The sequence below is a fragment of the Lathamus discolor genome, chromosome 1 (assembly GCF_037157495.1).
Source record: "Lathamus discolor isolate bLatDis1 chromosome 1, bLatDis1.hap1, whole genome shotgun sequence".
NCBI classification, from domain to species: domain Eukaryota; kingdom Metazoa; phylum Chordata; class Aves; order Psittaciformes; family Psittacidae; genus Lathamus; species Lathamus discolor.
The window spans coordinates 51,602,525-51,726,681 of record NC_088884.1 but is presented as its reverse complement, the minus strand read 5'-3'; the positions used below and the strand labels follow the sequence as shown (position 1 = coordinate 51,726,681).

General features: G+C 35.9%; 1 protein-coding gene across 1 annotated transcript; it reads right to left on the bottom strand.

Moving 5' to 3' along the window:
* Positions 1-4,556: 4,556 nt before the first annotated feature.
* CFAP54 (cilia and flagella associated protein 54) lies at positions 4,557-118,264 on the bottom strand. The gene is made up of 69 exons (XM_065663998.1): positions 118,104-118,264; positions 112,737-112,842; positions 108,326-108,472; positions 106,030-106,201; positions 104,117-104,175; positions 103,139-103,282; positions 102,596-102,709; positions 102,395-102,496; positions 94,991-95,189; positions 93,824-93,907; positions 92,584-92,696; positions 92,247-92,415; positions 91,511-91,596; positions 89,410-89,544; positions 88,246-88,396; positions 86,319-86,377; positions 84,935-85,063; positions 84,111-84,258; positions 83,190-83,267; positions 82,985-83,106; positions 81,307-81,480; positions 77,761-77,853; positions 74,924-75,109; positions 73,779-73,921; positions 71,101-71,248; positions 69,565-69,720; positions 67,850-67,972; positions 65,577-65,717; positions 64,189-64,285; positions 61,252-61,341; positions 60,025-60,151; positions 59,089-59,158; positions 57,832-58,025; positions 55,873-56,103; positions 55,339-55,472; positions 53,505-53,683; positions 52,591-52,818; positions 51,606-51,829; positions 51,376-51,511; positions 49,551-49,665; positions 48,355-48,504; positions 47,662-47,859; positions 46,592-46,679; positions 45,934-46,140; positions 44,951-45,017; positions 43,182-43,364; positions 40,936-41,022; positions 39,813-39,935; positions 37,314-37,367; positions 35,737-35,959; positions 35,284-35,390; positions 34,141-34,310; positions 29,359-29,461; positions 27,770-27,908; positions 26,654-26,811; positions 26,274-26,456; positions 25,037-25,163; positions 23,447-23,602; positions 22,142-22,250; positions 20,093-20,198; positions 19,250-19,342; positions 18,596-18,737; positions 16,743-16,943; positions 15,300-15,508; positions 12,119-12,268; positions 10,337-10,443; positions 9,361-9,550; positions 7,918-7,995; positions 4,557-4,717 (listed from the first exon to the last, which is right to left on the bottom strand). Exons 1-69 carry the CDS (start codon positions 118,262-118,264, stop codon positions 4,598-4,600), a joined length of 9,495 nt encoding a protein of 3,164 aa, XP_065520070.1. The 3' UTR covers positions 4,557-4,597.
* Between the last annotated feature and the right edge of the window lie 5,893 nt (positions 118,265-124,157).

Here is a 124,157-nt window from a genome sequence, read left to right as displayed (position 1 = left end):
TGTGGAGTGTAGCTGTGTTTACAGGCAGGTAGGTGAGTACCTGTCTTCCAAGCCCTGAAGCCTTGAAGTTGAACAATTACTGATTTTCAGGTTTTTAAGTAAACATGACCAGAATTTTTTGCTTCATTCTTTACCTCCTCAATTAAATCTAGGACTTCTGTTGGCTTTTTTTTTTATGCAGTGACTGCAGTATTTCTTGTTGGTATTTATAAGAAGTCACTGGGATACCTTGGTGTATCATCTTTGGGGAAGATACCACAGCAAGAAGCCCAGTTCCTAAAGCAGAGTGGTACTGTTGTGGTGAAGGGTGAAGGCTGCCTATGCAAGGCAGGGCGTTCCAAACAATTGTGCAAAGCTGTAATCGACAAAGTTCCCTGTGCTGACCTCCCCAGGCCTTGGAAAGGAGACACGTGACTGCCAGGAAGCAAGGAGCTTTTCCTACGACATTGCTGATTTGTGGTGGCTGCTGAAATGTTCTTTTCAATTCTGGATGTCAGGCCAGGAGCTAAACCCACCCTGAGGGTGCACGACTCTTCACAAACCTTCACCCTCCTTACAGCTGTCCTGAGCACAACAAAGAGAGACTACAGAGCCATTACCTTGCAATGACTTCTTATGTAGCATATTCTGGTTTTCCACTGTGGGACACTGAGATTTTTGTACTTTTTTTTTAATTTGCACAGTAGAATCCTAAATCATGTTGACATGGGAGACAAATGAGAATAATTCTAATTATCTCTGGGGTTTCAAAGTGGAAAATTAAATTGCAGTGGTAAATATTTGACTTTGGCACTTGCCTCTGGACCCTTTCACCCACTCTATTTTAAAGATTAACCCATGCTTCATATTTTGACTTCCCTCATTTGATGATGCACTCGGTATCTTTAAGTCAAAGAAAATCTTTGGCAAACATAAATGGATCCTTTGCTGGCTTAATTAGTTCAGCATATTAGCCTGTAATTTCAACAATTAATTCTAGTTCCATCATTATTCTTTTTAAAGATATTTCTTCTTGGATTTCAGTGAAAATGGATTTGGAAACAAATGACTATCCCTTTTACATTCTGTCTCAATTGAATAACAACTTTAATAACAATTCCCTGCATCTTTCATTCAAGGATCTGAAAATATTTTCTAAATGTTGATGCAGAAAACTTCAAATACCTCACTGATGAGGGGATTACTGCTATCTTCAGATAAAGAAACTGAGGCATAATGAAGCTAATTAGGAGGATTATTTTGTTAGATTGATGTCATCCAAAAACTGGATAAATACTTAGACCAATAACAAATGAGCATGAATTGGAGCTGTAGTGGAATTTAAACCCCAGTCATATACAAAAGAATAAATCTGTGCGAAATTGCCAATTTCCACATCATAAAATTTATTTAACCAGAAATAATTTCAGTTTGCTACGTATTCGTACGCATGAGAAAAGTACCATGAGTGTCTTAAATATACAACTCTCTAGCAAGGCAGCAATATAACTTAAAACTATATTGAAATAGTATTTGAAAAATGGAGTATTCTAAACCCCATTCATACCCTGTTCCGTTTCAGTTTGAGCCCTAGCACATTCTTGATGATGCAGTTATTACTTACAGGACCAGGAGCCTGTTTTGTTCTCTTACTTCATTCAGTTCACAGAACAGACAATGCCAAAGGAATTTAAAAAAACCCAAACCAACCACCTCTTTTTACTGTTCTTTAGTTCCCTATAGGATCCTTCTCATCCCTCACCCAGGGGATGCACTGAAGATAAAATATCATTCATTTCAGAATCCTTTCAGTTTGTCCCCACAGTGCTGCTTCTCTCTCTCTCTCTCTTTCCTTGCCCCATCCCACAGTTTATCAGATACCCATTCCTTTCACAGATGTGGAATAGAGAAATATTTCAGTTAAAATTTGAAAAGACTTGGTAAACATGCCAGTGGTTCAAAGCTGTCAAGGCGGCACGTAGCCCTTCAGTGGTGTTGTACAGGGCAGATCACAGAGCAGACCTTCATATACATTTCAGACTGAAATCCAAGAAGCTGCCTTTCCCCTCTTCCTTTTTAATTTTGGAGACAGTGACACAGACGAGTCTTCTATAGAAATATAATTGAGCATGGTGCTGACACAAATTTATTCTAGTCTCACATACTGAAAGCTTTAGTCTGCTTTGGTTGGAAAGGAAAAACCCACCCAAACTACTATAATACAAACCAAGAAGCAATTTACTTTGTAATTAGGTGTATTATTTTTTTCTGTGCAATTACTGGAGACATTTAGATACAAGCTTCCTTCCTTACAAACAGATTTTAACTAAAGAGTTTAATTATATGCAAAAATAAAAATGCTTTCTTTTGAAACCTGCATTGAATACTTAATCCCATGTTTATGTTTTAGAGTAAAATCTGCTGCTATGGATACAGTGAGGTCAACATTTCAACGTTATTATTTTACTGTGGTGTGTTAAGGGAGATGAGAGGATACTCTTTTTGTTTCAACAAAAATATCTTAGAAAGTGTAATGTATTTTAAATGCATATGTAAAGGATTTTATTTAATATTTCTCTTTCAAATATAGGAATTATAACAAGGTCCAGACTGGCAGCACTGAACACCTCATCTGTAATAGAACGTTACTTCCATTTTCACCTGATGCTATAGGGTGTTTTATGAATACTAATTAAGCTGCACAAAAGTCCTATGATAATCCTCAAGGTGACCCCAAAAATCAAAAGAAAGGTTTACACTTTTTACAGAGCACAAGGAAAGATTGAGTAGCTTTTCAAAAAAAAAAAAAAAAAAGCTGCAATTTTCTACTTGTTCCTTGTGAAAGAAAAATGACTGATGTCAGTTTTTATCTTTCCTGCTTTTTGAAGAACTGCAGAAGAATAAATTCTTTTAATTAAAAGAATGATACTAAGGAGTATCTTCTCCAAACTGGCTGTTAGGCACTTCAGTTAAATAACTATTCTAATTCAGTTTTAAAATTGTTGACAAATATGCCTTCCTTATCAAGTACTCAGTTTTTACTTTCTTTTTGTCGTTGTATCATAATCCTTCTAGTTTTTCTACTACCTTCAGCATTCCAGAAAAGGCTACACAAAATAAAAAATAGCACAACTTCTAAAAAGCTGCACATAACAAAAATAATACATCCAGTCTTCTTTCTTATATAGAAATAAAGAAAATAGCAGAAAATCTCACCCCATTTCTTTCTGCTACCGACAATGTTTAAGATAATTATGCTGAATCTTTTATCTCTCCCTCTCTCTCTCTCCATAAATGAATCTTCATTGAATCGGGTAATATTTCTCTGAAAGCACAAGCCAAGGTAAATCTGCAGTTTCCAAATAGCTCGAAATATTTTACTGTTGTATCACTGGGCTACAGCACAGGGAGGGACTGACTGAAGTGAAAGGGGCTGGCAGTTCAACCCAACTGTTTATTTTTCACCAAAATGAACCCAGGAATAGTTAACTATTCATTATTAAAATCCTGGTTATTCATGGCTACACAGAAGCACAGTTAATGACAGGACAATTTTCACAGGACTCCTGCTCAAACATCCTGGGTGTATTTTTGCTGTCTGTTGCAAACTATTGTAACTAGTGAAGGAGTGCTGGCCTTGTGATGGGAGCAAAACCAGAGGGCCATGAGCACTCTCTTGTGCAGGCTTGTTAAACTAACTCACTTCTTTGTGTCAGATTCCCCATCTCTAACACTGGGACAAGCATATTACCTCAGGTGGCTGTTGTTGGGGCTCATTAGGGTTTTTTCAGCATTTTAAAATAGCATTTAAAGCATTGACAACATAAACAGAGGTTTTGTCAGCTTTTTAGAATGATGACCAAAAATGTTCTATACTGTACCAGTTTTTGGTTTTAATTGGATTTTTTTTTTTTTTTTTTGGGGGGGGGGGTGGTTTGGTTTGGGTTTTTTTGTGCATGTGTTTGGGGTTTTTTTGTGTGTTTGTTGTTTTGGGGTTTTTTTTGGGGGGAAAGGGCGTTGCTGGCTTTTTTTCCCTCCAGAAAAATGCTTTGAAATGATGAAGACATCTGAACGATCATTTTCACCCTCAACAACATGCGTTGTGTTTAAGATACAAAAGTCTGAAGTGCCAGTTTCCAAATAGAAGTGTAAAAGAGCAAACTCAGTGATGAGCCAAAAAAGAAAATAATTCTCAACCTCAGAAATAAAACCAACTTTTAATAACTGCAAAAGCAATTAAATTGCTGATGAGAATAAAACTTCAGGGAAAAAGCAGTATCTATTAGCAGATGCTGAAGGCTACAAGCCTATGCAGCTGTTCTAAACAGTAAGAAACTACTGAGAAGCTAGAAAACCCCCAATAAACTCGCTTAATTATAGATGATTGAGTAAATCAATTTTTTAATCCTCTCATTAAGGAACTACATTTAATAGACTTAATTCCTAAAAATATATTTTAATTTTTTAAACTATTAATTTTAAATCATTAGAAATGAGATAAAAATGAAAATTCTAAAACACATTACCCTAGTGTGATTAATGAGGTTGTTTCATTAACACAAGAAGTTAAGTCTAAATCTGTAGCACTCAGCAACTGATTAAATTGCAAAAATAGAATTTAGTGAAACAAAGAAATGATCCAATTGAAAAGACTTTCTTCAGTTATTATGCAGCCATTGGCAGGATCAAACATAGCTTCCAAACTTGCTATCGATTGCAAAGTAACATCAAATGGGATCTGGAAAAAAAATAATAAAACAGGAAAAAATAACTGTTAAGCTTATAGTTACCAAAAAGTACATGTATACAAATATGTCCATATTAAAGCCAGATTTCTGACCTAAAACCAATGAATAAGTTAGAAATATTAATTGCCTCAACTGAAATTTGTAGTTAATGAATCAGAGAATCACAGAATGGCTGGGGTTAGAAGGGGCCACTGGAGGTCATCTAATCCAACATCCCTGCTCAAGCAGGGTCTCCTGGAGCACATTAACTCAGGATTGTACCCAGGCAGCTCTTGAGTATCCCCAGTGAAGGAGACTCCACACCCTCTCTGGGTAACCTATTCCAATGCTCAGTCACCTAAATGATCTCTAACCCAGTCCTCCTCAACCAGGGGAAAGACTTCCTTTCTCCAGACCTTCTCGCTGGTCTCTTGGGTCAGGGATTCCTGAGGGCTGGCTTTAGCATTAAAGACTGAAGTAAAAAAGGCATTCATTATCTCTTCGTTCTCTGCATCCTCTTGTCACCATGGTCCCTGCTCCATTCAGTAGCAGGCCCACATTTTCCCTAGTTTTCCTTTTATTATTGATGTATTTGAAGAATTGTTTTTGACATCCTTAGCCAGGTACAATTACATGTCCATGGACATGGAGAACTATTGAGCTGATTTAAACACTAAGGAAAACTGGGAAGCTTGGAACAAGCTGCCTAGAGATGTTAATTTTTAATGCAATTATTTTATAGATAAAATTAAAATTTAAGATTGGAACTGCCAAACACTATACTTTATTATTTCCCTGAAGAAGATAACTATTCATGAAGTAGCTTTAAAAACAAGCCAGCTGATCAATTTTTATTCTTAAAAACATGAAGAGTCAGATAATTTTAAATGAATAATTCAATAAAAATGCACTTTTTCCACTTGCTGGATCAAAAGCACTGTAGAACATACAGACAGAAAAAAAGAGAATCAAAGAAGAGAAGCTGGAAACATGATAGGAGTTAAAGTGTGACAGCTCAGAGAATGAGAAAACAAATATCATAAATTAGAACTGACTTTGTCCAATTAATTCACAAGAAGATGAGCAAGAAAAAAGTGCATGTGGGGAAACATGATGTAAAGCTACATAAAAGCAATGTATCTCCTGTCTTCTCCTGCATGTTTGAATACAAAGGGAATGTATTACCCTATGGTATTTATAGTCCCACTTTGATCTTTCCGCCTTTAGCCAAGAAGATTGGGTAATGCACACATACAGCTTGCTTGGAATTTTGGAAATACTACGTAGAAATACGCTATACATAATGAAGTGTTGAGCTCTCTGCAAGTTCTGTTGGCATCAGAGAAGAATGAAGATACTCAGCATCATGAAGGATTAGGCTTCCCTTGCTCAACCAAATATGCAGTATCTAACAGAATCTCATTTTGAAGTCTCTATCTGAAACTCTGTGATGAAAAGCCCATTGTTCCACCTGTTGATCATTTTAGCTTGTTGTGGCATTTACCCTGAATAAAGCAGTGCAGTTAACATCGTATTCTTATTGAAAGTACAACAGTTAATCTGCTCCTTCACTTTCATCGTAGACCCACAAATAGAAGCAGGCAAAGTGAAGAGGGATTCACGAGAATTTAAAACAGGTCCAGGAAACCCATGTGATTCTATGAAAGCTGAGCTGTACCTGTCCCTAGGTATCTGTCAAATCTCTGTACCATGGAAGATAGTTCTGTGGAACTGTGAAAAGTGTAGCTTTGGAGAATGAGTGTGTGTGTATTTTTATGCATTGATAAATCCAGATGCAGTGATATGAAGGTCTGGGAGTCATTTAGGAGAGACCTTCAGGATGGATAACAAGGGGTGACAAGAATGGTGCAATATGCATAAGAGGGAAGTATGCACTCCTATGTACCAGACTGCAGGATGCACAGGACAGCATTACAGTTAGGCTGCTACTCAAACTGTTCCCAGATAAAACTCGGGATTCTCTTGCAGCAGGAAGAGCTGTCTGACTGGAAGAGTACAGTGGATGCCTTGTACATTATAATGCCATTGTGAACAATTACAAGCAAGATGTTTGAGGATTTGTGGTGAGGGGGAAGTGGGTATGATGTAGGATCATAGAATGATTAGGGTTAGAAGGGACCTTAAGATCATCGAGTTCCAACCCCCTGCCATGGGCAGGGATGCCTTACACTAGACCATGTCACCCAAGGCTCTGTCCAGCCTGGCCTTGAACACTGCCAGGGATAGAACATTTACCACTTCTCTGGTCAACCTATCCCAGTGCATCACCACCCTCACAGTAAAGAACTCTCCAGGATCCTTGCAGGCCCCCTTCAGATACTGGAAGGCTGCTGTGAGGTCTTCATGCAGCCTTCTCTTCAGACTGAACAGCCTCAGTTTTCTCAGCCCTTGTTGAACCTCATGAGGTTGGCATTGGCCCACTTTTCAAACATGTCAAGGTCCCTTAGATGGCATCGCTTCCCTCCAGTATATCCATCAACACACAGCTTAGTGTCATGGGCAAACTTCCTGAGGGCACACTCAATCCCACTGTCCGTGTCACTGGGCAGTGTGTAACGTATGTCACAGTGGATTTGAAAATCTTCCTTGGAGTTCCTTGGGGCCTGGTAGCTGTGGTCCTCTCCTGATCCTTAGCGTGACTGAGAACAGTTGACACTATTGCTGCCTGCCATAGGGTGTTTCCCATAGTCTCCTCTGGGATACTGACTACAACTTGGTAACAAGAATACAATAGCACAGACCAAAAAATGGCACGCCATCTCTCAGGACATGTCATGGGCAAGGCAGAGAAAGCTAAAGAAAATGGAAAGAAAGCCTGAATAACTATAAAATCACTGAGATGGAAGGAAATTACATTTGGCAATTGTACAACGGAAATTCACTACAGTCTGTGCAAACAACGACCAGAGAATAATCTAGATGAACCCATTGTGAGTGAGATTAATTTTTAATACAGTTTTATAAGTACAAAATGGTAATCCTAATAAACAGTGAAGATATTCATAGTTTGCAATCATACACATTTGTATTTCATCTGTAAACACAAAAAAATAAAACCCAAATGGAAAGCCCAACAATGTATGAGAAAAAAATGGGAAGATAACGTAATACTATAATCCATGTTTTAGTTTAACTGAACAAATGTTTTACTTCAGAAAACAGATTTTTACTATTAAAGAGAAAAGCATACCTCAGTCACTGGCAAGGACAAGGCTGGAACAATAGACAGCAGTGCTTTGACTTCAGATAAACACTTCTTGGCCATTTCCTAGTAGTATAAAACAAGACAAATCTAATGCTGTACTATCAGTCTCCTTGGATAAGCTAACAGATTACTTAGCTTACAACATTTTTCAGAACAATCAAGTTTTAGGTTATTTTAATTGAATTTACCACAAAATAAACCTTAGCTGATGAATATAAATTTTCTGCAACACAAATAGTTGCATTTGCTGTATAAACACAAGTGCCCTAACTTGTGTTTATACTTACAGTGCCCTAACTTGCAGTTTCAACTGAGGCAAAATTGACCCTGGTGCAAGCGTTAAATCCAGTGAGTGAGCATACTTTTGCTATGTGTTTACTAAAGATGTTATAAATAAACACTCCGACAAGATGACATTTATACATGCATAATGCATGGCATGTGAATTTTACTAGTATTCTAAACATTATTTTTCCAATTACTGACAAATATTAATGAAGTTTGAGCAAAACCCTTCAGGTAATCAGAAGCACCCACTAAAGGATGGCTCTGTCTACCCCCCTGAAAACACTGTGATAGGCCAAAACATTGTTTGTTCTCCAAGCTGGTCAAAATACAGCCTCGTAATAATGGCACAGTGCACAATTGTCACTGTTTCACAGCATCCATCAGACAAAATGACAGCCTCTACATCATTAATCATTTCATATAATAGATATAAAGAGAATCCTGTCATATGATAAATGTCTCCCACTTTGAAAATAAACGTCTATTTTGCCTTGGCATTTATCAAGCAGCAGTTATGCTGTGGCAACATTCTCTTCCAATGACATTATCTCAAACAGACCACATGGAAAATTCTGAAATTACCTCTTTTGTGTGTGTGGATATGGGGGAAGTTATTTGGTTGTGGACCATATTCAGCCTTGCTAATAAAAAGAAAAGAGGAAGGTGGCATAGAGAAAATGAAAATAAATTCACTGCCAGTTTTAGTCCTGTCTCAATAACGTTATTAGAAGGTTCTTATTTCAGAAACCATCACTGCCCATTTTGTATTGGAGATGTGCAAATGATTTTTTAAAAGCACTTTTGGGTTGATCACCATACTAATTTAACACTCTGCCAAGCATTTCCAGATGGAGAGTATTTTAAATTAGGCATCAATTTTCAAATCTATCTACTTGAAGATGTAGCCTTTATTTTCAAGTGGAAGGTGGAAGATGCCTGATATTTTTGTAAAGTGACAAGCAATATACAAGGAAAAGAAAGAGTTAAATATTAAATGAAAAGTGAAAATACTTCAACAGTGCTTGAAAGGGGTGAGGGAATTTTAATCTTTTATGTTTGCCTTCTAACTTACCTGTCATTTATTTCACCACATCTTGAATAAAGTCAGACATATTTAAGAACAGAGCTGATCTCACTTACTTCAGTTTTTTCATCAAGATGCACTTTTGCAAAATTCATTTCGGTGGTTTTTGAAGGAGTTATTTCCAAATTTTCACTTTGTTCAAGGAAACATGTGGGTTCTGAAGCTGCAGACAAGCTTTTAGAACTTTGTATCAACACCTCAACTTGCTGTTTCAGATTAGATAGTTCCCTCCGTAAACAAATAATTCTGAAAGAAGATTTTTCATTGTTGCTGTTATAAAATAACAATATTTGATGTTTGAGGGCTATAATTAAACTGACCTCGCTTTTATCATATGTTGATTATGTTCTACATTTTCTTTCAAGACTAAACTCATAAATTTACAAAAAGAAGTTTTCCATTAAAGACAGTGGAAATATGTAATGTATTCGCTTTCTGCATAAAAAATGGAAAGAAGAAGTATTTTCAGAATGCCTTGTTAGGAAAAGATTTTCTCATCCAACCGGCACAAGGGTGGCAGGGGCTCCAACTTTTCTTGCCCCTTTGTTCCTTGCCCTCCATCTGATTAGCATTTCCAAAAGTTCTGAGGCTAGATGGATGACAAGGAAGATGTAATGGAAAATGTCACGGGATGTAAAAGCAAAGTCTGAGTCTAGGGTAAAAATGAGAAACATTTTTGCATGCTCAGAGTTGTAATATGGGATGGAGAATGTAGCTGATCCAGTGAGAGGATGGAAATGACTGCTGGGGCTGCTTCTTAGATTTGCTAGTGTTTTCTTAAGCTTCTGTGCCAGTGTAATGTAATGAGCCTATTTTACTCAGTTCTTTAAGAATCAAAACTAAAATGATAATGTACTGAAAAGGCATATGCTGGATGGGTTTAATGCTGTGTACAACACCTAAGAGTTTTTATGGTGAAGAACCTCTGAAAAGAGAAAACAAATGTTTTAAGGATTTACAGCTTTTTAAGTCAAGTGGTTGACTGATCTTTAAGATAGCATGAAATAACAGGATAAAGTCAGTGATTATTACCTAGACAATGGAATCCACAAGTAGCCTGAAAATACAGACATTGAACTGAAATTCATGATGTCACTAATCTTGACAGGCTCTGTGTTATAAGCATAAAGCAGCAAAACCTGTAAAAGAGATTGAATCAGTGAGCTGTAATGCAGTAGGGTATCATAGACCTGAGCTATTTCATTTATACTAGATTACAGTAACTATCAAATACAGTGTACTGATGAAGACTTAGATAACTGACTTTCCAAAAAGGGGAGAGTGTGGACTCACATGAATTTGTGATATCGTCAGTTTTAATAGGTTTTTAAGCAATTTAATTATGGATATAATTTATATGGTTAAAAACTTAATTATACCCCACAGAGTCACCATCAAAATCCCAGTGTTGTCCTGATCCTGGTCAATCAATTCCACTTATGCTCATGTTCAGAGTTCTAAGTTCGGGTAGGCTGAATTTCCCAAGGCCCTGTGTAATTAGTTAAATGTGCTATATGGCTTTGTCCATGGCTGTTCTCATACTAGGTTTAAGTCAGATAACTCACCAATCTAAAAAAGCTGTATCGGTATAAGAGCACAAGAAAATGAAATAGAATGTTCTTATCTTTCACTGAAATAGTTTTCTATTATAATTGAAAATATGCTTCCCTGAATAATTTGACTACATGAAGAATGTCAAGAGTACAGCATTTGTGTATTACATGTTTTAACGAGTTCTCTCTGCATCTAAGGATCTGTAAGGTCATGATAAAGTAACCTGCAAAACTATATTGAAAAGTATCTAATATGTACTAATTTCACAGGGCTTCTATCATAGAATCACAGAATGGTTCTGGGGTTGGAAAGTATATTACAATCATATAGTTCCAACCCCTCTGCCATGGGCAGGGACACCTCCCGCTAGACCAGGCTGCTCAAGGTCCTGTCCAGCCTGGCCTTGTACACTGCCACAAATGGAGCATTCACAGCTTCCTTGGGCAGCCTGTTCCAGTGCCTCACCACCCTTACCGTATAGAATTTCTTCCTTATATCTAAGCTTTATCTCCCCTGTTTAAGTTTGAAGCCATTATCCCTTTTCCTGTCACTTACAGTCCCTGATGAAGAGTCCCTCCCAGCATCCTTGCAGGCCCCCTTCAGATACTGGAAGGCTGCTATGAGGTCTTCATGCAGCTTTCTCTTTCCTAGGCTTACTAATAGAGAAGAAAACAGTCTAGTGGAAAATTTGATACTGATCTGATCTGACCATGAATTTCTACTGCAGTAGCAGAAATTTTACATACATGCTGTTCTCTTGTTTTAAAATAAAACAAATTCCATGTTTCAGTCTGCTGCTTTTTTCTGTTGCTCAAATCTCTCTCATCTTTCATGTTTAGTCTGACTTCTTAGAAAAATGAGGTTTACAAGATCCCATTTTCCCTGTATAAATGTATCTTTGATTTTCCAACAGCTTTCCACGAAACAGCATTGTTTGAATGCATTTGTCAACTCTAACCAGATTTAACAAAGTGGAGGTCTCAAAGACATCATGAATCCTCAACGGGCGTGAATACAACATGGCCTGGAAGCATTATATGGTCAACAAAGTATTTCTTTGGTCTGCCACCAAAAAACTGTACAAAACACCTGCATTCTGTTTGTCCTGCATACCAGCTTTGCAGCACAGCTGTTGTCCAGCTTGCCAATCAGCATATGTATAATTCAATTAAAAAGCTGATCAGTCATAACACAAATATTCATTAGAAATTAGACTTAATTTGTTCCAGTACCTAAGGAACTGTTTTGGTGCAGTTATACCTTAGTCTCTGTATCGTTGGATGGCTTTGCCAGAGAAGGAATGTACCACTGAATGTTAATTTCCTTATTTTTAGCATTTGCTGCCCTACTCTCCATCTGATGCTCTGCTTCTGCAATGACAGAAACTGGAGAAGATATTCCCAGAGACACCTGAAACAGAAGAAGATTTTGAGTTGTATTTTTTCTAGTGTAACATGCCAAATCTGTTAGAATCTAGTGTCTACTAGAATCAGTATGACTTTCACACCCACATAAATGCATGCTTATTTAGGTAAATGGGTAATTTTAAAAGGTGCCCACTTGACCAGGATGCAGGTTAAGGCTTTTCAAAATTCACATGATGAGACATTTCAGAGGTAATGCAAAGGACCTCTGGGCTGACTTAGAGACATCTACAGTAACAAGAATTGTTACCTTTGACTTATCTTCCTTATGGCATGACTTTTTCTGCTGCAAGACAATACTTGACATGCTGACCATACAAAATGTAGTGCTGAAAAAGTAATTTTTTGGCTCTACATACTGATAATTAAAATAGTAATTGGAATGTTAAACTAATGCTTTATTTGTATTTACCTATTTGTTTTCTTATTAGCTGTGCAACTAACAAAGGGTGATACCTTCTGAAAAGTCAGTCACTTAATTTGTGAGGATTTGTAATATGTCACATTTACTAAAATATGTATGGAAAATTAGTTACAAAAGTTAGCAACTATTCATCGAATAGTTATTGTTTGGCTGTCATTTACCAGGGAAGTAATGGAGAAATATTGTAAACCAATATCTACTAATGAATAAAAGCTTTTTAAAATAAATAAATAAATAAAATATTTGATTTAAAGGCTGAACAGTGCCGTACTTTTTCTACTTTTTAAAGTGTTACATATTTCTGCAAAAAGCAGAGAAGTTCAAAGAGTGACAATGTGGGGCAATGCTGAAAGTATTTGAAAACGTTAATGTCTCCATGACCGGTTCCAAAATGTGGGCACTGAAGACAGCTGCATGGAGAGTTAGTTCAGTTTTGAATGTTCATTGCTGAAAAAAGCTGGAGAATTTTAACCACTTCATTTTCAGAAAATACTGCTCATGACTGATACAGGACACTAAACCCAGCTGGTAGATTTTTCACAGTGACATAATCTTACTTGTAAAGCCAGCTCCCATCTCACATCAAAATATAGAAGTGAAGATAAATCTGAAGCCATGCATGGTGAAGTCATGAATTTGAGCATAAGGATAGTCTTCAGTTTCGCATGGGACAATTAACTGGGAATGATCCATGCCACAGACTCAAAACACTGAGGCAGTGATAACAGCAGCCATAACCTGTGGTATGCCATGAGGTATGCATGGATCACCCACCCACTACAGGGATCTTCTACATTCAGGATCTTTAGTTTGGCGATGAATCACCCACTATCCTGCTAGCATGGAATGTGAACAGAATTATGAGAAAGCACATATATGAAGGTGGGGATAATCGAATTTATTCCATGCCCCTGAACTAGAGCTTTTAAAAGTGCATTTTTGTGATTTCTTTCTAAAACAGGTAGTATGTTTTCTTTTTCACTAAACTGCATCTTTTGTTATTTACATTATAATGAAACGTTTTGAGGAAGGATATTACAACTGCTGTTGCCAAACTGGAGGGTTGCTGAATGAAGTACGAAAATATTTATCTATTCAACTTTCTCAAAAGCCTGAAAACAACAAACTGTCTTAGTTAAGTGTTTCCAGTACTATGTACTATCATGGAGTAGAATACAAAAACAAGCATGCAAAATGCAACAGGGCGCACAGAGCTGAAAAATACTTCAAGATTCAAAAAACAGAATTACAAACACGTGTGCAAGTGAAAACCTTTTACATAAAAATCATTCTTTCAAAAACTTTATCTATTTGTACTGTTAAAAATCCTAATATCAAATTACAGTAGCATTTTTAAAATAACACAGCCTTCTGAATAAAGCTTCTAAAAATGTTGTGATAAAAATCAGTGAAGCTTAGAATTTAGAAAAAAAATAAGAGCCTTATGCTTGTTAGCTGTCTACAACAGTGAAGCTAACACATGATTATGCAGCTTGCACCCGTCATGAATATGACAGTGAGCTCTGAAGCTTATTATTCTAGGACAGTGTAATACTAATTATGTCAAAAAAAGACTAGACAGAGTAAAATATTTTTTGATATACGATGGCTTCTATAAATGTCACATACCATATATTTACAATTTATTCACAGTCAGCTCTTTGTTGGGAAATGAGTAATGATATGCTGTCCAACACTGCAGAAAGTTCACCAACTCTGGAAGAGCTACTTTCACAAAAGTATTTTAATTCATTTTTATAAGATACCAAGTTCTCACTCCTCAGGGCTCCCCTGTATCTATCTAATACTGAACATAGCAGGTAAAAGATAAACTATTGAGAGTAACCTGTCACTTTAATTTTTTAGTATTAGGATAATTATTAATGTGAGAAGTGGAATGGAGAAACTTCGAGGACAATTATTTTTACATTGGCTCTTCAAAGACAAATTTCATTCAATATTCAAAACATGTGGCAGGGTCAGAGTAGACTCCAGAATTCCAAATCAAAATTTCTCTGAGTAATATAGTGTGAGCTGCCTGTATTTGAAAGCTCAAACAGGCTGTTTGCGAGCCAGAGATCTGAAAAGATTGATTTTCTAGCCAGCTGACAGTCAGTGAAAAAAATTGGCACACACCCAGTTTGAGGAAATATAAATTGTCCATTTTTTGAAAATCATTATAGGCCAAATTAATAATACAGATACTTGTACATACAGGTGACATTGGGAGGACATTTTTGGTATGAAACATGGAGATCTACAGGATTAAAAGCCTCAGTCCTACCAAATAACACAGCCAACTTAATTAAGTAACAAAATCTTCTTAAATATCATTCTGTCTAATCTTTTGGGGTCTAAATACACTGGGAATGGGATAGAGAGAATTTTTGCAGGAATGACTAACACAAGGATATTTGCATTTGCCATGTCCCTCACTGCTTCCTCAGGATTTTGGGTTTGCGCTGATCCTCTGCATAATGAATTTCACTCTTCTATAGTGTTCTCAGAAATCTCACCATCGGAACTAGCAAGAATCTGAGTGAAATGCAAGTATAATACATATTTTTTGAAACATCAGAAAAGAAACAAGTACCTTTGAAGAATCAGCTGGCCTATCAAGTGGCAATTCTATATCGTGTAACTCTTCTGGGAAATTCTCAAGACAACACACTGAATAATGAACCAAATACTTTTTAAGAAAGGAATGCATTTCTGCTATGCGTAGAACAATCCCTGTGTCAAAAACAGAACTAAGTTGTCCATCTCTTGCAGAAAATGATCCAGGTCCTGAGGCAGGGGCAGCTTTGAAAAGAGATTTTTATTACATCATCTGCCATTAAAAAGTAAAGTTTCTACAGCTACTCAACATTCACAAATTTTGAAAGTGTAGTAAAATACGTAAGACTATTCAGTATCAAATAAATGCATTTCCAACAAGTATACTGATTGTGCTTAAATATTACTAGGTTATGCTGTTTGCATTGAAGTTTTTCACTGGAGATCTGATTAGGAAACAAGCTCTAGGCATTATAAACAAGAATAAAACGGTAGGTGCAGTCTTGAGGTTTAGATACTTGAATTTGGATGTATAATCAGTATATTCATTAGATGTCTAAACCCCCATTAGAATAAATGCGTATTTATTCAATACAGTCAAAAGAAGTTTTAAGAACTCTTAAGCCTCAAATTTAGACAGCTAGTAGCTGATGAGTTGAGTTGCTCCATAGGCTCCATCACTGGTAACTTCAGCTGAGATATACATGTACACTTTGACACCTACTTGTAGTTACTTTACTGTACTTATAGTTCTGTAGTGAGGTAGAATACTTCAGTTTCATTTATTGCTGCAAGGAAAAAAAAGCCAAGCTTTTCTGAAATTACAACTTTCAGAGATGCCAGGTTTCTCTCTAGGCAGCACCTGTATGTGCAGTCTAGTTCTGTTCTCAGCTGTAAGGTCATCATTTGTGTATCCAGCAGCTGGCTATCAGATATAGATGGATAGTATTAGGGCCCTGAAATTCATGTATTCTTACTCTGCTTGAAAGGTCCTATCCATTACCATCTTTTGTTTACAGTGAAATAAACCAAGTATGTACATAACATCTGGGGTTTTAGTCAAAACACATTCAATAATGCTCAGACTTCCCATTTACACTATACTGAATTCTCATAAACAGGACTCCAAACTGAACATATTTCTTTCTGATGTGACTGGTATACCTAGAACTAAAAATAAATATAGATTATTATTATTTTTTAATGCTTCAGATATAGTAAAAGAAATTAAGTTTTGAGAGATGTTTTTCTGGTATCATGATGGCTTATAAATAATTATTAAAAAAAGTTATTATCTTCACTTCCAGCACTTGTAAACTGACATAAAATCAGTCGTGATTTCAGTGAAGATTTTTTCGCATTTATACAATTTAAAGGAACTCAAAATGAGACTATCTCAGATGATAGCCTTTGTTCTTGTTGGCCCCAGGAACAATAACTTATCTATGGCAGTTTTCTAGAAGAAAGAAAAAAATCATACCAAATAGAAGATTTGTATTATAAAGTCTTTTTAAATAGTTATGGTAGCGAATTAAGTGAAGCCATGTTATTGTCTGTTTCTTCTGTCTGGCCTTGGTGACAAGACTTTCTGTTCCTTCACTTTGGCTCTGCTTGTCTTCTATGATTTGCTCGGTTTCAGTAGAAAATGCTTTGGGACTTTCAGAGATAACATTATATCCATCTGCAAATCCAGTAACAGTTCAACATCAGACATTAAGAGAATGGTTGCATTTCAAAAGCTATTTCTGCATTGTGTTGGAGTTGACTAATCTGTAAATAAAAATGTAGCTTGTGAACCTTGTTTAAGTTAAGAGGAAAATTCTTTCAATTCTGCTTTAATATTAGTTGAACTGGTAAAGAAATTATTTCTCAAGACTGTTCTTTCAAGAAGCTAAAAGGGGTGGAGAGCAAGGTGCTCTCTCTTGCTCTTTCTGTCTGAATTTAAATTAAACTCCTTATTTCTATATATTGTTCAATAGCAGATATTTACTAAGTGAAAACTATAGTAACAGTCATCAGTCCTAATGACAGCAGTTGAACTTCCTAATTATTTACAGGGAGTTACATACTCTGCAATGTTTTTTGTTAGCTTCAAAGCAGCCCTTTCTAGATATTAAACACATTATCAGTGAAAAGTTTTCTTAAGTATGGACTTTTAAAAATAATCTTTTTTTTTTTTTTTTTTGTGTTGCCTAGAAGTTACACTTACGAAAAAGAGGAAAAATATATCAGTAGTTATCACTATTCATTTTTCTTTTCACTGCATTAGTACACGGCTCCTCAAAAGCCTACACAATTCTGCTGTTTCTCATTCCAAACTGGACAAACATTATGTTACAGTAATTCCTAATAGTAAACTTCCAGAAAATAATTATGTGTGCTTCTACAAAATCTGAATGTCTCCATTATTCCTGATATTCAACTGTCAATTGTAAAACCACAATTTTGTTAAAATGGCCACATTGTTTATAGATGAAACTTAAACAATGTGTTTCACTAATGGTTTTACAGAAAATATTTAGCATGCTGTGCTGATAATTTCCATTTCAGTTTACCTTTATATATTTTGGCCTACTATTGCTTTTCTACATTCTCTATTCTTATTTGTATTGCCTAACAGAACTATCAGGAAAAACACCTGCTGCATTTGCTAAAAGAAAAAATGATCTGTAATTACAAGCAAATGGAGCTAGTACAAAACAATCAGATTGATGGAAAGTCTTAGCATATAACACTTGTTTTCATAAACCAATCAAGACACATATGTTTGAACACTGTACAGTAAGCAGACATTGCTCAGCTTTGCCAGCAACAGATTGCAGAGCAATTCAATCTTTGTCAGTCACTTGGGATGACTGAAATTAAGCCACTGAACCAAAATTTTATCACCAAATTAATGGTTCCCACATTAAAAATAAACACAGATATTGTGTCTTAGTGTTTATATAACATCTGGTAAACAATATCCCAGAATTCCTAGTTCTACTGGTTTATTTTTAAATCAAAAGCTTCCATTTCATCAACCCCATTAGATGTAAAATAAATGCACAAGTTGGAAACAAACCAGGCAAAAGCAAAGTTCTACCAAGCTAATGGAAGCATCTCTAAATGTTAATCCATCGGATAAGAAAAACAGTGCTTTTTTTTTTTTCTTATATAGACTTTGAATTTTAGAATACAGTATCCAGGCAGATAACTTACTTTGCTTTTACTTTCCAAATTTGACTTATAAATTTTCATAAATGAAAATTATATATTAAATGTATTACTAGGTTACATGACATATATAATTTATTTGTTAATGTTCAAATATTACTAAATATAAAGGAATACCAGACAAAAAATCTCTGTATGAAGCAAGAAGATCCATGGAAGCAAATTCTGGGATTTTCTGTTGCACTGCATCCTTCATGCTGTGTTCTTTAATACTCTTCATTCCAATTAATAGCTGAGAATCAAGCACAGCTTCACTGACCTAAAAATAATATTTATTTTATTCAGAACCAGTTCACTACAATATTTACGTAGATCTTAAAGTCTGAGAATAGCAAGATGGTGACAAAAAATTAATTACTCCATATTCCATATTTTTAAAAGTCAGGAAATACCCTGTTTCTCTTTGACATATAGTACATACTATACTTAAATAAATCATTACTGCTGACAGCTTAATTATTACATAAATGATTTCAAATCAGATATCCTCATCTGGATGCCACTGCTGTCTACCCACATGTCAAATACATGTACAGATGTATCAGGTAGGGTGCTCTTTTATTTGCACTGAATCAAACAGAGACAGATCTGTCCATGAGAGATTAAATGTACTACTCAGACAGTGTAAATTTTAATTTCCTCACATAAGACCCATGCCGGAAAATTCAGGAGACCTTAATTCTTGTTCTTGTTTGCATTGTCTTGTTTGTTTGTGTAAGTAGCACGAGATAAAATAAAATAAAAATTACCTCTTTAGAACATTATACCAACCTGTGTAGCTGCTCTTACTGCAATCCAGGCTTGTACTTTGTAGCCTTCTGATTTTGGATACTCCTCAGGAGAAGAAAGTTCTCCAGAAGAGATCTAAAATTATACATCAGTTCATAATTAGGATTCTAACTCTATTATGGTAAAATATATTTTAAATACAGGAAAAAAAATCCTCCTACTTACAGAATTATTGTTTCATTTGCAAGTTATAAAAATCAGCACTGATTGTAAATCCATGATTAATTGCTAAAATTGAAAAAAAAAATATCCAGAGCATACTACCTGACTGCTACTTATAAATATTCTCAGAGCAGCTTAAACTATAGTCAATACACAGTTTTGCTATAATTTTCCATTTTCTGGAATCTTCATTACCTCTTATGTTACACATTATACTTTGAGCCTATGGCTTGTAGCCACTTCAGCGTGGCATTTATATTCCTCATGCTGTCATACAGATTTGTACTAAAAAATTCAAATCTGGTAAAGTATAAATATTGGCACTTAAAAATCAGTTGTGAATGATGTTTTCTTTGCAGGGTACAAATTAATTAGTACATAATCAGAAATGAAAACACTGTTGGTTCTGTTTCTTATTGTTTTATACAGAAAGTATTTTAAATGTTATAATTCTATGCAATAAACATGAAAAATAACATCAAACAAGACAAAATTCTTCTGTTCTACTATACGATTTCTTTGTGTGATTTTTCTGGTAGGATTTTCAGTATAAGTATGATTTATAAGTCACTGTGAGTAGAAGTTTGGCAAGGTACACGATGTTCTAACAGAAATATATTTCCTGCTTTGAAGAGGCAACTACCCAAAAGATAGAAAACATACATTTGATTTGGAAGGCACCGTCTTATCTGTATATGACACATCCTCATTATTTGTGGCAAAATGCAAATATAATAGTGCTATTTCGAGGTATGATCTTCTTATTAACCTGTAAGAAACAACACACAGATCAATCATTGTTCCTATCAAAGTAAGCACTGCAATGATAACAGACTCCTCCATAAGACTAGACAGTCTCACCAAATAAATCATTCATTCAGCCCTCATCATCTACTTAAAGTGTATGTCAAATATAAGTTGCATTATGTGCAACAAATATTCCATGAATAAATAGCAAACATTTAGTAAGAAAACTGTAATTCTGCAAGGGAAATGATCTTTCTGTACAGAATCTGTATGAGTTCCTCTTCCTTCTTCAAGTTAAGGTATATACCCATTGCCCTCATTTCCCTGAAACCTGTATGGCTGAAATTGGATATGGGTCTTCAGTCAAACTCTTTCAAGAATGAGTGAAAATATTTATTATTTATTATTTATATTATATTTATATATATATATTATATATATTATATATATTATATATATTATATATTATATATATTATATATATTATATATTATATATATATTATTTATATATATATTATATTTTTATTTATAATATATTTATATTATAATTTATTATTTAATTATACAGTGATCCACACCAACAAGTCCATGTCTTTCCTGTACTGAGGACTCCAGAGCTGAATGCAGTACTCCAGGTGGGTTCTTACCAGAGCAGAGGGGCAGAATTACTTTCATCAAATTGCTAAAAACCACTATATCTGGAGAACTCCTCTGTCATTTCTATTCCCTATAGGTTTATGAAATCCTTTTTATGCAGGCTCCTCCTGGCTTGGGAGATCTCTCCAGATCTCCCCTAGGAATTAGCTTTCCTAAGTATAGCAACTAACTCCTGCTCATGTAATTACTATTATTGACAGAGTCATATTGCACAAACTTGTCTGTTTACATAGCACAATAAATTCCAGCTTTGGTATGATTTGTGTAAAGCAAAATACAAAAGCCAGAGAGTGCTGCACAGTTCTAAATAGGGCAAACTAATTGGGAGGATAGCAAGTTCTGCACTTGGTGACAATTTAGTTAACTTTCTAGTCGTGCTAACAATAAAGGATTTGAGACGTGAAGAAATTATTTATTATTTAATTAAATAATCCCATAGATACCAGAGAAGATTGGGATGTTCAGTTCTCTAAAATAAGAAAGCTAAGGTCCATCGATGTTGCTGTATGTTCTTTTAGGAAATCAGTAGCAAATTAAATAAGTGTAGCAAATTAAACTTGCAAAACATCACCACAGTCCATTTCTGTACTATCTTCCATCATGCTGACTGTTTGTAGAGGTTTATTACTATGCTACTGCTTCTGTGTTCAGAGTTCTGGTTCATTAACTTAAGTAACAGGATACCCAAACAAGCAATGTAAATTGCTGCCTTTACACTGTCTGTAACCAGACGTGGCACATTAGTCATTAAGACTGGTCAAGAAAATAAAAATACTCAAGTCCAATGTATCAGAGTTGCTTGACAGAATTTATTGGCTGGCTTGGCTCAGCTCTTCAGGCATCTACACTGATAACCAATGCCAAAGTCACTGTCCTGCTATCTGTTACAAACACATTTTCTATGCTCCTTCTGCCTCTGTTCTACTGACTGTTTCTGGCTGCTAACCTTTTCAAGCTGGATTTCTATTATCTGGAAGGGCGCAGACCACAGCTCATCTTCTGAAAGATGAATAAAATCCCTCCCTAATTGATAACTCTGTTCCTGGTGTTGACAGAGAGGGTACAAATTTGGAAATAGAAAACTATAAGTTTGTATACTCTAAAATATGCTTTTAAATGTTCTCAGCATTTGTTTTAAATAAGAGAATAAATAAGTAGCTCTTCTATACTGCCATAGAAGAAAAATATCCAGAACATAAAAGATGCTTCACAATAGAATTCCCACACCAAATCTCAGAAAATGATCAAAAACCTGTATTAATTTGTGATTAAAATTATTTTGCAAATTATATAGCTAGTTTCTTACTCAAATTTTTGATCGTGTTGCTGGCTGAGTTTTATAGCTTCCATCAGGGTTTCAACAGCTTGAGATGACTTGTTATTGCTTGCTTCAGCTATCTGGCGTTCTACCTTACCTAAGAAAGACATAGAAAGCAGATTTTCAAGGGATTTTTATATGTTTAAGACCCAACATGTTTTTACCTCCAGAAAAGCTGAACAACTTAGTGTATTATCTATTCTCTTCCCAATAAGCAAAATGTTTTCTGGTTTGTTAAAAGGTAATGCATGATGCTTGAATAGCAAATTACTTCATAGGATAGCTAAAATAATCAACCTTTGGAATCATAATGACTCCTAAGGTGTAGTGATACTGTAACTAGAAGACCACTGTACATGGAGGAGTCAATGTACAGGCACAGTCCTGTTCTGTGCTGCACTATGCTGCATATACAGTATAGCCTTCAGGCCTGTGTTGTTTTGTGCACATCCCTTAGCCACAGGATAAATGTAGCCAGCTAGCTGTCACAGAAGAGCTTTCTGGCAGCATCTTCTCAGTACCACTTATAACCACCCACCCTTTCTGTGAAAGTGCAGCAAGAAGTCCTTATGTGAATATGCTTTTTGTTTGAAAGTAGAAATGATGAATAGAATTGTTTTCATTTAAGAAAATCCTCTAACAGCTCAAAAGACCAAAAGGAAACAACCTTTCCACAGGCAGGATCTGCATGTTGGGCTACACCCTGACTGGAAGCAGATTCAATACAGCACAACTTGGGGTTTTCAGCATCTGAAAGGCCATAAGATTATTTACACAATCCTTTTTCTTTATAGTGTTAACTCCAATAAATAGCATTTTAGGACATAATTTACAGAGTCTTGAGTCCCTTTCTGGCTGGGGTCTTAACAAACCAATACCTCCTGTGCAAAACATAATGCCACTGAAATCCAAATTTAAATACTGTGTAATTCATTAGCTTTGTTAAATCAATTAGAAACACTTTCTAAGCCTCTCATCATTAGTTCAGACTAATGCAAAGAAGCTAATTAGTTTTCTACAATATCCTTAATCACATTGGCTATACCCTTTGACACCTGATAACATAGAGGTGGGAGAAGTTCTTCTGCAGGTTTGAAATTAGTTGTTGCATAATGCACCCTGAACTATGCTGCTGTGATATTAAACACAAGCAACAGATCTACAGCTAGACAGGGTGAGAAATATCCCAATCTGTTCTATTTTTACAGTAAAATGTCTCTTTTTTAAGAGAGGCCACATGCATTAACGTTGCCTAGAAAGGCTCTCATGAGGTACAAACAGGGTTTTATTTACCTATCTGAAAAAGAAGTTCAGCTTCCAGATCTATTCTTTCAGTTGCAGATGCTCTGCAAAGCTTCAATGCTGATTCTAAATGTTTGAGAGCACCTAGCCATTGCAGTGGGTCTCCTCTTGCAGGTGTACAAGCTACTTTTTCAGCTAATGTGCGTCCTAAGGAAAATAAATAAATAAATAAAAAAAAGGACAATTCTCAGTAAATTATTTAACAGAAAACCAATTTATGCAAAAAGAAGCAACTTTTCTTAGAGCAAATACTGTTAAAGTATTTTCTGTTATAAAGCAATTCTTAAAAATCCAAGTGATTAATGGATATAAATACAGAGTTATAATGTTGTTTCACTACTTCATGATGCCACTGAGGTTTACCTAAACCATCTGGAAGAATCTCAGGGTACACAAATCAACCCTTTCACAAACTATCTGGAAAGATAAGCAATAAACCACTTTATAACCCTATTTGACCTGGCAGTTGCAGGCAAAACCTAAACTTCTTCAAGCATTTCTAAATTCCTTCTGTGCTAACCAGTTCTAAAGGCATCTTTGATGTATTGCATCCCTCTTGTACTGCACTCCCAAATATTCATCTGTATTCATAGCATCTTCGTAAAAATGTGGATTCTGAAACAGGAACTGGTCAAGCATGGCCAATGCTATGAGTAAGGCTGGCCATGCCTGTGCTGATAAGCAGTAAAGCACAATGTGAGTGGATCTCTAGAGCAAACCAGCTGATGAACAGACAGCCACAGCAGATTCATTTCAGACTATTTATTTTGGACTACCTCTATTCTAGTCCTAACGGCTGAATAAAAAGTAATGGTTGGGGTGCACCAATGTGCTTCTCCCAGAGCATATATTCCTGAAAAAGAAGTCAGAGCACTCTGAAGATGTTCCACAATGTGAACCAAAGTGCAGTAAGTGATTTCTAGATTTTTTAATCCATTATAACTCAGATATACACCTAATTAAGTTTAGCAGAAAGAACATTGAGGCAATATCCCTTTTCCTATATTTGCTATATAGCAACAAATCTGAGACAGATCTTAAAGGTTTTCTTATGTTACTATTCAGCATACTTCCAAGTTTCTATATAAAGAAAAGTTAGCAAGAGAAGTTATTAAAGGGTAACAACCATAACAGACACTATTTATTCTATTGGGATAAATAATTATCACCACTATCCCATGGTGACTGGTAAATACTAAATCATTAGTTAGTTCCCATATAACTGCTTCCAGGGAGATGGAACTTATATAGGAATTTTTCACAGAATGAACATTTTGTACAGAAGCTGTTGAAGTATTATTAACTTTCACTTTTTAAAAATTGAATTTACCATTAATTTTAGCGAGCTATAACATTCATATTTAAGCCTTTCTTGATCACAGTTCCTGAAAGTATTGTACGTTGCTTACACACATTACATGGAGCTGAACAGGCATCGATTCTTAGTTTTTGCAATATTTTAGTTGTATAATGAAAATTATTTATTGTGTCCTTTAATAGTTTTCATGTTTATCTGCTGTTGCATAAAATATGAGTGAAAAGTAATGAAAAAATTAAATTAATGACCTGCATTTTTCTTACCTATTCTCATTTTGACTTGAGCTAGCAAGTTCATGTGTGGCAAGTAGATATTTTTTGTAGGCAGGACCAGGCATGTCAAGGTACTGTCATCTATTTGCTGTTCAATGGGTTCTCCGCAAACAAAAATCTATGAAAAGAGTATACTTTGTAAAATCAAATTGCAGTCAGCAAAACAAATAGCAACTTAACAAAGTAAGTTAGGCATGGCAAAAACCTGGAACTCAAATGAGTCTTGTAAAAGAGCATTAGAAAAGGCTTGAAACTCCCAAACTCATTTACATCAGTTTGTACTTGTCTTCTTTGCAGAGTAGTTTGGTAACAAATGAATAATTTCAATGAACTCCCTCAAATCAGTCTTTAAACAATAGATCTCCCAAGTAACCTGAGCCCTTGAAAGAAATTGTCATTTCTACAAAGAAATGTGACATCCAACAAAGGCCAGGAAAAAAAAAAATAACATGTATGAAACAGTCAAACTTTTCATTCATGGAAATAAGGTAGTGGGGTTGTGCTGTAAAATGTTAGATCGCTTCAAGGCTAGTAAGTCTCACAAGCGGATTTCTGATATTCAAGTTATTCACATGATTCTTTATTAGCTAGGTAAACAAATATTTCAATGGATTAAACTTCTGTATTAGGAAATATGAGGAAAGAATTTGATTCAAAAGCTTTTCTTCATAAACTGTATCAAGAACTAGTAAAGACTGCAGAAGTGCGTATCTGGTTTTGGATCACCAAATAGGTAAATGGAATTTTTGCATGGAAATAATTTCTTCATACTGATTACAACAATCTGTCAATCTAAAACATCATAAACAATAGGCTGCTTTATGTAGACTTTCTAATTCAAATCATTCTAAGTTAAGATACAATTTTATGAGATGTGCATCCTCCTTTACGTGCCGAGTATAAATATATCCCTTATTTCAAATAGGAAAAGAGAGTGTTCCACATCTCTTTAAAAGCTGAACTATGTATTCCAGTTATCACATATGGATGTACATTTTGCAAGTATTCAGTATGTTCAAATTGTATAAAAACACCAGACTACATACATGAGTACGCATGATGAATATGCATACATAAATTTGTCGAGATTAATTATTTCTTTACACTATGTAATCTAGGGAAAATTGATCAGTTAATAGGAATAGCCCTTTTTAATAAATCGCTAAAATAGTTTAGATAGATAATTGAGAATTTGCAAATGCTGTGTGAATCACCAACATATACTCACTGCTTTAATGGTAAGCTCATGTGCCAAAATCAGTAAGTTTAATGGTTCCATTGTAGAAGAGCAATGTTCTGTATCTTCTGTTTGCAGTGTTAGTATGTCTGCCAGCAGAAGCATACTTTTCACAAGAGTCAAAGAAGCTGGGGGGGAAATTAATGTATCCTCTTGGAGTAAACTGATGATACTCTGTTTGGACATGGACAACATAAACCAAAGCAGTTACTACTTTCGCTGTCTATTTATGAGGATAAATGACAAAAAGTGAAAAAAAACATCTATTTTAGAGGCACTGTTTCAAGCTTATTTAATGCTGGCGTCAGCTGCTCTGACTACACGAAAAATACATCAAAGAAAAGCAAACAGTTTCTCCTTTTTGCTCAGACCTCCACAAGAAGTTTAATGTCTGACACGGGACGTTTTTCTTGCAGGTCAAGAATAGCAGCTTGCACCATCATTTCAGCCTGAGTCTCAGTATCACCAAAGGCTTCTGACTCTAGTATTACTTCTTTTAGCACACTTCTGCGTTCAGCCACATAATTTTCTAAAATAAGAGAATATATGTATAATAAAAATTCGATAGAAAGACTTGACAGTTTCTTCTACCATGCTTAAGAAGTCACTTCCATACTAAAACTTTACAGAAAACCTGACATTATAAATTCCAAATTTACTACTTCATTAATTCTGTGCCAAATTTACTTCAAAATGAAAGAAAAAAAAACTTAGCTTTTAAATTTCACTTGGTTTAAATTCATCCAAATGCATTCTTTAAGCCACCAGCATAACTAACTAGATTTTGTAGATCAGATGTCATTCTCACCCATAAAAAATATTCTACATATTCACAAATCTGATCTTACTTATTTCAAAAGAGTAACAGTCTTCACAGGAATTATCCAGAAAAGATTAAACAAGAGTTTAGCTACAGACCTGAACTGTGATTTTGATACTCACATGAGCATCAAAGTTAATACTAAGTTCATAGCACTAAGGAATTAAAAACATGTCATTCATACTCAAACTGCAATATTGCATTTTGTAATATCTCACTAAAATTCTAAAAAAAAAAAGAGAGAGAGAGAGAATCTAGAACACTTTTAGAACATATAGGAACATTTTATTTATTAGAGATATAAAAAGTGGGGAAAAAAAACCGTCAGAGACCTTTGAAACTGGAAGTATGGCGCAACAGTATTTTTTAAAACAAGCATATTTAATTACACCAGAACATTTGAAACTTTTCACGCAAGTGACTTATCAAAAGATAATGATCATTAAATGAAAAGTAATATAATGCTTTGCATTACATACTCTAAGGAGAGTTTGCACTCAGAAATGTATTTTCCTTATTGCATGAGATCAATTTAATACAAATCATTGCTCAGTGATGATACAGCCCAGAATTAATGTTAATATTTTATTTTTTAATCAATAAGAATTGTTTCTAAATTTGACAGGCTCTAAATTTATCAAAGGTCTAAACCAAAAAATGGTAATACCTTCCATATCACCAATACCATGTATCTGTGCTACAAGTGCAGTCACTAACGTTGTACGACACCTTAGCCATAGATGTACATTTATATGATCTTGTGCTGTTACATTGTGAGGCGGTCGAACGTCTTTGATGTAAGAGTCCTGATAATTTCCGAAAGCAAGAGAAATGTTACTTTCTAAGTCAAGTATTCTGCTACAAACAAATCAACAGGGTAGCATCAGTCTAAAATGAATTCAATTAATACAAATATATCACAAATAATAACATCATTATAACCAGAAGTTTATTTCAAGGACAGATACACATTTTTTTAATAACTGGAAGCCATTTATTATTCAACTTTAACCTATAGGAAAAAATCAATTGTAGCAAATTAAAATTAAACCAGTTTTTATGAGAGACCCCATGAATATATCCATATATTGTATGTGTCATGGAGAAAAATTCTAGCAGTCTGGACTTCACTGCTCTCAAGCAGGAACATTACACAAAACTCTAAGGCACATAAAAAGTCTTAATTGTAGAGCAGGATCAATACCAAGTTCTGGCATCTCACTGGTGATTAGTAATAAAATTTAAATGTTTTATTTCTAGTTTTTAGTATTTTGAATGATAAGAAACAAATATTAATGTCTAGTACTGGGAGTGTTTGGAAGAATGCTCAACTCCCTGTGCCATCCTCACATATTATAAATGCAATCATCAGAAACTATAAATAGTCCTATTTTACAGTCCATGTTTGAAAGATTTGTTCCAGCAAGCAATAAATGGACAGTGCACGAGCTGTGTTGTACTTATACAAAAAATCATTGCTTGCATTGGTGCAAATGAAAAAAAAAAAAAAATAGCCGTAACTCAAGTTACTGGATACATGGCAGTCCCAAGAAAATGTAGGAGCAAGTGCAGAAAGACAGAAGACCATGATAAGCAATACAGACAAAATAATTAAGCTGCATTCAGGAAAGTCTAGTTTCATGCAATCCATGCCACAAAATCTGGCCTCACTGCTCAATTGCTTTGTCCATGTAAGTCAGTTTGATCTGCTGTGTGCTCAAGAATAAATGCATGGTATATTGCATATTTGCTTTCCAAAGTATACGTTGGTATCCCTCTGGTTTAGACAACAGAAGTCAGCTGAATTCTTGCTAATTTTGGAACACAGCAGTGATGTGAACAGCAATGGTTGGTGTGGCTGTTTGAATGAGGATACTCTTAAGTATGTTTTCAATCAGAAAAAGTAAAATACCTTAACGGAAGAATACAAGATTTTCACCTTATAGCTATTTTTTCCACTTTCTTTTTTGCTTATGGAGAGTTAAAAAATTCTCATTGTTGCCAATTGAGAGTGTACAAATAAAAAATGTAATTCCAAACCATATGTAATTAAAATTATGATTACAGACATATTAAATATACTATAAGCAAGCAGGTATCTAAAATACATCAAACATAATTTTCTCCCCAGGTTAATGATAATCACATGATGCAGATGGCTGCTATGTTTTAGTAGTATTCTGAAAAACACTCAACACTCCATGCAAGACTTCATATACTAAGAAGCAGTAGTTTAAAACAGATATCCACACATACCAAACACTGTTTTTCATCATTTTCTTCTTTAAGATGTGTCTCTTCCATCCTAAAAATTTCTGCATCTTGGAGAAGTCGAATCGCAGAAAAAGCCAAAGTAGTGCTGTGACACAGAATGACATTATCAAAAAATATTAACTACATTTGCCATTTTGTGCTTTTATTATGATAGATACTTCATTTCTGACTAAGAGATGTCTTTCAGCAGTTACCAATTTTTGCTTCAGTAGAACAAAACAAATGCATTTGGACTGTATCCTGAATCTGTAGATTCACTGCAGTATGAAAGTGAGAAAACAGCAGTAAAAGTTTTACCAATAGCAGACATAACCTGATAATAATTGATAAACCAAAATATATTCTATCCAGTTGGAGCAATTAGAACTCTACTATGGCTCTGAGTTATGCATATCTGTCTTCAGGAATGGGCTTTTAGAAATTAGAATATATAAAAATACTTCAAATGACAAAATATTAGGAGAGTTCTGTATCTAATCCACAACTAGAGAGGTAAAAAAACATGTTCCTTAAAGCCTTTCCAGGTTTTATGCTAATCCTTTTGTTAAAACCACAAGATAAAATACTCACAGGATCTTAGTAAACACCATCAACTAAAAACTGAACTAGATGTCATCCTGTCAAAACCTCATCAGTAAGCAATAACATGGCACTGACTCTCTGCACCCCACCCAGAGTTGGGATCTCAAAACATTGTCAGGTTTCTTAAAATATTATCTAATAGTTTGGGGTTTTTTTCTTTTTAAAGCTTTCAGATACACTGTTAAATTTCATGACATTTATAAAAATGTATATTTAAAACAGCAAACTTCATGAATGTAATTATTTTCATTATATGAAGACACTTGCTAAACCAACCTATTGAGAAGATGCTTTTTGCAAGAGGATTTGTTGCTCAAAGAGCACACTAATCGAAATAGAACTGCCAACACCAATGTCTCATGTTATTAGTTTTCCATCTCTAATTGCACATTTTCCCTTACATCTATACATCTCTACTTTCCTACCTCTTCTCGAAAAAATTTTTGGGCTTGGGTTTTGTTGGGTTTTTTTTGTTTTGTTTTTTACAATCCTACTTATTCTCTGCCCACTGAAACGTGTTCCTAATAATGCAAAAGTAGTGTAGGGTATCCCTAGCTCACCTCTTAAAAGATTTTTCCTCAGGTCAATTGTTAAAAATCTATAACCAAAATTCCTATCTATGCTGTTCTTTCACGTAGAGAAACTCTCTTTACATGAAGACTGGCTGCTATGAAGCACAAAGAAAAAATAATTTATGAACACCTTAAGTCCCTTTTACACTGCCAGAACACTGTAAAGAGTTTTTAATGCAAGAAAGATGCAGTCTCTGTGAATTTGCTGCTGTTGAGATGTTCTAGACTAATTGCTGTAAAAGCAGAGTTCTTGATTCATGCTCAAAGTCAGAACATGAGCTGCACTACTCTGAAATTACTCACATTATTCTGCCAACATATATCTAAGCACAGGATGGATAACCTCCAGAGGTAAGAGGGTAGTTAAAAGTCTTCCTGTCATTTCTGATTCTAGCCTGCTTACTGTTTTTGTGATGTAGACCTGGATGGATTACACCAATTCAGCAGAGATATACCCCAAAGTAACAATGAGAACCAAAACTGTTAATATCTTGCCTTTCAGCTCTCAGAATTCAAGCCTTATGAATCTCCTTCATCATCCCTTTACCTCAGTTTTATTCCACAAAATGAAACCAGAATCAATCAATGTTGAATTTGATGATAACTTTCCCTCTAACAATGGAAAAGACAAAACAGAATTTGCTTATAAAAGCAAAACAACAGTAAGGATAATGCAATGAAATATCCCTACTGCATTTTCATTCTTTTTATTAAGAACAGTTTTCCCCTGAAACCAGGCATCAAAGTTAAAATTACAGCAAAACCTGACATTTTTCAAAAGGTTGTTTGAGATGCTATGGCCTAATGTTTCTCAAATAATTTGGAGAAGGTGGTGGAGCACCCAAGAGTATATACAGCCTTTTAAGAATTATTAACCTAACTTCCTGAGCACCACTGCCTCCAGTTAACTGCTGTTGTCAACATTTAGCAATTCTGAAAATTAGACCACTTTCACCTACATGTTTACATATAAATGACATGAATAAAATGTAGACCACAAGCCCAAAGATTCATATATGTATTGTTTTAAGCAGTAATGTATTCACATAAGCAGACAAGCACATATTTGGGTAATTAGAAAGCTCATATACTTAGAGGGGACACCATGTAAGTAGTCTCCTTGAGATCAACAGAATTAGTGCTATATGTAAAATTATTCTGGGCACAAATTTTTTTGCAAGACAGAAGCTGTAATGTAGAAGCTTCCCTTGATGAAATTTTTGTGACCCTCTTCTGCTGTCAACAAGAGTGATGTGTCTATATATTTCCCTTGACAAAATACATATCCTTTTATCAGCTGAATCAGAAAGTGACAAGATGATCAAAATAGGAAAGTACAGCTGACTATAATAACAATTTCACCACTAAGTCATTTGCCAAAGGAAAAAAATGATGAATTTCTGTAATATCATGCAAAGTTTGATTTCTAGGCTGGCAGGCAGGAAACATTCAGCTGTCTGAAGGAATGTTTCATTTGTATCTAAGGCAGATATATCAGCAGTGTCCATGGATGGCAGTGCAATAAAATTGTAAAATAGGTTAAAAAACAACCCAAACAAACAACCCTTTTTTGTTGGTGGTTTTTCTTCCCGCTGCTATCAATATAAAAGGCCCATTAAACATCTATCAAAAATTTGAATGTTCTCAAAAATGATCTATAAAATGCTTGACATCCATTGGAACCCTTGATACTCTAAGAAAGTTTCTTCAATCTGAGACAATGTATAAGCCAAAAGAGGAGCTAAACTCTAGGTACAACTGCATGTCAAAAAGAAGGGTCCTGTACTGAAGATGGCTTGCATACTGGAACCCATTTAGCAGGGTTTGGTCCGAACTCTACTAATATGGGTTTTAAAAAGCATAGTATGTTTGTGCACAGGATATTTCATAAATCTTTCATCGTAGTCCTTAGTTACTAACATGATCATTTTATTAAATCCACATGGCACTGGAGAACACAATGAGGTCACTGTCCAGTGATTTGTTGTTTTTTTCTTTGCCAAATTTATTGTAAATTCATCTAATTCAAAAGGCATTGAAATAGGTTAATATTTCAAGATGAGAAATGTCCACAAAGAGCCTACAAGTTCTTACTTCACATCTTCACTAACAACATTACTTCGAAATTTTTACAGTCCTCGTATCTGAACTTTGGGGAAACTTCTACTTTTTAAAATAACATGAACAAAACCTGAGTGAAAGGCAATACTGCAGTACTATTTTCAGTTCAGTAGTCTATACAGCACTTTGAACCTCTTGCTCTTGCCATTTTGTTTTTTTGTTGCTGTGCCATAGCAGCTAAAAGGAGATTGTGCTATTTAAAGGCTATCTGATTTGAAGGTTTGTTTATTCACCTAAGACATCTGGGAGAAGGAAGATAGTTTGCTTTTGACATAGAAGAAAACATTTATATTTTTTAATTGGGTACAAGGAAAAGAAACACTGCTGCTGGTTGGCCTGCTGAATCACCTACAACTTCATCACCTACATACCTTGATTTAAGAATGTTACAGAAAACTTCACCAGTGTTCCAACAATAAGAAATGTTAATTTTGCTTTTTGCTTGGCACTTATTATAATGTAAGATTTACTGTAATACTTTTGGTGTGTTTAGTCAGACCTAACAAAAGTTACAAATACTGATTACAGTCTACCTAATCACAATATAGTCTGGTGACAATGCTACCACCTCTGTGTGCTGCATCTCTAGTTAATGATTTGTACCCTCAAAGATTTTTCAACCTAATAAAATATTAGATAAAAAGAGGTTGACACTAATAAAAATCATGTATTGTTAGACTTCTATCCTTCCAACAGAAATTAATTTAAAATTACAGAGATGCTAAACAGAAGAATCCTCCTAGCTAAAAGATCAAAACAATGTTCAGAAATTAACATCTATGAACAGTTAACATATTTCTGTGTATCACATATATTCAAAGAACAGCACAACAGTAATTTCGTGAAGTTCTCTGAAAAAATTCAGAACCTCAAAAAATCACAGAATTTGGAAATTGTAATTGGGAGAAAATATCTGGCAGATCATGTAAATACACCAGTATTTTAGACATTATCACTAACAATATGCCTGCTAAAAAATATTTTCTAGTATGTTAAAAGTTACATTTTACTTTTTAATTTAACACCAAAAAGTACACCAAGAAGAAATGTTCTTTTAGGACAGTAACAGTGGGCATTCTAGAATAAACTAGAATACAGGAGTTCAGAGATAACATCAGTGCTCTGCTGTACACTTAAAATTATAAAAAATGCATTATCTAATATATCCAGATTTTACTTTAACACAAACAGTGAACATTGCAGCTTATTCTTGGTTTTTGTATACTATGTCCAAAAAAACCACCACACAGAGAAATCATAGACCAATAACTGGCGATCTTTTAAAAAGTAAAACAAAGCAGTAATAAAAAATGAAATGTCAGTGTAACTTCCATTTTTAGATATACTAGCGGGATTGTTACGGCTGGTTACTAAGATTTCGAATATTAATGCAGACATAAGGATTCAAAGAAAAAATGCTGATTTTATTTCTTTTTAATCTTTGGTAGTCAAGGGTGTGCAAGATAAAGTTGTTTTTAATATTACTTACCTGAAAGCTGCTTGATGCCATTGCTGAGAAATAGAAGCAAGCTCAAGTTTGGCCTCCAGAAGAACCTCTAAATCTTCAGCAGAACACCGAGATACCTCCCCATCATATTTGTCCTGTATGTTCTGCACAAGATGTCTAAGACTTTCTTCAGTTTCTGTCAGTAGAATCCCCTAGAGAATAAAACAACATTGTATGATTAAAAAAAAAATAATGAAAGAGATAAAAAAAATTCTTTAAAGGTATTTTATTCAAATTATTACAATATGCCTGTTCTATAAATAGCAGGGGGATTAATTTTGCCTTTTTTCAGGTTTAGAGATGCAATGTATTGAAAGTAGCAACATCTTAACTATGCCTGCACTATTACAATTTAGCTTTACAACATATTTGAAGGTTTCTAAATATTCCACAATAATTTTCCATTCTTCATTCTTATCTTGTAGCTATACTTGATAATTTTGTACTACTTACTATATTTAGTAATTGTAAACAATACAAAACACTATTAAAACATTAAAGATGTTGTAAGTATATTCTTTTCTACCTATATTTTGACAGATCCTTGAGTGAGATATGTATCCTGAAAATTCAACTGTAATTTACGATCTGTCTGAAAAACAAAGCTGTAAGAAGCTGAGAACAGCACCAACCAAACCCCCTTCAAACAAAGAAGCTAATAAGCTGTGGTTATATTTTCTCCAAAATAAAGTATCAGAAAGAGAAACATGAAAAAATCTCAAGACATTTCACATAAATAGGCAATGGTTTTCCAAATTTTTTTGTAGAGCACACTGTTCATCAAAAAGTCTCTCATGTTCTCCTACACCACTGTCTGAAAGACGATTTTACCTTGAAATCCCATTCAGTCTTTTCCCTTGTTGTCGAAACAGTATACCAAGACCTGATTGTGACATTTCCCATGGAGACTGAAAAACTGCACCAAATCACCAAGACTTGATGTGTGGCTAGTAAGATTGCAATCAGATTAGAAACAGAAATTTCTACTCCTCTTATTCATGCCATTCTCCTATCATAATTTCTGTTATATTGAAAGCATTAGCAATGTGTTTGAAACAAACTGAAGTTTCTTAAGCCTTTTTTCCTAAAAAAAAAAAAAGTAAAGAAAAGAAAAAGGCAAATTACCTTCAGCATGGCCATATTTAATTCATCTTTACAGGCAACTAGCTGCATCATTGTGCTGTTTTGTTCCTGTTGTCTTGAATTCTTATCAGCATTCTTACCAGCATCACCTGTCAAATACATTTCAGATGAAATTTCAGATAACAGATGCAGAGCCAAACCATTCTCGGATACTCTTCATATTTGAAGAACATGCCCTTTTCTCTCTATTTATAATTTGGATTTTCAATATCAAAATAAGTGAGAAAGAATGGAATACAGCTCTAACAATATTAGGGATATTAGCTAAAAAAAACCTTGAAAAATCTCAGTGCTTATTATTTCAATAATGACTGATTTTTCTATCAACATTTAATATTAATATTGTTTGTAATATGAAAAATTCACACATATGCAGTTAAAAGTGGAAAAAATATGCTTGAAACAAATTGTAGAAGAAATGCACTTTTCCACCACCCTTGTAATTACCTTTTGATGCTGTAATTGTGCTTGGCTCCTTCAGCTTGTCGGTCTCAGCAAAATACATGTGTTTTTCCACTTTTTCAGGTATATTATTTATTGTGGCAGAAAGGCAAATAATGAAATGCATTTTGGCTAAGGTTAGTTTATTCATTATGTTTTGGTTGCACAGTGGCACCATTGTTAAAGACAGATTCCGATTAAATATGTCCTCCAGTACCTACAAGAAAGTTAACAATTGGGACTATCTGAAATGACATATTTTACACTTTTCTTGTTCAAGGTATATTCTGCCTCTATTAATAATTATGTTTATCAACAATTAATATGAATATTAGTAATATGCTCTTAGTCATAATGGATAAGTTGTTTTCCTTTCCAAACATCATTCACCTCTTAGTAGAATATGCTACAACCCCAAGTGATCAGTTTTCCAGTAGAAGGTGCACCTTTGAAGTTACAGATATTACTCTGCAAGTTCTAGTTTTCTGCAGTGTCCATAGCACTCTTTGAGCTAAGGTGGTCATAAAAAATATGTAGGTAAATCTATACTTCAGAAATCTCAACTCAAAGGAAAGTCTGTTGTTATAATTCACTCTAACTTGAAAGAGTAAGCAAGAACTTGTATCAGACCCTTCTAGCGTATTTCATAGGATCTTTTTGTTATTTGTTATAGCAACCTTGCTTCATCTTGAATTTAATATTCTCACTTTAAATTTATGAATTTAGAAGTTGAAGGTCTAGACAGCTTTGCAAAATCATAAGGAGACCAATAAGAGCCCCATATAGACTGTGAAGTGTTGAAATCAAAAGCTGAACTTCAGAATAAATCTGAAACTAGGGAGATCAAAAGCTGTCAGGATAGACATCTCATTTCTGTTTTCTAATATAAACTGTTGTAGGAGACACACAAGATTACTGTAAACAAAAGAGAGAAAAGCAGAAGGGGAAAAGGGGAGAAAAAGGAGGGGAAAGAATGCTGGTTCTTTTTTACTTTATTAATTTATTTTAATGGTACAGTTTCTTTTCTACATTCTATTAAAGTTTACCCCTACTGGCTCAATGAATTCATTTACGAATATGTGATTTTAATTAAAATGAGAAATGACTGTTCATTAACCTTTACAGACTCACTTTTTGGGTTTTTTTAGCTCCCCAGAAATGGCCTGAACCCCCATCTATATTAGGACAAATCTATGAAGACAGCTCTGATTGATAGGAATTACAAGGCTAGATGACGCATTTTTCACAGTATTTTAGCAGGATAAACACCAGACCTTACAAATCATTTCAAAACCTGAATAATTCAACTAGTATATTTTGCACAAAGAAGTCATAGATTTGTATATATTAGGTCTCACATCTGAGAAATGGTGATAACGGCTCTTACCTCTGCCTTGAGCCATAAAATTTAAATTTTAGGAAATGGTAAACTGTTGAGGAGAATGTTTTCTATTTACTGTTTTTTACTAATAACAGGTGCATTGTCTGAACCAATTAATCTCTAACTGATGCCAGATAAATAAATATATATGTCTAGCATAATTTTTTTAGCTCCTTCAGATTTTTTTTACCTGTAAATTTGTAATAGTCAGGAGAGATTCTGAGGAGTCAAATTTCTGTAAAGCCTGTAAAATGGACAAACCAAAAAATAAGTATTGTGTTACAATATGAGTATAAAATAAGTGACTTAGCAGAGCAGTGGACAAATGTGCATTTCCAACTATACTTTGAGGGCTCTATAAATACCAACAATTAGATGGCTTCTACAGGCTTTACCTGAACCATAACCTGAGACCCAAAACTAATCTTACACCTTCTATGCTACTCAGTAGAAGTCTTCAACTTAAAGCAAGGCAAGAAACAGACATAAACCAACAAAAGTCCTATTCCAAATTCTAGGAGCTCTACAGATAGCAACTATCAATTGCCTTTATGTTCTTTATTTCTAAGTGTGGACTTAGCAAATGCCTCCTCTGTTGTTCACCAGAGCATAAATCTGTGAATGGAATGGAAACAAGAGGAACTTGAGACCTCAGCCTCCTTGAGGGCTCTTAAAAAAAACTATTTCTTCACTTACATGTGTTCCCATTTTCTGAAACCTGACCCTAATTCCAGTTCTTGCTCAAAATCCCTTTACCTTGTCATCAAGAGAAAAATCAGTCAACTGAGAAGAAGGAAGAAGCCAGAGGTAAAGATAATTTCCAGCCTTCCTTATAACTGAGAGCCCTACATACAACTGTCACTTGGGTTCCACGTGATTTTTATTAAGTCTTTGATTAATTCTATACTCCAGATTTAGCCCTCTATCATCTCTGTCACTCCCTGGAAGATGAGTCCTTCTTATTCTGAGAGCTGTTCAAATGTCCAGCAAGCACTTAGCTTCTAGATGTGTCACATCAGATACCTAATGTTGCACCTCCTGTGCTATTCACCTGAACCCAGTTAGAAAAAGACAAGCGACAAATCAACCAGACCTCATCCTAACTCTATGAGCAAAATAGGCCTTAAAAATGCATTTTCATCTGACTAGCATCAGTAAGGAGTAAATGCATTCTACTGTAGCCATGAACAGGGAAGCTCTGCAGAATCAGCCCTAGTGAGGATGCTAATAACTCTTTTGCCAAAAATGCTGTGGCTGCTCTGTGCTGGTTTTAGCCATTATGAAGCGGAAATGTAGGGACAGTCAGGCTTCGGGCCAGCTAGAAACTCCCTCTCAGGGTTTGGTGAGGTAGGAGGGGGGAAATCAGCTAATTAAAATCAACCTCTGTAGTGCCAATTTCACTGTCTACAATACAGGGTAAGGGAAGCAAATGTGAAGTCATGGAGGTGCATTAGGAATTCCCCTTTCAGCATCAGCCTGTAATTATCACCTGATTAGAAATATCATCCTATTGCATGTACAGAATGTGGCTTTACAGTCAAGTTAAACCCTACTGTCAAAAGGGGTGTCCCTACCTGTCCCACTAGTGCTCTACTGTATGTTTCATCCAGTTCTGTCATGCTGGCACACATACTTTGTCATGGAGTGACACCTACCCAAAAGCACCACTCATAATTGGGACCATGATGGCATACAGACAGCAGTAGCTCATTAGGTTATGTGCTTGGAAAATAAGAAAAGCTATGTAATTGTTATGGGGAAGGCTTGCCCAACAGCTCTGGACTGTATCTGCCTGCACAGGTATGTTCTCAGGTAAGACAAAGAAGCCCAGGTCAGTTGTTAATAGCTTCATAACCTTGTAGCACATTAGTAATCAAAGGTGAGATTACTACTTGGCTTTACATATGGAGAAGATTGAAGTGATTGACCTGTGCTGACGTGACTGTCAAGGCTCTGAAGTTGCCAATATCTCTTACTGCCCAGCATCTCCTGGGGTTGCCCCCACCCTGCCCAGGTCCCAGGACCCTATTTCAGGCCCCTGGGGCATCAACCCCTGCCCAGCAACACCACAACAGCACTGGTCTCCAGCTCCCTACAGCCCTGCCCTACCACAGGCCCCCTAAGCCAGGCCCACCCATGGGCTCAGATCCTGGCCCAGCCTCAGCCAGACCCCATGGCCTTGTGTGGCCATCCTGGGGCTGAGCCTCCTCACCAGCCCTGATCACAACATCCACATGCAGGAAGATGTCCCAGCAGAGCCTCAGCCTTTCCATGGCCCCACAGAGGTGAGTCATGGCCTAGGCTGGGGCTGCCCCAGCTGGCCCTCAGCTACTGTGCCCCTGGCTGGGGTGGTGGGAATTTTGCCGTTAATGGGATAAGAAATCTATCCATACTTTTTATGTCTACATATAAAATCACACATTATTTTTTCAACAGTATATTTGGCATTACTCACTGTATAAAACAGGCAGCATGGCCGTTCCGATATTTATTTTTGTTCCTTTTGTTCAATGAGAGGAATTAATGTCACTTCAACACCTACTGTTTGACCTGCCTATTGAAAGAAATCTAGGAATTTTCCAGGAATGTGTAATAACTTGCAGATGTGTAATAACTTGCAGGAGTTTGTACAGTTTAATGAAGAGAATTGAGTATTAATAGTTTGATGTTGTACTTTACTGGTGTTTACCATTATTTGTTCAATTATTCTGTATCCTGCAGGTATTTTCCATGGAATTCTCTCTCCACAGTTAAGCAAAGACAGTTCATGAAAGGCCTCCATAAAAAATCCTATATCTGTAAGTACCTTAATCTGTGAAAAAATAACACAGCCTTTTATTTAAATAATTTTCAGTTATAGTTTTTACTCAAAAAAAAAGGTATTCAAATAGTAATTTTCAAGCAGATTTGGCTTCTAGAATAATACATTGATGGAGAACATTCTTTGATGGAAAGAAACCTTTTACATTTTATTGTTAATAAGTGAAATATCAAAGACCGGTGTTTCACTTTCAAAAACAAAAATGATCAAAAAGAAAGAGAAACATATTTTTTTAAAAAACTTCCTCCTGACAAAGGAAACTTCATACATTCAGCTACAGATTTGAGTATTAGTCCAAGATCAGCCCCTTATCAAAATCTGTTTCACAGATTGCACTCACTCCCATAGTACTCACTCTCCCTAACCATATTAGCATTTCCTGAAAATATCTAAACCCAGTAATATTTTGACTGTTGCTACAAGTTAGATTCCTTAAAAAACAAAACAAACCCAAACCAACAAGAAAATATAAGTGAAATGACAAAAGTCTGTTCCCAGAAATCTGACAACCTGGTTCCACACTGATACTGATAAAAAATCCAGAAGTGAACATTATGAACATTGTACCATTTATGTTCTGCACTTAAGATAACATTTAAAAGATTGGTGGAACAAGATAAAAAATGCCGGGTACGAAGTTTGGATCTAAGAGGGATAATCTTATTGCCATATCTTTAAGGAGAATGCTTGCGAAAAGGAGAGTAGGAAGAAACGATGGAAGTACTTAACAGTCTCTGTAGGACATTAAAATTAAAACTGTATAAATAGCCATATGTTCTACTAAAACTAAGAATATAAATAATTGCATTTAAAAAGTAGTCCTAGTCTACAATCTATTGTGCTAAGAAACACTAAGCAACAGCTAAGCTTTAAAGCACTGCTTTTCATAGTAGTGTTATAGGAAGAAATATTTAATCAACTACATTTAACAAAGAAATTAAAAGTTTATTTGAAATGCAATGTGCTGCAATAAACAAAAAAGTTTGATTACCTTGAGGATTCTTCCTTCGATAGATTTAACTGGGTCCTTACAAATCTCAGAAACAATGTATTGGTATAATGTGAACAATGGTAAGATCTGTAAGAAAATATTAGGTCATCTAGCTATAAATGTCATAAAGGGCACAATTATAGAAATGTACATTGCAATTATACATCACAAATCTAGAGCTAATATAGGAGTACTGCTTTCACTGCCACATACCACCACTATTTCTGTTATGCTCTATCAAGGATGAATGTGTAAAGAAGTTCTTCATCTGGCTAAAGCTAAGCCCTTATGCTATCTTTTATGTGATTCACAATGCAGAAAGTGAAGTTTCCCCAAATTATTCTGTGTTTGCGGTGAGGTTTTTTTACCACACCGTTAGTGAGTAAACCTACTAGAAAGATCTTGATATAAGGGATTTCTAAAACTGCATTTTGATGCCATAATTCTTTCAGTATAAGTAACAGAATAATAGAACTCTGTAAGGTTTATAAAATAAACACAATGAAGTTCTGCAACTAAGTGAAACGATACCAATTGTAAAATAAACTGATGGCGATGAGGTTTATTGACAAATTCACTTGCATTCATTCCAAATTGGAAGTTTTTGTAGGGGCAACTAACAAAAACATTTTATAGCTGAGTTCTAGTAAAGTATACAAACACTGTAATTATTATTATATCATATTTCAGTAGAGTCTTTCCTAATAGACATATTTGTGTACTGAAAATGAAAGAACTTCCAGAATTTAATTACTGTTCAGCTTTTACATTTTTCCTCACTTTAAAATGTCCTCAAGCTTGGAAAATGCTAACAACATTGTTACTTTTTTGTCAAATGCAGTTTTTGTTTTCATAAAGTAGCTTAATGCTTCTGAATCTGGATTACAAATGCTTGAGGCAAATGTTTTAATTGTACCCATACAGCTTCCAACTGGTATTTGAAGTAGTTCAAGAAAATTAGTCTTTGAAATCTTATTTTTAATAAATCTCGAATCTCAATGTATTTTGATTTAAATGTCAAATCAACTTAGTGCCCACTATCCAAAACATTCCCACAGATTAAGCATTCAGTGGAGACGAAGCTCTCATCCTGCTGAAACTGCAATTGCTTTGATCATGATCTATGACCTGGATCTATATTCTACTAGTACAAGTGCAGAAAGAATCAAAACTGCTCATGGCCATGTGAAGCAAGCAGTCAAATTAAGTGTCCCTGTCTCCAGGTAACTGTCTTCTCCTTGATCTCACTTGATCTCCCACAGTGAGGGCATTGAGACAAAGCTTAGTAGCAAAGTGAACTCCAATAAAGCAGAATGGGAAGAAGCAACAACAGGAGGGAAAACAGCCTAAAGTTCCAGAAGAAATCAATCCAACATGGCTTGCTGACAAGAAAGGGGTAATATCTTCCTGCCTCCTCTTCTCTAACCCCTCTTCTATCTATACCCCCTAACCTTTTCTTGCTCCCCTGCTGCCAACCACACAATCTTTTCCCCTGCTCCTTTCAGGACCTTTTCATAAGTGGATTCAACTCATTAAAGCAGGAGAAAACTCTACTTTTTCTGCTGGGGAGTTTTCTGTTATGCAACTAAGAGAGTTCACTTATAGAGGTATAACAATCTCCTGACATGAAAATCTGTCAGAACATACAGGACCGAGCAGGAACAGAGGTAGAATTGCATCTTTTTCAATACTAATAAGCAATTCAGTCTATTTATTCCAATGTACAGCACTGCACCTTTGAAAGAAGTTGGGTTGAAGTGGAAGTGGTCAGTCATTAAACAGAGGAATTAAGCACATGATCAACATAAGAGGGAAGCGTTAAAACACTCCATACTAAGCAATAAGGGGACATGAGAAGGAGAAAAGCAGAAGGGACTTTTATTTACCAAATGTGCGAGTACAATCATTGAAAGAGTTCTGGACATACTGCATTTAAAGAAATTCTCAGTCCCATGTATTTCAAACTGTATATAATAGGAAATTTCCTCTAAAATGCCTCAGGTAAGTATGTATAATACAGGATGACCACGTGTTGTCATCCCCTGAATAAAAAAGTACCCCAAATATTCTAAAAACTATAGGCAGCAAGATATTCATTGCTGCTATCTCAGTGCCACAGAAAGCATACAATTATGTTGCTAGAGTTTCTGAGTTATCTAGTAAGTACTAATAAGTACACCAAAAAAAGAAAAAAGAAAGACTTGATGTTTCAAAATTCATTTCCAGAGTGTAAAAACAATACTTACGATTAAATTTTGTTTTGCACAATGTAGTTCAAACATAAGGAAATTCAGGCTTGCAACCACAGTAGAGATGTCACCTCTGTAGCGATCAGAGAACAAGTCAATACCAGGAATAAGCATATTTGTTTCATATTGTGCAAAGTCACAGTCAGATGTTGGATGTGGAAGAGAAGCTCTAAACAAGGTCTGAAAGTAATAATGATGAACTAATTGTAAAAAGATGTATAGGCATTAGTGAAACACTATAAAAGTCCAATCCTTGAGACTCAAAATTATTTCATAAATGAAACTTTGTCAATGTCTTAAGTATCCAGTTGTTTGCAGACAAAACCATGGAAAATCCTTTTAGAAAAAAGGGCTTTATGTGATAACTTGATGGAGGGAAAAAATAACAGGCTGTAAATAAGCTAAGGACAGTATTTCATAGAACAAGCAAAAGAAAAAAACTTATCAAGGTGTAGAAAAATAATCAGGAAGGATTCCTCAGCAAGCACTCCTCGGGACTTTAAGGAAGTAACTTCAGTGTTCCTACTTTAAAAAGGGAGGAGTGCTGACATTGTCTCTGATGTTGGATATTCCTTCCCAATTGTGTTTATCTTGTAATTAGCAATGACAGGCTAGAGAGAAGTGCATCTACATACTCAGGGCTAAGATATTAACAAGCCTAAATCCTATACAAGAGGTGGAAAAATAAGGCTATAAAATCTGTCCAAATCAAGGAACAAATTATTGCCTTCATCTTCACAAGGTACAGTGACAGTAATTTATTATATTTTTCAAGACACTCATCCTGCAAACTGCTCCTATCCCAATTAATATCAAACCCACTTCATTCAAGTCACAATAATTTCTACCGCTATACAACTGGAACAAATGCTTACTATTATTTCTGTCAAAATGAGGAATAAAAATCATTCAGCTTTGTACCACCACCAATTACAGTGCTAGGAGCTAGTAAAAATTCTCCTTTCTTTCTTCAACTTTGCTGAACCTAGCGAGGTTTTAAATGTGGCCTAGCACAGGTCACACACCCACAACCATGGCTGGCACAAGATGCTTAGAAAGTGGCACTGGTTTTGGAAGAAGCCAGCTAACTTCCTAATGCTGCACTGGGATGAGTAAGCATTGATCCAAGTGGAATATGACTGGCAGAAGAATGGCAGAATACTTGCAGTTCTTTTTCCTGTATCACTTTTGATACTGGTGTCTTCAAATTTCCTTTTAAGAGTTTAGTTTCTGATAGCTCACAAACAACTTTCTTTGAAAATGAAACGGAATCATTTTGACTATCCTCTATTTTTAGAGCACACTTCTAATAGACATGAGATTTTAGTATTGCAAACCAATATTTTTAATGCTAAAAGCGATTCAAGAACTTCTTTTTCTAAAGAGGCTGTTCTCCTGATTGAAAATTTATTATAGATGTGACAGAGAGCACTCTGCTATGTGGATGCCATCCAGCTCTTCCTGAGCAGAACGCTTCAAGAGAAGAAAAATATATTTGACTGCCAAATATTTTAGCCATCTTCGCTTTCCAGTATTTTATTATTTCTCTCAGACACTAGGCTCTTATTGAAGTGATAATTTTTAGGCTATAATACAGGAATAATATCAAAAACCAGAGAATAAAAACATCTCATGTGCATAAATTGTCAACTACCTCTGGTCTCCAGTTTTCCTTCTCAACCAAAATGAAAAGAGAAATATTTTAATAGAGTGTTATTGAGATTTAAATTTTAGAAGCAATTCATCAACTGAAATTGCATTCTTACCTTAAAAAGTATAGCAGAAAAATAGCAGTATTTGGTTCTTAAGCTTATCTTTGATGTTGCTATATACCTGAAGTACAACAAATAATAAGAAATATGAATGTAAAAGATTAATAAGAAATATGAAATATCAATATAAATTATTCAAACTCCTTTTTATCTCATATAATAATGATACCAACACAATCTAGATGTTTATCATATTGGAAACCAGCTGCCTGTTCTGTAGACAGGTGCTCAGCCATGCCATGCAAAGAAAGAAGCATCTGACCAAAGACATACCTGTTCAAAGGGAGTTGTCTAGATGCTACTTTCAAAGCCACCTTGACTCACAGATATTTCACAGTGTTATTAATATGACCTGCTTCTCAGGTAAGACAGTTTACGCAGTTGAAACTCCGCCTTTTCATGGGTATAACACTTCTAAGGTCATTTAGAGCTGGCTTAGATATTTCTAAAATTTTATATTTTGTACATTTCTGTATTGTAAATCCATAGTGTCTTACCAGCAGTCAAAAAGTACTGGACAGAAATATGTATTGATGGTAGACTTTAATACAGTAATTCAAATTTCATTTAGTTGTAATTCACCAGAAAATGAGTACTTTAGGCAGTAAATCTGCCCTCAAGATAGATTAATATTTAATATGTGCAATGACTTGGGAGATGTGATATTTTGATTGAAAATCAATATGACTGTAAAATCCTTGCACTTCTGACTTTTTATCATTTTGTTTTATTTCAATGATCTCTCCATATAATATACAGCTGCAATTAGGATCAAAGATGAGCACTCAAAAAAGGGAACAAGCAATATTCTCTAAAAGAGCAACTTTCTTCCTGAAAGGAAAAATTCCTCTGCTTTTGATAAGTCTTTTTTATAGCAACTTCTTAGTGTTTTTAAATTAATTTCAAGTTGCATAATGTCCTGGATGAGCAATTTGTTTAAAATATGGAAGAAATATATATACAGATAAAATACTTACTGAGCTATCTTAGCCACTAAAACTGCTGCATGTAAACATCCCCAAATTCCAGCCTGAGAAAGGAATTTCTGACTAATATCAGTCAATCTTCCAACTGTAAAGCAGTCTGTAGCATTTTTTGGAAAACATAACTCTTGCCAGTTGCTAAGAGCATCAGCAATGTTGAGCGTTTCATCAAGGGCTTGACACCAATATTTAAAAGCAGCTCTGTAACATATGAAAAACATTCTCATCATATTGCTGACATTTTCCAAAGTGGCAGATAAGATTTGCTTCATTTTACCTTTATTGCCTGAGATATAACTAATTCTGATTAGGTCAAAAACTGAAATATAGTTTCTACAATACAAAGAGATACCATTCCTGGTCAGCAGACTTGCTGGGACTTAAACTAAAATGAAATTGTCAAGCAACAGATATTACTTCTTAAAAAACCACTGAGATGCTTAATTAATTTGCTTAATTGTAATTAGGTAGATAAGAAATATAAACAATTCTAGAAAAAAAGCCACTCGATACATAGTTACTAGTGAGTTAGGTGAGAAAAGTTACATGGACTTAAGGACAGCACAAGAACTTACAAAACAGTTGAAGGGTATATGAAGGCCAATTAAAAGAAAATAAAACTATGCTCTTTTTTAATCCAACAAATATGTACCTTTTGTTCCCAGCATAAAAGTGAAGATTTCCAAGTTCGTGTAGAGCCTGAACCTTAAGGTCTCTTTGTTTGTTTATTTCAAGGATGCCTGTTATTTATTTTTAACCAATTAGAAAAAAAAAATATCATCACGTCATTAAATCAGTTACTAAATTTTGAACAAATTTTGCATGGGAAGCAGACATGCATTCAGATTTAAGTCAGTGCATGAATATTTTTTGAAAGATTTATTATGCTTATATATTTACCTTCAAACATACCATTTCTTATTTCTACTAACTTTAAAAACAAGAGTAGGACGTGTATACGGACCTGTTTACCTAAGCTTTTGTATTTTGGTTGGGGGTTTTTTTGGTGGGGTTTTTTTCAGATCTCTCAAATTTCTTCATCTCCCAGAGATAAACTGGGAAGCAGACCATTGGCCCTGCTAAACCACACTGCATGCATACAGCATAGTAGCACTGTCTGGCTCATTTCTGGATCCCTTACATCAAATGCAACCACTTGCAGCATCTATTGACCTGCTGCACTTCACCTCTTTTGTCATATAGCAAAAAAGGTAATAGTGTTGAGCTGTAACCATATGAGTAAAATTACTGGAATGTAAGATGGAGGCCAAGAAATTTGATCTCATATTCAAATGCACAGAATCTGAAAGGTCTGTTTGCTAGGGAAAAATAAAACAAAGCAAAACAAAACCCACAAAAAAAACCAAACAAAAACCAAAACCACAACAAAAACAAAACCACAACAAAATCGAAAACCTATCATGGAATTAAAATGAAATTGGTAAACATTACAGCAGATTTTTAATTTTGTATTAATCAGTACAACATCACTGAAGTAATGCTTTTCCATAAGATGAGATAAATTTAGAGGTTATAAACCAGGTAGTGGCTTGTTTTGAATCTAATGCACATTTTCTGAATCAACAGAAACAAGTTTGCGTATTTCGGAAACCAGCTTTCAGATAGTTACAGCCATGTGACAGAGGAAAATAACACTGGAATAAGATAGGCAGCATGATATTACCTCTCAGCTGTAAAGAGAAATTCAGGGAAAAAAATTACCAATTGTTTGCTCATAGGAAGTGATAATTAGTGAAAGATGTGTGTGTGGTATTGGTTTACTCTCAACCCTGCTGGAAAAATGAAATTTTTCTTGAGAAAGGTCACATGGTGTTGGTAGATACATCACTTCATCTCCCACATCAAATTCCAGCCTTTTCCTTGAAGAGATTTGACTGCCGATTGCTCTTCCAGGTTTTTCTAGAGCAGAAAAGTGATTTTTATGGGAAGTTAGGAAAAGGAACATACTATTTTCTATACTACATTACTTAAACAAATATGCATTTCCTGCATGTCCTGGTTTTATCTGGTTTCCTATGTTATTTTTTCTCTCTGTGTGCCTCCTGATTAAACTCACTGGATGTAACTCAGTGCAACCAAATGAAAATATGAGCTCCTTTAGAGAAAATAAACTTGGTAAGATCTGCCAGTCAGTCTTCTGACAGAGGTTTGGCTTCTTACAGACAAATGGCATAGCTGCATGAAAAAATTTTATCATCCAGCCATTAGACACAAATCATAGGAAATCAGAGCCTGTGCTTACAGAACTTCATATATAACTTTATATTCTGTTTTTTTCCTGATTGTCAATAACAACTAAAACTTTAATTTAAAAAATCTATTCCTTTCACTCTTTGTTATTTGAATTGCATATACACTTCATTAAGTGAGAAACACTTACAATAAATAACTCACCTTGTGTGGATGCAAGAAATAATGAAAGTAGTTTTCTGCTGTGTCTCAGTGCTCTGCTGTGATAGTTAGCTTTTTGTAGACTTTCTCTAAAACATTTCAGTGTATCGTTCACATCAAGAGGTACAGAAACTAGGGCTTTCGCTGTACTCACTAAAAGGAATTAATATGGAGAACAATTCTGCATTACATAAATATAACTTTTCATAAATCACCCTGTAACACATATATTTGAACAATTTCAGATCTTCAAAAAAACTAAAATATATTAATATAATTGTCACCTTTGTTACCTGTTGGATTATGAATTAAAGCAAAAGTATTAACAAACAGGTACACTTCTGAGCATTTATATGTTTTTCAGTGTTACATTTTACTTCTCATGTGATATCTATATTCCTCGAATTCCATCTGCACTGGGCATGCCTAAGCTCAGCTCTCTGCTCTGAATTCTGGTGTCCGAAGCCTGGAAACAAAGACTTTCAGTACAACTGCTGATCCTATTCACTACAATACCACAGTTTCTATGTACCAAACCTGTGAGCTGGCATGCTCTCTCCACTGAATGCATAATATTATCTACTTTCTTACACGCAGCATTATCTACTTTTTAATGATTTTCCTCAGCTGAATTTGACACAAAGCCTTGTGTTCAATGCATCGATATATCTGTTAGAGGAGGAACTATGCTTTATGAACTTCCATTAACTACTATAACATCTTAATTCTGAGTGTAAACAACTGTGGGTAATAGAGGTGTTTTGCTACCTTACAGTTCACTTCAGTTTTTATATTGATTCTACTATAGCAGTGCAGGTTTGGTTAACTTCTGTGTATATTGCTGGATAGGCAACGATACCAATGGAAAACTGAACCAAGACCACCAAGCTCACTCAACATAGTGTAAGTCAACTGGCTTTTGGATGACAACTGCTCTTCTCTGTTTTCAGATACAGTCTGAATATAGTTGGAAAGGTCTTAACATTACTACCCATCCAAAATATCAGGAATAATAATTTGAAGAGAAAACGGAGTTTCTATTAAAACAGACAGATTATAGGAGCAGTGCAAGATCTATGATAGAGAGGAAAAAAAAAAAAAAAAGCCAAAACCTAACCCAATGAAAAATATCCAGTATGAAAAAAAAAGATAAGGGTTTGGAAGAAAAGAGAACTCATGATACTGAAATGTGCTCTGACCTGCATAGTCATTTTTCATCTCTGGGTAGAAAAAGCATCCAGGAAAAATCCATTCGCCAGCAGAACTGGCAACAGGCAGCTGTATTTTCTGTCCTATGTAGTTTCTGCAATTCATCTAAAAAGCAAGTTTTGTTTCACAATAATTGAATAACATTCAGAAAATCAAAGTCTGGTGCTTAAAGTTAAGTATCTAAATACCCTGTCATGAAAAAATAAAAGAGGACTAATTTTGAAAGACATCAATGACCCATAACTAGTGCCCTTGTCAGTAAGAGGTGAAATATTCACACCACCTAAACATTAGATATAAAACATAAATATTTAGCTGTTTCTGTATTAAACTTGTATCTTATTTGGTATTTGAAATAATCATGAGCAACTCGTTGATGTTCAGCAAATATTCCTCCTTTCTTTGTCTGGATAAATGCATGCTTGCAAAGAACCTGTCAGTGTAAGTATGCCTGAAGAGCACTCTGCCTGTGAAGTACAATGTAACGCTGCTTATGGATATAGAAAACAGCTTTAGGTAAGTAACAGCAGCAGATTAACCCTGTCAGATAAGCAAACTTCCAGACTTCTATAAAGGGCTAATCCAGAAGAGACATTTTATTTTGCTAATGTAGCTACATCAGTTCAGAGGCAGAAGAGCCAACTCAGAGCTAGTTCTAGGCTCTCTGAATGGCCCTGCATTATGGAAATATAGCCATAACCTCCGAAATTTTAACTTGATGTCTTTTTTGAACAATCCTGATTACTATTAACAAACAGTAGTCTTTATAAATTGTCTTTCAAAACCTTGACTACTCTTCCACATTGCTCAGATTACAGTAGTATGTGGCAGTTTGTCACACTGCCCTTTTTTTTTAGACAGTGACTATGGTCTTAACGGCAGGGCCTGAAAGAAGTCATCAGGAAACAGCCTTAAAGAGAGACAACAGAGCACATCAGCTGCCCTTCGCAAGCCAGGACTGCTTTATGAGTTCCTGGGCAGCAGTGTGCTGTCCTTAGGCAAGGCAGTGGCTGCTGAACCCCATGTTCATGTTCAGAACAAACCTGTCTGGAATTTCTAATCCACTTTCTCCCCCTTCTACTTCAAGTAGAAGTCCTGTGTTTATATTAGTAATAGAAACATATTAAAAATCTCAACCATGCAACTGACTTCAGCAAAACCTTTTAGAAATAAACCTTAGGATTAAAAAAATTAAAAAAAAATTTAAAAAACCCAAACACAAAACCAAACCACAAGCCAAAAATCCTAATATTTAATCGTTAATTCCATTTCAAAATTCTAAATGGCAATGTCAGTTTACTAAATATATAGAGACATAGTTTTTAATGAGAGGAACTTGTTGAGCAGCTTCGGGGGTTTCTGCTGGTGAACATGTTTTTCACATTTTTTATTGGTTTTGTCAGTATTTGGGTTAATTAACTTTGGTCTTTAAGAGCACTGTTCAGTGCAGACCCAAGCAATCTCTTTGTATTTAATTTTAATTACTCACAAAGATTTCTCAATATCCAAATAAATGTTTTCAGGTTAAGAGCGGTGTTAAGAACTAACATGAAATCAGATTTAGGCTCGTAATATGAAACAGGTACATTATGTGTGAAGAAATGTTCTCTGGGTCACCAAGTTCAGACCTTTGCTGCTGCTGGAATCGTGTCATATAAGCCTTTTCATGCATTTCAATCAATTATGTTCATTAATTTATTATAATTTACTATTTGTGAACATTATGAAAACCATGTTAATCTAATCAGTGAAAGTACTTCTCCACATTTAGTTTATATTAAGAGTCGGTGCCCAAAAAATAAATCTGTGGTTCACCTTATCTGCGTTATTAGAGAGATATTTTATGAAATTAGGTTCATGGCTGCCCAAGCCACTGAATTGCTGTATCCTTTCCAGCAGCTGCCTCTGAGCATACACCAGCAGTGGACTCACTTGTTCCGTGTATCTCTCACTGAAAAAGTGAAGTATAGCAATTAAGCAAAGAAACAGTATATTTAACTATATAGTGTTTCTTCTTAGGTTTTATTAGAGTTGGTGTGACTTACTGTGTAAGTACATTGAATTGTACAGCTATGTGTACCAGTGCTTCCCACTTCTTCATTTTATATAACAATTCTATTGTTTTAAGAATCAGATTACATATCCATTTCAAGTCAGCCACATTCACATCATCCAGGGGAGACTGTGGATGAAGATCAGAACCGCCATTTTCATCCATAATACCTCCTAAACAACTGGGAATGCAGAAGTCTCCTTCAGGATCCACAATCTACAGGAAAGAAATATTATTCTACCTGTTATTTTCAAATTTGTTTTTAAGACATATTGTAGAATCATAGTATGGTTAAGGTTGGAAAGGACATTAAGACCATCTAGTTCCAACCCCCTTACATAGGCAGGGACACTGTCCACTAGACCAGGTTGCTCAGAGCCCCATCCGACCTGGCCTTGAACACTGCCAGGGATGGAGCATTCACCATGTCTTTGGGCAACCTATTCCAGTGCCTCACAACCCTCACAGTAAAGAATTTCTTCCTAACATCTAACCTGAACTCCCCCTGTTTAAGTTTAAACCCATTAACCTTTGTCCTAACACTACAATCCCTAATGAAGAGTCCCCCTCTGGCATCCCTGTAGGCCCCCTTCAGATACTTAGAAGGCTGCTATGAGGTCTCCACGCAGCCTTCTCCTCTCCAGGCTGAACAGCTCCAACTCTCTCAGCCTGTCTTCATATAGGAGTTGCTCCAGCCCCCTGATCATCCTTGTGGCCCTCCTGTGGACTTGCTCCAACAGCTCCATGTCCTTCTCGTGTTGAGGACACCAGAATTGCACACAGTACTCCAAGTGGGGTCTCGCAACAGCAGAGTAGAAGGGCAGAATCAAATTATAAAGATTAGAAAGTACTGTAATCCTCTAAAAACTTGTTACAGAGAATAACTTGGAGATACCAGAATATAACAGAAGAGAAAGTGTCTCTACTGAAGATGCGATAATAAAGAGTATACTTGTCTCAATAAAAGTATTTTTTACCTTAAGAGACGTGCTTGCCTGTAGTTCAGTTATCATATCAATGATCATGTCTGATGCCAAATAAAAAGGGAACCAGATGGTGTTCCTAAGGAAATCTCTGGTAATTGGAAATGTATCCATTTGGGAATGTAAATGGTTAGCAATGAACTGTAATTCTTGAGTATAGTTCCAAAGTTCGCGACAAGCATTTTGAAGCAATGTCCAGTGGCCACCACGGTGAGCAAGAACCTGTACGTATCATTCAAAATATACTTTGGAAATACAGAAATTTAAATCTTAATTATTTTATTGAAAAATTTAGGAATAAATAATCTTTCAAAATTACAGTCTATGGATGTTCCTTAATAACAGATCATTCAATATTTCAATTTATATAAAGCATCATAGAACCTTAATTTGCATTTTTTCGTAGTAGCATTAATTTATAATTGAATTTAATTGTTGCTTTTGGCATGAGAATGAAAAATGAGAATTAATTCACACCACATATGCATGTGTTTTTACTCGGTTTTAGAAGAGTTTGTGGGAAGAGTAGTCAGTATTTCCTTTTAATCCCTGCATACACTACTGAGGCATTCACTGAAAAGGGACCTGTAAAAAGACCTGTAAAGGGAAGGGTAAGTCTGCAAGTACTTTCAAAAAGATTTAATATACACAAGAAGGAAAGTTACAAAGAGTAAATAAAAAAAAAACCCACAACATTTGTATGAATTATTATATGATGACAGGGGATATGCCTGACATTTCACACATTGTACTCTGATGTTTTGCAGAAGATGAGAAATCCTTGCTTTTTCCCACTGAAGCTTTTTTGAAGCTTCTGAAGTGTGGGGGGTTTTAGCATAGAAAATACTAAGTATTGTAATGCAATGCTTATTACTAAGTAAAATGTTTAATAAGAAAGCACATCTTACCACTGCTTTTTTTAAATGCAAAAATATTTTTTCAAAATGCTCCAATAAAATGGTATTTGTCAGGAACTGGTTGCATTCTCTGGGGGAACAAGAGACAGATGTTTCTGTATCTGTGGTTTGAGTTTGAGGAGTATTTGTTCCACTTATTTTAATGCTGGCCTTAAAAGATTTATCTCTACCTGAAAGCATAAAGTTTAATGGTTAAAACCAAGTCAAAGTTCTCAAAAAAAAAAGAAAATATTATCAGCCAGCTAGGATGTTTCTATAGTGGCTAAATACTTAAATGTTAGGAAATGCCAATGTTAAGGTTATCATATTTATAAGGTTATGATATTTAAAATATAAGACACTTTTACTTAAGCATTGGGAGAAGCAGAGATAAAAAAATACTTTGAGCAAAATAATAATGTGCACCAAATAATTTTCAGCCTCAAGGCCAAACACAACCCTCATGAAAGTTGTTTTAGGAAGAAATCACCATGTGGCAAGCTGCCAAAAATCTTTCTGAAACAGAGACCTCTTATAAGAAGTAAGTAAGAAAGGAAGATTTCTATCAAATTCTGTGGTCTGTGTAGATTTGCTTCATAATTTCATTCAAACCAAATATCTTCCAAGGGGAAACACAGAAGTTTGTGGTAGTGGCATACAGTAATATCTTTACAAAGAAGTTAATTACAAGCTAAAGGATTTGACTTGATGGCAAACTACACTCTTCATGAAATTAATTCATTCAGAATTGCTGCAAAAGCCAGGTGGTAGTGCACAGAGTTTTCATTAGTTTTCAACAACTTTCTGTGACTCTTCTCAGTGACTTGCAACCATCAAGACGAAAGAGTATAACTAGAAGTCAGCTGTTGCAAAGACAGCAAGTAAATGCAACTGCTAGTTTTTGTCACGCCTCCTTGGAAACTGCAAAGAGGAGGGTTGATTCCTACATAAGGAAGTCCTACAACAAATGATAGAATTTTGCTCTCTACAACTATGGCAAGAACGAATTCCCTGAGGTGCTATTAAAAGGACCAGGGCCTGAGATTTCTTCTTGAATTTATGGTGGCTGTGCAGACTACCTGCATCACCAACATCTAAGGTAATGAAAGTCCTATATTTCATAGTTCCCACAAACAGGAGCCTGTTGCTTCCTGTTGAAACCTCAAAGGATGTTACTGAAAATAGCTGGGATAATAGAACAAACAAATGTGAAAGACAGAGAACTGAAGTAAAAGTGGTAGAAGACAAAAAATTGATCCTGAGGTAGCCTCTGCCGCTGGAGAACATTAAGGAGCAAGCAGTAAAGAAGAAAACCTAAACTATTCTACTTAAAATTTGAAAGGTAATAATAAACATCAGCCTATAATTTTAAAAAAGACTTACTGAATGATCCAAGAAATTATTGACTTGTTAGAAAATCTAAAGGAAGCTATAGACCAATTAACAGCCATAGAAACTTATAAAAATTATCATTGCATTTAGAATAACCTGGAATATTATCAATTTAATAGCATGGCTTCTGCAAACCAAAAGCTAATATCATTAATTTATTAGAAGTTATAAACTCATTACTAAAGTATAGGATAAAGAATAACCACCAGATTAAAAGCAAATAATACAATAAACAATGCTCAGAGTTATTATAAATGACCCATTAGTGACTATGACTTGGTTTATATTAGGAAAAAAGAGAAAATAGGAGGGGCACTTCTGAAATCCAGAAACATCTTCTCTTCAAATTGGTATTTTTCCGAAGTTGATGTGGAGAATTAATGATAAGGGCCGAGACAGAAATTAAGAAAAAGTTGAAACTAATTCCAGTTATGCACCCATTAAAAGTTCTTACCACTTTGTTCTTTGGTCATTCCTGACTCTATAATTACAGAAGGAGTTGGTGTTATGCTGTTCTCTACAGCTTCTCTCATCACTATCGTGCCACAATTATTTAATGAGAATATTTCAGGATCCAAAATATTGTAACTGCAGAATGGGAGAAAAATAAGAAAGTACAATAAGAAACCCATGTATAATATAAAAAATAATTTCAATATACATACAATAAATTCAGTTTCTCAAAAGTGAGTTTTGATTATGTTTTAGCAGCTTTAGAAATCACAAATAATGAATGGTGGTCAAAAGTTACAAGTAATCAAAAAACAGCACAGTATATTATCTTTCATAACTTTCAGATGACCAGTCAAGTGAGCAATCAAAGATGTATGTGTCACTGGCCAAAACTTGTTGCATATTAAATCAGTTTGCATTGGAAAGCTGAACTGTTCATATGACAAACTGACTGTAATTCAGATCTGTTTGCATTAATTACAATAACACAATAAACTATATTAATAGCGATCAATGATAATGCAGCAGTATATACCTGTCCAGATGCTGTGAACCAAAAATTCCAATGTTGCATTGCTCTTCCAGATTTTTTTTAAATAAGCTGTAGTGTGCGACTGCCAGATAGATATTCATCTGAGATCTCCAGGGCATCTCTTCAAGACACATGTGACGAAACTTCTTTTTTTCTAAGTAATTACTCACAATTGGTTTCAGCAGTACCACTAAGGTGTGACGAGCTGCTTTTCGCAACTCTTTCTTGCATTTCCTAAACCAAAATATATGAAGTAATAAAAAATGAAACTTTGTTTTCTTGAAGCTCTAGAAAAGAAAATTATGGTAAAGATACACAGAAGTATCCCACTGCATCTCCACAGACTTGCATTAACTCAGAAGAATAAGACATATTTCTAGTAAAAGTATTTTTGCTGCAGTCAAGAAAATAAATTGTGCTTTCCCTATTGTAAGTGCATTTATAACACACTAAATCCTATCTTGAATTTTACCAACTTCAATGAGATATTTGACTTAGTACTTAGAAAAAGTTTAGGTCTGTGTTTGAAGTTATTTGTCCCTGAATCATCCACACAGATTATTATAACAAATACAATGTGTTTCAGTCTATCCAGGAGATGGAGATTCTACTATTATACTATAAATTTGGATCATTATTTTTATTGCTGTGTTTTGGCAGCTAATAACCCTCAATGTGAAGAAAACATTTTATTTCAAACTTGGATGCCTGGCTTTAATTTCCAGACAGATTTTTTTGTTTCTTTGCTAGATCAAACAATTCTGTATTACCTGGCACGCTGAAGTCAAATCAGATCTCAGTTTTAGTTTTTTATGCACTGTAAGCTGATACTTTAACAAATCTAAATTATTTTTGTTGCCTGTTTTCGACCTTTAAAATGTGGGCAGAACAGTATACCATACGCAATGTTGATTATATTATACAGCAATATTATTATTTAGGATATGAAAGAGTAGCTGAAAAGACAAAAAGCCTAGGATAAATTAAACACCTCGTCTCACTGGAAGCCATGAAAATCATGTTAAGGTGTTTTTTAATAAATGGACTGTTTAGGTAAATCTTCAGTATTCAGTACAGTTTGAATATTCTGGGGTGCTCCAGAATATCTCACAGAATGGATATGATCCCTCAGTGATATGGTTTAGTGGTGGTCTTGGCAGTCCTGGGGTAATGGTTGGACTTGATGATCTTTAAGGTCCTTTGCAACCTAGTTGATTCTATGATTCTATATTTAGAAAATAGTATATGGAAGACTTTTTTGAGGTTCCTTATACAAACACTTCCAAAACCAGCTATGTGATTGGTTGTATTCAGATATTTCTAGTTTTCCACTTGTTAAATGATGGAAATATAAGTGACTAAAGCACCAGGTAATGAATATGATAAATTCATTTAGGTCAGAAGGTACCATTATTAGTGAGTTAACCAAATATATACAATTATCTGCCAAAAGAAGACATGAATTTTCATTTGTTTCTATCAAGAAACAGTTTTCCGAAGTTACAGAACAGATAATCCAAAAAGACTAGCAAAAGGATGGCAAGAATCACTCTAAAATTACCTGAGCATCAGGAACAAATAAACATTCTTTGTAAAATATCTAACAGAGAAGCCCCCCCAAAACACAATTTGAAAAGCATTATAGTATGCAGATTGACACAGCTTATCCACCATGATGAATCAACATGCTCAAGCTAACACAAGTGAAATAAAGTCTTTGATTATTAATAGAAAAACTTCAAAATCTTCAACAGTTATTCTCTTAACTAGAAATAAGACAGATTTTGTTCTCTTGAGTGGAAGCCAATTTTATACCAAATTAAAACAGAGAAGTAAATGGACTGTGCACAAATTCATCCCTTTTATAGATAAAAGTTTCATAATCTACACTTAATTGTAAACTAAATTGCAGCCAAAATATTTTGGTTCTGTATATGAACCTGACAACGTATGCTCATTTACCTTTGTGCTTCTGGAGATTTCTCTGTGCTTGGATGTTTCATTAAATACTGTCTAAGGGTCTCTCCTTTTTGAGTAGGACTCAAAGGGTTTTTTCCTGGTTTCTTCAAAGTTGATGCCTCTGGTTTCTTTGAGGTATTTGCCAAAATAAGACAGCAAAAGAAATATTTAACATTCCAGTAAGCTTTACAATTTTTCTACGGGATGTCAAATGCCTGATACTAAGAAGACAACCAGGTCCCCAGGTTCTTTCTTTCATATGCAGTGTTTTTCATCTCAAAAATGGTAGTTCTTTTTCTATTATTATAAATAGTAAAACTTTGCAATACAAAAACTGAGACAGAAAACCTTTTCCCCAATCTATCTCAGATGCTAGCAGTATTACAGCATTACTAGAGGGTTATAAGTGAGAAAACTCTTCCTCCAAAACAGTACATATCCATTAAGATTATTCTTGCCTTCCAATAAAAGCAAAAGATATTAAAATAGTTCTGAACATAAACCTTTATTGTGTAATTAGAATATCTGCACAAAGAGTTAATCATGAACAACTACTCATAAAAAAGTGTAAGTACAACATATTGTATAAAAAGACGTGAACTGGCCTCCTTTTCATAATCTGACAGTACCCAAGGCATTTCTTACTAACACATTGAGTTTTTAATAGCAGCTGAGGAAAGGCAAATTTTCATTGATTTTGGAATGCATTACTCTGACACATCTCAAATTCCTCATAGTTGTTGTCTTTAAAATATATCCCATGCCAATTTTTCTTCCTGGTTTTAGGAGTGCAGAGGTGATCTGAGGATTACAGTTTGTATCCCAGCTTTAAATAATTATGCATGCGGGACTTTTTACAAAGTAAGGATAGGACAGTGGCTCTAAACTGAACAAGGGGAGATTTAGAAAGATTAGGTATTAGGAAAAAAAATCTTCCCTGTGAGTGAGACACAGGCACAGGTTGCCCAGAGCAGTTGTGGCTGCCACATCCCTGGAAGCATTCAAAGCCGAGTTGGACGGGGCTTGGAGCTACCTGGTCTAGTGGAAGATGTCCCTGACTGTGGCAGGGGTCTAGAACTAGATGATCTTTAAGGTCCCTTCCAACCCAAAGCATTCATGAATCTATGATTCCCTGTCTCTTGCTGAGATTTTTATGAGACAGTGTTTAAAAATTTATTTTAATGCTTATGGTATTGTTGCTCAGTAAAGACCTAAGTGACTCCTTGAAAATAAAACTCACTTTCTGAAACACTAACTCACTTTATCGCCTTTGGGAGAACCTTTTCCTTGTGTTGAAACTCCATTGACACAGAGAAGTTCGTCGTTCCTCCTGACAAACAAATAATATCTTCATCATCATCACCATCATGCCAAACTCCTTTCATAGTTAACAGGTTATCTTTGGGAACAGGTAGGGCACATGCAATCTCTGTTTCATTGTGAATTTTAAATTCAGCAGGTTTTCTTTCCTACTACCCCCTCAGAAAATAGGAAGTGCTCATTTTCAGTGTTTATTTTAGAAGTCTGAATTTGCAGGTAACAACTATCTCACCTTCCCATCTCCTAGTAAAACTTAATAGTTTTCTTCATTACATAAAATCTACTCTGGAATTCTTCAAAGAACTTCTTCATGTCCATTTTTTTTGGGCTCCTGTAACAGCAGTTCTGGTTACCTATGTCTCCTTTTCATTATTTGCCTTTCAAAGTTTAGAAATACTGGTGCGTAGTTTTTACAGTTATAGTTAAATTTCTTTGGGGTCCTTTTAGGTAAGTGTCTACAATTTGGTTCCACTTATCTTTTCAGTATAGAAGTTTTTTAGACACTACAGTAGGCCCTGATCAGTTTGCTTTTGATTTAACCGGGCATACTAACTTAACCCTCTTTCTCATAATAATATGGCAAATGGACATATTACTAACTGGTATCTCTGAAAAGGAAAATCCTGGAAATCACTGGTGGTAGAAAAGACTTTCGAGCAAACACAGCCACAGGCGAAGTCTCCATGTACAACAAGGTTACAGTACGGTATTTTCTGCCGGTATATAATCCTTGCTGCTCATAGAACTTCTGAAGACTAAGAGACATGGAAATGGCTCCAGATGGGTCTTCTACCAGGTATAGTTTACAGTTTCTGCTATAACTGTGACACTGGTGAACCTAAGTAGTAGTTTTCACTACTACTATAAGAGATCTACCTTTTCAAGTACACTTGCACATCTTCTGCCCATTCCAGAACACACTGAAACTTCTCTTCATTCAGGATTTTATGCAAAACTTGAACAAAGAACTCAAGAAAACGCGAATTGTTTCTGAATTTTATCACTGCAATGAAGTAACAAATAATTAACACAGGTTTTGTACTTATGCTGTTAAGGTTTCTGAATTTAGTTATAATTACAGTTTCAAAGCACACACATGTCATGTTGCACGCTGATGAAGAGGCATACTGATACTAAACTCAGACAGGTCATGATACATGATAGTAGTTGCTAAATACTTACTGTGACTGGGCAACCAAAATTAAAAGTTTACTCTATTTACACTCCTATAATGACAAAAATTCTAGGAACTGAGAAACCAGGTTGGGAACTACTTTTGTACAATGCAGTATGTAGTGCAAAAATGTTTTATAACAATGCCTAATAGTACGTATGCCTGAAAGCCTGAAGAAAAAAATAAAGCAAATATAGCAAAGTAACTGCATCCTATTCATTTAGGTTGTCCTTCTCAGTGACAGTCACATTAGTATTCGAGCATCACATTGCAGCAGTGGAGCTGCTAGATTTCAGGCAGCTTTTTCATTGTTTGGAAACTGCTTTTACTGTTTGGCTGTCTTCAAATTTTTTACCATCAAGAAGTAACAAGTATTTATCCTATCTGAAAACTACGCTAATATTACAGGCTAGGCTGTAAAACACCACCGTTATTTTGAACACTGGTATTAAAAATAAGACAGTAACAAATTCCACATACCAGAATTTTAAATCCTATTTCAAAAATATAAGTGTACTCAGATTTTTGTGAATTCCTCTTTCAGTAACATAATTTCATGTTGAAATGTGCCATTTCAATTTTAAAACATTCCACACAAACAGAATCTTTGAAACTTGCTACTTCTTTTAAAATGAGCTCATTCTTAAGGTTATTAGAAAATAAAAGTTGTTCTAATTATTTAATATATTAATATTTTATATAATTAACATCAGCATCTAAAATAATTTGTTGCAAGTATTTCAAACACTTCTAAATGTGACTACATAAGATTTTTTTTTAAGCTTTGTTTTACTTGATTTTGTATAGTTGAGAACAAAATGAAAAGAGAGTTTTGAAGAGCTTATTCCAAGCAAGAATTAGATAGCTTTACTGGCAAGTTTCTGAAGTAAAGAAGCCTTTACAAATAAAGCATACACCAATTATCCTACCTTCTTGATAAGCACTTGTTGATGTCCAACATGAAATTACAGGGTGGAGTAACAAAGGATCTTCCTTTCCTGTAAGCTGCAATCCATGAGCTACATCAATAACAAAATTAAATCCATTATGACAAGCAGTGAAAATGTGCAATGAAAGCTCTACCTGGAATCGTAAATGAAGGCTCTGAAAATCCTTCTTTAGCACACTTTGCTTTTAAATCTCTCACTGTCATCCAGACAGAAATTCAAATGCTCACCTTTTAATTTTAACATTAGGACCCATGTCACTTAAATAATTAAGAGCTTATGGATGTGACTGATGAACTAGTTACTAGACTATTGATCAGGGGTCTAACAAAGGTCTAATAAAGGATGTGCAGTGAGGACATGTCCAAAATGTATTTAAAGCTATACAGCATGAACTGAACATGATGCTATGAGTGGCTAGTGCTTACATACATGCTCGGCATACAGACAGAATGAGTAGGCAAAAGAATATTTTTTTTTCTTCACCTAAATATTTATATAAATGTATGCATACAAATGTAATTCTATTCTATAAATAATATAGGAGATATAGGTGTAAATAATATATACAACATATAGACACAAATAGTATATATAATATATAGAACAATAAATTAGATTTCACCTTCAGAGTTAAAACACAACTGTGTTACCAGCTGATAAGCACCAGAATAATGTTACATGTGCTAACTGATATTTTGCCTCAATAAAGAAACATGACCTAAAAATTGTTCTAGGCAAGTTCTGTGGGTGAGAAAGATCAATGCTAGTCCCTGGAAAAAGCAAGGTTAAAAATGCGCTCTGAAACAACCAGTTGTGATAGTGGATCAATAACTACACCCTTCAGTGGCAGCAGTCAGTTGAAGTCTGTTGAATTCAAATGATGTTCAGTTAAGAATGACAGTCAGCAGGACAAGGAAATATTTCTTAAAATCTTTGCTTTAGGAGAAGTCACACATTTCGTTAGTACTCTGTCCTATTTGACAAGTTCAAAAATATATTGCTTCAAATGAGTGTTTTCACAAACAATAATACCTCCCAAAAATTTTTACATAGGAAAACATTTTAAATTTCAGAATTTAAATTGTACTGTGTATGAAATAGTTTGGGTTTTTTTCAGTTTTTTATGAAAGAGGCAGATTCAGCTCCTTTCCATTTTTCTTGGACTCTATCATCAATGGAATGCTAAATGTTGATCCACTTTTAAGGATTTCCTATAACAAAATTTTTTTCCACAATATTTTTAACATCATGCCCTGCAGTTGTGCACATTGTCCTAAATCACTTATACATATTTGTAAGGGCTGCTGTAAGCTTTGTAATTTGTTTTGCAGAGCCTCACAAAACTCTTCTTCAATTTGTATCCCCAAACTTATTGACAAATACTCTATTTCAGAACACAGCACACTTCAACTGTCAAGTATTTGCCACTTACTGAAAATGTGTTCTTCTCTAACTGATCAAACCATTAATTTAAGTTTCTGTTAAGTAAGAATGGAACAGCATTTTATTAAGTTATCAATATAATTTTCAACTAACAGAATTCATTCATTCTGAAACTTATACTACAGGAATGCCAGCATCAATGTCAGCAGCAAAAAATGATCAATGCACAGATGAATGGAATTTTTGGGTCACTCTTAAACCTTCTTATTACAGGATTTTTTATTCTTTCTAAGACAAATGCATTACAGAGATGATGGACAATAAGTAGAACATGAGTCAACAGTGTCTCCTTGTAGCAAAGACCAGCTGTATCAAAAACAGCATAGCCAGCAAGTCAGAGGAAATTACTATTCCACTCTATTCAGTACTGGTGAGACCACACCTAGATTACGGGGGCTGAAAGAGGGAGAAAAGGGAGGGGAGTGAGTGGACGAGGTGTGTGGCTCGGTTTGAACCAGGACAAATAGATATAAAGAAAACCTTTTTAACCATGAGGGTGGTCAACTAAGGCAGAAGTTGCCTGTAAAAATCACAAAATCTTTCTTCAGAGAGATGCAAAACTTGACTGAACAAGTCCCAGATCAAGCTGATCTTATTCTACCTGTTTTGATCTGGGGGTTGGAATAAGTACATCCCAGAAATGCCTTCCAATCTAAATTATTCTGTGAATCCAGTATTCCAGTATTCCAGGCACCAAGCAGTACAAAATGTCACATAAATATAATGGAAAAAAGATCAGTAGTGGCTCTATGGTCTAAGTTCTAATCAAATATCCCTTACAAGTCATGCTTTTTAATTTATCTAACCTTGGCAGAACTTTAGCCTGAAAATACTTGTGCTTAATCCACACTCTAAGATATTTTAACTTTTATATATTAGATAATTTATTAAGATAATTATTAAGATAATTTATTAAGTAATCATTGTGATTTTCAATTAACAGAATTCAACAGAATTACAAGATAGTTAAATGCTACTATACATCAATACATACACATTTCTTCATAAAAAGGAAAACTTCTGTTAACTTTCTTCAGTAAGCCTTTTCTGCACTAAAATTTCCTGCAGTGGTCATTTCTGCTACCACTGATAGGGACAGTAAGACATGCTATAAATGGGCAGTGGTCTTTTCCACTACTTCTTCTGATTTAGGAAGATAAAACAAGCATAAATGACATGGAACCCAATTTACACAGATTCAGAAAATGTATATACTTGCAGAATAGAACAAAAATGACCATTCCTTTCTAAGAAGGAATGACTATTTTGGAAGAAATTATGAAAAACATTCATAAAAAGTCATTATACACATTGCTACCATGCATATATAAGACTGAAAATATTATTTTGGTTGATTTAGAATGGAAGGTATATGAAATAAAAGTACTTCTTAGGTGAATAACTTTTACAAATAAACCATAGAAAACTCCATAGGAAAAAAAAAGGTAAGAAGTGTTTTAATAGCATACCCACCTGGTTTTGTCAGTTTGAGGAGATGTGATTCAAGAGCATTTAGATTTTCTGTTGCTTTTTTCATTGCAGCTAAATGGGATGTCTTCACAGAAGTGGTCTGAAATATCCAATACTTAGTTATGAAAACTTAGCTTTTACCTAACTAAAAGCAGTGGTTCAACAGTGGAGTTTAGGCTAGATCCCAAGTCTTCTAAATCTGTATCTGATAAATTCATCAGTATTGTTTTATTTTCTTTTAAACTGAAATAAAATATACGTTCATGAATTTTTTGGTACGTCTTCAAAAACCGAGCCATGCTTCATTCTTGCTTATCTCTAAGGGACTGAGTGAAGTTGCTCTGCCACCAAACAGATTTTTAGGGAAGTCGCACATGCTACAATAACATATTTGAACAAATTGTTTGACAAAATATGTTGGTTTCCAGAAAAAATAATTTTATGTAAATTATTTACTGCCTACAGAAATGAAAATCTTCCTTTGGAAAGAAAGTTCTTTGTTTGGCTTTTTTTTCACTTGGGTGAAAATGTAACTTTTCATTCAGCTCTACTTGGCTCAAGATATTAAATTGTTCCTATGATCTTAGATTCCTTTCTATTTTTTTATATGAACCTGTGAGTAGCTAACAAACTCAGTAATAAACAGTGAAGAAAATTTTGTTCTGGGTCCTACAAATTTTCTTACAGAAACTCTTCCCTGTAAGCTGATTGACTTTTTTGTCCCTCTCTTTAATACATCTCAGTTTCATGCTCACACTACCTTTCTTCTCCCACTATTGCTACTTTCCTCTCTTTTTCAAATATCCTCTCCAGTAAAACATAAAATTATTTAAAGAAAAATCAGACAGAAAAGTATGGAGATCAACATTTTACTCTTATTTCAAGTTGCAGGAAATCCTCACAACCTCCTGCATCTCTCTGTAATTTAAGTATTAAGGTCTTGGAGGTTGAAAGTTCTTCCTACACTGAGAACTATTATTCAGTCTTCACAATTGTTAATTTACTCTTATTAGGACTATTTCAAGCAGCTGCTATACAAACTGAGAGGTTAAGTTTCTTCATTATTTGGGATATTTTTGCTCTTCTTCAGTTACACAATTTCTTAAGTATTTTTTCTATCTAACAATGTATTCCTGGGAACTATATGTGAAAATCAGTTAGGAATGCTTGTATAAATATATGCAGGATCCTCACTGCTGTGCAATATTGCTAACCCCTCTCCAGCTCAACACAATGAGACCCTGTTCCCACTGCAATCTGCAACTGGAACTCTAATTCTACAAGGAAACTTTTATTCCATACAATCACTTCTAAAATAAAAACTTTAAAAAAGTAGTCTTCAAAAAAACAGAATACAATATAAAAGAAAGAGTAAAAATCAGAGCAATTACTTTAAATTCTTTGTCATAGTGTGATTCTTCAGTTTTCATAGCTCCTGACAGGCAGAGTGAGGTTGGTGAGCAATTCAATAACTTTTTCCCATAGTTAACAATAATTACTGCTAGTTCATATTCTTTCCATGCACGCAGCACCTATTAAAGAATCATCTGTTATATATTGTTGTTTTACATAACAGGTAATGTTTCATTATTGTCTACTTATAATTGTCAAAATGCATGAATATTATAAACAGAAATTAATTACTCAATATTTAAGTTTCTTTTCATAAAAAAAAAACCCAGCACTATAGGCCTTGTAAAATAATTGGAATTGCAGAAATTTCATCCATGTTTCTACTTCTGCTTAACCTAGCCCTCAGAGAATAGAAAGATTTAAACAGAAGTATCTATTGCTGTGATTGACATTCTTCCTGTTCTCAGGCAGTACTGCTATCAAAGAATATAAAGGGCAACTAAATGATCCTCATTTACTTCTCTGGTATCAAGTGCACATTTGAAAATCCCAGCTGTATTAGTGAAAGAAGTGGTGAAATTTATTTTTTAAATTATGATATTTATAAATGAACAGAATAAGGAATGTTTTTATATGGCTTTATCTTCTTTAGATAGAGCTCTAAAGGCCAAAGTGCTTCTACTATGTGTAAGATAACTTAATGTTAGGTTGTTTGTCTCTGGGATACAAAATATGTATATAGATTACTTTAGGATAAATACAGCACACGGCATGACTGTAATTCAGCGGAAAACCATATACCATGGATTAATCAGAAGCATTTGCAATTCATTTATTCTGCTTGCTATTCTGTATGCTATTCTATTGAAATGCTATCTCCAAGGAAAAAAAAATCATCAGTACCAGCAGACAGCCATTTCACTGGGGAATCCAACAACAAATGAACACTAGATCAAGGTTTAAAGGTTTTTAATAGGCTTTATAGGCCTTGATAGCCTTCACTTGGGCTCTTCCGCCACGGGCCAGGAGCTTCCTTTCAGCTCAGGCCTGAGCCTAACATCCCTGCCAAGTCCCGTGTGACAGGAATGCTGGTCTCCAGCATGCTCCAAGCAACACCTGGGCCTGGCAGTGCATTCACTGGTCTGGATATCTGACCCACGGACTGACTCCTCAGCTTGACCTCAGACTGCTTCCATCACTGTGGAAATAGACTGCTGGGCTGTGTCTGACCCTAGCTACCCTCACTAGACCTGATCCTGACCTGTGTATTGACTTCCCAGCTTCAGCTCAGACCAGCCTCATCACAACAAACTCACCCGATGATCTACACTCCCAGCTGAACCTGACTGCCAGATGCTGCTCTGCCAGCCACAGCATTGCCCTTGGCTCCCAGCTTCCCAGCCCTCACCATGCCCTGACACTGCCCTCACAGCCATGAAATAACTGATCAATACAAAGAAAATGACAGCACTGAGGCTTAAAATACTCATCTTTATAAAAGGAATGAAAACTGGCCTCCTTGCAGTGCACTTTTAAGGATATTTGATACTGATTTGGTCTTGTGAGGTGAGCACAGAGATCCAGAACACCGGGGAATCTCTCAAAGCATCAGGCACAGCTCAGCTTCAGTTTGAGCTCATAGCCAAGGTGTACTCAAACCTGGAGAAAAGCTGACTGTTTCAGCATCCTACATTTATCATGGCAGGTACATTTATCATCTAGCATGTCTCTATACCTGAGATAAAAATCCTACCATTGCCATGTTTCTCCTAATCTCACTAAACAGATTGGGTATCTGAATCATAAATTTAATCTACAGATATGTGTTATTGCTAAAAGTCAAGGTGTTTATGTACCTGCCAGCATGTGGGACCGAATAATATAGTCTCTTGTACCTGATTAGCAAATAAGACAGATATAGCAATCTGATTAGAACTACAAATATGGCCTATTTGGAGTAAATAAACTTGTAAATTTATCTATTACATATAAGCCTTATTGAAAATAGTACTACCTTAAATGTAAAAATAAACACAATGATATAAAACTCAGATTTTATGTTGCAGGCTAATAGTTACAGCCTATCTTCTGAACAAGCGAAAGTTCTCAATTCTATTAAAAAGTCAAAATGTCATTATATAAAATGCACTGAAAGATACTAACAAATATTTCTGTACCCTTACCATTTAAGAATGCCACTTCTCTAAGATATCACTCTGTAGGCCAGTGTGCTATACTTTTTTTTTTTATTCTCTAAATGACATGAGCTGTACCTTAAATCAAGCTATAGGCACAACACCACACACCATACCTTTGCTGTATAAAATGAAGTACAAGCTATCATATGCTGAATGCTTTCATAACATCCTGCCTGCGTCCTCTGCAAAGTAGCACTTGGAATTTCTTGAAGGACAGCCAAGCACTTAATGAGGATCTGCAAATACAAGGGTTAAAACGAAGTCTGGAGTCTGTAACACATTTACAAGCTTGTACCTCTGTATGACATACTGTATTTGATGGCAAATTTCAAAAATACATAGAAATCAAACGTATAGGATGAAATGCTAGCTCTATGAAAGCCAATAATAAAATTTCCATTTAATTTAACAGTGTCAAGATTTCAACCACAGCCCATTGCAATAAATTACATGTTCACATGAAATCACAGATATTAAGGTTTTTTGCTGATTTAATTAATGTGAAATCAAAGAATGCTTAATTCAACGAGATGACATCCTCCTAGTAGAGGACTGCCTAAAAATATATTGAGCTGGTCAGAATTTTAAATGAAAGAAAAGGTTTCCAGTATGTTCTAAAAATAGAAGATTTCTTTCCCCCATTTTTGTCCATCAGACATGAAAATAACATGTGACTAAATTATTCTTCCCTTTAAATAGGAAACATGAGCCATTTCCAGTGGCTAGTTGTGTTTAGCAGGTGATCACAGACAACTTCTTAAGTGAGAGACTAACCCTGTATGCAAATAGGTCTATTGCTTTTTCCTAAAATCTTCTCAGGGCCCTGAATGCCCCAATAGTAATTCCCTGAGCAGGCTCACTTGGGGCTTCCTCTCACACCTTCTCCCCAGGGCCCCAGGAGCCCCAGCTAAGGTCAGACAGAATCCTTCAGTCCCTGCTTCAGCTATGGTATAGTTGTGCTGGTCTTCAGTCCTGTCTCCCAGATAGACAATGGATCTGTGTTGTAGCCTTGTCCCCTATAGCTCCAACTCCTGAAGCTCCTGCTTTTTCCTCCTAGATGGACCATAGGCCAGCCCAGTAACATCACTTGCTTCAGACTCTCACTGGATCCTCTTATCAACACCTTGTTCTGTCTGCCATGTTCAGATGCTGCTAATCTGTGCCTTTCATGCACTGCAGTCACCTCTTCCTACATCACAAGCCAAACATGCTGTTACTGCTGCTTCCTGAAAAACTACATCATTACAGGGGGAAACTTGCTTATTTCTACTGTATCATTATTGGGTGTAAAGACCCCCACATCTGCTGCTTCAGAAAGGTTAGGATAGGATTCAGGTACTCTGTTTTCAAAAAGAAGGTGCTTGCTTCTAGAAAGGAACACATGCCTGAAAACTAGAGACTGCATTATCAAAATATTGTATAGCCTTCTTATTTAAGATAAAAACTGTATATGAAGCAAACATTCCAAAAAAAGCCATAAGCAAATGCTGCTTTTCTTTCCTCAAAATTGCCATCTGCATATAGCATTCAAGTAGAAGTTACTTGACTATTTTAAAAATACCAACAAATTGTCCTGAAGAAACAATCGGTATTCTGCAGCTACTTTAGCATATCTAAAAGCAGAATCAGTACACCTTACATGGAACACATATGCATTGTGGACATATAAAATCATAAAAGGCTTTTCTTTCAGAAAGAGCTACTTTTCAGAAGCTACTAAGAACTCAAAGCCTAGATATTTAGCTCTCCTACTCCATTCTAAGATTAATTTGAATCGCTGTAACTGCAGGACTTGGATGCCAGGTGCTTTGCCTTAAAATGCTCTCACCTGAACTACTGGCACTGAAGAAATCTTGTGATAAATAATTGGAGCAAGGAGACCATAACATTGTACAACAGACTGTAGGGTGTAACTTGCATCATTCAACCAATTGCTAAGTTCAATTGCCACAGTCAATCTTTCACATTCTGCTAATCTAGCAACCTGCAGAAGAAAAACACATTTTGATTCAAATATAAATTATGTTGTTTTAAATCATTTCAGAGTGAAAGAAGACACATTATTGCAGTTTAAAAAGCAGTGTAAGGAGTAAGTAAGATGAAAGTTTAAAAATGAATTTACATTGATACCTGTTAGAAGTATATGAACAAAACCAACATTATACATGATTCTATAGGAAATCACCTAATTGTGCCCTCTGAATTTGCCCATATAATCTACAAAGCCCAGTTAATAACCTCAGCCTGTGTGGAGTGGAAATTTCACATACTAAACTCTCAGACTAGGTGAGGGAAGAATAAATACTCCTTCCTTTCCCTTCCAGCTATCGCTGGAGTTCTTGCATGTGTTAGCAGATCCAGTAAAGTCACTGAGTAATCGCATGCTTGGATTTTTACAAGACAACTATTTCAGCCAAGAAAGAGTGAAATAATAATGTAAAACTACAGAAGAAAAGCTTGGCTATCCAAAGAAAAAATAAAGCTTTTGTGTCATTAACATGCCATTATCCTACAAGAAAGTCTGAAATAAGATAAAAGAAGCTTAGTATATTAAAACTAATAGAAGATAGAATGCCTATATTAATAAAATATGTATGTATTAAATAGCAGAAATTTTTAAAATTAAAAATCCAAGTTGCCTCTTACTAGGACAAAAATAACAATTATTATAATTAATACTTAAATTGTACTCTGCCACCACTGAAGTGAAGGAAAATCCTTCCTCAGTTGGAATCAGCGGGCTTTGGATTAGACAATAACTGATTCAGAAACCATCTTCCCAGCAGGATACAAAATAACCAACAGCTACTCAAATACTTCAGAAAAAAAGACCAGGTACTCACAGGAAATTAAGTATTCTATTAAACAGGACTACTACGTTGCAACATTTGTACTGCAATGATGAAATAAAGCTGATCAAAAACTAAAATCAAATCACAGAATCATGGAATGGTTTGGGTTGGAAAGGGCCTTAAGATCATCTAGTTCCAACCCTGTTGCCATGGGCAAGGACACCTCACACTAGACCACATTGCCCAAGGCTCTGTTTAGCCTGGCCTTGAACACTGCCAGGGATGGAGCATTCGCCATGTCTTTGGGCAACCTCTTTCAGTGCCTCACCACCCTCACAGTAAAGAACTTCTTCCTTATATCTAACCTGAAATTCTCTTGTTTAAGTTTGAACCCATTAGCCCTTGTCCTAACACTGGAATCCCTGATGAAGAGTCCCTCTCTGGCATCCCTGTAGGCCCCCTTCAGATACTTAGAAGGCTGCTATGAGGTCTCCACACAGCCTTCTCTTCTCCAGGTTGAATAGCCCCAACTTTCTCAGCCTGTCCAGCATGTTATTTTAAGACACACATACTTGTTCCTTATAAAGTATCTCATGGGAACAGATGGAATCACAGAAGAGTGCTCGTTCCATGACATTAATGTCACAAACAACAAGGATACTCCTCAGAAAGAGTTTCAAGGTAATAAGAGAATTCTGAGATAGAGCTTCAAAACGTAACCTACAAAATAAAAAAAGCAAAAGAATGGTAAAAGCGTGTTAATGATGATTCAGATATCGCATGCCTGAAACTGGACAAAAAGCCTTACTGTTGCTACTTCTGGAAATAAGATTTATATATAAACCTGAAAAAAAAATGCTTAACATTTCTAATATAAATAAAAGGATAAAGACACCTTTTCAAACTTTTTGTCCACCTTCTACAATCCTAAGAGAACTTTTCCGTAGTTGTTTCTTCTGATTTCAAAGCAAGTAACACTTACTTTGAAAACTTGTGATGCTACAGCTTATTTAACTGTCTCCTTGCATACAGCCTTTTTCTGTACTCCCAACAATGACTCAAGCAATTGTGAAGTCCAGTACTAAGTATTAGTAACAGACTCCTTTCCATCACTGGTTGCCTGTATTACAAGTCTCAAAAGAATCTGATTTCTTCTGCATGCTTTTTTGTTGTTAGTGAGTTTTCTTGTTTTGTTTTCCTTCCCTAACGATAGGGAGGCATTGCATTATTTTTAAATACTGTAACAGGAAAAGTCCTATAATTTTAAAGCATAAGAAAGAAATTTCTCCTTCTCATCAGCTGTATTTCCTAAAAGAGACTGAACCTCAAAAAAAAAGAGATGAAATAGACACATTCACATAACTTGACATTACCAAGATATCAACAGGCCTTCTGGCTGAAAACAAGAGGTTTTCTTTCCTTCCAGCTCCCTCTACTGTCTCTTTAAGTCCTATGCATTTTCAAACTAGCCTAATTTCTCGGCTATCGATCAGTGAAACTGCCTCATTTTAGGTCTGATACCGCAGCTTTGAGAATCTTCCATAAAAGTTATTAAAAAAAAAAAAAATGCTTGGACATAACTGTCAGAAAAGCCAAATCCATTAAACCGTTTGCCTGTCTATTTAAAAGTTCCTTCTTCATTTGATTTATCTGAAAGCAGCTCCATTCAAATGTCATCTCTTGAGCTGTATGTGCTTAAAAAAAAAATAATACAAAAGAACTGCTAGGAAAAACGATTAATAAAAAACAAGTGTGAAAAAAAGCAAAGCACAGTGACCAGACTTGCATTCCTGCTTTGTTGCCTAGCCCAGGGGTAGATTTAAAACATCCACATACTCACGAAATACGATGTCTAGTGATTATCTGCTTGCATCAATGCAATCCACAGGCTGCCTGTAAATCCCAAATGCTCTTATGGCATGTAACTTCAAGACCCCTGGTAAATTTGTATGCCTAGTATCAGACGCATAGTGGCACTTGAAAGACAGAGAGGATACACACTAGTGGCCTGGCTGAGCACCAAGTAACAAGTATGCTTAGACACGTTACTTGATCCTGTAGCAGGATTCAAGGCACACACAAACCTACATAATCTGCTTGCATCCAAACAGCATTACCATGAGAAAACCATGGGCTCTGAGGCAACTATATCAAAACAATATAGAGTAGACGCTAGCTACATTACATGTCTCAGAATAGCTGATTACCAATTATTTTATCTGTAAAGTGGAAACAAAAGTATATTGAAAAAGCTTTTAGAAAATCCCCATATCTATTTCTTGAAATAGTTTTATTTATTTATTTATTGTTTAATTCTTGAAACATTCAAGAACTATTGATACACATGCAATAAGATTCCTGCTTGTCACTGTGGTTGCAAGACTATTCCAATCTGTCAAACTGAAATGGAGATGATGAAAAACTTGCTCATTCCTCTTCAACAAACTTGCCAAAACTTTCCTAATGAAAGGATTAATCTAAAAAGAATTCTACACAAGTGAAGATGATGATTTGTGTTCAGTTATGTTGGATGTTAATTCATTATCAAATTATAAGCAGTTGACTAACATTTACAATAATTTAATAATTATAATATTCCATGTCTATTATTTTATACAAGTCTCTTTCTTTTATCAGGGAATTAATTAAGTTTTGATTTATTTTTGCATTTGGATCTACTGAATTTCAGTAACTGCAACCATGTAATTCCTAGCTGGGATTTGTCATAATGAAAAACCTATAACATTATGGTTGAACATTTGAAACGGATTAATCTTAAATATCTCTTCCAAAGCACTTCAGCATATTCAAAGATTATTAACAGATTTATATAGCCATTCCAAAACAAAATTACCAAGTATTTATTTATTTTGGGTTGTGTTCTGGACAAAATTTTCACAGTTTCTGAATTCTACTGCCCCCTTAGTTGGAAAGTCAAGAACCCAATGCATATAACATATTTCACATATGAAAATGAATCATACAGAATTAATACCCACTTCATAAAGGTTCCAAATTATCTTAAGAAAAATATCATCATCAAAAATTAGGTGTATAAATGACAGCAGTTACATAAATAACAGAAATTCTCTGCTAATTATAAACCGCCATATTTTTAAAACACATTTCACACCCTTTCTTTTTTTTCAGACTGTTTTTCATATTGCAAGTCTGAACAAAATTTCACAGCCTGGTACTCGTTAAAATAAAATGTGCATACCTATAATTAACTATTTTCTAAATTTGTTACCTGTTTTCAGCTATAGTCAAATTACTACTTGCAGAAATAACAGCTGCATTGGCAGGCAGTGGAGAAGAATGTGAAACAAAATAATTCCACATTGGTGAAAATGCCTCTCTGGCTAATGTGTAGTTACCCGTCTGATAGGCTACCTACAAAAAAATTTAAAAGAGAAAACCAAACAAGTTTCCATGTTCATCAAATAACCAACCCAAATGTGATTATAGTATCAAAAAAGGTTTTTAGCCCACCAACTTGTAAATTAACATTTCTCAAAGAATATTCTGACATATTTGAATAAAACACATGTAGTAGCAATATGATTCTACCAATATTATTCTGCCTTCAGAATTAGCACCAGAGAAGGCAAAGGAGTTTCTTGACTGCTAACCAAAGATGTAACAGCCCTGTGTGGAATACTTTATAGGTATTGTGCTGCATTTTCTGAAGGTGTATTATTTCATTTATGTTCATTTGACTTTTGCTAATACTGCAGAATGCCCTGCTGCTCTGTATAATGGGATGTAAACGGAGCTGCACAAGTAGGCAAAAACTCACGTGGATGCCTCCTGCTTTGGAAAATTTTAGGAAATCTTCTAACTGTTCCCCACGATCTGATCTATAGAGGCAGACAATTTCATTTTTCCCCCTGTCACAATCTGGTTTAAATCTTTTTCATGAAGAATAGAGAAAAATAAGATAAAGGTCTGACAGAGCCTTTTTGGTCTTCCACAAGACACTACAAAAATTATTTCAATATGAAAATGACTGGATTTGCTACCTGGCAAGTTCAATCACATTTTTCATCCCATATTGTAATGACTAATAAGTTGATTACTAGCATTTTGTCTCAATCACAAAAATGAAAAAATAAATTATAAAAAAGAAGAAAGAAGTTAAATGCAGACCAAAAAACAGGAATAGGGATAAGAAAACTAGCTGAGAGACATCTTTCCCCTTAAGCTGGAATTTCCAATTAAGAAGAGAGTCACTCAAATATACCATTTGTTACATTAAAATTGTGATTTGTGCCTATCAAGCTTTTGTCAAGAAAGGCTTGAGTTTTTACCAGAAGAATTTTTAAATCTACAAGTGAAAACAAGTAATTAAATCATATTAAACTATATGTTTATTATCAAAGACTCTAACCCTACCTGAGTTAGATAGGCTCGAACAGTAGTAACAGAAAGAGGCTGATAGGCAAGGATTGGCTTAGTCATTTCCCCAATAGCATCACCAATAAGTTTTCCATCAGAAGAATATGCTGCAACTGCAAATATGTATTTCTCATTGGGTTCTAAGCCTTGTATTTCCAAGAGGCTTTTCCCATCAGCTGGTATCTACCAATAAAAATATTTTCTGGTTACATACACTGTACATATCAAAAACAAATCTCAAATTCTAAACTTTTATTGTTAAATATATTATTTAATAGTCATGGATACAATCAAAGTACAACATAGATTAAGAGATATATCATGTTTCCACGTCATATTAGGTTCTTGAAGACAATCAGAAAACAATGAAATGACAGGGAAAAAAGTATTGGTTTTCTCTGGAATGCAGTTGACTATACAGAGCACATAACCTAAGAGAATAGGGAAGTACCAGGACCTAGAATTTCTCTAAGACAGGTTTGTCCATTTGCACATGCATAACGCAAGTGTGCATGCTTGCAGTCATTGAGCTGGAAACATTCTAGCCCTGATCTGTGCTTCTATAGAAAGAACATACGGCTCTCATTCATACACACCACATGCATGTGTTAGCTATGGGCAGAGGATGTCTCAGGTCCTCTCAGCACCATTAACATAACTTGGGAGTTTGTGAAAGAAACAACATATTTTCATGATCTTCTCTTCATTTTTCCTTCAAATAATTCTCTAGCTGCATTTTAACATCACAGCTCACTCTTGACAGGCTTTTCCACCTTCCCCTCCATAACCAGGACAACATAATGCAAAGGAAACTTTTAGTCTTGAAACAAGAAAACTGACATAGTGACTGAAGCATAACATAAGAAACAAGATAATTGTAATGTAGCATCAACACAGTGCTCGTACTCAAATACTGTCTGGTCTTCGTAAGCAGACCTCTGAACAACAGAAATCCCTTCAAATGCTGGGGCTGAACCAGAAGATCAGATATTAGTGTAAGACAGTCTGAGGTTTCCTTTTAGAGCAAGCTTTTCTCACATTGATAGTTTGATAGATCATTCTACCACGAAGAATTCTAAACCTTTTCCATGGAGCAGGCAGACAGTGACTTTGTCTGCATATCAGTGTTTTGCAAAAGCATATCCCATATCCTAAAGCAACCAGAAGTTCCATTACTGAGGCATATGGATAACCACAGATCTGCACAATTCTCATGACTGCCAGACCTAGGACAGTCAGTGGTTTGGATGGATTGCAGCAAGTTCACAGTATGAACAGCTAGCAGTGAGGTATAAGTCTTCAATAGAACACTTAATCCACATGGAGCAGGACAGTATATTGAAACTAGCTCACTGAACATCTCAGGAAGCTTGATTCTCTGGATTTGATAATAAAATATAAAGAATAACATCAAAACCTCTATTGCCAGTAGCAACACATACCTCTTTTTATACACCTTCTTTTTTGGGGAGTAAATGGGGGAACAGGCACAAAGGGAAAGATTTCCTTTCCATTACCAAAGAAAAGTCAATCAGTGTCAGTATAAAGCTTGCTCATAAAACTAAGAAAGCTTGAAACATTGAGTAAAAGAGGTTGAAATCATTATTCTGGTCACAATGCAAAACAGAGACCTGCCCTGCAAAGAGGAGAACTCTTCATGAAGAAGATTTCCAGATATGAAAACGATCACTCAGATCGGAGGTTATGGTAAAACTTTACTGAAGAGGATGTGCTAAAGCTTAAAGCTCCTTTCTTAAAACCCAAAATGCAATGTATTTGGGTGGATTGTGGTCATTTTCATCAAAGGAAGAAAACTATACTAATAGAAAACAAACCAAACCAACAAACACACAAAAAATAAACAAACAATACAAAACCCACAAACAAATTCAGAAAATAAAACATCAAATTGTAATGGAGAAATAATATAAAAGAGTATTCAGACAGTCACATGATCAGTCATAGGCTTTTTTCAGTGATATCCAGTGATAGGACAAGGGGCAATGGGTGTAAACTGGAGCATAGGAAGTTCCACGTTAACATCAGGAAGAACTTCTTTAATGTAAGAGTGACAGAGCACTGGAACAGGTTGCCCAGGGGGGTTGTGAAGTCTCCTACACTGGAGATATTCAAGGCCCGCCTGGACAAGTTCCTGTGTGATGTACTGTAGGTTACCCTGCTCTTGTGGGGGGGTTGGACTAGATGATCTTTTGAGGTCCCTTCCAACCCTTGGGATTCTGTGATTCTGTGAAAGATGTGAGTGATTGTTTGTCATACCATATGTTCACAGCATGAAAGGGAAAGAGCACAATCATGTCTGAACAGGAAGATTACTGAGGTGTTATATTATCCTGTTGCCAGAATTAAGGAAGGTAAGGTCTTGTTAGGAAGAAATATCTGATAGAAATTACACAATTAAGAAAAATATTAAATTTTATATCTGCTTAGAATTTCTGCCTTTTGTTTTTAAATCCCTGGAAAGGGTACTGTGTGAGGCACACTTTAGAAATACATCACAGAATTTGTTTTCCTTTTATAATTCTCAGACATTGCTCGAAGAACAGAGTTACAACACAAGGTACAGAGACTTATCTAACATGAAACTTCTGAATAATTTAAATAATTATTCAAAAAAAGGTTCCTAGAACTTTTGGGGGGTTTTGGTATGCCTTCAGCCTAGCAAAATTCAATTGGTTAAAATAAAGATCAAAAAGTTTGTCAAACGCTTAGCCAGTTACTTGATTAAAAAAAGATGTCAGATATATATATTGAGAAAGTTGGGGTTTTTTTTAAGGGAGAGAGAATGACCTAGAGGAGTTTTACTTCTGTCTTACCTGTTCTCCTGCATTTCGAAGTTTATTATTATTTAACCTTACTTTCATATTACTTCCTCCTGCTACAGAGCCAAAAATACTGTACCACGAAACCTTTGAAGAAAATGAGAACAAAATAAGTTGATACATAATAGTATTTCCAACTTTTGCTTATGTAGAATGCACTAATTTTGTGAAAACAGCCTCTGAAAAAAATCCCAGACTTAGGTGTAAAAAAGTATAGTCTAACTGCACTAGAAACAGTAATTAATTGATTTAGCTGGACAACTAGATGCATCACAATGCCAGCTAAAGCAGATGACTCTCCATTATGCTATCTCCTAACTTGAGCTACCCTATACCTCAAACCGATCCCAAAACATAAACTCTACAGGTCATCCTGTAGATTTAAACTCATCTAGGTTCATTATTTGATCCTTGCAATGGTATTCATCTAAAGCTGACATCAGGATCTGATTCAGCAAAAGACATGAGGACATATCCCTAAAAGCAGGCAACAGAAATGCAGATATGATGTAATGCAGTAATATTTCCTAAACAAGCCGTGGTTTTAGTTCGTATTGAAATCAGTGTTCTTTTAATGCCACTGAGCTGTTGATAATCTCATTGGGCATATCATCTACACTTTCAATATCTTTAACAAAGGAAGAATGTGACCATGCAGTCCTGGATCACTGCTCAGTCATGTCCAGTAAGATCAAACCTGGAAACTAATTTTTATTTAATCTCTACAGAATTGGGAAGATGAATTTCAGCAAATTACACATCTTACACTTGCGTTAAACTTCTGCTTCAAAAATCTACTAACTATTTTACTTTCAGCAGACAGTTAAACAGACCGGAGGTTTGGCAGATTAAGTAATTTTTCAACACATAAAAATTCTGTACAGCTAAAATATTTTTCTTGATTTTTCTTGCAGTGAATCCTGACTTTTTCAGAAGGAGATATTGAAATAGAAGAGATTATTTTCAGCAAATAAGCAATTTAAAGATCAGGAAATTCTAGCAACTTTGACTTCCATTACAAGAACTATGTATGTCCAATTAAATCCTAAGTATCCATTTATCCTAAACAGCTAATTAAATCCTAAATACCCAGTTAGTAAATTCTGAGAGCAAATTACAAGACTAATAATAGCATTGCGCTATCTAGTGGCCAAATATGCTACATTAGCTCAACTGTATTGAATGAAATGAAACAGATGAACTATTGTTCTTTAAAGAATTTATTGTTTTGAAATTTAATGTTCGTTAGGAATAAAAATTAAGAACTTTCCCCTAATTAATTTATTTTACATTTCCTAATCAAACTGCAATAAAACGGCAAGTTATAAAAGCACTGTTCACAGAAACATTCTTACCACAGTTAATACAATTTGAGTTTCTACTGGGTTTAAGCACATTATTTTGAAGAAGCTTGCAAAATCACTATGAAATCCACCTGCAGAGTGGTAATAAGTGGACCACTGCAGTGGACTATCCTGGGACCTGCCTTGTTTAATATCTTTAGCAAAGACCTGAGGAAAAAAAATGAGCACACGCTCACCAGGTTTGCAGATGATGCCAAATTGAGGGAAACAGCTGATATTGTTGAGGGCAAGATTGCTATTCAGGGGGATCTAGAATGTCCAGAGGAATGGGCCAACAGGAACCTCATGAATTTTAACAAAGGCAAATGCAAAGTCTTGCACCTGGGAAGGAAGAATCCCTTGCAAGGACACAGGATGGTAGGCTGGGGAGCAGCACAAAAGGATCTGGGAGTCATGTTAGACAGCAAGCTGAACATGAGCCAGTGGTGTGTCTGGCAGCAAAGCAGCCTCAAAGCATCTTGAACTGTATTAACAGACATACAGTTAGGAGATTGAGGAATGTGATTATTCCCCTCTGCTCTGCACTTATTAAATTACATCTATACACCATGGTCAGTTTCCTCCTGTCCCCCATCGTTACAAGAAATGTTGAACAACTAGAGAGATTACAGCAGAGGACCACCAAGATGGTTAGGAGCTGGCACACTAGCCCTGCAAGAAGAGGCTGAGGGAGCTGGGCTGGAGAAGAGGTAGGGGAACCTAGCCTTGAATGCCTGCAAGCAAGTGATGAAGAAGATGTAGCCAGGCTTTTCACAGTAGCACATGGTAGAAGGAAGAAAAACAGCAGATGTAAATCAAAGCAAGAGAGATTCCAACTCTGCATAAGGAAAAAAGTTTTGCCATGAACAGTTTGGCCTGTTGGAGCAGGCTGCCTAGAGAAGCTGTTCAGACTCCATGCTTGAAGGTTTTCAGAACTGACTGGATAAAGCCCTGAGCAGCCCATTCTAATTTCACAGCTGAGACAAGAGGGGGCACAAAATTACAAAATGGAATATATAAACCTTTAGAATCAGTTTTAAGTAATGTTAAGTTTGATGGCTTTGTAACAGTAGCAATGGAAAATTACTGAGGTGCATGATACATAGAAAAAAAAAAAGTAGAGTACAGCTAGAGAACATACTGAGAATTCTTGTACAAGATAAACCGTTGTAGTTGACGTAGTTTCAGGCCCTATGACCTTAGTACAAAATGAGTGTAAGAAAAACAGGCTAGAAGAACAGGACGCAAGTATAAGGAGTATCTGGGAATGGCAGGTGTCCACGATGGGCTGCAGCTACGCTAACTGATAAGTAGAAGGACAGGATGATTGTTATGTCTGTGGTGTTAACGAACCAATTAAGCTGGTATAAACATCTACTGCACATGCTTCAAAGGGTGCCAGAAGTGATGAAGATTGTTGGAAGAAGTAAATGACCCTCAGAGACCACCACCACAATTTTCTACATAGAGGGGGAACTCTCTGGAATATGATGTAATCCATACATAGCCTCATGAATATGTATGTATGCCCAGTGGCTATATAAGGATGGCTTGTGTAGCAATATGGGGACACACGTTAGGAGGAGCTATCCCCCGTGTCTCCCGGCGCCATAAAGAATACCTGCTTGTCAACTTGAAAACTTTGTTGGCGAGTTTGCTCCTGGAGCTTTCTCCGCATCACAGCCGACCCTACTTTGAGCAGAAGGTTGGACTAGAGACTTCTCCTAAACTCCCTTATGACTTGAGCAGTTCCATGATTCCGTATGTTCAACAGAAAGTAGATTTTTCTACCTGAACTATGGCACTTCAGCACTTCATTAACAGAGTCTTTAGTGTGGTAACTTCTTGCATCACATGATGCAACGTCCTTGCATTGCTTCAGAGGGTAACTAGGAGTATGTCAGCCCCTAAATGAGAGAATGAGCTTTCAACATGTAGAATAAATATTATATGACAGAAGCACCAAGGAACATGAAGCATGAGACGAAGAAAGTGTCACGCAAATGTGAAGATCAAAACAGTGAGCCACAATTGACTCACAGGGGTGAAAAAAAGAGCATACTTAATTAAGTCAGAATAAAATAATCTTCTCAAGAACAGCAGAGAAGAGTGTAATGGGATAGTGCTGTTGAAACAACTTTTGCTTGCTTGCGTATTGTTTAGTTATTTCTTACACAGTCATAATGAAAAACATTACCTGAATATCTGAAGAGAACGGGGCTGGTTTAAATGTCATGCAGCGATGTGATCTAGAAAGTAATAGAGGAGGAGGAGGAGTCCTGGTTTTTTTCTTGCTGCTCATAGCTTCTTTGAGACTGTGATACAATGCACTTTGTTCAGCTTCAACTTGCTCAATGAAAGTTAGTGCTTCCTATGATTTAAATTAAAAAAAAGGGGAAAACTATTGAACCTTAACAATCCAACAGATTTAACACTTACAAATGGTTTTCAAAATGCTCTTACAAAAATTCACTGCTATGTAGAAAACTTTTATAGATTTTCATATCATCTTACATCCTTAATTAGGATGAATGGTATTTTGTGTAAGCCTTACATATGCAGATTAATTTCAAGATTCACAAGTCTGAAAGATAAACAGGTCATTCAGTTTATTCAGGACAGTATTATAAACTTACACTTTAATGGTTCCTTGTTTCTGTTCTCATACATTTACAAAGCTATATGAGCAACCATACAAGCCTAGATCACAGATTGAATAAACCTTGTATCTCATGTCCAAAAATGAGCAAAAACTAGACATAGATTTATAATGAAACACGGAGCTGAGATTTAATAAAGCCTTAATTACGCCACATAGCTAATCATTTGCACAGGCCCTCATTTCACCCCAATTCCCTCCCCTCTGGCCGCTTTAGGATTTGCTCTTTATGAAATAAGCACTGTTCAGCTCAAGGAGGATATTTGTGCCAGGTTTAGCAGTAGCAGTCATTTTGTTCCTTAGTAGCTGATGCAGTGCTGTGTTTTTGCCTGAGAGCAATGCTGATAATACCAATGTTTTTAGTTGCTGCTCAGTAATGTTTACTCTGATTAAGGACTTTCTGAGTCTCATGCTCTGCCAGGGAGGAGGGGAAGCTGGGAGGAAGCAGAGACAGGACACCTGACCCAAAGTAGCCAAAGAGGTATTCCATACCACAGCACGTCATGTCCAGTATATAAACAGGGGGCACTTACCTGGAAGGGCTAGATCACTGCTCGGGTCGGGCTGGGTATCGGTCACTGGGTGGTAAACAGTTGTATTCTCTTCCCTTGTTATTTCCCTTATCATTATTATTATTGGTGGTAGCAGTAGTGATTTGTGTTATACTTTAGTTACTGGGCTGTTCTTATCTCAACCCGTGGAAGTTGCATTCATTCAGTTCTCCTCCCCATCCCTCCAGGAGCAGGGGGAGGAAAAGGGGGAGTGAGTGAGCGGCTGCCTGGTTCTGGGTTGCCAGCTGGGCTTAAACCACAGCATTATTTGAGCATATAACTAAAATATGCTGAAAATAGGATGTTGAAGGTTGCAATGGGAAGAAGGAAAACTGCATGACATTTCGGCAAGGCACAGGTTCATAACTGCAAAGTCCAGGTGATTAGGTGTAGAACAAAAGATCAGATCTTCTTTCAGATTTTCTGCAATCTTCATGTGTGCACAAAATTTGGGGATGTGCTCTTTCATTGTTTTAAGTCACTTTATTCTCTCATCATAATGCAACTTCTCAGGGAAAAATTGACAAGAGAAGTTACAAAACACCCAGTGTCCCTAAAGTTCCTTCCATTTGTCTTACTTTTGTAAGGAGTATTCCAAGTCTTAATTGCACAAAACATTAAAAACTATGATAAAGAATTTTTACCATAAGATTTTTTTTTTTTACCTCCAGTAGCTGCCTTTGGGAAGAACTGGTTAACTCTTTAGGGAACTTCTGTACAGCCTTTTGCATCAAAAAGATTGCTCTGGACAGCTTATTCTTTTTTATTTTTCCCATTAAAAATTCCTCTGTAAAAAGGATATTTTAAGACATTTATAAAACAGCAGCAATAATTTACTGTACTTCTAGAATCTTAATTAATAAGCTTTACCTGTTAAATAATGTAAATCTTTAATATCCTTCGCACGAAACTTGCTAGACTTAGGATTTCCATCATCCTTTCGGGCATCTATGTGGGAAGGAAATCCTGAGTTATTTATAGTTCTCTTGAGAAAATTTGAGTGAGAGGGTTTAATAGGTAATTTTGTAGTAAAGCCCTGCTCCATCTCATGTTCTTTTCTTTGGTTCAAGCAGAATTTCTTGGACTGATTATGCCACTAGTTGCACTTACACCACAGGAAAAGAGGGATCTTGTGTCTGATCACAGGGAGCAAAGCACAGGGAAGCTCTGTAGTGTCAAATACTAGCTAGAAACACAGGAATGGAGACCAAGTAGAGTTGTTTTGGTCTTTTTTTCAGAAGGCATTTGGCAAGTGTGGGATATCTGCTGACTGGGAAGAGATAAGGACAACTTCACAGGAGTAGAAATTCAGGTGACAAAGAGCACTGAATAAAATATTCAAGCCATTCTCTACAGAGAAAATTAGCATTACAAAAAAAAAGAAAATCTGCAGTGCATCCCCCAGTTTTCCAATACTGGCACTGTAACAGTTAATATTATAACAGAAAAATAACAACAAACTGTCTAGGAACCAAATTCAGTCATTGTTAGCAAAGTTTAACTCGTATTGATTGAGCAGAGGTTAGAGACTAGTATCATGTGGTAAATCTAGATTGTGCAAATTCAGTATATTATTTCTGTGCTCCCAACATCAGCCCCTCTACAGAAAGAAGATGCTCCTTTATTTCTTAGTATTACAAAATATATTAACAAAGGACTCTAATCAAGCTATCACAGAATCACAGAATCCCAAGGGTTGGAAGGGACCTAAAAAGATCATCTAGTCCAACCCCCCTGCAAGAGCAGGGTAACCTACAGTACATCACACAGGAATGAAAATAATTTATGTACCTTGTGTAATTTTAAGAAGTTTCACAGCTACTCGATGTTGAGCCTGAATGAGCTCCAAGTGTAAATCCATTACAAAACTATCACCTGTTCCTGTGTTATTATTAGCACATCCCAAAACGGAATTCAAATTCTGATCATTTGAGTCCACCTGATAAATAAGAGGCAATTAAGCAAACAGAAACTTTTCTTACTTAACTTACTATATTTATATTGACATTCATATTATTATTTCAGTAAATTGACAAATGCTGAAATTTGTCATATCTTTGCAATACGCAATCATTCCAGAAATCATGGAAGGAGAATGACCAGACAGAGAAAGCATGAATCGTGGACAAAGAAAATTTGACAAAACCTGAGAATCAGTAGGAAACTGGATTCATAATCAATGTGAAACTGCAGAAAAATTTGGTTTATTGTGTTATCAGTTCACACAAAATAAAGATCATGTTGGGGTAGAGTGATATTTCGAAAATCTGAACAACCTTCAACAGCAAAAATTAATTTTAATAAAATTGCAACCAGTAAACATGAAAGAGATTTCTGTATTTATTTTATTAAAGCTACAAATTATAATTATTTCCAAAAGAAAATGGCAGTGAAAACCTAATAGAGTTTATAGTTTATTGCTGAAAGAGAAAATGCTATTTCTGCTACACATAAATTTATTTTTTTCTATTCTTTTCTCACATGGGGCAGAAAGATGAGATACGTTTGATAATGCAAAGTTCCTAAGTATGAAGAAAGCACAAGTCTTGTGTCATCAAAATCCAATATATTATTTATAGATTTCATTGCACTGTAGCTTTTTGTAGACTTTTTACCTTTGTACAGCAGTTGTCAAATATTGACTTTCCATCTGGTAGAAGGGTCATTAAGTGAGATCTGTTCATTTCATCAATTGCTTTTTCAAGAATTTCATAAGCAATTTGTAATTGTTCTGTAGGACTTTTCTGATGTGAAAACACACAGAAACACATTTTATTTGATAGTAGCATTGAAAGTTATAATGTGGACTATCAAAAGTAAAGTGCTGTTATTTTTAACTGTTGCAGTTTAAATTCTGTCAAGTAATCTTTCCATAGGCACTGCTCCCCATGCTTTCATATACTAATATCAGTGTTTTAAATTTCATTTTAATTAATTTAGTATTGATTTTCCTTCAGCTCTCAAAAACAATTTACTAGCTCAAAGAGTTAGCTTGTAGCAGAATGAAGCTTAACTTAAGAGAACTGAGTTGACAAACACTGTTTTTCACAAGCAGTTTTTCAGTGTTCCATTAGATGCTGTTAAGAAAAACTAGCTTTTTAGAAACAACATATTTAAGTAGAATATTGCTGAATTAAAGATCCTACGTGTGTGTAAACATTAAGACAGGGTGTCCTGCCTTCAGCTGTACCAGTTGTTTTTCTCCTTCCCAATAGCTGGTGCAGTGCTGTGCTTTGGCTTGAGTCTGAGAACAATGCTGATAACACACCACTGTTACAGTTGTTGCTCAGTAATGCTTACTCTGATCAAGGACTTTTGAGTCTCATGCTTTGCCAGTGAGGAGGAGCATGGGAAGCCGGGAAGAAGCAGAGACAGGACACCTGGCCCAAACTAGCCAAAGAGGTATTACATACCACAGCACGTCATGCCCAGTATATAAACTGGGGGGAGTTACGGGAAAAGGATCAGTCGCTGCCTGGGTCAAGCTGGGTATCAGTCAGTGTGTGGTGAGCAATTGCATTGTGCATACTTGTGTTTTCTGAGTGAGCTTCTTTTGTTGTTGTTATAGTTTTCTATTATTATTATTATTATTATTATTATTATTATTATTATTATTATTATCAGTATTGTTATTGTTGGTATTATTTCTATTACCATTAAGATTAAAGTTTACATGATCTTTAAAAAAATGTACAATTAAACCATTTAAAGCTCATACTATACATGGATATTAAAAAAGAGTGTACAGTAGAAATCAGCATGATGATGCTGTAAACAAAAAGTTTCGAAGTAAACTTTTTCCATATCACAGATTACTAAAAAAAGATTACAGGAAAATTTTCGCATTTTATTTCATTTGAAAAAAAAAAATCTTTGTTTTTTTTCCTCTGCACTGGCATGATGGTGTGAAACTCAGCTGTATAAAACTAAATACAGAGCAGAAATAAGTTCTTATGCTATTCAGACATACTGTATTAATATAAATGAATTAGACATTACCATCAGTATTTCAGGCATATCACAGGTTTCATCTTGCAAGAGAGAGGCATTTCTTTTTCCTTATTTATAGGAAGAAAAATTAAAAAGTGAAAACGAAATATATTCAGACAATATTAGTACCATTTAATTAGCACTACTACTAGCTAAAGAGTCTGGCAATAATTCTGTTCTTCAGTACTTGACTAAGAGAGATAATTATATTGTTTCACGAAAATCTCTTCAGAGTTTAAACATGATAGCTACATATGTACGATTATACTAGCTCAGTATGTGATTATCCAATAATGTAGTATTTTTAAATGTACCCTATATTTCACAGTAATATTACATCCAAGCCAATTAAACTTGGACTCATTTTCTAGTTCCTCACATTGCGGTAGCATTCATACTAACTTTCCATTGTTAAAACAATTCAAATCTACTGTTATCTATTTCACAGTGGTTTCAATGCTAATTTAACTTATGAGATAATTTTAAAATATATGAGGTCATATTCTTATAATATATACTATTTCAATTTAATAGTCCTTGAAAAGGTATTATCATCCTTTTAACATTCATTTTGATTGTTTACATTATTTTTTTATTATAAGGAGTGCATCCAGAATTGTGTTTTCCTTTCCAAAACAAGAGGAAGCAGCCCAAACAGAGGAAGCAGTTTCTTTGTTCTTGGTTACAGCCCACTAGCCTGTCAAAACTTTATTTCTTTGCTGAAATAAATTTGATTCTTGCCCTCTCAGATGGACAACCAATTCTTGTACTCCTTGTGCCACTTTTGCCTGTCTATTTCTGCTTGTTCATTGTCTCTTTCTCATAAATAAGAAAATTTCTATTCAGTCAGTATTCATTCATTTGGGGGTTAGAACTAGATGATCTTAAGACCCTTTCCAACCCTAACTATCCTATGATTATATGATTCAGTAAAAAGACTCTTCTCAGCATGAATATGTGCTTGATTGGCTATTTATCACCGTGTTTTGACCAGTGGCTATCTATTCAGCCTTTTTTCCTCCAAAAAGACATATTTACCCTGAATGAAAAATAATTTAATTGCAGTGATGCTACACTGAGGATTAATACAATCTCCATCAGAACTGAATGGCTTTCATAACATCACAGAAAACAATACCTGCTCTACCTTTATAAAGAACAGTAACATGCTAACATTTTCTTACTTTCAAATGAACAAAAGGCATTTTCATTCTCTTGTTTCCAGATACACTCTAAAAGGGTCCTTAAAATCTACTCTCTAGTTACCGTAAAACTTTTATGAAGTTATTATTCATATTTCATCTATATCTACATCAACACAGCACTTTTATATGTCTAAATATTAATATTTTACAACATTAGTCAGCTTTTGGAAGGAAATTTATTTAATGTGATTGTGATTGCATTATATCCTAATGACAGCCAAGTTACATTTCAAAGACAATTGAATTCCTATACAAAAATCAAGACTTGTGAGGATAAGTGATGCAAATTAATGACCCAGTAAAAGCAAAGCTACAGTATGACCTCAATATTTCCCTTTTCTGTTTAGCCTACTACCAGTCAACCAGCACTTGAATGCTCCAAATGAGCCAAAGCGCATACCGCCTTCCACCCAGCCAATTTTTAAAGAACACGAGTGATCCAAGGCTACTCTGAAGGGACTAAGAGACGTATAGAAAACCTGAGGAGGGTGAGTTCATAAGAGATGTGATTCAAAAAGGGGTTACTTCAGTAGAACTGGAAATGCATTATAATAAAGCATAAAGCCTTTGAAAACCAGGGGCTTTTAGCTCTGATTATGGATGAAATTGTGTATACAAAAAATTATTATACCATTCTCAACAATCTCTTTACAATAACTTTTGAATATGTACATTTGCCCAACCTTGAAAGTCATCTTGAGAGACAACAAAATTTTTATTGACAGCTTTACCTGGTTTTGTCTTAGATTTACTTGCAGAATCAGCTATGTTTTCCAATATTGCAGTTAGACGTAAGGTTACCTCTGCAAGCATAACAACATTAGTGTTTGCTATGCTGCTCTTTTGAATTACTTCATTTATTATCCAGAGTATATGAATCCACTAAAAATGGGGGAAACAAAATTAAAAAAAAGCAAGACAGAGTTGAAACAAATTTATGGAAGACATTTATATATTACAGAGGTAGATAGGGTTCTGCATTCATTCAAAATTGTTTAAAAAGATTCATAAACATGAACATAACTCCTTTCATGGATTTGGCTTCTTTTTTTGAATGCCACCACACTAAAATGCTGAGTTTATGCTGCTCCAAAGCCCCTATTTCTGCAGACAGCAGACTTTTTAAATTTTAGAATATTATTATTATTTATTATTTATTATTGTGTTCTATGGGCACAGCTTTTATACCTTGTCATAGTGTAGTAAGCCTTCTAGCAGATTTGATAATTTGCCTTTCATTTATGCCTATATCATCCTACTTAAACTGTATAACAGAGACCTGAATGCTCCTGTTGCATATACAGAGGAAAGAAACTGTATGCTACCTTCTGATGAATCTCTGAACAATTTTACCATAGTGATCAGGACCACATAAACTGGCAGCCCAGAGAAACTTGTGTAAATTATCTTTCAGAAGACTGCATTTACTCAAGAGCTTCTAAGTTTCAGGAAAAGTTAAAGTAAGGCTGCGGCTCTATCCAGTGTGCCACATACTATACCCCATCTCCCTTCTCTTTGGCTGTAAGGTTTTTTCACTTTGTTCAACAGGTCTAGGGTACTTTCTTGAAATATATTTGTATTTTCACCACAACCAATGCTTCTTGCTTCTTCTTAGATCATGCCTGAATGCTTTCTCTATTTTAACTTCTTTCCACCATGGTCCACTGACAGAGAATGGGTGACTTTACTGGGAAAAGTCTAAGAGATGCTTTGATACTGGCATATGGAAACACGGTGAATTCAATGTGTACACGCAATTTATATTTCCAGTAAAAAAGATCTACCGCATTTTACCATGAGAAAATGTATTTAGACTGGATACCAACATTTTATCTTCACTTTACTGTAACAGAATGCATTCATATTAAGAGAAATAGATTATAATAAAGGAGTACTTGGTAAGCTTTGTATTTGTAGATATATTTCAAGCAGTCATTTCCACTCATCTGGATTTGCTCAAATCCTGATTTACACTTCTGCCACAAAAACATTATTACATCAACAAGTATTTCTTCATCAGGTTGGATATTCTGGAAAGAAAAAAACAGTGTAATTGTAGAAAGAAGTACGTATGCAAACACTCTCAAAACACTCAGTACATAAACAGTTTCAAAGTGTTTCAAAGTAAATAAACTATTGTCATATTAAACTTTCTTATTAGGGGTGACAACATTCTGAGAGCTTAAGAAACATCTTCTAAGAAGTAATTTCTGGTAGACCACCCAAGCTTTTCTTATCCCAGCAATACAAGTGGGTTTAGAAGTGGATATTTTTAATTATTTTCTTTTAATTAAAAGTAACACAGGCAAGAAATGCAGTGAGATGAAAATTACATGGGAGAGACAAGCAAATTAACTGTCTGTGAAATGTTATAATAGTCAATACATCCTGAGGAAACTAAGTAATATAATTTAACAGGTTCATTCTTTTTATTATAGTATTTCTTTTATTACAGTAGTTAAATAGGAGAAGACGATCTAAATTAGGAGGTTTCATTTTGCACATACAGAGTACTTCCATGAGTGGCTGGTGCATCTCCAACAAAGGAGCAGTGATGAACAACTTAAAAAGCTAAAGAAAAGTTTGGAGCGGAATATCTAACAACTGAAAAATGTTAAAATACATCTGTACCTTGTGAAAAGAATAATTAACAAATACAAAACTATTCAATTAACCTGGCAATTAACACATTTTTAAAGGCAATAGTGTCCTTCTACACTTTGTTAAATACATTCTCAAGGGTGATCAAGGATCAGTGCACATTTTAACACCATTCATACCAGAGTTGGACTAGTATCACAGATTGAATGAAACTCAAGCCTGCTATATCCTCACTAGTGTGTGTATGAGTGTAAGATTTCAGCAATATTGTTATTGAGAAGTGGGGGAGAAAAAGATTGAAGAAAAAGTAAATCAAGATGGCTTTTGCCACTCATTTGGTGTCAGCAAGCTGTTAATTCCCTCAGCTATATCATCTAACTTCACCATCAGTGAATTCTCTGTTAATCAGAGGAGAATTTCTCTTTCTTCCCTGGACAGATTAGGTACCAAGGTGATTTGTGAAAAACTGTAGGAGAATTAGGAGAGTTTAAATCCAGGTAACCTGCCACCGTGATACAGTGGTCATGTAAAAATAATGAGATATCAGTCTATCTAAAGGTATAACTGCCTCACAGGCAAGATATTTTGACTAAAAATAATATGCTACAGCTAAAAATGTGTGTGTCCCAGTTATACCCTGGGACAATATTCAAATCACATAAAAAAAAATTTGCAGTTAAGACATACAACATGTTAGCAGAATAGGTTTTTTTCTAAGGAAAAAAATTCAATAGTCTTTTTGGTTGCAAAGTATTTTAATGTAAATGCTAGAGGAGACATTGCGCTGTATTTTTTTGAGCAAGTAAGCTAAAAGTGATTACTCTGGGAATAAACCATCAGATATATAATGGGATTAATTCTTAGCAGAGACTTCAGCACAAAAAGTCCCACTCTCTACGGTCTGGTTGTTGCTACTGCTTGTTTGTTTGCAGTGAGAATTTACCTTAAATTGCTGGCATACTGCTCTGTAAAAAATTATCATTCCTCAGGGTAAGTGCTCCCATTTCTACAAATATTGCAGAAGTGTTTTCTACAGATGAACATATTTGCCCTCCTGAATCTAATGTACTTAAAGAAATTTAACCTCTGCTTGAGTAGCTGAAACGTGCAATTAGCCCCACGGTCTGCCAAAGAGATATAATCTCTCTTAAGCATTTTTAAAGTAGCCTGATTACATAGCACTGATTTAAAAAAAAAATAAAAAAATTGAAACTACTATATTAAAACAAAAGCAAAACCACAAATTGATAGAATTTCATAAGTTGGGTTTTTTTTCATTTTTCATATACTTGCAATTTGTTAACCATGCAACTGGTTCCTTTGGTCTTTGATTATATGCATTTATTACAGATAAAGTGATTCACTGAGAAGAAATGTCTCTAATTCTGTTATTACCTGCTTAGATGTGGACACGCAGGAAAATAGGGTTGTTGCCAAAGTGATAAGATCATGAGAAGGCTCTCCAGGCTTTAAGGAACCCTCTATACTCAATGTTTATTAAAAAAGGAAGAAAGGAAAGGTAAGATGTTATTCTATTTACAAACTTATGCTTGAAAATATGAGTGAATTGACTTTGGAATTTATGCCAGCAGATTATACGGTCTAAGAAACAGTAAATATAAACATGACAGATATTCCCAAGCTTATTCACTTTTGTGAAAAGTATGAATTTCTACTTTTGGAAAGAGAAAGATTTTGAGATATTTGCAGGGTTTTGGAACATCATAAATTAAACTACAGTTGTTTTAAAAAGTTTTTTTGGCTTCAATGTAAAGAAATTTTACATGAATGAAGTGTAAGAACACACAAATGAAAGTAAAAATACTTATTTCACTTTTTTTCATGAAAATCTGTCTGAAAACATCCATTCATTTTACATCTTTGCATATAACTTGATGCATGTTTAACATACATCATGCATTTTCATACTTGAAGGAAATGGTATGAAGTCATGCTTTGGCAAAAGAAAACTGGAGAGAATTCAATAGTGGCAGTTTCTCAACTGCTGCTTTTTTTTTTTTTTTTTTGTCATAGAATACTGCATACAACATATTATGTAGTTATTAAATAATAAACAAAATTTCTTCCAACAAAAATATTTGAAATGCAAACACAGCTGAAGAACACTCACCCGTAAATGTTTGCTTCTTTTCAGAACCATCAAACATCTTAGCTTCTTTGGTATTACTTTCACTAGCAGAAAAACCATGCTTAAATTTTCTTGGAAATCGTAAAGATTGCATCAGTGTAAGAAGTTTGAGCTCCATTTCAGCTTTCTTCCATGTTGGCTCATCGTGAGCCTAATTGAGAAGGAAAAAAATAAAACAACCCACAAACCTCCCTCACCCCACAAAAAGCAACAAAAAAATCCAGTAGAAATTTGTCTTAAAAATATCTACTTTGGATACTCTTCCTTATCCTGATAGGAAAAGACTACATAAGGAATGTCTAAATAGCATCCATATTACCTGCAGAAAATTAACAACAAATTCAATAGCAGAAGCAAACACGTCCCATTTTTCATAGCTGTAAGCCAGTTTTATGAATTTCACAGCAGCATCTCCAGACACCCCATTTTCTCCTGCAGTGATGACAAAAACATTTTATCTGGGTTTTATATATAAACACACACACACACACACTGGAGTTTCATTTAAGTTTAATTTAATTTAATTGTTTGGGCATTGATAAATACAAAGATGAAACTCCGCATGTGTTTTTGAATAGTCAGCATAATCTTGAAGGATGTTTTCATAGCTCTACAAGATACAACAGCTTTATTATTTTGCTGCAATATCTGTGCTTTAATGATGTATCTGCAATGTCATGGTACATTCCAAAGAGGTTGTACTATTATTGATATTAATGTACCTGTATACAGAACATCAAGAACATTCTTTCTGTTGCAGGAAGACCTTAAACTTGGCTATCACCCCATAATGACCCTTCTTACCAGAAATTTAGTTTTAAAAAAGTGCATAGAAAAATGAACAATTTCTTGGGAGATAGGTGAGCATTTCTCATTAATGTATCAGAAAAAGTGCATGTACACATAGGGAGTCTATTTTCTTCCTCTTCAAGTTTATACAAGCCACAGTAAGGCAGAAAAGAGATCTCCTGGTCCTTGGAACTCTAAGCATGTGTCCTAGCTAATACATTCATCAGGGTTCTGCATTCCTAAGAATATGCCACAGTCATTGTCATATCACCTGGGCACATTGTCACTTGGCTAACAGACATTAGCAGTATTAACTTAGTAATGGGCAGCTGTTATTTTCCAAAGCAGCATAATGATCAGTCCAAGGATCTTAACAAGCTTATGACAGTCCTTCTGTTTACTGCATCCCACTTCTTTTCCATAAAATGTACCCGGACATCATCACAGAATTTGTCCTTTGAATGATTGTTTAGGGGCATTAACATTTCTAGATGAACTGCCATGCTGAGCACTATGTGATTACAATGTCCATATATTACTATAAGTTACTTAAAAAATACTTGTGTTAAGAAAATCATAATGACACCTGTACATAATCCCTTTCGAATGTCTTAACATCATATATATAAACAGGCATATCTTACCCAAAGAGGACAGCATTTTGCAGTCCCTTTATGCATAGAACTGATACTAACATGCAAATTAACTCTGCTCACCAAGTATTTGCATCATTAGGTACAGAATCCATTAACAATTCAAAGCTGGTTTACCTGTTAGTATCAACTGCAGAAGGGTTGATGATGCATTAATTATACCAAAATTACTTCCTTGAACACCAGTACCGGTCACACCACCTTTAATTTAGACAATCATTAAATCAGTTTATACTGTATTTAATTTGTTAGATTGCAATTAGCCAGTAATCGTATCAAGAAAATACAATTCTGAAGTGTACTTTGTTCTCTATATATTCTTTTATGAACAAAATATCCCTATACCTATGGCTATAGTCAGTCCAGAGCTGAGTAAAAAAAAAGTTTAGAAGGAATCACCATGTCCAGTGTTTTTCTCAAGTTTTGAAATATAACTTTGAGTGATTTTTTTGGGGGGAAAAAAAAAAAACACACAATATGAAACACCATGGTATGTTGACCTTGCCTGGCTTTCAGACTCCCTCCTAGCTGCTCTCTTATTTCCCCTCCTCAGCAGGATAGGAGGATAAAAAAGATGGAAAAGATTCAGATAATGACAGTTTAATATGTAAAGCGAAAACTGCAAGCAAAGCAAAAAAAGGAATTTATTCACTATTTCCCATAGGTAGGCAAATATCCAGCCGCTTCCTGGAAAGCAAGTACTCAGGATGTCTAGCAGTTGCTTGGGAAGACAAACACCATCAGCACTAATGTCCTCCCCCAGCCTCTCCCTTAGCCCCAGGTTTTATTGCTGAGCAATAACATCATATAGTTTGGAATAGCCATTTGGTGAATTCAGGTAAGCTGTACCGTCTATATCCTTTCCCAGCCTCATGCACACCCCCTGTGTACTCGCCTTTGCGGGCAGGAGGGTTTGAGAGGCACAGCCCAGCATAGCCAAAACCGCGGTGTGTTATCAATGCTGTTTTAGACACAAACGCAAAGCACAGCACTGTGTGGGCTGCTATGAAGAAAGCTAATTCCAACGTACTCAGAAAAGATGATAGGAAAAAATTAGTATAGATTTTTACTGCTATAATAGATGACAGAGATCAATCCAGATTTTTATCTTAAATTTTGTGAGGATAAGAAAGATTGCCTGCTTTTACAGGTGTTACTGTTAAAAATGAAATATATGCCTTTAGGCAAGTTCTTTATTTTATACCAAAGGAAAAAAAACCAAAATGGAGGTCTGGGCTCCTCACCGAAACCCTCTACACCCTTTTAGCTTCCTTACGCCATTACCTGAGAGTATTTCCAGGCCTGCAAAAAACAGCTCTGCAATGACTTCACGAATTTCAGTTTCATCTGGAAGAGGTGGAACAGGGTGACACACACCCCTGCTACTATCAGACAGAGCTTCGAGGATGGCAAGGAACTGAGCTGCAACACCATCAAACATTTCTGTCAGCAGCTGTTCAGTTGTAGTACGAGGCCATGACAACTAAGTAAGAAAAGGTAATGTAAGGCTTGTAATATCTAAACCGAGTTACAACAGAGCAAGACTTCTTTCAGAACAGTTTGCCACCAGAAAGTAAGTACACATTTAAAACAGAAAATAATATACTGTAAAACATATTGTTGTTATGAATTTCATTCTTCAAAGGCACAGCAAAGACTCACGCTGAGTGGGCCCAGTACTTAAGAAGTGCCTTAATTTCATAGCAACCAGATGCAGTGCTGCATGACATTTCACTTAGATAACAGTTCAGTAGAAAATATGAGTGAGAGTATTAAGGCTATGTCGTGTAAAGCCACCTAGATCTTCCTTATAATGACACAGACTTGGCCACAGAGGTACGTTCTACACACTTCACAGAAAATCAGAGGAAGTTTAGGATGCTCAGCACTGCAGCGCAAACAAAGCACTCTCATATTCCCCCGCTTCCACATTTCAAACAGCATAATACAAAAATACAAAGCAAAACACCCGAAAATATGTTTGCACTATTGACAGCTAAGAAATCAATGATCTATATAAGAAAATATTTTAAAATTTTATTTCAGTGCTCTGTTTACATGGTTATCAAACCAGTAGCAGACATCAAGTCAGAGATACAGCACTTTAAAATGTTGCTCATAATCCATCAACATTTCATTTTATTTGGTACTTTCCTAAATAAAAACACTTTAGATCGGTTGCTAGGCACATTTAGCTAAACAAAAAATTGGCAATTTCCTTCTTTCCAAATCCCTTACTTTAGCTTCCAAATTAATACTTATAGTCAAGCCCAGATGTGTACCTGATGAAAAAAGACCTATCTATTTAATATCTAACAGCATTTAGAATATAAAAGCTAACCGGTTATCTTTGTTTTCAAATAACTTCTATATAAGTGAGCATCATTAATATAAATATATATATAGTTATATAACTATCTGTCTTTTCCAAAGAAAGAAGAATTATTTCTGCTGGGAGTAAAATAAAACACAAAAGATAGTTAATATCATATACTGATGAAGCAGCTTATCCTGGAAACCATTTTGAGGGACATGAAGGACAACAAAATTGTCAGAAGTAGGCAGCATGGATTCATGAAGGGGAAGTCATATTTCACCTGCTTGATACACTTCCATGTTGAAATCACCTGCCTGGTAGACTTGGGGAAAACAGTGGATGTTGTCTACCTACATTTCAGTAAGGCCTTTGACAGTGTCTCCATAGCCCTCAGCAAGTTTACAGATGACACAAAACTGGGAGAAGTAGCTGATATACCAGAGGAGCATGCTGCCAACTGAAGAGACCTCAACAGCTTGATAGGAACCTCATGTCATTCCGTAAGGAGAAACACAAAGTCCTGCACCTGGGAAGGAACAAACCCATGCACCAGTACCTGCAGGAGTACCAGTACCCAGCTGGAAAGCAGCTTGGCAGAAAAAGTCTTAGAAGTCCTGGTGGACACCAGGTTGAACATAAGCCAGCGATGTGCTTTTGTAGTAAGGAAGGCAGACAGTACCCTGGACTGCATTAGGCAAAGTATGGCTAGCAGGTCAAGGGAGGGGATCCTTCCTCTCTACTGGTGAGGCTACACCTCAATTACTGTGCCCAGTTCTGGGGCCCCCAGTACAAGAGAGATCTGGACGTACTGAAGAGAGTCCAGCAAAAGGCCCTGAAGATGTTTAAGGAACCAGAAAGAATCCATCCTATGAGGAAAGGCTGAGAGAGCTGGGACTGTTCAACCTGGAGAAGATAAGGCTCAGGGGGATTTCATCAATGTATATAAACACCGTGAGGGAGTGCGCAAAGAAGACAGAGCCAAGCTCTTTTCAGTGAGGCCCAGTGGCAAGGCCAGAGGCAATGGGCACAAACTGAAATGTTTGAGGTTCCTTTTAAAGAGCAGGAAACATTTTATCACTTTGACGGTGACTGAGCACTGGCAGAGGTTGCCCAGAAAGGTTGTGAGGTCTCCATCCTTGGAGATGTTCAGAAACTAATTGGATGCGATGCTGGACAACTGGCTCCACGTGGCCCTGCTTTAGCAGAGGGGTTGGATCAGATGACCTCCAGAGTTCCCTTCCAACCCCAGCCATTCTGTGATTCTGTGATACTCATTTTCCTAGCAAAATAACTTCAAAACAAATTTTCAAGATTTTTCCAAATAAATCTTCATAATGATGTTTGCAGACTAGAAAATTTCAATGCAAACTATACTTTTGTTTAATATTTTGTGTCATTGTATTCAATATATCTTTTTCCCCACACTGCAGATTTTTATTTTATGAGCCCAATCTAGTAATCAGATGTATGCAAGCAGAAAGCAATATACATCACATATGATCCAGGACACGCTAAGCGCAGATTGCAGGTTTTGTTTAAATACCTTCGTTAAAGGCAGAATTACATGAATTTAATTACATTAATTACAGAATTAATTTACTACTAAAAATATTTTTGTATAAACATTTTCTTTTCATGTTTAGAAAACAAACATTGTATCCATGCTGAAGAACCTCAAAGTGAAAGCAAACAAGCTAAATAGACTAGCTTATTTCCACTTTTCAAGGTGATTTAAATACAAAAACAAATTCTACTGAATACATATTAGAAGACAAGGAAGAGCTTGTCTAACTCCTTGCTAGTCTATGCATAATGTGCTCTGCAACATGCTGGACTGAGCTCTAAATATAGCTGTTCTACCTGTTATACTACATTCGACATGTTCTATAATTAAAAAAGGAAATTGTTTTGAAAGTCAAAACATTAGGCAAAAATAAATGTCCTGTATATTTGCACTTACTTAACACTTACTAAACCTACAAAATATTCTGAAATAATTATTAAACCAGTGCTTTCAGGTTTTACACCATTCAAGGAATCTTACGAAACTGCAAAAGGAATGCAGAAACAAATACGAAAATTCAATATGGTTCCTTCTTAAATAAGGTAATGAAAACTGTTGTAGCACATTTTAGAAATAAAAGACTTCAGGGTAGGTATGAAGAGTCTAATTTAAAACAACTTATTGTTAACTTTAGGCATTCAGCTTTGTCCGAATGCCAAAGAGACACTGCAGAACAATATCAATTACTGAAGATTCTTCAAGCTTCTGGAGATCTGATCCTGCTATGTGACAGACATAGGTTCCTAGTAACAGGAGGAGTGCCTGATGAACAAGCACCCTGTTTGAAAGCTGAGTTCCTAATGTCCCAAATGTTCAGCAAGACTTTTAGCTGATTATCATTCAGAAGACTTAAGTTGATTCTTCCAGAATCAACTGACCTAGAGAAACCTGGCTGGAACCTTTGTATGTGCAAACCACACATACTTGAGCATGTTGAGGTTTGGGCCCTGTCTTGGATAATGGGAAATTTCCAATAAGTGAGGTTTGGAATGGATCAGTTGTGATAATGGATCAGGTGTGTAATATTAATTGCAATTCAAGTCAATGATTTGAAAGCAAAGTTTCAGATAATCTTTTAAAAAGCTTTGGTGAACAACTTCTGTAACAGAAGTCAGATACAGTCTGATCACATCTGCAACATATTGGTATAACTTTGTCCTGGGTTCAGCAGTAGCAGTCATTTTTTTCTCCTTCTTAGTAGCTGGTGCAGTACTGTGCTTGGAGCTGGTAGCTGCACTGTCTGCTGCTTCGCCCTCAGATCCAGGGACATTTTTTTCTTTTTGAAGGGCTGGATAGTGCTGAACAAGGTCCTGTAAGCATAGGCCAAGCCCCAGCACATTGCCATGATTTGTCCGCCTCTGGTATGGCCAGAATGACAACACACTGCATTTAAGTGTTTTACTAATTTTTCCGGATTTGCACTTGTTTGGTGGTGAAATTCCAAAGCACTGGAGGGGCCCACTGACCTAGATACTCGCCCATACTATCCCACACACCCTGCCACTCATGGCTGTCCAGCCTCAGGGAAAATCTCTTGGTCTTCCTATATTGTCATTTAACCCCAGACAAGACCCGCACCTGACCCTGCTTAATTCGAAATCAGACTAAATGGTTGTGGGCAAAACACACTCTGTATGCGTGCCAACATGGTGATACCCATCACAATCAGCAAACAGGTTTCAAGGGTATTTAAAGGTCATTCAAAAACTTCAAACCTCTCAAACGATACTGTAAATGGTTGGGGGGGGGGGGGTGTTGTGCTGAGAGGGTAAGAGAATGTCTCCTTCACAGGTTGACCACCTGAGAAGGAGGAAAAAGATGTGTAACTGCTAAGCACTTCTATTATATACCTCCCAAAGCATAAAGGTGGTGACCACACTGGGAACATAAGCCAGATCAATTTCATGATCAATGATTCTGTTGTATTACAACTCATTACCATAAAGTACAATGAGACAAGAACCTTAGCCCAAGCCCCCCACTTGATAAACACTAACACAGCAAATACCAGCTGTAAGTAATGTACGATATGCTGAAACTGTGAGATCAAGAGCAACAACTGCGGGGGGGTGGGGGGGGAGGGGATTGAGCAAGAGGGCGTGGTTCTGATTTACAGCCTGGGCTTAAACCACAACAGTTCTTTTTGGCGCCCAACATGGGGCTCGAAGGGTTGAGATAACGACAGATCTGACTGGAGTGTGTCTAATTGTATTTGTGATAAGCATTCATTGTTTTGGATTAATAGTCACAGATCACAATGCTGATTTATTGGCTCTCAAAGTTGTTTCTCTTGATCTCACACGGATCAAGAACTCAGGACAAACTTCAATACAATTTTACTATTAACCATAAGCAGTTCAAGTAAGCAATCTCAGATGCTTCTGTTAAGTCATTCTAATACAGCCAATTTTCTTTTCAAAAACACAACATAATATAGACTAATGGCAATATAATTATATAAAATGGTATCAATATTAAACAATTATTTAAGACAGAAAATACATCATTCTTATTTAAAATTATTTGTCTTTTACTGTACCTAGTGCAGTACATGCTTTTACAAAGTATTTTACAAACAAATTCAATAATTATGAACAGATACCCCCCCCCCCCGATTTGACCTATTCATTCGGCTCTGAATGTCTGAATCTTTTCTAGCATCAGATAAACTATTGCAAAGATATCACTTTTTAGCATCATTTCCTTTTGTATCTCAAAAAATGCAAAGAGATTCCTCAATTTTGCCATTGTATTATGAGGTATATATGTAATGCATCTGTATCTACATCATAAGAATTAAAGAATAATGGAAATTCTTTCAAAGGAGACCTCGTGAAACTTGAGGAAGTAGTTCTACTGGGAGAAGTGCCAAGCTCTGCATCTGGGGAGGAATGCAACTGTACACATTGGAAATCAACTTTCAGAGTAACAGCACTGCCAAAAAAAGACCTGGCTGTTAAACTTGAGCCAGCAGTGTCTTGTTGAGAAGAACGCAAACTGCAGAATGGGTTACACTAGGAGAAGTGTACAGCACACTGAGAAGTTATTTTCTTCCCTTCCTTGGAACTCATGAAGATCCACCTAGAGTACTATGTCTGATTTTGGGCTTCTCCGTGTAACAGGGATGCCAAGAAACAGTGTCCCATGGGGATCCATGGAGATACCAAAACGATTAGGGGCATAAAATGTAAAAGAATAGGTTGAGAAAGCCTTAGATGGCAAACAGAAGGCTCATGGGTGACCTAATAGCTATCCACAACTACTTGAAAAAGACTTGGTAAAGAAGCCAAACTCTTCTGAATAGAAAGAGATAGTATAACAGTGAGTAATAGCCACAGTCTCAACTAGACTAAATGACTTCAATTCAGATGACTCTGAAAGCACTAGGAATGTCTCACAGATTGGGCAATGGGAAAAGTATGTTAATTGGGAGGGTAGGGCGGTACTGGAAAAGGTTATCTAGACTGATTAGGGAAGCTCTTTCATTCAAAGTTGTGAAGATTGTTTGATCTATCTTGGCAAAAGTCATGCTTCAAATCAGAAGCTGGACTAAATGACTTCCAGAAGTCCCATGCAACCAATATCTTTAGACCTATGATACTGCAACAGTAATTCTTCATAATGTATTATTTGCAAAATAAAATAATTTACTACATAAAACCAAACTATCTATAGTTAGTCACCATCACCTAACAGCATTACACAGAATAATGCTTTTTATGACAAGATGGTGTCACAAAGAGATGACAATCTTTTGCTTGCACAGACGCAAAGCATCCCAAGCAGCAGGCAATGTTACTCAGTGAAAGAGTGTGGGTTTGGGAGCTTGCTGATTAGCACTTTCAATCACTTCTCTCTGCCAGCTTCCTATAGAAAACTGTGGGAATTAAATTTATTTAAATCACATTTGCAAATAGTAGGAAAGCAGAACAACCTTCTGCCCATCACAAACGGCACAACTGCTCAGATAGAAGGATCCCCTTTGGCACAAAAAAATCAAAATGAGAACTTTCTATTCCATCTTTACAGTCCTGAATCTAGGAAGGGTCTTGAATCCAAAAGACTTATAAACCTATAACAAAAATGGATCATACAATCTAAGTAACATGCACAACCATTACAAACCCACATAGTAGCATAATGGCATAAACTCAACTTCTACATTAAAACTTGCATGCTGACCGAAAAAGGGACAATGTACTCACAAAAAGCATTTTCTTTGCTTATTTATAATTCTTATCCCAATAGATTTTTTTTTAATGGGCTGTAAAGAATACAAGGAAAGAGTGAAATTTGAGGAAATTAATTACTTCCTTAAAGGTCTACTTTGTATCCTGGATGCCTTTCTCTAATTCACAGTAACTTGCAGAAAAGTGGTCTTCAAAAACAATCTCTCAAGACTTAAGGGACTTCCCAATGTAAGCACAAAAAGCTTTAAAAACATAGTAACTTTTTTTCAAAGTACCCCTTTATCTACACAGTAATTTAGCAGAGCAGGATAAACTTAGGACTGCACACACTTGGTAAGAATTTGAACAAGATTTTTCTTATTTTTAGTGCTAAACTAGCTGCTAATTATGGTTGAAAAGCTAGGACAAATTAGTATTTTCCAAAGTAGTAATTAATACATGCTCCCTCTTTTCTAGTTTGTTCTGAATTTTAATAATAAATTATGTTAACTATGAAATTGAAAGAGTAAAACTTTCTCCTTGTGAAGAGCATCATGTGTATTAAGCAAAATGATATCACATATTCATCACATGCAAATAGTAAACATGGAGATAATTATACAAAATGTTAGACTTACATTTTGTGTTTTTTTCAGGGTAACTCTTAACTTAGGTCGAAAGTCAGTTTTTTGCTTTCTTCTGGGTTCATATACTGCTCTCTTGAATATCATTACTGACATCTGACATAAAGGGAGAAATAAGTAAATAACTGTGTTATGTGTTCTGTTCATATAGACTGTAACTACTCTACCTGTTTATAATGAATTGAAGAATTATACCTTTACAGTGGCCTCTCTAAAAATCTTGCTTGTCTCTGAATTTTCCAGCGAAGAACTGATAACTTCCAATTGCTTCAGTTCATTAATTTTAATGAGACCACGCCGAGCAAATATCTGTCCAAAGTGTTAGGGAAAACAACCCAAACAACTCTATTTTCATATTCTATATGCCGGTATTTAATTTTAGAATCATCTCATTCTTGAATTCAGACAGCTGAAAATTGCTGCAGTGAAAGCCAGGTCATGAACAACAACTGAAAAAGAAAACCTTCGCAAAATACCTTTTGTATGTGTGCATGAGGGCTGGCCACTACTTAATGCTAGAAATCTATGAGTATGATTATATTACAGAGTGCTGTTGCATTTAACTTTGAAATTATTACTCATTTACATGTGGAAACATACCTTCACTATGCAGTTAAATTTCGGAACATAGGCAGAACTCTAAATTCATATTATATGATAATAAGCAGGAATATTTAAATAAATATTCATTTCCTATTTGATCGCATCTGAAATGCTATGTATGGTAAATCAGGATACCTCTCCATGGATGCTGTCTTGACAATCAAAATAACACTGAGAAACTGCAGTATATAGGGTGGTTCTCCACGTCAAATAATGCACAGATAAGAGTGGAATGGATGATTCCATACATACACTGGCCCACAGTAAGTATTCCAGGACCTGTATTGAAGAAATCCAGTTTCAGACTGAATGCATATTAACCTATATAAATATACTTCCTATTAATAAAGGACACATAAAAAGATTTATCTCACCTGGTGGGACAAATTAAAAGAGGGAGAAAAAAAAAAATCACAGAAATTGTATTAATTTAAACATGTTTTATTGACTACAAAGCATTCCTCCTGCAACCCTCCTTAGTCCTAAATTAAGTCAACATACAGATTTTCTTTTTGTCCTAATTTAAAGAATCTGAAATACCTACAATCGATCCACCTGTTTCATGTATAGCAAAAGCCTGAATACATAAAAGGAGGTGCTAAATCACTTCTGATTTCAATATAATACATTCAAAGACAAAAAAAATAAATCTTTCCTGCTCAATGAAACACTAATATAATAACAAATAAGAAAATACACTGGATTAAGGCCTAGTCACACTATGTTCAAGTTTTAGGAGAAGAAAGTACAGCGAAGACAAACGAAAATTACACTCACAATTAAAAGAAAAAAGGGGGCAGGGAGGAAAGGAAAAGTCATTTTTATCAAGTATTGACAACTAAAAATCTAGCCACCAGGTGTCAGTACATTTCCACATTTTAAGAAAAAGACCAATTCTTGAGACTTGATACAGAACACTGAAACATATCCCATCTCAGCAAGATATTACGCTGGACTCCATTCCACAGCTGAGAAAGGAACAGAGTCATGAAGGCATGCTGGCTTAGAAAGCAGCCATTTTGCAGCCGATGAAGTGCTACTATTGACAATGCAATAAAATAGAAAAAGATCACAGTGTTATGCGAAATACAGGAGCATTTTATTTTGCCATACCTTAGCAGACTGACCTATCATCATCAAATGTCTGCATATGGTGTAAATCTGAACAGTACCTGCAAAAGTAAATCAAAATTAATAAAAGCTAGGTAAATTCTATAATCCTACATGAAATTGTTCTGCTAACAAACTGAAACGTTTTTTTAATTATCTGAGTTGTTATTTCCAGAGACTAAAAAATAAACTAATTATTTTTCTATAATGACTTTTAAATCAGAGAAGATGAAGGCATGAAATTCTTGATGATATTAGTTTAAAAAGTACCTACACAATGAAGTAGTGTAATTAAAGAATGAAATCTTAAACATGCACTCTATCATTTTTTTGTTAAGTAACTGATCGAGAGAAAGGTCTTATTTTTATATCCAAATGCCAGGCTCTTGTTAAAAAAAAAAAAATTACCTCTCTTCACAGACCTTAGCTTACATGATTCTTTTAAGTCTGTCGTGGCACTGTCCTGGCAGACACCACCACTATTACGTGATAGTAAGTATGATAAGTGAAATGACGAAAATTGATTGTGAATACTTTTCAAGAACATCGAAATGACTTACAAATAAAATCCTGTCAGAAAAAACGTTTAATTTAGGCTATGTCACAAAATTCCTTTTCAAATATCAGCCCCAGAAGTATAAAAGACATTTCAGTTCAAGGCGGGGGGTAATGGAGGAATCTTTCAGAAACAGACACCGGTGGCAGCAAGAGGCACAATAATGTCAACTGCCATAGCTAGAAGAGTGTTATTTTCCCAATAAGCAAGAATGGAGCAAGTATTAGGAAGATTTTGTCAGTCAAATGTGTAATGAGTCACTAAATCTATTGCCAGAAATTACAGAAAAATATTCAGGAACTGGGGAAAATCTGAGTTATTGTCTACTTCTAATTAGATCAGATTATTGGCTAGGCTTGGTACACAGACCTGTCCCACACACAGGTAGTGGGACTCAGGAATGGCAGGAGAGTATGTTTTGATTTTAATTCTTCTCCCATAGAAACAGACAAACAAAAGCCACACCTCAAAAGAAGGGACTGAGGGCAACAGCAGTCTCAGCAAAACAGAAGGATAAGAACTTTGACCAGTTGTAGCTTGGAGAAAGTAAAGTTTCCAACATTAAATTAAAAACACATCATCTCCTCAACTTATATTGCAGCAATTGACCATAGCACAACAAATCAGTAACAGCAGATTTTGACTAAATAACATTGCCTTTCAAAACAGTATCAGAAAAATATATATATATAAAAAAAAAAAAAAAAAACAACAAAACAAACAAAAAAAAAACAAACCTCTGTGTATCTAGTTCCTGGAAGTTCCATTTTTCCTCTTTTTTTTTCCTAATTCAAGCATTTAAAAGTAGCATACTAAAATCATCTACAGAGATTCAAATTCTTGTATGTCATGGGATATTTTTTAAAACTTTTATTATTAATTCTAGCCTTAAAGATAATTTAAAAAATATGAAGCTGTAATGTCAGACAATCATTTTCTACTTTTAGATCTTAAATCCTCTTTTCAATACAAAACAAACTCGTTAACACAAACACTGTATTGATAACAAAATGCTGAGGGTTTGGGTTTTTTTTACTCAAGGTTCATTCAGAAAATGCCCTCATTATGCTCTTAGATTTCTTTTTATTACTACATTCTAACCACAGCAATGGTGTTACTTTTTACAATGGTGTAACAGCAAAAGCTGTTACTTTTTCAACAGTTCACCTGAAAAGGCATACAATGTGAAAACTTCAATTTTAAAATCCCTTATTTTAAAAAAAATAAAAATGCAAAAATCCCTTCTGTGATCGAAGAGTAGCTAGAGATTTATTCATGACCTTTAGGTTGACCTTAAAGAATAAAGTTTCCCTCCACAAATTTGCTTAGCAAAGGAATGTAAATGGAAAGCCTGTGGTACCATTGTAGATTAGCCAACACAAATTTTCCTGAGGTAGAGCCACTTGCATGATGAGTTGTATTGAGGACAAGACATTGAAGCAAGTCTTCAGGGACTCTTGATTCTGGAGATTTCTGTCACTGCTGCAAACCATCTGATAAATGCAAACATTTCTCTCTTGCAAAGCATGGAACTAAAATACATGGAAACATACATAACATTAATTTACATAGTTCAAATACACACATGTATCAGTTTCACATCAGTGAAGTACAACAAATTGGTGAATACAAAAAGATCAAGTATACAGGAAAACAAACAAACAAAAAACAACAACAAAAAAAACAGCTTGACATTGAAAGGAGCATTGAAATACAAAGAAAGTGCTAAAGCTTTAAGATTGCTGTACCATAAGCCTAAGTCAGTTTCCACTGCATCACAGGATGCAAATAAACCTAGTGCACTAGGGCTGTTGAAAGGGCCGTAGGCAGAAACTATGAGTGAGGCATTAAACTGATATTCAAAGAATCTGACTTTAATTCTTAGCTTCTCTATAGATGCTTGCTTTAAACTAAGGCAAGTCTTAACTTCTCTGCACTTTACTTCTCCATCTGTATCACAGATACCTTATCTCTCACTCTCATCCACTGCTTTTCTCTTCTACAGATGCATTCTTCCTTCTTTTTCTTGTAATACCTAACATAAGGTGATCTCAGTCTTGCCTGAACGGCAGTATCATGTAAGCAAACCAGTATGTGATAAAAAGATCTAAGAGGGACACAGCCAGTCAGTACCTATCAACATCTCCGAAAACTACTAACCTGATAATATTTGAAATTATATCCTTTTTTGCAGTAAATTCACTGAAACTGGAAATTTCAAGTCTTGGAACAACTCTGATTTCCTCCTTTGATTTTTCCTTTTGATTAAAAATCAAAAGGTAGTTGCAGAAACTTGCCTTTAAATGTAATCATTCGGCATATTAAAATTATCAACTTCCAGTTGTAAAGATTATTGTCAAACTAGATTCCATACCAAAAAATCTAGGGATATCTCAGTGTCTCAAGGCCAAGTGATAGAACAGGCATTTTAGTATAGATAACATCTGGCACTAGGACTGATTCAAGGTCTAGGCAGACAAACAGAAAACAGGAGAAACCATCTCTAGAACTTCAAATTTACTTATTAAATGTATTTATATATTTATACAAATGTATATAAAAATATTTCTTAAACATACAAAAAATAAAATGGATTAACATAGTCTCTGATTATATTCTCTCTAGGAAGCTGAACTATGTTTGAAAAATAATATAAAAAGAGTATCTCTTCCAACATGACATCTGCTTCTAGCTTTTAAGCAAACTTCTTTTTTCTCCTCACTAAACACCTATTTACAATCTGACTAGAGGAATATGAATTTGATTAGCTCAATACAGAGGAGATCCCTACGGTTTCTTTTTGTTGTTTTTGATCACAGAATAATTTACATTGGCTTATTTTGAAATAATCACCCCATACTGAAAATTCACCTTCTCAGCAAAGAATTGCTTAAGGTAAAATCTAACATACAGACTATACCTACTGAAACACTTTCCTCCATGAATAACAAATGATAACTTGCAAGCCCGTACCTTGATACGCAATTAACACAAGAAGAATGCCAACATACTCTTGAGGTTACTCAGCTTCACAGAGCTTAGAGCACTGCCAGAACTGTTACTGAATAGTTCTGCCTCTTTGTTCATAGTGAGCAAATAAGCTACTGAGAGTAACGCAATGACGCTTTTTACTATGTCATGAGCTTTTTTTATATGCTGTATTTTTGCTCATTTATGGTCCAAATTGCAGTACAATGTTTTAATTCTCTTGTACTCTGCACTGTTCTTGGATCACACCATACAGAAATTTCTGCAATTGCAGGACACCTATCAAATTTTGCCCATATCCTGATTCTAAGAGTGGTTAACAGCAACTGTTTCAGAGCAAAAACCGCTGTAAACAGTTACAGAACAACATGGTTAGAAAGAGTTGTCTTTTTAACACTAAGTTGATAGTAGTTGGCTTATGCCACAAAACCGTAAGCACTTAAATCCCCCTAAAAGCATGCACCAACTCTGGATTTTCATACCATACATATGTCTGCTAAATATCAATACAATCCATATCAACAAACTACTGAAGATTAGTTAATATTAATTAGTATAGAGTACATCTGTGGAGGATAAAATAGGCTACTTATTTTGAATCTATGAACGTCTTAGACCAACCCACCCACCTCCCCACCCCCCCCACCCCAAACAAGCAAACAACCTACTGTAAGAGCTGCTTTTCTGTCTCTGAAACCATGTGGAAAAAAGGTGGATTTAAATTGATGCACATCATCTGTCATATCATCAAGGTTTACAGAAGTGAACTGTTGAAGATATCTTCCATAGCACTGTTGAAGTGCCAACTTATACTCCTGAAGAATAAATAATGGTTTTTTATAGCTTGTATAATACATTTCTTTTTCTATAAAACATGTTATTTTTTATTATCTTTATATTAAAAAGTATCAATGTGAAAGAGCAGCAGGAAGCAAAACACTAAAGTTTCATACAAACATTCCACCATGTAATTTTGAATGTGAACACTCACCATATGAAAGGCTGGAGTACTTTAAAGAAGAGCTTGTGGTTTGGGAGTTTCTGTTTATTTTAATCATGAAGATGACATATCATAGAACAATTGTAAAGTATAATCCTGGGCTAATGTAATAAACTCAAAGGGTTCCTGGAATGTCCTGCAGCTTTGCAACAGTAATGATAATGATACTATACTTCTGAGAAAAGTACTTCATAATGTAGAGCTTTATAAATAATATGTACTTCTCTTTGCCCTGTTTCTCTGATGTCAAAGCCATTTTTTTTATAAAAGCAAAGAGGAAGAGAAAAGGAATGAACTAAAAAAGAATGAAACAAGTGTCAACCTGAATTTACATATGGCCCAGAAGTCAGCATTAATAGACCAGAAATTGTCACTGGGTCTTTAAGAACTGTTAACAAACAGGATGTTGAGCTTTATGTCTCATTAAAATAGAGCTCTGCAGCAGTATACTGAGCCACTCTTAACATCATGCTGAAACTACAGTTCAGCTCTGACTCAGATGTGGAAGTGTCATTTACTGAATCACCTTCACCACTTCCTGCAGCAAAGATTATCTGGAGGCTTCTCTACCAGCTTCACTAATTCTAGTGCACATACACACCAGTTGTGATAAATTCTGGGGGGGAAAGTAACTAATTTGTATTCATAAATAAGTTCCTTTCATATTTAATCACAGAAAATTTGAAAGTATTTCCTTGCATTCACTTTTTTCAATATAAATTCCTACTACCATGGTAACACTTACCCTGAATTTTTAGTCATCTGAGGAGTCTAACTCACATGGCCCTACTGTCCTCTTTGCTGTATGAAAGCAGCAGCCATATACAGAAGCTTTTACTTTCCATGGACAGCCATGGACAGCCAGTCACTTGTGTAACCTAATACTATGATTCAGGCTGTTATAACTCTTAGAATCCAAAGTCATGGATCAGAATACCATTAAGCTAGTTACTGATTTATTAAAAAAAATGGTAATTTCTCTCCCAAGCAGTTCAAAATATACATATACAATCAGAGATAACAAGCAGATACAGGCAGAGAAGGAGGGATAAAAAATGAGTCAGTAATGATCAACATGGTGACTAATGGGCTAACTAATTTCCAGATAGATGACATAATGAATTTAGGTGTGTCCTAAAAGACACATAGCAGATGTATAATAGGAAGGAATGTAAAGTGAGAAGGCATTAAAAAATAAGAGGACAGAAAGTTAAGTTGTTGCTTACCCACTGACTACTCATATTCAATAATTCATTTTTAAAGACTAGGCATCATTAAGTATTATATAACAAAGGCAGATTAAAATTTAAAATAATCACCAGTAGTTTTTCCACACCAGTGTATTTACGGAATAGCATCTACCCCAGCTAACACAGAACTTGGTGTTACAACCCATCCATCTTTCTGGCAATACATTAACTAACGTCCTTCTCATGGTTGTTTCTTTTTTTCTTTTTCTCGAGGGGAAAAAATTGATGGAATGAAAACTAGGTTTGTAAAGTTAAAACAATGCACTTAAACATGGGAGTTCCAAAGAGAGCTCATTTCAAAGTTTTAGGCTGGCCATCAAAACAATTTTTTTCAATGACATTGATTACTGTAGAAAACCACCTTACACTAGAGGGTTGATGTTGCAAGCATTAGTCTTTACTCAGCATTCTAGACTGTTTTCAGGCAATCTATGGTGAAGTCATTAAGCACCTTTAATATAAGTGCCAAATTACATGAGTTGTGCTATGAGAAGCCAATGAAAAGTACAGAGAGCAGTTTGATGTTTGAAATAGCCTGACTGAGTATGCTGTGAAAGCAGCAGTTCCCAGGCCCTGAAATTTTTATGTGATATTCCAAGCAGTTCCTATGGCTCAGAAGCTATGAAAACTTGAGGAAAACATCATGACATTAAGAAAACATGAATGGAAATGCCTAGGCAATGAAGGGTTTATTAACAAATGCAGTTATTCAAGCTTCCTTAAGAATCTGTTAGTATTCCTAAACCTACACCATGAGCCTACGCCTTCAGTTATAATGGCTCCACAGTTGTGGACCTTTCCATGTGCATTCTTCAATCTACCAGTGAGCATTAAGTGCTGATGAAATTCAGTTTGCTGATCTTTACGCAGAAGGCAGGCCACTTTTGCAGAATGCTTTAGGGCAGATGCAGTGAAGGAAATACAAGATTCTGTAACATCTGCTTGACAGTCTTACTTTCTCCACAGTCTGTGGAAAAGCTCACCTAGTAGCGACATATATACGCTTTCCATACATAGCATGAATAGCATAAATAGCATTTGCCCTTTCTGTATTCCATACATGAAGGACATAAAAGTGGAAGAACAGTTTCATGGGATGTGTTCCTGCAAAAGATGGTCCCTCAAACTGTCGATACATTTTCACTTATACCCTCTTCTTTTCTAGGGAAAAGAGGGAGTCTAATAGCGCTGCGTGCTGCACAGAATGACAAAGGGTGAAAATGGGTGACCATTGGCATTTAACTGCTTTCCTAATGCAAAAGTCAACAGACTGTTCTTAAAAAATATTTTAACTTTAAACACAATGTTAATTATCTGTTTTTCTTTTCGGGGGGGAGGCATGGGCATGTTAAAATTCAATACGCTCATTCCAAAAAAAACACAAACTTGGTCTAGACTATTAATTTTTATTATAATTATGTTCAAAAACTAAGTAGAAGTTACAGAAACCTTTCCAAAAGCATGGAAGAATTCTATTGATTATACACCTTCAGAAATTTTTGTGCTATAAATATAATTTTTCTATTACAATTGACTTTTTATAAAACTAATATAAAAAATCTGTGTCTGAAATAGGCCTGAAAGACTAAAGGACATAGTTAAAATGTATACTTAACTACCTCAGAACACAGACGGACTAAATAGCCAGAGTTACAAGCTAGTAAATTATTATTGACCAAGTAAGTATCTTCAAATATGTTTGTGGCAAAAAGGAGAAAAATCCACTGATGGATCATTTCAAACACAAAATCACGTTAAGTGGATGGCCTCTATTTAGGAGCTGTCCCTTACTCTAAATTATGCTAATTCTCTACAAACTTTCAGTGTATTTTCTCAAGCAACTTCTCAAGTACTGCACCTTCATAATAAATTAGCCTATAATTCTGTAATGCTTCAACATTTCTGCTTCATAACTGTATCACTTAAGACCACACACCCTTCTTCAACTTGCAACTAGCTTTCAACTGTACATCTTTGACCTGCTCCTGAGTGTTGTTTGGTAATTATCCTTGAAAGCCCCAGATTTTGCAACATGATCTTCTGACACAAATATCACTGAGGTAATAAGTGCCACACTTCTGAGGGCTTACTTCCCAGCAGGCACAAAGGACAATTATTATGTATGAATATAACACAAACCCAGCCTTACTAAGATCAATAGTTACTAGTCCAGTATCCCATCTCCAACCATAACCAGTAACAGATGACTGAGTATAAAAATAGAGTTATCATGTAGTGAAACACACACCAAATACTCTCAAAGTCTTCAATAGCATAGCTCCTAAATCTTTTTCAGTTGTGATTTACCTTTTCTGGGGAGACAAGAACTGCACATATAATTCAAGGTACAGGAGCATCACTGATATATGCGTTGTGTGATGTGTAATTGCACTCTGGGTTTTGTTCTCGGTTCCTCTCCTGACAAGTCTTTGCATTCAATTCATGTTTTGTTAACTGAGCACTGAGTTGACATTTCAGCAGAACAAACCACCACTGCTCTATCATCATCAATTTGTAGTTAAGCAGCATCTAAGGCACAGTCAGATACTGTACTCTGCCAAACAAATATTAAAGATGAATTCTGGGGTGTTTAAAAAGGCTATGGGTGCATAGAAAATAAAGATATAAAAAAATATATTTAAAAATCAGGACAATTTCACAATAATAAGAAAGAGATCCAAACCACCAACTCTCATTGGAATTATTTTGTAAAAGCTTTTGTTACTTTCTAAACAGTTTCCAGTAAAATATGATTAAAAATTAAAGTAGCATAGAAACATAATAAAACAAAGACTGTGACTGAGCCTTTTCTGTTTTCATATTACTTACTTTGATCTGAGCAAGGGAATCACCAACTTTCAGAAGTTTTTCATTGTAATACCACTCTGGCAATCGAGGCTTATATTTGATCCAAATATTAAACAAAGTATTTGCTCTAAAAAGATACAGGAGACAAGGTTTCAGATTAAACTGGCAGAAGATCTATCTTAACAAGTAAACAAATCAGGAAAACTTCAAGTTGTGAAAACTCCTTGCTTCCAAGTCTGTTTGAACCTCTACATGTTTCAAAACAAGTGATCATTAAAAGTGGATTTAACAGGCAGCCAAGGACATTTCTGGGTTTCATTTCTGTCACCAGTTCTTATCACACATTTAAAATGGGATTAATTTTCTCCTGTGCAAATTCTTATTAAAATGTCTTCGTATTAATCCCCTTGTATTGTTCAAACATGGTGAAAAGTGAAAAATCTGTCCCACCTTTCAGTCAGTATTTGAGTGGCTCTGCTTGAAGAAGCAATTTGCCATTTTAAAGAAACTCAATGAAATGCAGCTCACAACGATTATTGGACTGGAAACTACAAATGCTAAGAGCAGGAAAAAAAGATGACAAAATAACAATGCATGTCAGGTAACAGCAAACTTGGGAACAGGTAGCCATGGAATAAGCCATAGATCTATATAGAGCTATGGTGTATAGAGGTATAGGGCTCATGGTTATAGACCTGTATCATGAATCACAAAAGAAGAAAGTCATTAGAAAGCCTCTAGCATGAACTGCATTTGGCATGAAATGCTCAGAAATTTTAGATCATGTAGGGTAGAATCCAGATAGAAAAAAATGCTACATTTGTTACACAGATTTAAAGGTGATAGTTGCAGTGCTCTTCTGTTGCCTCTGCCTGTTATTCCAGCCACAGTAGTCCTAAAGGATGACTTTGTGTAACAAGTTACTTATTTGGATGAACCAGCAAGCCTCCCATAAATGGTAACTGGCTGTGAGCAGTTTGCCTCCTCTAGAGGAACAGACTACATCATGGCAATATTATAGTCCTTACTGACTGTTGACTGTTGGTCTAGTGCCCTCAGTGTACCCCTTTCCACTCTAGACTTCTTTCAGAAAGCTGAAAAAACAATAATTAATCAGGCAGACTGACAAGCAGAACTGGAGTTTTCAGAAAAGAATCCCATTACTGAATTATCGGTAGTATAGAGAGTGTTCACAGTGCCAGGCATCTCTTACATTTATTCTCTTAACAAGCCACTTGTAGGGAAACCTTAGCAAAGAGTGCCTTGTGAAACCACAACAGCTAAATTATTCATAGGTAGCAGTTTATAAGGAAGTAAAACAACTGAAGAGAGAGGAATTAATGTTTGAAAATAACATTCTAGCTGAGTTCTCACATGTAAACCTTATGCTTATTATTGTGAGGTAGCTGGAACTTCTCTATCTTTTAAGACAGTGATGGTAGACTAGAATGCAAGACACTTTCTTAAACTGTTTTCTAACATTCAGGAACTTGGAACCCATTTTCAAAGTCTTCCAGACAGCTCTTCATTTCAGCTTATAAGAAGACTCACAATAAAGAAAAGCACAATAAGTAACATGATTTTTTGCATACAGAAATCTGAAAGCCACCTTCACATTTCAAGATGAAACAAATGGCTGTATAAGAAACCTGCCAAAAGGATCTTTACACCAAAGAACTGCAACAATCATAACCCTTTTTTTTCTAGAAGTATCATCTCAGCTCAATTCTGTAAGTAAACACAATTGAAAGTAAGCAGCAAAGAAATAAGTAGGACATTCTAGAGGTGTATCCTAAAGGAAAAATGCAGTAACAGTACAAACTAGGCCAAAACAAACAATCTGAATAAAATGTTCTAAGGCACTATGTTTTTAAAGGAAACCATAGCCCAGTCTGATGAAGAGCACCTTCCAAATAGGCAATGAGTCCCTCCTAGCCATCCATAAGCAATTAACAGCCTGGGTGGTCACTGACTTCTTATACTGAGAGAAGTATCCCACTCTAGTTAGTAGGGAGAAATCTGTGAAGAGATTCCAAAGCGAAGGAATCTGTCAGTCATCTGTGCAGTGCTCCCTTGGACTTGGAAGAAGCTTACTTCCAGAGTCCAAGAGGATTGATGGATACTACGGGGGGGAGGAGGGAGAAAGAAGAAAACAAAAAAATTGTAATTAGTGAGGTTGTAAGGCTGTGAAGTAACTATGGTAAGAATGACTGTGGAAAGCTCTGGAAGGCGAGACTAATAAACTTCTTTAAGACTGATCAGCTGGCAAGTCCCCAGTAAAGGTCATTTTCATTTTGTTGTTTTGAATGCTCATATTAACACATGAAATTCTTAGATGTAAAAAACAAGTAACAAACCTGTAATAAACTAGTTGAGTGAAATAGTGACAAATCTGACTAGACTTTCAACTTCAACGCAAAGGATAAGGTAAGCCATCTCTGCTACAATGCCATGACCAACTACAAGTGATTTCATGACACAGGAATGCTTCTTTCATGCAGACAGAGAGTGAGATACTTCCCAAACAGCTCATCAGCCTTTCCCTTAAAAGGCTGTAGGACACCAGCATAACAAGTTAAGCAAGTGAATTCTTAAAAAAATACTGGGTTGCTGGATCTCAGAGGTTAAGTTTCTTTATTTCCAACCACTCTATGAATTAATTTTTTTTTTTCCCTAAGGTGAACCTGTAATAGTGTGTACAGGATAAGGCCCTGTAATAGTGTGTACAGGATAAGGCCCACATGACTACACTTATAGATCAAAAGTCTTTACTACAGGTGGTAAAGGATTCTCTGATACTGATCAAAAGAAGTCTTACTAAATAAAGGTGGCTAAACTACACAACATGAGACAAAATCACTAGTTCAAGGTAAACCTTTGATGGTCTGATTGCGAAAAAAGAAAATAGGGTAAAACAACTTCTTGTTTAGTTGAGAGAAAAATACTTTTGATTGCTACTTCTGATTGAAAATATTCATGATTACAGTACAGGGCAGGTCCTCGGTAATTTTTATTACATTAGAACATTGTAAGTGCCTAAATTATGGCCTTACTGTTGACTTATCAACACCAAAGGCTGACAGCATTGAAGGAATAAAGCTGACAATTTTCTTTTTCTAAACTGAACATACTTGCCATGTGGAAGCTGGTATTCTTGCTCCTTGAATAACAAGAACACTTTGATCTCAACCCATACCAGGAAAAGTAGCTTGACAAATGACATAGCAAGAGGTCTTTAGAGCATTTAGGAAAGCATCTGTAATAGCCATTACCTTCAGAAATTCATAGGAACAACTAGACTAAGGCTGGTTCTGCAAGCAGCACACACCCCAATTTTGCGTTATCAAACAATGAGAGGCAAGGGAGAAACAACCCTGAAATTTCACAATCACAGATAAATACTCATGACTTTGCTAGCTGCCTGAATATATGCTAGTAATCAGAAATCCAGTCTTCTTCTACCTTCATACTGCCCTATACAAATGAAGAAGGCCGGAGGATGCAGAGCTACTGGGAGCTTTGTGTTATGCAATGTTCTAAATGCCCTGTAATTTTGGTATGGATCATCATTACCAGTGACTTCTAGGATCAAGATCCAGGTAGCATTAGTTTTCATCTCCATGATGAACACTGCAGAATTCTTTGGATGAGAAAATGTTCTCATGCCAACCAAGTTATGTGTGGACATGGGTCACATCTTCAAAATACCAGTTTGAGTAAGACAGAGCCTATTCAGGCCAAAACATTCCAGAGGGCATAGTAAAGAAAAGCTCAAGGCTGTGATCACAAAAACTGGTAACTTAGGCATGACATTGCAAACAGATCAGATGCAGAATGCCCAACTCCCAACAATAAGATACAATGAATGTGTAGAAGATAGAATGGATGTGTTCATTATCAGCAATTTTGGTGGCATCTGAAGCAGCTGAGTGGTCTTCCTTCTTCTAAGGGGACTAGAGAAGATAACTTTCAAAGTAAGAATACAGATCAGCTAAAGCAAAATAAGGTCTGAAGCTACAGAAAGGCTTAAAAATAGCAGAGCACTGAAATCAGCTGGTGAATCAACATAAAAAGCCATACTGAGATTCGAACCACTAGAGGCAAAAGCCTAGACCCGATGATGAACACAAAAACAAATTAGAAATCCAGGCTGCTTAGGTAAGGAAAGATCTCCAGTGCAGACAAAAGCTTGGCTGCAGAATCCAAGTACCTCCTGAAATGTCTACAGCTCCTTTAGAGAAGTGTCACTTGTGACCTACATCTAGGAAACCACTGAGTGAAACAGGTAAGGGTAAGAAGCTGCATCTAAGTGAGCTAACCATGCTGTAACCTAACTCCTGTGCTGTTTTCAAATGAAATTTTTATAACCTTGGAAACTTTATTTTTTTTTTAAGACCTGTAAATTTAGAACTCCGCTCAGATAATAAAATAGAAAATCAACCACTTCCCTTAAAACAAACATTTGAACTCTTACCTCTTAATGTACCTAAACGCAGTGGGAAGAGCTACATGAGAAATGCACAATCTATAAAAGACATATGCATGCACTATGAATCATACACCAATGCCAGTTGCTCTATCTTAACTGCATTACAAAATCTAGATTTATGCATACCCAGTTATACGCATGTATGCGAGCAAACAAATATGCACAATTATACTTGCCATATGCTCTGCCTGCATCAATGTGTATAAAAATATACCAACGTAGACATAAACATATGCACAAAAAGAGCTGTGTGGTGTTATCCTCGCTTAGCCCTACTGGGAGGGAATGCATCTTTTAAAGACATGTACATGCCCACAAGTTTTCACCCTCAAACACAGCAGCACATGTTGGTAGGCTGCCAGCTGCTCCAGCACTGAGAAGGGATTTTCCTCCTGGAAAGCTCAGGCAGCTCCAACACAGCCAACAGTGGTGCTGCCAACGTCCACACCACTTTGTGCTTTTCCCCCAAAGCATTAGCTTCTAGGAAGTGCTGAAAAAGGAGGTGTTCAGATTTTGGAGGGTTTTTAATTTAAAAAAAAAAAATTAAAACAACAACAAAAAAAGAAAACGGATTGTCGGTGTTTTGGCACACTGCTGGAGAAGCTGATGCAGGTGATGAAGCTTCCCCCCAGGCCAGAGGGAGCGGGAGGGAAGGGACTCTCCGGGATGCGGCTTGAGGAGAGAGCAGGGGAGGAGAAGAAGGGCAGGAGATCCCCGCGGCTATGCCAGGCGAGAGGGGAAGACCTGCGGGGAGCCTGCGAGGAGGGACCCCATGGGGAGCCGCAGGGTAGAGGCTGAAGAGGGAGAGCGGTCGAGGAAGGGGTGTTTGAGGCAGGGGCAGGTGGGACCGGCGAGTGGCTCCCGGAGCGACGATGGGGGGGGGGCGGCGCAGCCCCTACCCGTGGCGGTGCAGGTTGTGCTGCTGCGGCTTGGCCTCGCCCGCGCCTCCCAGCCGCCGGAGGAGGCTCAGGACGTCGCGCAGCTCGGCCTCGAATCTGTCCACCACTGGGTTGCCCGGCGCCACGGCCCCGAAGAAAGAGGCCGGTGGGGGCTCCGCCATGCTCCGATCCGGCAGCGTCGGGAACGCGCTGCGTCGCCAAGCAACGGCCTCGGGCAACGGCGGGCCCGAGAGGCGGCGGCGGCCGTGGAGGTCCCTGTGGCCCTGAGAGCTTGCCACCGAAACCCCGTTCCGGGAGGGGCGGCGGGGGGATGATGCAGTCTGACTTCATCCCTGGGGAGGGGATCTTCGGCTCGGGGGTCGGGGGTAGCCGCCGGGGGCCTAGTGAGGGGGCTCGCACAGCTGGGAGCGTGCTAGCCGCCAGTCCTCGCACCACTCTCCAGCAGGTTTTCCCTGAGCCTTCTCTCGCCGAGGCAGGTGAAGAATCTTCAGGGCACCGTCCACCACAGCAGCTAGGACAGTTGCTAGCGCAAGGCGTTGCAGGTGTCGAGTTTGTTTGCAGTGCAAAGGCTGCTGGGGACAGCTTGGACAAGGCCAGGAGGTCCCCTGAGGGACAGTTCTTCAATAAGCTGTTCACCAGGGCTGTCGTTTTGGACTTACGGACTGCATCACTGCGTGACTACAGATAAAAGAATATGGTGTGTTAACCCTCTAAATGTTCTATCTATTGTACTACTATGAGGGTGGTGAGGCACTGGCACAGGTTATTCAGAGAAGCTGTGGATGCCCCACCTCTGGCAGTGTTCAAGGCCGGGTTGGACAGGGCTTTAAGCAACCTGGTTTAGTGGAAGGTGTCCCTGCCCATGGCAGGGGGTTGGGACTGGGTGAGCCTTAAGGTCCCTTCCAACCCAAACCGTTCTGTGATTCTGCAATTCTATTGAAAAACAATGCAGCAAGCTAGGAAACAACCAGGCTGTATTTATCAATGTTATAGGAAGTGGCCATAGCAACCTATTTGTTTTCAAGTTCTTTATATACATTACTATAAAGGGGTTTGGGGTGGATGTGAAGGAAACTAGCTATGTTGGCATGTTCATTGTCATGATGAGGAAAAGGAAAAGCTTAATTGAAAATATGAAAGTGAAAGCTTAGTGAGCAATGAATCCTGGCAGCCAGGGCCAGGTGGAAGCAGTTTCTTGAGACTGAATGGAAAAGAATCCATAGGGAAGAGTAAAGTGAAGAAGTACCTGAAAAGTGCATCCATGTAATTCACAGATGATAGTAAAGGAACTATACTTTGAACAACGAGAGACATGCAACATTGGCATGCTGAATGATGGGAACCAGAAAATACTGCATTAGCCAGGTCAGGGAAATGATGTGGGAATCATTCAGATACTATGTAAAAATTTTAATTCATTTACGACTAATGTGTCTGACTCATTTGACACACTGATTTTGTATTGTTACCTGCTGGGAGCTGTGTGGTTCTATCACCCAGCAGGTCTTGTGTGACTAGGATAGCAGTTAGCAGGAAAGTGATTCGTATGTGTGAAGTTAATTCCTATCCATTTAGGTGGGAGCCAACGGCTGAGCACAAGAGGGAGCAGGTTCCTCAGATTTCTGTGGAAGCTGTAGAAAATGAAGCCTGCAGTGAAGAGGCATAGCACAAAGGTGCTGGGATTTAGAAATCACTGGGTACAGAGATAAATTTTACAAGACAACTGAAATACGAGAACTTGGGTTGGAGGGCATGTACTGCTACATTTAAGATTTTGCCAGTGCTTTGCCACGCTAACCAAAGAGCTTCCTGTGATGGATTCCAGATGGATAATAAACACTGGCCTCTTGTGAAAGGCAGCTTGTGCCACTGTGAGTACTTCGGGTAGCAACCCTTTCAAGTCCCTAAGAAGATCTAAGCTATTTTTCCTCACTAGATGGTGCTGTATCTCACAGGGCTGATCTTCACAAGCTTCAAGGGGGACTTGAGAGACTGGAAACAAGACTGCGAAGTGAAACTTTGCATATCTCTATATTCAGCTAGCAGACAGTGGACTGGATGTAACATTAGCAGTGTGAATTAGTTTTTCAGCCATAGAAACAGAGTCAAAGAAAATGACAGAAAGGGAGTATAGCCATTTTCCAAAAGGAAGGGTTACAGAACTGTGTAAAGATAAAGCTTTAACAACTGGGAGATTAACCAGGGAGTAGCTGATTAGCCAGCTCATGAAGAGTGTTTAGTCTAAAATTCCTGGGTCAGAGCTCAGCAGGGTTCAAGTATGCACTCCCTGCAAGGTAGAGGCTTAGTGTAGCGAGAGCAGTTCTGACCCTCTCAGCACCCAGAGCAGAGAGCCATGGAGAACGGTAGCTGGGAACTACACCACAGCAAGCACTGTGGCATGTGTGTTATTTCAATTTTGGATGCTCACAATATTGATTCCTATTTTACTGATAAGACTCAAATTTACACTTCACATAGTCTCCATCTAACATTTAATGGATTGAACGTTTAATGAATCCAAAGGTCAAAAAGGTTTATAGTTAGAATAATAGAGCTTTTTAACTTCAGAAAGATAATAGATTCTTCAGAAGCCTTCAGCATGTATAATCTGATGTTTACATAGAAAAGCTTGGCATACACAAAACAGTTATGGCTATTGAAGTTGCAGCTGTGATAGGAGAATTTCCTCAAAAATAGAGTATACGTATCAGTACCTGTATGATTTGGAAAGTTTAAAGAGATTCTTTGAATTACATATGTCCTTATACCCTAAAAATTTGATTTGTTGATTGGAAGGCTAATGATTTATTCTTCATTGGCAGGTGAACATCTGGATAGTAATCTGATTTACAGTAAATTTAGGCATAAAGAAGATGAGATTATAGAGAGTTGGCCCAGACAGGATCCCAAGAAATGGAATATAGGTAAATCTATTGACCCAAGCAGAGAGTTCCTAGCAACCTGGGTTTTAATACCACCAGGTCAGATGGCAGGAAGCTGCCTCAGAAATAGAAAGACCCACAAAGAGTTAAGTCTGTGCTTATGGCTATAAGGCCAAGAGTAGGCTTGAGTCGGAAAAGGGAAAAGCTTTGCTGCTAATTCATCAAGCTGCCTGCTTCCTTCTCATGTGATGGTTCCACTTGTGTGAACACCAGTAGTTACTAAGAGCAAACAAAGAGGGGAAACACTCTACGATCACAGCAGAGTTGGGCAGGAAGAGTGTCCAGTGGTATCAGAGTACAGGCGCTGAGGTAACGTCTGTCAAGCCTTATTTAGTACATCAACTGAAGTTTGTTTCCTATGAGTAATTCTGAGACGCACGTTGGGATCCCTTTCTGGGATGTCTGTAGTAAATGTACACCTGAATTATGGTGCCTACAGATTTTACTGCTTGATATTCAGAGACAAGAGGCAGTCATGAATGCTGTATTACCAAGACTTCTGCAGGGGAATCTGACAGTCTTCAGAGGTGAAAGAGCTGCATTTATGTCATCTCTTCCTTGATTCTTTTAGGAAAAAAAACTGAGGTAATTCTGGGCCTTCAGCATCTTCAGGCTGATAGGCTAATGAAGACATGGGGCTTTAAAATAATGTTTAATATATTTATGGACTAGCATATTCAGAACAGGGATCTGCATTTACTCAACTTGTGGTATGCTTGCCTGGTTTTAAGTGCCAGTGAGAATCTACAGTTCTTCCCCTTTGAGTGGGAGTGCATTGTTGGATTTAAAAAATAAAAGTAATTCTAGAGAAAGAAGCAATGGCAGCTATGTGCTGATTCTTCTGGAGAAATCTAGTTTGTGAGGTAGGCAAGCAAAACAAGGTCAAGGAAACAAAATGTCTTTTATGACAGTACACCATTCGCTATTCACATGGCATAAGAGAATCAGATATGATACAAAAGAATAGCCCCAAGTTATCTGATAAAGCTCCTTGGAAAGCCATCAGATAGTTGGAAGAAGTGAACTAAGTTGCAGAATGCCAGGAGAAGACTGTAAGTGCGTGGGAAGAGAAAAAGGAATAATTGTACTAAGCTTACAGGAGTTAAGCTGCTTGCTGGAATCAATGTACTTTTCCAATAACTAATTGTACAGGAAGCAGAGAGGTGCAGCAGATGTGCAAGTTTACAGCTTAGTTTACGGCTATCGCAATCTGTGGCACTTGTCTATACCTACATCTGAGGAGACAGTAATGAGAATAAAGAGCTTTTATGAGTAGCTATGAGGGATTATACTGTCATCATTTCCTTCCCATCCTCCTGCCCTTTGTGTTTTAGGCTTGTTTGCTAGAGCTGCTTGTGTCTTACTGATAGTCTCCTTAGACTCAGGTGCCTTACTTAAATCTGCCTTTATATTCAAACAGAATTAGTGGATTCCTAACCTTATCTAAGGGCTACCTTTTCAATGGAAAAGTTAGTAAGGAGGTCAGAGAGATACACTGTCATGTTGTGATAGTATTTGTAATTTTTGCTCTACTATTAAGAAACATGTCCCAAATTAGGAATGCACATGCCTGACTGCAAAGGTAGGGAAATGTGAAAAGGTGGTGGAAATGACTTATTTAGGACACAATAGATAGATAGCTTTTTCAAACAAAGCAGCAGATGAAGTCCTTTACTGAGAAGCTGACATGTATTTGTAAAGTATTCCAGCACTTTTCCTGTCATTGAGCAATATACAAAATATGTCAAACAATGGAACAGTCTCTGAACTCTGGAACATACATTAACAAAGTAGCTGAAGCTTCTTAAGTTTTCTGACAAGTAATTGATGCTCTTTTAAGATATGCTGAAAGCAGATCTGGGACATTCTTAATGTGAGTGAATGCTAAGAGAAGGAAAATGCTAAGTTTTTGTTTGAAAATGGTTCTTGGCTTCCTTTCTGATCTAGTGCACTGGTGTAGTAAGAGGAAGGGAAAAGAGTGATCCATACGAAAAGGAACTGCAGTGACTGAGAACGGTGCAACTGCCAGGTTCTTACAGAGCTGTGTTCAAGTTTGGGGTGACAGTTGTCACTGTGTTTTGATTCTTTCATATGAAAGGTTTCAGTGCCAAATTCTAAAGATGAAGTGTAAGCTTTCAAGTTTATCATACAGAAGTAATATTTTATTTTAACATGAGCATGAATGCTTACAGAAAGGTTTTCTGATTCTTTTTACCATTAGGGAAATATTCTTAAGCATATAGATGAATTTCAGTTGATTTGCAGAAAATGTGTTACATGGGAGAAGTGATCTTGTTCAGTTGTTTGGTTGGTTGGGGTTTATTTTCTACCCAAGGGAAGGGTAGGAATGTGTAATATTTGTGTGAACAATCTGTGAGATTTGACTCACCCACTCAGGCTGTATTGTTATGCATGAGTGGGTTAACCAGTCTTTGGGGATGGAGATACAGCAGGTTTTTTATATAGCTGTCTGGGTTTGTAAGAGGTTTAAGTTGAAACACAACAGATTCTGAGATCTGCTTTATGAACTTAAGTACCTAAGGTAGCAGTTGGACATATCAACGTCCATCAGTGACTTTCCAAAAGATGGAACTATTGCTTTGAGGAAATAGTTTGCCTAAAATTTCCATTATTTTCTTTATTTGATTAAGATATACTTTACTCCAGTTTACAATGTGTTCTGCTCAACTAGATATCAATCGATGTAGCTTATTTTGAAAAGATTTCCATGGACCTGCAAATATTTCTTCTGAGGATGTACTAATCTTGGTTCACTAGACAGACCACAAAGGTAACCTTCCTGTCTCACTCAAAGAACTTGTCTCAAATCTCAGGAAGCTGTAGGGGTTCTTCTAATGAAGAAGAACCTATGCCTAGGGCTAGTTTAGAGAAGCAGTAAAGAAGTCTTGCACGAAAGCCCTGTAAACCATTTCCAATCATGAAAAGGTGAAAGTCTGAAGATTTGCAGTGATGTGCATGAAAGCTGCATCTTAGAAACACACTAAAAATATGGAACACTTAGCTGTATTTATAAAAACCTAGAGAGAGGCCTGAGCTAAAAACATCCACTTTACTGAGCAGATTACATTTTCTACAGAATGCGAGAAAAGAA

Excerpts from the sequence above, each read along its gene's own strand:
- CFAP54 (XM_065663998.1), bottom strand. The coding sequence starts at position 118,264 with ATGGCGGAGCCCCCACCGGCCTCTTTCTTCGGGGCCGTGGCGCCGGGC. Across the intron at positions 103,283-104,116 it reads TGATAGGTCAGTCTGCTAAG|GTCCTGGAATACTTACTGTG; the intron begins GTATGGCAAAAT and ends TCTTCAATACAG. Across the intron at positions 83,268-84,110 it reads ACTTCTTAAAATTACACAAG|ATGCCCGAAAGGATGATGGA; the intron begins GTACATAAATTA and ends CTTCCCACATAG.